Source organism: Phallusia mammillata, chromosome 5 (genome assembly GCF_965637545.1).
Source record: "Phallusia mammillata chromosome 5, kaPhaMamm4.hap1.1, whole genome shotgun sequence".
Lineage (NCBI taxonomy): Eukaryota > Metazoa > Chordata > Ascidiacea > Phlebobranchia > Ascidiidae > Phallusia > Phallusia mammillata.
The window spans coordinates 19,366,746-19,510,924 of NC_137256.1; the positions used below are offsets into that span (position 1 = coordinate 19,366,746).

Below are 144,179 nucleotides of genomic sequence, written 5' to 3' on the forward strand. Positions count from 1 at the left end.
GTGTTACGATTTTCATCAAATGCATCTCGCGCGCCAACTAAAGGCTGCAGTTATTTGCATTTCGGTCGCAGATGGTTTCGGCCTTGAAGACTTGGATAGCTTGATGCATATGGGTCAATCCATCATTGTCGTGTTTGTCGATCCCAAACCGGAACATCAGGGACTTCAAACTGTTGAAAACTTTTGCAATTAGTGCGCGATTAGTTAAAAACTGATTTAATTTGTAGTGAGTTTTTTGCAACTTTAACACAAAACATTCCCTTGAATTAGGCCTATTATCACTTAGCCTACATCTAAGTCCTCTAACAAACATTTTCATCATCAGTAAACTAATACGAAAGCTACCGTTGTATATTCCAGAGTAAATAACTTATTGTTTTATAAATTATACGGCCTTGGGGGACGATATTGCTCTAACCGCAACAATTCTAAAAATAACCGCATTTTGGCAGAACAAGTCGAATGTCGGGGCCGAAGTTTCGACATGACGACCGCCGGATGTTGTGTTTTACCATTTCGGAACCAGTTTCTTCAGTTGGAATTAGCTCTGCGAGAAATTGTTTACCAGACTTAGTTTTGAAATAGATTCGACGTATTTCGTAAGGTCATTTTGTATGCGAAGTTGTTGTTTCAAATCGGCAAGGACTACTTATTGAAATTACTTTGTTTCGGCTATAGCCTACACATCAATTCGATCTGCAATTCAAACTTCAATCGACTCGACAACTACGCCAAGACCGCCTAAAATGCATAAAATGAGCCAGGTGCACACAAAGATGGATCGTTTCGGCCTTGCATATTTGCTACAGTGCAGTTGTTTCGATATCTTTCCAGTCAAAATAAACCCCAATAAATGTTGTTGTGGACTTAGTTTTGCGGTATTTAATTATGAGGTACATGAAAAATCATTGTGTGAATCGGGTGGTACAAGCCCACTGGAGAGATCAGCGGTGTATACGCTTACGCCGTATACGACGAGAGTAAAAGAAAAAAAACAATCTTTCCAGCGCGCTGTGCAACACGGTAATCGTAGCGACTAGCGACGGAGGCCGCTACTGTCAAATTTGCATGTTGTACGCAACAAAGAAACAAATCACCTATGCTCAAAATTGCTGCATAAAAAAAGCACATTTATCAATATTGACTGCGATTTTGCGGAATTACAAGAAAATACCATTTCAATTTCAGCCAATCACCAATCAGATAAAAAAAATGTTTCAAAATGCGCGGGTTTTAAAATGCGTTATCTGTCACCGAACGACGAGTGAACAAAATAAGAAGCTGTATTGCTGTAAAAGTTGATGTTTGAAAAACATGTTTTTCCTACAAATTTATCATCGGTACACATGTTTGTTGTTTAATATGAGTGTAGGTAGAAACGCGGTGAAGGTGTATCGGACCTTGGACTTTTAATTCAAAACATATCGGACTTTGGACTTTTTAATTCAAAACATTTTAATTCGTGTAATTGTCGTGTCATATCATCACGGTCAACCCCGTTCATAACTCGCCTTTTTCTACACAACAGCTTGACCGGCTGTAAAACTGTTGAGACCTGTTTTACTTATTAATGCATCGGTCAATTACTGCTTAAGGCTATCGTTTTATCATCCCCTTGCGTGTTAACGTGAAGCAATGTCTTAAACTGCTTCCAGCCATGTTACACTTGACAATTCTATAAGCGATTTAAAGTATAATTACGGTTTAGAACACAGTTAATCTTTTCGGGCGTACGTTTTTACGACTAGCTGGCATAACAACTAGGTGACCTGAAAACTATATAATCTGCATCAATTTTGACTTAAGATCAGTAACTTGGAGAGTTATCATAAGAGTGACTAGTGACTAGTGACTAGTGACTAGAGTACGCATTAGAATTGATGTCTCACAGTTGATTCGTGCGCGGTGACTTTTGTGTTGCGTGTTTAGCCGCAAGAGGCGCTTTCGTGGCATGCCTTATTAAAATATAATGTGGGAACGTTAATTTAGCTTTGCGTCTTGTTGTTTGTTCAGGTAGCGATAGTTTAATTATTAGAGTCAGATAAACGGAGTGTGTTCAATTGTCTACCCACTGGGTCAGTACAAAGGTAAATCATGTAATGAAAGCATCTATGCCAGTGTGAATACTTTTTTGCACTTCCTTTAGTCTACGTTATAGGGTATAGCTGCAGCACGTTGAGTCATTAATGAGCAGCTACTTCCTGGTTGTTGATGGTTTAGTGCAGTTGTTTCAGGTGGCAGAACTTTCGATTTTCTCTCAAAAAAAAACAAGTTAGTGTCTATTCAACAGGATAAAAAGGATATATCTTACCCAAATTAGTTTGGGGCAATCTTGTAAGAACTGTTTTCTTAACATATGCATCCAACAAAAAAAGCAGCAATATAAGAAGACAACATAAACAATAAAGCCTTTGTTTTTTGTGAAATTGATACCATTTAAAGCAAAGCATTAGGAGCGATCCAGTTCCAAACTTCATTCAAGTTATGCTAAAAAGGTAAAACATAGCTATTGCAAGTTGTAAATGGTGGTCAACATTTTCCAAGGCAGTTAAACATGAGAAATGTGTGCTTAAAGTTTTAATAATACAGAACATCGACAAAAAACTAAATAAAATACATAACAGACTATTAGCCTACGTAGTTTTATTTGTCTAAAACAATTTTATTAGTTTCAACTCTTGTTTTTAAGTATTCAATCTAAGGAAGACATGATACATTTAAGAAAAACTACTGTTGTTATCATAAAGATTGATTGAAAAAATAGTGTCTCAAATATATTTGTGGCATTTTTTGGACTGTGTGTGGTTTGTTTTGTTCGAAACACATGTGTTAGATTGCACCAGTCCAGTTACAGTTGAAAGTGTGATAGAATCAGAAAAACAGACAGGCGTCCCTAGGCCTTTTAAGCTTTAAGATAAACATAACTACAAAAAGAGTGAGCAATAGTTGAATAAGACAAGACAATGCTATCACATTAAAAAAACATGTGATGTGGGCACCAAGTTACAAACATGAGATGTGGGCACCAAGTTCTACAGTGTCTCAGCATAGTCTTTTTAAATGCAGTTTACCCACTTCACTCCCCCACACAAAGTATGCATGTATTTCGCCATAGTGGGTGCATTACTTAGTTCTAAAAGTGTAATTTATTATTTCCTGAGCTACAGAGAACAATGAAAGCATCTCGTCATGAGTGAGTGTAATAACAATTTTTTTTAGCCATAAATGTGTAAATTAGCACTTGTTGCTGTAAACAAGCCACTTGATTTTATAAAGGCATTTGTTGGTGACTTTTAAGTAGCTGTCAGGTAGGAAATTAGATAATTTTGAAAAGTCATGAGTTTAATTGAGATGAACATTTTTCTATTTATAGGAGAGAGATTTTTTCAAGCAGATTTACTTTTTTTCCACCATTTCAAGTGTAGACCTTATACTTCGAAGAAACTCCATAAATATGAAATGGACAATGAACGGTACATCGAGACAAATTTTATTTGCTTTGTTGCTTCATCTTATTTTTTCTTTAAATGGTTATGTAAAACGGCTGGGACATTGAAAACAACAACAGGTTTTTAAGTCAAGTGTCACGTTATTTGAATGACTGCTTTGGTTTCTTGCTGGGTATCTTCTGCTGTAGGATCGCAATTGGCCATACAAACCTGATTGCATATGACGGTGGTTGAACCCGCAGGTTTATCTGGCCAAGTTAAATCTGCCTGACGGAAAACATCACTGCAGTTCCTCAGGACATTTCCTGTGAAGCATTAGGTAGACCTGGGTGTCCCGAGGAGAGTCCTGCTTTTGCTGTTGGTTCATTGACACAACCTCTTATACTCTCATAAGATCAATGGCTCTGAGATGGTAGTCTGGTGCTGAATTTGCTACACCATTTTCGTCCTGGTTGCCTAATCTAAAAAACCTAAATTCTACTGCAGTTTTTCGTTTCATCTGCAGTTTTTTATTACTGCAGATGAGTGACATATTATGATGCGTGACATATGCATTTTTTTGTTTGAACCTGTAACATATTGTGGTTTATAATGATGTTACTTAGAGTTCTTTAAATCATCGCAATGGATAAAATTTATGTTTTTACTGAAAGCAAATTACCACACTTTTTATTGTTTTATACAGGTCAAGAAAAGTTTCGCCAAAAGAGGCTCAGGATGTGAAAAGAACATTGGCCAAAGTCAACATACTACCAAACAATTGGCCTGAATATTTGAGAAAACTTGGATTTTCTGACAGAAAAGTAGAAGGGTATCTTAATAACACAGGTTCTTTGACCCCATACTGGGTCAAGTTAAAAGGTAATAGTTTTTGTGTATTTTTTAATGTACACGTACTTACCTAGCAAACATTTGCAAATTATCTCTGCTTACTGCTTGTTAACCTTTTGTTGTCATGTGATGTATTGCGATTAAACGGAGACTATTTAGTTTTGGGTAGTAGTCCCAGTAACTTACTCAGTACCATGCTAGAAGCAGTAAGTACCATGCTAGAAGCAGAGTCTCAAAGTCTTACTGTTTACATGGAGTCTGATTCAGAACATTAAACAGAGTCTGATTTAGAGTCGGAGACTTTTTTTAGACTCTGACTCATACTGTCCAATACCAGTGCTTTTACAAATGCAGTAAAAAGCTACTTTATGGTTGCGGCTCAAGAAATCTCACTAAACAAGCCTCAAGGTTTCGTTTTTTGTGCATTGCGAAGCCATTGTCATTTTTTGCCACCTAAACTTTTTTTAGCCAGGATTCTGCATCCAACCCTTAGGTTGTGCTTAAAAAAAGGTTAACATAAGAGCAAGTACCATAAGCTGAGTCTCAATTGCCGAGCAAAGTATAATGATTTCATCACATGTTACAGACCTAGGCGATTGTTTATGCACACTTTAAAATTTTTAGCCATTGGTGTTGTTTTAACATATGACACTCCTCTAACCCCTAAACTGGGTCCAACCTTTAAAACACATCCTAATTAGATGATATTTGGGCAGGTAATGAAATACTGTAAAGACAGCCCATCCCTGTATTGATTGTAAGGATTTTAACGGGTTTGTTCATGTTGCCATTGTATGGTGTCAATTATGCCATCAGATGCCACATTATCATAAAAACATACATCAACTTTGCCACCCTGTGTGAGTCATTTGAAATTCGTGTGCATAGTCAAATGCATGGAAAATTTTCATTAAATCGTAAATATATACCAGTTATTATAAGGGAAACTGATGTTTTTTTAATTAGTTTTTTTTAATACAGGGGAGCTTAGTGGACTTGATGTGGGGTTAGAAATACTTTTACAAAATGAAGTAAACAGTCAAAACAGAGATGAACAAATTGATGAAATCTTAATCTACAATCAAGTGAACAAGAATATTATTAGAAGTAAGTTTACATTGACTTTATTCTTTGCAACTGTTAAGTGATTTTATAAGAAAGCTATTACTGTGGTTTGTGTTGGATGAGCTTGGGGCCTTTAAAGAAAAGAAAAATATTTGAAGGTGTATTATGCAACAAACTGATAGTTTATGGAAAAAATTCTCTTTATAGAGTGGCACTTTATAGACACAGAGCTGGCCTGAAAGGTCTGTGGCACTAATTGTATTTTTAGCTGAACTGACACTAAAAAGAGACCTGATTAATGTACTTTTTGAACAAATGCCTATGGTGCAATCTGCCCAAGTGTGTTGAAGAAACAGAAGCAACGCACACACACTCTTTAATTGGCGCACACGCCGCAGTTTGTTGATTTGTGCTTTCTCTTGTAGTCAGGTTTATTTGAAAATATATGTTAAATCGCATCGTAACCAAGGGACCCAACATTTACACTTAGGAATTTCCCTATGACGGTTTATGACGTTGTAGTTTTGTTTTGGGTAGTTTTCCTTATAAAGGCACTTCGCTTAATATACAGATAAAATTGTTTATGACCTATTTCGTTTTGTAGTTCAAACCAACGCGTTAAGCGGCAAAGCGCTGTGCATATTTGTAAGCAAGCCCAAACCCGAAAGTACACGACCGCAACCTGGTCAAACTTGGGCGGCGGTTTGGGACTTATAATTGCGATGTATTTAAACGGATTATGTGATTAACCGGTATGCGATTAACCACAAAGTTTTCGTTGGAGTGGTTTAATGGTCACAATCCAGAATGGCCTAACTCACATCGGGTAGTAAAACAAATCTATAAAAAAGCTTCATAAAACTGGCTTCAACACATAAACCCCGGTTAAATCCAAAAACAAAGTTCTTAGTATTGTTTTTTCTGTTCTTTTTTTTCCTTACGAACTAGAAGTTTTATTAATTGGGCTAATGCAGTGCTTTTTTACTGTGTTTGTGTATCACTTATATCCAGAAAGTCTGTTTCCATACCAATTCTATCGAAAAAGCTACGCTCCAAAAGTTAGTGTCAATACAGTACTATGTCAACCTAAAAACGCTTACACACCATAATGTTGAAACCTCTGGTTTAAAGTTTTTCTACTGAATCAAATTGTGTACACCTAGTATGAATATATTCATCTTAGCTGATTTGGTCGAACTAGTGATCCCCTACTACGAAGCTGACATGTGCAGCATACTAGGCAAGCAACAGTGCTTGTGATTTGACTTTTGGTGGTTTCTCCACTGAGCCTGTGTAGCCAAGTTGGTAGAGCAAGAGCACTCGAAAGACTCCTGTCATAGGCTTGAATCCCACCACAGGCTAGATTTTTATGTAGTTGTTTAACATTTCGTTTAGTTTCTGATCTATGTCAGAGCACCCACTTCTTTTGCAAGTTTTGGTTGACAGTTTAAGAGTCCACTAAAGCAGTTCCACCATTTTTTTCCAAAACACCAACCTCACCCTGGAATGTAAGTTTCAACACATATTATATTGTAATAACTGTGCTGGCATTAGTTAAACTTATATCCATCATCATAGGTAGATGTATGCTGCTGTGTTTTTTCCCTGTAAAATAAACTTCCTATATTTGGTTTTTATTTAGATCGCAACCGGGCTTGGTTTTTGTATGATTTTATCTGTCACTATGCAGACAATAACTTTATGAAACATGACGTTGGTCGAATGAAGTTTGAACTTACAGACTCCCAATTGTTACAAATTGAATGTGACTACAAGGGAAACTCACTTGAACAAAGATATCAAATTTTATCAACTTGGGTGAGAGCAAAGAATTTAAGTAAGTGCTATGTTGTATATTATGAGTCCTGACCCAGTGTTTTTTTTGTATGCTGCAGGGATGTTTCACATATTAGTCAAAAGAGCACATTGAACTAATTATAATTCACACATGTTAAAGGTGGTTACTGTTTTGAAACATGTGATGACACACATGGTCTGACTAAGGAGTAAGTTGTTGTCGGCATCCTGTAATTTTTTTTATATTTTTGTTTGATACTTGCTTGAAGTAAAACAAGATAATGATGTAAGTTTAACATGGACAAGAGGTGTTTAAGTTCATGGACAAGAGGTGTTTAAGTGTCAAATGTATCCCATGGTTTTACTAACATATTTTTCTAATCTAAAAGTGATTGCACATATAAATGTGTGGAGACAGAGTGATTAACTTGCTACATTTTGAGACACTATATTTATAAATATAGTGAATCCCTGGGGATATATATATATATAGTGAAAGCCCAACCATTTCAGTGAATCCCCAGGGATGGTTGGGAACCACTGGTGTTTATTTGTCTTTATGTGCTTTGCACAAACACCAAAAACAAATTTACACTTATTCTAATCATATATATGTGTTTTCTCTAACATATTTTACTTCTGCATATTAAATCTACCAAATAGGGTTTCTTCCCGGGAATGTCTCGACGGAAAATTCCCGGGATTTCCCGGCAAAGTTAAGTTCCCGAATCCCGGGAAATTTGTTTTGAATTCCCGGGAAACAGACAATTAAGCAAAAACGTGTTAATTTTGTGAAAAAATAACGTAAATGTTCAAATTTCTGCTAACTGTTACCAAAATATGGCATTTTGTAATTTTAATCACAAAGTAAGTAAGCGTTTTTATACGAGGTGGTAAACTATTTTCACGAAAATGCGCTACCTAGCGGTACTAGAAATAACGAATTTATTTTTCGTAATTTACGAATCTTGTTAACGTTAAAGAAGCTTGCAAATATAGTTTTAATCGACAAAATCATGATTAGTTAGATGCCTCTAATGAAAATAAACTAATTTTAGCGGTTGCAATGACATAATTATTCACGAAAAAATAGGCACTTTTTCGGTCGGGAATTCCCGGGAAATGAAAAAGTTATTTCCTGTTTCTCGGGAATGAAAAAATCCGGGAAATAGAGGAACCCTAGTGTTAAATACCATTGCTTACAAAATTTCATCTTTTCTTTTTAGCTAAATTGAAAAAAATAGCAAGCGAGCTCAAAAAACTTGATTTGGTTGCACCTGACATTTACAACCCCAAGTCAATATTGGGATCTTTATCTCAAGGTATTGCGCCTGATTTAAAAATCACAAAAATTTGGGACTTCAACATGAAACTTTTACAATTGTAGTTTAAACTTTTGAAAGTACATTAAATGCTTTAGTTGAAAAAATAGGTACATTGTTGCTCTTTCCTTTTACAGGGAATGCAATTTGGTTTAAGAGGAGGACAACAGTAATTACAATTTGCACAAAATCAATTAGTTGTGTTAAAAGAAATGTTTTCTTTGCTCATTCTCTTTAAATTATTTAATAACTAACCAATAAAGAATTGTGTTTAATCCTTAACAGATACTGATACCAGTAGAGGAGCATCAGATTCTTACATTTCTTCAGGAACAAATGATGAAGAAATCTCATCTCAACAAGGTTGTACCTTTCCTTATTCTTTAATAATAATTGGGATAGATTGCATTAATAAGAGCAAATGAAAACAATGAATAATTACCCAATAATGCACAGATGTAAATGCAGTCAAAAGTTTATACTGTTTTTACCCTATGAATTCCTTAAGCGTTTCATAATAGTACTAAAGTGCTGAAAATACAAAAAAAAGTAGGCTAAATTAATTTAAATCTGACATTTTAAGTTGAGCTTATTTCAAAAGAGCTCACACATACACGAAATACCATTTTTGGGTTAAAACATTATTGAATAATGCAGGAAAAGAGAACAAAAAATTCAAATCATTAAAAATAGCAACAAAAACAAACACAAATAAACAAACAAATAATAAATGAAACTAAAACAAAAACATTAAGAAAATGGATGCATTTGTCAGTGCAGCTTACTTCTTTGCATGACAAACACCTGTTTTAATCTTCTGCTACCCTTGCAGAAATGTGAAAAAGACAATGGCAGCAGCACATGCACAAGACAAACTATCAAAAAGTTATGTGATAGAAGCTTGGGAGATTTTAAGAAAACAAAACACTGCAAACAAAGAAAATTTTAAAAATACCTATTATTTTTCATTTTATCAAACCACGTTTTAGAGGTTTGACATTAATGTGGGCAAAAACATGTTAGAAAACACTGTTTTCTGGCTAATGCTGGTTTGTTCCAGCCATTTTGTCAAAAAATGAGTCCTTTAAAGTTTTTTCAAATTAACACATATATATCATATTTATCTCAAGGTTGACCCACCTGTTCAACAACATTCTTCGAAAACATGAAACTTTTCAGCACATGACCTTGAGAACTTTATATTTTGTTGGTTGGATTATAGCAAAGTGTTTTACAGAAATTAATAACTTCTAGTTTCTAAGAATGGAAAGTATTTTCCAACAAAATCTGCAAAGAATATCTTGGAATATATATATATATTGCCACAGGATAAAACATAGATAAAAAGGAATTAAAGTATAAAACACAAGAAAACAAAGTGACATGAAAACACTGAACTATAAACAAAACACTGGAGACGTTGCTATCATTGCCGCTTTCAAACTAGTAACAAGTAACAGTTATAGCAAATCACAACTTGTCTTTGTCATATGCACATGTCAAAGCTTTGGGCACAAAGGCGCAGACAAAATAGATGAAACACCGGGCAATGTAAAATACGTAACAACAAAAAATAGCAACTGAGCAACCATTAGTGCAACGTTTGCAACTAGTGGTACATTTGCTGGTATGGGGCAAGAACTGTAACACAAAAGTCATACAATAGCGGGTTTTGGGGCAATAACACAAAAACTTTCAGGATGTTAATAGAAGCACCAGTTGACTTGAGCCATATTGCTTTCGCTTGATAGATCCATGTCGGGACTTTTGACGAAGGTCACCTTAAAGCATTCTGTTTTTTTTTCTTAAATGGTGGAATGCTTTAAGGGGAAATGTTGACATAGCAAGCGTTATCAGTAATCGCTAAAATTGTTCGTTGGTTTGAAGTGTTCCAGTTAGTATGGTGATCCCAGCTCTATGTACAAAATTCGTTTTTTGTTTGTCCAACATACTGGCAATTACACAACAAACACGTGGTGACACATATCCCATAGCATTTGCAGTCTATAGATTTCCACAAAACAAACACTTGCATGTATATTACTCATGAGCAGGCACAGTCAAGCAGGTTTTAATGAGAGGTTTCCCAATAAACAATAAAAAATGTCACAGAGCGTCAATAGACAAATTCACAAATTTGAATGTTAAACTCTCCCCATTAAAAATTTCCAGATATGCTCCTGCATACCACCAACACACAACATCCAAAAAAATGAAAATAAACTAAAAACAAACCACAACAGACCTAAAATTCTGAAAAGAAGCATATCTAACCAGATATGTTTAAAAACATTTCAGAAATGGAAATGAGTGGACTCAAGCATGCATTGCAGAATTTGATCACAGCAAAAACTGGCCAACAAACCACATTTCCTTTGCAAGTTACTAAACAAGAAAATGTGAGCCCAGAAAAGTTTGGAAATGCCAGCAGCTGGTCTTTCAGAAAACAAACTGACAAAAAAGAAATAACTGCTGAAAATTTGTTCGATGAGGCTGCACACACTTGTGCAGAGAAAGCAAAATCATCACATGAAACAATTTTCAAACCACGACACAACATTGCTGGTGTCACTGGAATAGCTGGTGTAGGCAAAACCACTTTTTGCAAATCAGTTGCCAAACAGTGGATGGAGACTCACCCTGAATCATTTGTGTTCTACATTTCAAGCAGAGATCTCAACTTTAAAAACCAGGAAAAATACAATGTTCTTAAGTTTCTTCTTGCATCCACAGTTCATAGCCTTAAACATAGTCCTGAATCAGGAAAGTTATTACTGGAGAAAATTGAGAAATCTTCAGACACACTGATTGTCATTGATGGTCTCGATGAGGCCAAGCATAAAGGAAACTTTTTTGAATATCCATCTGCTGTGGAATTGTTTGATGAAAAGGAAAGTGCTTATAACATCCTGATGAATCTCCTTAATGGTCGCCTACTTCCTAATGCCAAAAAGCTAATTGCTTCGCGGCCATTTGCATTTCAGCACTTTCATCCAGAATGCAATCCTTTGTTTATGGCACATGTTTTAGGTCTAAGGCCAGAATCTCAAATTCTTCTCTGCAAAGAAGTGTGTGAAACCGACGAGCAACAAGTCATTCTCCAGGAAGAGCTGGAAAAACAACCCAACATATCAGCCCTGTGTTTTATTCCCATGTTTGGAAAAATGATTGTTAAAAACTTTTTTGAAAACCTGGGATCAGGCAAATCAACACGATCAATCTGTGAGATTTTTCTGAATCAATTTGAGCATTGGCAGAGGAACCCTCAATTTAAAACAGATGTTCAATTCATTCCAAAACTAGCAAAACTAGCTTTTGATGGAATTCAAACTCGACAATTTCAGTTTACCACCAATAATCTGAAGAAATATGGCCTGGTGGGAAATTCTATTGAACCGTTTATGAGTGTTCATACAGAAGGTTCTAAAGAACCAGGTTTAATGATTCTTGATGGGGAAGAAATGTTTTTCTTTATTCATGCCACATGGCAGGAGTTTTTAGCTGCACTTCATCTCATGGTGTTTGCATCTAATGAAGAATTCTCTGCCAAAGTTGAAGAGCTGCTTAAAGAAGGTCATTGGGAGGTTGTCACCCGATTTCTGTTTGGTTTTTGTCACCAGCAAACACAGGCAAAGCTTCAAGCTATATTTGCTGATGATCATGATGTCAGAGATAAAGAAAAACTTTTGAAGACCAAACTTCTTAGATTTCTTCCAGATGTGCTTGAAAATTTACCCGCTGATTTTCCAGTTTCTCCAGCAAAATGTTATAGTGATGTAAAATCAATGATAACTGCTGTGGAATTTAACTCATGTGATAATGATTCCACTCTTTTTAACATATGCAGTTGGGCATATGAGGCCCAAGATGATGATTTAACTAAGACTGTTTCCAATTCTCTACCAAGTCCATTGTTATTATCAGGAGATATTCTTCCACACGAGATTGTTTGTTTCTGTCATATCCTACTAGCTGCAGAAGAGCCACACATACTTAATGTTGGAACTTGGTTTAAGCCAGCAACTTTCATTGGAGCAGGGCTACAAACACTGCTAAACACAGTTCAACAATCAAAACACAAAGTAAGTGTAGAAAACTATTGTGTTAAATAACAAAAAGAGTGTATTTTCTTGGGAATTATATTTTTGCTGATACAGATAAGTCTGGTTTATTGCTTAAAACTGTGAATTTCATAGGAATCACGAATCCCAAGCCAATCTTGTGTTTTTTGCATACATGGGACAGGGTTTAGTTTAAAAATAACTTAAAACATTTTTGACACAAAGGTAACTTTTTTTTAATAAAGTGCATTAACAAAACACAGTTGTACTACCTTGCAAGTAGGAATGTAAATTGTCTGTAATGTTGGTTTTTCATTTTAGTGTTTGCTTTTTTAAAAATGAATATGACTTTTCTTCGTATTGTCAAAACCACTTGAATTTCTAATTACTACTTTTTTGTTGTGTGCCATGTTCAGACAATTTTTTTTGTGTATAAAGTTGTAAGAATGTACAATTTAAATTTACTAGAAAAGCTTACAAGACAATAATTATTTCTATGTTTTGTTAATTGTAGCTTAACTGGAGGCTTATACAAAATTCTATTGTTTTATTCAAAGAGAGTTACTTTGTTGTGTTGACAGATTAAAAAGTTACATCTTAAGGACATGGATGTCTTTGAATTTTTTGATGTAATTTTGGAGTTGCTTCCTGACATCATCGAACTCACACTGTTAAGTTGTAATATTCCAATTACATATGTGGAAAAATTGGGTGATTTTATTACACAACATAAAATCAATGTATGCAAATTGGTATATTCATACCATGGTAGATTTAACTTTACCTGTATACGATATAAAACTATTTTTACAGTTTAGTCGTTATTAATTATTTGCATTTGCAAATTTGACAGGTTTATGGTGGTATGTTTGTTTCACGACTCCAGATCTAGTAGTAAAATATCTGGAACAAAATATCAACAAAAGTTAATGATATATATATATGATTTGTCAAAAGTTATGGAATGAAATTAAAAACTTTACTTTTTATTATTACTGTAGTACAGTGCTTCTTAAAAGTCAGCAAGTATAATATTTTGTCAAACGATATGTGTTGTATTGTATTACAGAGAAACAAGTGTTTAGTGCCATTTTGTCTTGTGCTAATAATCCTGTTTACAAACCAAAAAGTATAGCTTTACAAACCTTTAGTTTATAGATAGTTACAGTTGTAGTAAATATATAGTTAAGAATCTAAAATAGTTACAAATTTGTGTTTACTTTTACAAAAGCTTTGTTTTGCAGTTATCTTCTCTTAATTTGTCTGGGAATGATCTTAATGGTGTTGGAAAGCTCCTAGACACATTCATTCACACAATTCCTATGTTATGGATTGGTGGTTGCAATCTGAATGATGATGATTTTGCATGTTTAAGTGGAGCTATAAGAGAAAGAAATACAAATGTGAGTTATTGTTGCTAAACAATGTTATGTCAGATGAGTTTTAAAACTTGTTTGTAAGTATACATTTGTACAATAACCCAGCTACTATGGATATTAAAACAGTTAATAATATTCTAAAATCTTGTATTAGTGATTTGTTATCACACCATTTTAAGTTAGACTTCCCATTTTATTGACAATATTTGACTAAGAAATTTATCCCTTGGTGTTTTTACTCAGTTCTCTCCTTTTTACTTTTATCTGCCTGAAGTTTATCTTACGCATCATAATGTCCATAGTATTCTAAGCACCATCACTTTACCACATACAACAGATATTTGGGATGATTGATAATAATTCTTTTAAGACTGATGCTTATTATTGGCAGACAAGAGGAGTGATAAACAACTTATTTCTACTAAACCATAACTATTTCATCACTTAAAGCTAGTTCCAAGGCTTGAAACTTGAAAGTACTGTAGGACAATGTACCTAAAACATGGCCCCATGCCGTTACTAGGAGAACCAATAAAACAAAAAGTTGCTTTGACTAAAATATAATGTTAGAAATATGCTTTCATATTAGGGGGTTGCCTTTCCTAATTAAAGAAAACACAATACCACCGATTATTGGGGCCTATATTCAGCCTCTGTTTTATAATTCATTCATGCATGCTTGATATGCGCACTTACCATTGTATCACATTTAACAGTGTCCATACGGTTTGTGACATTTTAATTGCAAAAATTATTATTTGCTGATGCTTGCCAAATGACATTGAAACAAAAAAAATCTGATAATGTGTTGATATTAAAAAAAAAATTAAAGCTGCCCTGCTAGTTTAAACAAAACATTATTCACCTTTATCACATTTTTTTTCATATTCTTTCATTACTGGTGTATTCAGTATTTATTATGTGTATATACCTGCATACTTCGTAACTTGCTAGTCAAAAATGATGCATAGTTATATGTTGTAATTAAAATGAATGACTTATCTGTGTCAAGTGATTTGAAACATAGTTTCCTGCTTGGTTTTACTAGCTCTTGCAACATATTCATTATAATTGACTTATGTGCACAAAACATACATTATGGAACTTAAGAAAGTCGACATTGTCCATTATGAACGTGTCTAAAACATAAAAATGACTTATACAACTCTGTGATATTGTTTGCACCAGTGTTCTAAAACTAATTTTAAGTTTATTATCAGTAGAAAAGTACAGTAGAAATACATTTGCAGATAAGTTTCAAAATTGGTTCAATATGTTTCTGGCAATAATTTAAATGCTACATAACAACTGTTTCATAGATGGATTTCATTGACTTCAGTTATAATGTGCTGTCACAAAATGCTTTGGAAAGTTTGGCACCAAGTGTTCATCAACTTGATGGGTTGTTCTTGCGCGACTGTTCAGTCAGTGGTGATGGTCTGAAACAAATATGCCATGAAATTCTTAAACGACAAAAGCCAGTAAGTTGATGATACATAAAGGAGTTAACAAATAAGATGAAAATAGTTGCTTTTACCAGTCTTGCTCCAGTTTCTGGTAATGAGAAATAAATGAAACATTTTGGCCCTGTTCATATGTAAGAACTAAAAACTGACTGTGCTAAGAGATCTCCGTATTTCGGTGTTATGATTAACACCTACAGCACAATGTAGTTGCAGATGAAAATCAGATTTAACTGACATGTTCAGTTAAGAAATGCTTAATTTGTTTGCTTGATCATGTCCAGTACTGTGTAACCTGATACAACAGTGATATGAGGCATTTACAATGTATCATTTTATTTAAAAATTTATTGTCAGTAAAGCATTTTGTAACAATCACTAAATGGTTTTGTAGTCATATTCAAATGATTTTATCACAATTGATTTACTACATGTTTAAAATTTTCTAACATACATTTCAGGTTTTTTAGCAATTTGTATTGCAAGGTAAGATTTGCTTATTGCTTTAATGTTACACTAACTAACAGGAAAACAGTTATATGCAAAAAGCTGATTGCATGTTTAAAATCTTTCTGACACTTAAATGCATGTTTGTTCTTTTATAGATGAATGTATTCAATCTATCAAGTAACAACATTGGATTGATTGGTGTCAGTGAAGTGTCAACTTGTGTCAAAAACATACGTCAACTGTGGTTGGATAATTGCAATTTAACTGGTACTTGCTTGAAAATATTGTTACTTGCTATTTTGAAGTTGGACCACCAAGTGAGTGAAATATTAATTTATTGAAAGAAATAAAAAAATTAGAAGCATTAAGTCCCAACCCACCTGACAATGCAGCAAAATTTACCCAAAATAAAGATGTCGTATTTAAATTCATGCACATTATTGACAGCATAAGTCTTTTCATAGAAAATGTCAGTTTAAATATAGGTCTCCTTTCCTAAATAGAAAGTGTATTGTTGTTGGATGTATTTTTCATTGCATCCTTTATTCTGTGTAATGCAGGCTTCTTACTTGTTTCTTGTCAAGAAGCAAATGCATTTAACTTTACTCACGTAAATGTATAGGAACCTTTAAATATCCAGTAGGAATTTTCAATGGTTTACCAAGGTCCCAACAACATAATGAAGTGTATCTGAAAACACAGATGTTTAAGCTAGACAGTTGGGTCAGGCTAGGCAAAATTGACAGATCTGCATAGCGTATGATATTAAGCAGTGGCTTCATGCATCAACAAATGTTACACCATACTTAAATGCATATTTATTTAACTGCAAATGATGTCTTAGTAGAAAGACATCAGATAAAGCAATGTAGTTTAATTTGTCTAAGTTGTTAAGTGCTTGTTCTACCCAAGATTTGGAGGTGATTGTCTATATGTCGGCATTGACTTGAAAGAACATATTATACACTACTTGATTTCCATACTGAAATATAGTTGCTAAACAAAACAATCAACTGCATTTTACCAAACCATGTAATAGGTCACATAGTTTATTGTCTGTTTGGCAAGAGGCGAGAATTTTCTGCTGACAGAAGAAAGTTTTTATACTGGAATTAAATTTATGAAATGTGTTTCAAGCTTTCCACCAAATTGTTTCCAAATGTTAAAAAATGAATGCAACATATACACATTCATTTCTGCCCACTGAAATATGTATATTTGCGTAAAAAATTAGGACCTGTTTTTGTAAGTAGAAGAATGGTATTTGAAGTAAGTCTTTAAATAGGACATATTTCTGCTTCAGTTTTTAAAAAAATGTGTAAAAATTGGTATTTACAGATGGAAACATTTAGTATTGGTGGCAATAAAGTTGGTTTGGAAATTATTCCATTGATTGCCCAATGTGTTCATAAAACAAAAAGACTTGACCTTGACAACTGTGGAATGAATGCTGATGATGTAAAGATTGTGACCAATGAGACAAAATCTCTGGATGAACCAGTATGTAAATTTGTGTTTGTGTAAAAAATGTTTATGTAAGATTAAAATAAAAGTAAACACATGTTTGTTACATAACCTTAGTGCATGAATGTAAGTTGTAAAACTAAAAACTGTTCATTAAAATGATGTTGTCACAATCTAGTACAGCATTAAGTGTTAAATATTAAATAGTTACAGCTAAGACTAACATACACTTGATTCATAATTTATCTCTCATGTGACAGAGCAAATATATTTTATGTTGAAAAACTTCCCACCACAGAAATGATAACTTCATGCAATATGAGTGCACAAAGTATAGACAAAGAAATAACAATAGAATGTCTTAACATTTAATTAGAGGAAATTTTGTTAGTGTTTGGCCAGTCTTGAGCTCCCCCACTTCTTATAATTGTGCTTGTTTTCTTGCACATATCCAATATTTTGTGAAACATTGTCTAGCCTAGTGGTTCACAACCTTTTTTTAACGCGACCCAAATACTTACCAAAGTTTCGTTAAGTGTTTTTTTCGCGACCCATGGACATATTATTTTAATTGTATTTTTGTTTCTAAATTAAGAAAGCTTTTTGAAAATTGCTACACCAGCTTAGAAAATCAATAACCTTATAACGAACAAATACTGTTTTTTTTCAACCAAACATTTTCATTTAGCCTGAACTTGGAGCTGAATGAAAGAAATATTAGCCAGACAACGCTCCACTGTGAACTAACACATCACTTTATGATGTCACAAACAGGTTTAGCCATTATCACAACAAGTGATGAAATTATTATTTGGCAACAATTTAAAGCATTGGGAAATATTAAAATGACGCCATGAGGAGAAGTCAAAAAGTAAATGCTCATATTCGAAAACAAGGGATCCGACAGAATGTTCAGGCGACCCAACTTTGGGTCGCGGACCATAGGTTGGGAAACACTGGTTTAGCCCAGGGGTGTGCAACCTGCGGCCCGCGGGCCAAATGTGGCCCTTTGTTAAACGTTGTGCGGCCCGCAGAGACATTTGGATTTCAAATCTACTGGCAAATGAGTCCAACCATTACATATTTTTGAGCAGATTAATGCGCCAGATGCTATTTTTCTGCGACCTGGCAATTTGTGGCTAGAATCAAATGCGAATTTATTTGTAGTTAAGCATATTAGAGAAGCAACGATGAAAAATCACCTTGTTTGATACACAGGTGCGGCCCGCGTTCTAATTTTGGCAATTGTATTTGGCCCCACAGTAACAAAGGTTTGCCACCCCTGGTCTAGCCCTTTGAAACGGTAAATTTTTGAACAATGTCCAAATTTGCACAGTTTGTTCATTTTGCTCTTTAAAGGTGTTGCTTTTGTGTTTTACCCTGCAGCCCCCAATATTTCCCCACTAGGCCTCTACAATGGGTGAATGTTTTGAACAATATCCACATTTAATGAATTTTGAAGAGTTTGTTAAATTTGGTATTTAAAGCTTTTATTGTGTTTTGCCCTGTAGTCCAAACATTTAACCTATAAGTCTCCTAAAATTGGTTCATTTTTAAAAAATGTCTGTTTATAAAATACATCATCCATGGCTGTGTTTACCCTATAAGCCCACCTTATTTTCATTTTTAGGTGTAGAAGCCCACCAATATTTCATTTTTAGGTGTAGATTGTCACGTTTTGCCCCCTCAATTACCCCATTAGCCCCCTAAAAACGGTTAACTTTTTAAAGCAGGGGTTCTTAAACTTTTTGTGTCGTGCCCCACTTGACACTATTTAAATATTCTCACGGCCCCCTAAAAAACGTTAGCACTGATGATGCTTGTCTTGTTTTTTTGAAAAACGACATACATCGTAGGTCCGCCTTAAGCTACTGTCAAGTTAGTTCCAATTGTTAGAAGAAGCCACTTCAACACTGATAAGTTGTGAAAAGAAGTTTTTGCGCATGCACAGAGCCACGTTGCCAGTATTCTTGTAAACTACGCATGTGTTGCAAAAAGAGGTAAATGTGCGCAAACAATTGCCTTATTGTGTTACTTGTGACGTAATATACAAACATTCCTTGTAAGATGAGACTAACTATACAATTTAACAGATTTTAAATGAGTTTTTAAAAAGACCAAAAAAATAATCCATTTCTGATAAATCCATTTCTGAGTAATGAAGCGTTTACTTTAAACAGTAAGTGCGAAATCAGTGCCGATGTAATTCCAATGTATTCATTTACAATTGTTTGTAAGTGAAAACTTTGCTTCCATAATGTGCTGTGCCCCCATTGCAAACCCTTCACGCCCCCATAGGGGGGCGCGCCCCCCAGTTTAAGAACCCCTGCTTTAAACAATGTCATAAAATTTAGACAATTTCCACAATATTCTACATATTCTCTATATATTTTTTAACACATTATCATTTTTCCCACTGCAGACAAATTGGAAATCATGATTTAGAGTTTAGGCAATGTTAAACCTCACAGAACTGTGTCAAACATGCAGCGTATGACTTCGATTGTGATGTCATAAATTGTTCGGTTGATTTGGCCAAACTTATTCGGCAAAAATCACTGAATAGTCGGTTTCTGGCGAATCGAATTTTTGTCAATTCTGTACATCACTAGTTATTACTAATCTTTTTGAAATTTGTGTATTTATATAAAAACACCACCAAAACATAGTATTTGTCACATTTTTATGTATATATATATTGTAATTTGCCTGCAAATGTGTTTTTTAGATGACATTGTTGGCCCTGTCAAAGAACAAGTTTGGTGATGAAGGGGCAATTGCTCTGACTGGATGTTTAAACAAAGTTGAAGTTCTTGACCTTAGAAACTGTGACATCACTTCAGTTGGTGCAAAAGCTTTATGGGAAGCCAACCTTAAATGGGTGAGTACAGCTTGACAGTTTTCCAATAAAACAGCAATTTCATACACTGGAAACATGGAAACAATTTCATACACCAGGTAAATAAACCAGTCATTAAATTATAGTTTAACACCAAACCTTTACTAAATAAATATTGTTTTTTCAACATAATATTACTGTGTGGTGTGAGAGGCTGAAATTAACCCACCTGATTCCAATGTGTGGGGAAATCCTGCTTTAAGTTTATTGCGCTGGGAAATGTAACCGGGTTGAAGTTAGACTGCAAGCACAAGGTGGTTGTGCATGCAACTCAAGCATCTTGGCAAGAAATTTTCCACTTTATTTTACTAAACAAACCACCCTCAGTTTGTTCTACTTTCTGCTACTTACCAAATCTGTAATGTCTCATCACAAAATCTGGTCACTAAAAGTTTTGACAAAATGTCAGGTTCACTTTTGTATTTTTTTTATTGCCAAAAAAATGTATCTCCAATATGAACTTATACTTTCATGAACCTTTGATTAACTGTATTTGTTATTTACAACTTGCCAATTTTTGCATGATAGCTATTATGGCAATTGTTTGTACATATTGTAACCAAAGTGTTACCTGCGTGTATTTTGCAGAAACGTGAGATTTGGGGGCTTGACTCTGAGTTTAAAGAAGCTTCTAAAACAAGCTCCAGCAGTGACGAGATGGCGCCTGTTGTTACAAGGCCAAAAAAGAAGCGGTGCCAGATCAGCTAATTTTTTGTACCTGAAGACAGGTTTTTTTTAAGGTTTTGTTTGGGTGACTGCTAAGTAGTTTTAAGAGACGGCAAGTGTTTCATTGAAATACCAAAAAATAGCCATATTTGCTTAAACGAATTATTTATTAGGCTACTGGGAAAATTGTGGGCAACCGCTGGAGAAATTTGGGAGACCGTTTCGGAAAATTTGAAGGGGAAAACAATTCACTTAAACCTGCACATGTTCTGCAAGATTCCTTGGCCTAATTTATCTTATTTAAACTCTCTCATCGGCACTTGGTTCCACTGCTCTTGTGTTTGTTGTCACTTTTCAATTCATATAGTTTATATTTTCAATGGTTGCATGGAAACTTAAAGCTATGAGTACCACCCACTTGACTTTCCACTTTTAAGGACTCCACTAAAATTGTCATACAATTTCATGGGGTGGAGTATTGTTTTGCTACATTTGTTCTCCTGTACAAATGGTATTGGTTCCATGTACAGAGTAGTAACCCTGACCAGCTATAAGGGTCATTGTGTTTTGTGCCAAATTTTATATTGTGTTAATGTTTTTTTATTGAAATATATGTTTTATTCTGTTTATACATGTTTATGATTGTTTACTATTTACTACTAAAGTTAACATTCTTTTAATCATACCTCTACAATTGTTGTGTATATGTCATTCCATAATCATTATTGTTTCAGAGTTATTATGGGTCTCCTTTCTTGAAAGGTACATATTATGCTTGTCTACATTTTTTTCTGTAGTGATGGTTTATTTTAACTTTCTGGTCAAGAAAGAGTGTTTGAAACTTTATTTAAAATTGCACAGTTTAGTTAGTTATGCCAAGTCGATCCTCTTTGACCCCAGATGACCCCATCGTTCACCCACAGGCACCCAATGCATAAAATATTAAAAGGGCTTTACATACAGGTGTTTGCTAATATGTTGGTTGGTGCATTTATAAGTATTTTAATTCACCTTGGTTGTTTTGGTCGTATTGTGCTGCATTTTTAATAAGTGGCCTACTTTTATTTTGTTATAGTTTCTGAGCCTGTTTTGTTATAAACAAAGCACTTGTATTGTTTAGAGGTCATGTCTATAGGCGTTGACTATAAAAGGTCGGCTCAAACTTAAATTCTATGAGGGTTTATACATTTCCTTCATTTCGTCGTAAAACTCTAAACACTAAAACATAAAATGATCAAGGTAGCACTTATTGATTATTTTACGGCGCAGTCGAAAATTACTCACTTCACATTGGTTGAAACATACTGGGCTAGGTTACGTACGTTAGCAATCTATTGCACATATTTTTTACAAATCGGTTATTTGTTAACCAACGTTAAGGTGACAAAGCCTAGCTTGATATTATAGCGTCCTTAAACCACCAATAGTTCCCCATACTTTTTGGGCCTTGAAAACGTGATTTATAGCCTACTGAGAGAGAGAAATGAGTTTATTTGGCTTAGTAAACATAGCAACACAACACCAAGCCGGAAATAGCTGCGCAACGTTAAAACGTTATGCAGCGCAAAACAGTGAAGGGTAGCCTACAAACGGTGGATAAGTTCCTCGCGCTGCAGTTACACCGTATTAAAAGGCGAATAGCAATTACTAAGTTTTTTGACTTTCCTGACAAATAGATTACAACCGACCTAACTAAAATCTGCCTGGTCCCAACACTTTTACTTCACATGTTAATGTTGGCCAAATCGCGCTCGTTTAGTGATATACCTTAACGTTGTTTTACGTTTTACCGTAGAAGCTCCTCACTTCTGTTTTCATGAGCAAAGAACCAAACTACATTGTTCCAAAGTGACGGGTTAAACTAAACTGGATACACCGATTTCACTAAGTTAAAGTCTAAAAAAATTGATCCAAAGGGCCAACAAGCCAGGCAGCTCTGGGACGAAATTTTTGTAATCATAACACATTTTTTTCTTGTTCGCAATAACTTGAACAAAAATCTTTACAGTTTGCACCGTATTCTTGTCTGTTTTGAGCCACAAGGCTGGTGGTGATTATTTACACATCTTCGAAAACTAGCCTTATCAAACATTTATGTAAGCACATTAACATTTAGCATACCTGGTTTATTATTTTATTGTCACCAATTTACTACGCCAGCCATCCATGGGACACCCAAACATTGAACTGCAAAAGACAAGGAGAAATTGCCAAGATCACAACTAATTAACATCACCACACATTTACCAAACAAGAACTTTGGATAAAGATAACATAATATCTTAACAACCCTGATCATAATTTGGATTTTAAAAAAAAAAATTGCTCACATTTTATCACCGAATTATTTAGACAAATGTGCACACTATTTATAAAAAAGACACACCCAGCAGCGATATAGTGTACCAAGTAAATCATACGATGCAAAGAATAACATTGTAGACCAAGGGTAGGCAAACCAAGTTTTTTCTTTCAATAGAAAGGACAAAAAAATCATAATTAACAAAATGACTCTCAGGACGTCTGGCCTTCACGAGTTGAGCCAGTCGTTCTTCAAAAAACTGGCGGGAGTACCACTTAACGCAAAAGGAACTAACGGACTCATATTGCACAACTAGTCGGTGATGCTGGGCGGCGGCAATATGGGCAAGATATGAATTTCAAGTGAATATTAACAGGTGCTACCCCACGCTCATAATAACGATTTTGGGCTTTAAAAAAAGCATGCTCTGCAGAAAAAAAGCATGCTCTTATTCGGCTAGACGTCATTGTGCGCTGAGTTCTTAATGTTGGAGTCAGGTCACGCATTTTCCTTCTTTAACTTCGACGTTGCTCAACTAAGTTACTCACAATATAACATAAATCGTAACAACATAACGACTACCTGTTGTGTCTTATCATTTCGGGAACAGTTTCTTCAGCTGGAATTAGCTCTGCGCAAAATTGTTTACCAGGCTCAGTTTCACAAAAGATTAGACGCATTTTGTGCAGTCAACGTTGTTTGTATGCAAAGATGTTGTTTTTAATGGACAAGAACTTCTTAGTGAAATTAGCTTATGTAGGCTATCCTGCACATCCATTCTGCACTTTAAACTTTAATCGAGTTGGCAGTAATACAAAATGACAAGACTGCTGAAAACCCGTTTTGTTGCTTTGGTAAGTAAACTGACGATTGCATATTTTATTAGGTCTACTTGGTGCAATTACTGAGGAAATTAAAGCCGTTTGTTAAAGTTGACAGCATTTTTTTGTCCAATTAGGCTACATGTATTTGCAAAAAAATTTCAGCCAATCACCAATCAGATAGAAATAATTTTTGTTTTTGAAATGCGTGATATGTCAAAGAATAACGAGTGTTTTGCTATGAAGGTAAAAAAAGATGCGTTGCTATAAATGTTCATATATTGACAACATGTTTTTCTAACAACTCCATTATCTGTATACGCATGTGTAGCAACTTGTTTTGTTTTTACGTTTCGTGTGTTGATTGTTTTAGCGGAACATCGGACAATTGCATGCGACCATCGTATGTATTTTAAAGTTACCGACTGTTAACGCTTCAGTTAGCCTATTGAGACTGAATTATCTGTCTCAAGTCTAAACTGACTGTGATGTATGTATTTACCGCTAGATGTCGTCCCTGAGTTATGACGTCACGTTTCGTATATAACCGTGTACCGCGTCTTAAACGTGGCAGTCAATACAGGTAACCGCTTAAAGGTGTGTGCGTTCATGACATGGTGTCAGAAGTGGTTTTTCAAATAAAATGGAAGGTTCGTTCTCACTGCCGGAAGCTATGCAATGGAGTGGCAATGTGTCACAAAACTGGGTTAAGTTTATTAGAGGATTTAGGCTTTATTTGACAGCTGTTGGTTATGACGGAAAGGCTGCAAAAGTTAAAACATCTATGTTGCTCCACGTGTTGGGAGAGCAAGGTCAAACCATCCACTCAACATTTAAATTTGAAGAAGGGCAAGAAATGCACTTTGAAACTGTGGTCAATGCATTCGAAAGCTACTGTTGTCCGAGGAAGAATATCACCAGCGAGCGATACAGGTTTTTTTCTAGAAACCAAAATGATGGTGAAAGAATAGATGTTTTTATAACCGATTTAAAAAAAACTGTCTAAAAGCTGTGATTTCGGTGAACTTTGTGACTCATTAATCCGAGACAAAATTATTATTGGTATCAAGTGTGATCAACTTCGTCAAAGTTTGCTGCGGGAAGAGGAACTAACGCTTGAAAAAGCTATTAAAATGTGCATAACAAACGAAACAGTAAGATCGCAAATGACAATGTTTCGATCAACAAATTCTACAAGTTTTAGCTTGGATGCTGTTCAACGCGAAACACGTGGTAATCAGTTACCAGCGCTTCGAGTTTGCAGATTCTGTGCCTTGCGACATGACGTCAGAGCGTGTCCTGCCTGGGGAAGGCGATGCTTGAAGTGTGGTGGAAGAAACCACTTCGCTCGATGTTGCAGTGCAGCTAATCACCCGCAAGCGCAACGCGCGGATACAATTCAGACGTACAACATGCAATCTGTAAGTACTACTAGTTCACCAAAAGATTGGCTTGTTGACATTTTTGTGCTTTCATGTACACTTCGTTTTAAGATTGACACGGGAGCCCAAGTAAATATTTTGTCACGAAATGATTTCCAAAAACTTCAGGGACGTCCGTATGTTTCTTCTACTAATATTCGATTGATCTCATATACTGGCCACCATATTCCAGTTTGTGGGACAATTAGTTTAACACTTCAATACAGAGAGCAATCATTTACTCTACCATTTGTTGTTGTGGAGATTAATGCATTGCCTATTATTGGATTAAATGGAGCTGTAACTCTTGGCCTAATAAATAAACTGGAACCGATTGTCAGTGACGAACAAAATTTGCTGTCCAGCTTTTCAGATTTATTTCAAGGGTTGGGTTGTGTTCCAGGTTATCACCGAATAAAGACCGATAGCAGAGTTTGTCCCGTAGTCCGTCCCAGCAGAAAAATTCCATTTGCACTCAAAAACAAACTACAACAGGAGCTACAAAGAATGGAAAGCACGCAAGTAATCAAAAGAATAGAAGAACCAACTAAGTGGGTGAACTCTCTTGTAATAGTAGAAAAGAAAAACGGAAAACTAAGAGTTTACTTAGATCCGCGAGATTTAAATAAAGCAATTTTGCGTGAGCATTTCTGTCTTCCCACTAGAGAAGAAATTATTAGTCAATTTTCAAATGCTAAAGTATTTTCTAAACTCGACGCTTTGTCTGGGTTTTGGCAAGTAAAGTTGGATGAAGATAGTTCTAAGCTTTGTACGTTTAACACTCTGTTTGGACGGTATAGATTTTTGCGCATGCCGTTCGGCATTTGTGCTGCGCCAGAAGTGTTTCACAAGTTGGTGTACATGATGTTTGAACACATGAACGGCGTTGTAACGTCTATGGACGATATTGTGGTTTGGGGTTCAACTAAGCAGGAACATGACATGAGGCTTAAAAATGTGTTAACGGTTTTGCAACGCAATAATCTGAAACTCAATGAGGAAAAATGTGTGTTCGGGGTAGACAAGATTACTTTTCTTGGTGAAGTTGTTAGTGCTTCAGGTGTTCAACCTGATCCAAATAAAGTTCATGCAATAGAGCAACTGAAGCGTCCTCAGTCTAAGGGTGACTTGCTGAAATTTTTGGGAATGGTCACGTACCTAGGTCGTTTCATTTCCGATTTGTCTACTAAAACATCTTCTTTGCGTTTGTTATTGCATAAACGGAGCAACTGGGAGTGGACGCAAGTACACGAAATGGAATGGAGGAATTTGAAACAGCTGGTCACAACTGCACCAGTACTTCGGTTTTTCGACCCCAAGAAATCGATCAAAATTTCGGCAGACGCATCTAAACATGGACTTGGAGCTGTAATTTTGCAAAAGCATGACAACATGTGGCAGCCAGTGGCTTATGCGGCAAGAGCTTTAACAACCGCTGAAACAAGGTATGCACAAATTGAAAAGGAATTGCTTGCTATCACCTTTGCATGTGAAAGATTTTATCAGTATGTTTATGGTCAGAAATTTGTGGTAGAAACTGATCACAAACCTCTCATAGCGTTGTTTCTCAAGGAGTTAAATAACTGTCCGTTGCGCATTCAACGTCTAATGATCCGGTTGCAAAGATTTCATTTCACCGCAGAGTTTACTCCACGTAAATTCATGCACACAGCTGATTTGTTATCAAGATGTGTGGAGAACAGTGTGTCCGTTCAATCGCTTTCTTGTCATAGTGTATGTGAATATGTAGATCTAATTGTATCCGCTATTGCTTGTATGCCATTAGTTAAACAAAAGTTACAAAGTAAAACTATATGTGATGAACAGTTGAAAATTGTAATGCGTCTTGCAAATAATGGTTGGCCTTTACATAAGCATGCTTGTCCTGTTTTAGCAAAACCCTTTTGGGATGTCAAAAATGAACTTTCTGTTGTTGACGGTATTTTGTTTCGTGGATCTCGAATAGTTGTTCCAATGTCTATGCGCAGTTATTTTTTAGAACGTGTTCATGAAGGCCATTTGGGTGAAGTAAAATGCAAAGGACGAGCTCGGGAAAGTATATATTGGCCTGGCTTATCTAAGGACATATCTGGTTTGGTTTCTTCCTGTGCCGTTTGTGCAAAATTCAGGTCACAGCAACAACGCCAACCGTTAGAACCTCACCAAGCTCCTTCTTATCCGTTTCAGAAAGTGGCAACTCACCTGTTCTATTGGAACCGAAAAATGTTTTTGGTAACAGTCGACTTCTGCGGGGTCTGTTATAAGTGGTTTGAAAACTATTTTTTCCAGGTTTGGAATTCCTGAAACTGTTATTAGTGATAACGGTCCTCAGTTTTCTAGTGAGGAGTTTGCAAAATTCGCCGAGGAATGGTGCTTTGTTCATTTAACCTCGAGTCCACATTATCCACGATCTAACGGACTGGCTGAGAGGAGTGTCCAGACAACGAAGCAACTACTTAAAAAAGCTCACGCCAGTGGAGAGTATTTTAACAAAAGTTTGTTAATATTTAGGAGTGCTCCTCTTCTTTGCGGAAAATCACCTGCACAGCTTCTCATGGGTCGGCAAATCAGACACACGATGCCCCTGGATATCGAAACGTTAAAAAGTTCAACTTGCCGTCCGTTTGGAAAAGAAAGAAAACAACAAAAGAAGTATTATGACAGGGGAACAAGAAACATGCTGCAATTACAAGTGAACACTCCTGTAAAACTGTACAATACTCAAAACAAACTATGGGATCAACAAGGAACTATAGAAAAACAGTTATCTCATCGCTCTTATCTTGTAAAAACTAGTGATGGTGTATTGTATCGGCGTAATCGTGTTCATTTACGTCCATTGAATGTTATTGTGAATCCTTACCCTTCGAGACGTCAGTTAAGTTCAATTTAAACGAAGGGAAGTTGTGATGTATGTATTTACCGCTAGATGTCGTCCCTGAGTTATGACGTCACGTTTCGTATATAACCGTGTACCGCGTCTTAAACGTGGCAGTCAATACAAGTAACCGCTTAAAGGTGTGTGCGTTCATGACACTGACGTCACAAGCTAAAGTCTAATTTTATATTCAAACAGGGGTGAATTCACTCTAACGCTTACGATCTCTGTGCACTATTTCCTAGTTTAAATTAGAGTTAAACTATTTAGCAGGGCTGTGCCCCCTAAATACTTACAACCTTTACCACACCACCTTCTGATTTTATTAAATGCAATGTAAAATTATACAAATACAAACATTCACAAAGTCAAAAACATCACAATAACAATAATCTCGACGCAGTTGGGCGAGGCCTATATATACTGACGCAACTGGGCGCGGCCTTTATATCCGGTTGCCAGCTTGCGTAATGCGCTTCTAACTTTACACAATAAAAAGAGAATACATGCGAATAAAGTTACGATAGTGGCCATAAAGAATGAAACCGAGCTATATCACATCCTTGTGCCGTTCGCCTGCTATTTGAGGCATGACGGAAATGATTGATTGTCTGTGTCTCAACACCATGGTTAGCAAATGGCACCATGTTGCATTACGCAACACCGACCTAATTAATTAATTACAGTCACGAATATTTTGCATTCACAAACCCCTTTTCCTTGCCGCTTTTCATTCTATTACTTATTATTTTTTTGTTAGGAAGCGATACTACCTTCGCCCAGAGTTATAATCGCAAGTAGTCGCTTGATTATACAGTATATTCGAGTTAGAAAACTTCAAAAGATCGACGCGCTTACAAGGCACACACTTGCGCAGGCATATACGGTTAGCCCTAGACTTGCAAGTATGAAACGAAATTGTCGCCAACGTTGTACGTTTGTTCTTGCTTGTGTTTTTCGCTTAATAAACCTTGTTGAAAGCTATAGTTGTTTTTACTCAAGCGACTGTTCAAAGTTTTTAGTTAGTGGTCAAAGCGCATTTTCTACTTACACCTAAACGTTCATGATCTTAGACTTTAACATCATAACTCCATAGACATAGGTGATTGAATGTAAACCACGCCTGGGGTCATACTCACGCAAGGTAACAGCTTGCATCATAGCCGCACGTGTGTCAAGAAAGGCCTGTAAAAGCATAGTGGTCCATTGAAAAGCCGTTTTAGAAGAATCTTTAGCAGTGACATTTTTCCCAATTTGATCCAACGGTTTTGTTAAAGCAGCTAGATGTGGGACATGATTTTTCTCATATCTGATAATCCCGAGAAATCGGCGCAAGTCATTGACCGTTTTAGGTAAAGGGAGATCTATCAAACCTTGTAAACGTGAATTAAGTGGTTTTTCACCATCAGCAGTAACGGTATGTCCTAGAAAGCATGCTCGATCTTTTCCAAACCTGCACTTATCAGGGTTCACGGTCAGATGATATTCGGATAGTGTTTGTAAGGTTAAGTCAAACAACTTAAGATGTTCTTGCTCGGTTTTAGTGGCAATAAGGATATCATCTATGTAAATCTTAACACCCTCTAACAAAGATTCCAAACCTTGCTGTTTCCTCCAGGTGTTGTACTTGGTCAAGATTTCCTTTGCCACGACGTCCAAACAAGCTTGAAACGTCCCGGGTGTTGTCTTTAAACCCCTCGGGGCTTTGTTCCATGACATCGTTCCGAATTCAGTCGCCAGTCCCAAATATTGCTTGGAATCTTTGTGGACCTGCAAATGATGAAAGGCCTTTGTCAAGTCCAGTGTACTATAATATTTTTTATATTTGTATGTATTTGGAAACAGAATCTATTCGAGGTAGAGAATAGTCATCATCTGTTACAATAGCATTGAGCCGCCGCATGTCTACGATGACGCGATAGCCTGAGGGCTTCTTCTTCACCAGGAAAACTGGACATGCAATTAACCTTCTCAATTTGATATTGGATATAACTGTTGTTCGCCTTTTTGTAAGTCGTTCTAGTTTTAGTGTTGTTTTTTTGTTGTTTTTTGTCAGCTGGCATTATGTTTGGTCGGTTTCTAAGCACGATAACGCGTGTAGTTTCTACCGCTCTAAGGTCGACGCCTCGTTTTCTGTCTCAGAAGAGACCATGAACTCTGATTTTAACCCTAATGCGTTTGAGGCTTTGAACCAGCCTTTTCTTGAGTTGTATCTTCTATTCTATTCATAGTGGGTGCAAAATCACGACCGCCTTGGAAGCAGTCTGTAGAAAATATAAACTTCTCTCGATGCAAACAAAATAATTCTGGAAAATATCAACCAATACACTATTTAACTTATATTCTCCTTTAAATTTTTTCTTAATATCGTTTGACTTTTCAAGGCAGCGATTATTTTTATGTTCATCTACTATGTTTTACCCCACAGTCTGTGCGGAGTAGAGGGAGCATAGTTCTCCACAGAAAAACTGCTTAAAAACTTGCTTGTCATTTTATTGTGTTTATGTGTTTACGATACTAGGCCCACTTCAAGCTTTCACAGACCACTCAAAGACTTTACAAGCTTAAGATCACCCTACAATATTGGTGCACAACCAGTCAATCCGAAAATCTACAAAACACGCCTCAATCTCATTACTATCATAAAACCTTTATTCTTCATTTCGTATTACAATTATTATTTGCTTGTTTAAACACATTACCTTCTCATTAAAAAATAATCATGTTAGATGTAACAAACTGACAGTTTGAACAATAAAGCATGTCACTTTTTACGTCTATTTGGGCCGTTCATTCCACCATTAACTCACAAACCAGTTGTCTTAAAAACGTTAACAACGCAGTGCACTGTGCACGTACGTTTACTCGAAGATTCTCTTGCTGAAAAGTAAGTCTTTCGTGTGTGGTGTTTTGTTTAAGCCAGAGGTGGCCAAACTTTTTGACCAGAGGGCCAAATTTGCAACTGTCTTGCCACTGGAGGGCCGGATTAAATGAGATTTACGTAAATTTGTCATAACTGGTTGCCATCTTTATGTTAGCTACTTACGTCATGGTTGGCAGACTGTTCTAAAAATAACGCTGCAAGGGCATTTATTCTAAAAATAACAACGCTTGCCACAAGCTACTGCCAGTAGCAGTCAGCGCTGTTGCACTGCTTGTTCACAGTGGTAAATATGGTGCTTGGAAAAAAACCAGGCAAGCTGTTTGGCGGGCCGGATGAAACAGAACTGGGGGCCGGATGCGGCCCGCGGGCCGTAGTTTGGCCACCACTGGTTTAAGCTATATATTATCTGCAACGTTTCCAATAATCCTCTTACGGTATTGGTTTGTCACAGTTATTTTTTGTGTAGTCAGATTGCGCTAATTTTTCTTTTCAACATCAAAGTTGCATAATGTGACCAAATATTTTGATCATGCACAATTATGTTGTTTTGTGCACTTGATTTTCCTGATTTGGCACTTTCACGCGCATTTCTTATGTCTTGTGTTATTTGGTTTGTGGCACGTTATTAGCATTCTCTTCCTTTGCCTGTAGGGCTACTCGAGTTGCGCTGCTCTGCCAATTAGGTACTATACAGAAGCAACCTTCTGCTTTGTAACAGAGCCTTTTTTCTGGGTGGCGCGGGTAACGCGAGGTGTTGGCTGAAGGTCGTCACGTGCTTTTTTTATAGAAATACATATATAGAAATCGTTTATTCATGTTGGTTTTATAGTTTCAAAAAAGTTACAGCGCCCAAAATTAAACTAGTACGCGGTATCTTTGGCTCTGGTGGTGCGCCGTTATTGCAGGGTTCGGACTTACTCCGCATAATGACTTTAAATCGCAACACGTTTGGTGTTTAAAGTAAATCATATAATAACCGCGTCTCTGCCAGTATGAACGCATTTTTTGTAATTGTTGTATACGTTATACGGTATGGCTGCAGCTCGTTTAGTCCTAATTGAGCAGGCATTTCCGGCGTGGTGCGGCGTATATACATGTGGTACTCGTACTTGGTATCGGTACTCGCTTCAAAACCTGGTATCGTCCCATCACTAGTTTATAGATAGTTACAGTTATAGTAAATATATAGTTAAACTGTAAGATAGTTACAAATTTGTGATTACTGTTACAAAAGCTTTGTTTTGTAGTTATCTTTTCTTGATTTATCTGGAAATGATCTCAATGGTGTTGGACAGCTCCTGGACACATGCATCCACACAATTCCAATATTATGGCTTGGTAGTTGCAATCTAAATGATGATGATTTTGCATGTTTAAGTAGAACTATAAGAGAAAGAAATACAAATGTGAGTTATTGTTTCAAAACAATGTTATGTCAGATGAGTTTTAAAACTTGTTTGTAAGTGTACATTTGTACAATAACCCAGCTACATAGTATGAAAATTAAAACAGTTAATAATATTCTAGAATCTTGTATTAGTGATTTGTTATCACACCATTTTAAGTTAGACTGATCATTTTATTGACAATATTTGACTAAGAAATTTGATCCCTTGGTATTTTTACTCAGTTCTCTCCTTTTTACTTTTATCTGCCTGAAGTTTATTGTATGCATCATAAGATCCATAGTATCCTAGACACCATCACTTTACCACATTCAACGTATATTTGGGATGATTGATATTAATTCTTTTAAGACTGATGCTTATTATTGGTAGGCAAGAGGAGTGATAAACAACTTATTTCTACTAAACCATAACTATTTCATCACTTAAAGCTAGTTCCAAGGCTTGAAACTTGAGAGTACTGTGGAACAATGTACCTAAAACATGGCCCCATGCCATTACTAGAAGAACCAATAAAACAAAAAGTTGCTTTAACTAAAATGTAATATTAGAAATATGCTTTCATATTAGGGGGGGTGCCTTTCCTAATTAAAAAAACACAATATCCCCGATTATTGGGGCCTATATTCAGCCTCTGTTTCCAGTGTTTATTATGTGTATATACCTGCATGCTTTGTAACTTGCTAGTCAAATAAAGTGCGTAGTCAAGTGTTGTAATAAAAATTAACTATGCCAGGTTATTTGAAACATAGTTTCCTGTTTAGTTTCTATAGCTCTTGCAACAGACTAAATATGTGCACAAAAATACATTATATAACTAAAGAAAGTAGAATTTCTCACTATGGACCATGTCTAATACATCAAAATACTTTTTGACTTTTACAGCTTTGTGATATTCTTTGCATCAGTGTTCTAAAACAAATTATTTTGTTTTTATCTGTAACAAATGTATTTGGCCACTTGCCACAAATTGCAGAGGACATTTTACAAATCGTTTTGTGGAAATGTAGTAGAAATATATTTGCAGATAGGTTTTAAAACTAGTTTAATGTTTTCAATAATTTATAATTTAAGTGTGGGCAATAATTTAAGTGTTACATAACAACTGTTCTATAGATGGATTTGATTGACTTTAGTTATAATGAGCTGTCACAAAATGCTTTGGAAAGTTTGCCACCAAGTGTTCATCAAATTGATGGGTTGTTCTTGCGCGATTGTTCAGTCAGTGGTGACAGTCTAAAACAAATATGTCAGGAAATTTTTAAACGACAAAAACCAGTAAGTTGATGATACAAATGGTTTTTTTATAAATAAGAAGGACATATTTGCTTTTACCAGTCTTGTTCCAGTTTCTGTTAATAAGAAATAAATGAAACATTTCGGCCCTGTCCATATGTAAGAGCTAAAAAACTGACTGTGCTAAAACAACTTTGTGTTAAGGTGTTTCGATTAACACCTACAGCACAATGTAGTTGGAGAAATAAATCAAATTTTACTGACATATTCTGTTAAGAAATGCTTGAATTGTTTGCTTGATCATGTCCAGTACTGTGTAACCTGATACAACAGCTATATGAGACTTTTGCAATGTATCATTTCATTCAATAATTAGTTGTCAGTAAAGCATCAATGTAACAATCACTAAACTGTTTTTGTGGTCAATATCATATGCTTTCATCACAATACATTTACTGCATGTTAAAATTTTCTAACATACATTTCATGTTTTTTTATTACAAAAGAAGAAATGCCTATTGCTTTAATATTACACTTATTTATAGGTAAACAGTTGTAAGCAAAAAGCTGATTGCATGTTTGAAATCTTTCTGGCACTTACATGCCTGTTTGTTCTTTTATAGATGAATATATTCGATCTAACGGATAACAACATTGGATTGATTGGTGTCAATGAAGTGTCAACTTGTGTCCACAATATCAGTCAACTGTGGTTGGATAATTGCAATTTGACTGGTACTTGCTTGAAACCATTTTTACTTGCTATTTTGAAGTTGGACCACCAAGTGAGTGAAATATTAATTTATTAAAAGAATTAAAAATTTTGAAACATTAAGTTCCAACCCACCTGACAATGCAGCAACATTTACCCAAAATAAAGATGTCATATTTAAATTCATGCAAATTATTTGACTTTTTCTGTTTTCAGTGGTGTCATATTTGGAGACAGCATAAGTTTTTTCATAAAAAATGTCAGTTTAAATATAGGTAATCTTTTCTAAATAGAACGTGTATTGTTATTGGATGTATTTTTCATTGCATCTTTTTTTCTGTGTAATGCAAGCTTCTTACTTGGTTCTTGTCAAGAAGCAGTGGTTCAAATGCATTTAACTTTACACATGTAAATGTATAGGAACCTTTAAATATCCAGTGTGAATTTTCAAAGATTTACCCTTCCCTACAACATAATGAAGTGTATCTGAAAACACCGATGTTTAAGCTAGACAGTTGGGTCAGGCTAGGCAGAATTGACAGATTTACCAGCCTGCTCTGCATAGCGTATGATATTAAGCAGTGGCTTCGTGCATCAACGAAGGTTACACCATACTTAATATCATATTTATTTAACTGCAAATGATGTCTTAGTAGAAAGACATCAGATAAAGCAATGTAGTTTAATTTGTCTAAGTTGTTAAGTGCTTATTATGGGTCCCCTTCTAGAAGGGGACACATATTGTTTTTGTCCGTATTTTTTTCTTTTTTCTGTCTACCGCTGGTTTGTGATACGCGTTTCACATTTAGTTAAGAAAGAGTGCTTCAAAATTATTCAAAGTTGGACATATGTTAGTTATTAATCTGAACTTGATCCTCCAGAAGTTTGACCCCGAATTACCCAGCGGTTCACCCACAGGCCCCTGAAACGTAATTTTTTTAATGCTCGTTTGTAACGCTCGTTTGGTAAAGAAAGAGTGCTTCAAATTTATTCAAATTTGGACATATGTTAGTTATTAATCCAAACTTGATCCTCCAGAAGTTTGACCCAGAATGACCCAGCGGTTCACCCACAGGCCCCCAAAACGTAAATGTTTCTAACGCACGTTTGGTCACGAAAGACACTGTAAGCAGAAGTACCAAGAGAATAACTCACTGGTTTACGATAGCGGGAGGGCTCAGCTTGACGCCGGACAGACGTTTTACGAGAAGTCGTTTCGGTGATTAGAAATCAGCTGTTTTTAGCAATGCTATGTCGTTTTATTAAGTTATCACTCACATTTTTGGTTTTGGCAAAGGTTTTACACCTATGACGTGATTTAAACCTAATAAGCGTGCTTCGATTTTGTATATGTCAAGCAAAACTTTGTTATCAAAATAAGATGAAAAAATAAACTTGACATTTTTGCAAGATGAATGTTTTTTTAAATGCTCGTTGTCAGGTTGGCCGCCGCATGATCACGGGTTACTCAAGGTCAACTAGTAGGTATTACAAACACAGTTCAGAACTTTCTTTCGTAATAATGCAGCGTTTTTTTTGACAATCAATTTAGGAATCAATACTCAAGGCATGTATAAATTAGGCTTAACGGTATTGTTTAACACTAAGGACGGCATGCTATTGAAAACGGTGTCAAAAGGTCAAACAGTCGTTTGGCGTGTGCACCCTGAGAGGTTACTACAGGTCAATGGTACTCGTTTTGCGAAACAAAGTTAAATGAAAAACAATTTGTTACGTATACACTTGTAGCAAATTGCTTTTTAATTTAAAGTGTCTGTAACACAACTGTTACAGCTTTCTAAAAAAATTGTGTTTAAAACCCGACCTTGGACGACAATATCTGGGTCAAAGCAAAGGATTAAATTAAAGTATTTATTACGTTTTTTTAATGTTTTTGTAACAACATGACAATAATAGTGCAAAAAGAATACGAACAAATTTTTAGTATTTTGGGGTTAATGCTTTCTAAAAAATTGTCCTTAAGAATCTAAAAATAACCGCAACATTTGTTTACCGTAAATCCGCACAAACACGCGTGTGGGGACCCATTAGTTTTTGTTTACAAAAACAACCATATCTGTAGATCAAATGATGTGTATAGTAAGTTGGTAAATATTGTATAGAATATATAAAATGTAAGTATATCAGAAAGCCACTCTTCTAGTTCTACCCAAGAATTGGAGGTGATTGTCTATATGTCGGCATTGACTTGAAAGAACATATTATACAATACTTGATTTCCATACCGAAATGTAGTTGCTAAACAAAACAACCAAATGCATTTTACCAAACCCTGTAAAAGGTCACATAGTTTATTGTCTGTTTGGCAAGAGGCAAGAATTCACTGCTGACAGAAGAAAGTTTTTATACTGGAATTAAATTGATGAAATGTGTTTCAAGCTTTTCACCAAATTGTTTCCAAATGTTAAAAAATGAATGCAACATATACACATTAATTTCTGCCCACTGAAATATGTATATTTGCTTAAAAAATCAGGACCTGTTTTTGTAAGTAGAAGAATGGTATTTGAAGTAAATCTTTAAATAGGACATATTTCTGCTTCAGTTTTTAAAAAAATGTGTAAAAATTGGCATTTACAGATGGAAACATTTAGTATTGGTGGCAATAAAGTTGGCTCGGAAATTATTCCAATGATTGCCAAATGTGTTCATAAAACAAAAAGACTTGACCTTGACAACTGTGGAATGAATGCTGATGAGGTGAAGATTGTGACCAATGAGACAAAATTTCAGGATGAACCAGTATGTAGATTTGTGTTTGTTTAAAAAATGTTTATGTAAGATTAAAATAAAAGTTAACATACATGTTTGTAACATAATTTTTATGCATGTGTGTAAGTCGTAAAACATATAACTGTTTGCTAAATGGTGTTGTCACAAACCAGTACTGCATTCAGTGTCGAATATTAAATAGTTACAGCTAAGACTAACATACTTGATTCATAATATATCTCCTATGTGACAGAGCAAATATATTTTATGTTGAAAAACTTACCACCACAGCAATGATAACTTCATGCAATATGAGTGCACAAAGTATAGACAAAGAAATAACAATAGAATGTCTTAACATTGAATTAGAGGAAATTTTGTTAGTGTTTGGCCAGTCTTGATAGCTCCCCCACTTCTTATAATTGTGCTTGTTTTCTTGCACATATATATCCAATATTTTGTGAAACATTGTCTAGCCTAGTGGTTCCCAACCTTTTTTTACTGCGACCCAAATACTTACCAAAATTTCGTTAAGTGTTTTTTCGCGACCCATGGACATGTTATTTTAATTGTATTTTTGTTTCTAAATAAAGAAAGTTTTTTGAAAATTGCTACACCAGCTTAGAAAATCAATAACCTTATAACGAACAAATACTGTTTTTTTTTCAACCAAACATTTTCATTTAGCCTGAACTTGGAGCTGAATGAAAGAAATATTAGCCAGACAATGCTCCACTGTGAACTAACACATCACTTTATGACGTCACAAAGAGTTTTAACCATTATCACAACAAGTGATGAAATTATTATTGGGCAACAATTTAAAGCATTGGGAAATATTAAAATGACGCCACGAGGCGAAGTCAAAAAGTAGATGCTCATATTCGAAAACAAGCGACCCGACAGAATGTTCAGGCGACCCAACTTTGGGTCGTGGCCCATAGGTTGGGAAACACTGGTCTAGCCCAGGGGTGTGCAACCTGCGGCCCGCAGGCCAAATGCGGCCCTTTGTTAAAGGTTGTGCGGCCCGCAGAGACATTTGGATTTCAAATGTACTGGCAAATAAGTCCAACTATTCCATATTTTTAAGCAGATTAATGCGCCAGATGCTATTTTTCTGCGACTTGGCAATTTGTGGCTGGAATCAAATGCGAATTTATTTGTAGTTAAGCATATTAGAGAAGCAACGAAGAAAAATCACCTTGTTTGATACACAGGTGCGGCCCGCGTTCTAATTTTGGCAATTGTATTTGGCCCCACAGTAACAAAGGTTGCACACCCCTGGTCTAGCCCTTTGAAATGGTAAATTTTTGAACAATGTCCAAATTTGCACAGTTTGTTCATTTTGCTATTTAAAGGTGTTGCTTTTGTGTTTTACCCTGCAGCCCCCAATATTTCCCCACTAGCCCTCTACAATGGGTGAATGTTTTGAACAATATCCACATTGAATGAATTTTGGAGAGTTTGTTAAATTTGGTATTTAAAGCTTTTATTGTGTTTTGCCCTGTAGTCCAAACATTTAACCTATAAGTCTCGTAAAATTGGTTAATTTTTAAACAATGTCTGTTTGTAAAATACATCATCCATGGCTGTGTTTACCCTATAAGCCCACCTTATTTTCATTTTTAGGTGAAGAAGCCCACCAATATTTCATTTTTAGGTGTAGATTGTCACGTTTTGCCCTGCAGTCCCCCCAGTTACTCCATTAGCCCCCTAAAAACGGTTAACTTTTTAAACCAGGGGTTCTTAGACTTTTTGGGTCGTGCCCCACTTGACACTATTTATATATTATCACGGCCCCCTAAAAAACGTGAGCACTGATGATGCTTGTCTTGTGTTTTTTTGAAAACAACATACATCGTAGGTCCGCCTTAAGCTACTGTCAAGTTAGTTCCAATCGTTAGAAAAAGCCACTTCAACACTGATAAGTTGTGAAAAGAAGTTTTTTGCGCACGTGCAGAGCCACGTTGCCAGTATTCTTGTAAACTATGCATATGTTGCCCTGAAATTGTTGATTCACTCAAAGTTAAGGCAATCTCTAAAGCGAAATTGCAACAAATAAAGAATGTGCAGCCGACTATATAGTACAGGGGTCACCAAACTACAGCTCGGGATCCCATTTCTTAGGTTTGCCAAAACGTATTGATAACTTTGTTACTGTCAAAAATTAATCTACTCCTTACGAAAGTTTAGTGTTACGGCATGTAAAATTAATATTACCGACTTTCATAGGATTGCAACGCCCAGGATTGATCCAAAGCCAGTTTATTACGTCACAGACAAAACAAAAAGAGTTAATTGTGCGCAAACAATTGCCTTATTGTGTTACTTGTGACGTAATATACAAACATTCCTTGTAAGATGAGACTAACTATACAATTTAACAGATTTTAAATGAGTTTTTAAAAAGACCAAAAAAATAATCCATTTCTGAGTAATGAAGCGTTTACTTTAAACAATAAGTGCGAAATCAGTGCCGACGTAATTCCGACGTAATTTATTCATTTACAATTGTTTGCAAGTGAAAACTTTGCTTCCATAATGTGCTGTGCCCCCATTGCGAACCCTTCCCGCCCCCATAGGGGGGCGCGCCCCCCAGTTTAAGAACCCCTGTTTTAAACAATGTCATAAAATTTAGACAATTTCCACAATATTCTACATATTCTCTATAATTTGTTTAACACATTTTCATTTTTCCCACCGCAGACAAATTGGAAATCATGATTTAGAGTTTAGGCAATGTTAAACCTCACAGAACTAAACTGAAGACGAAGTACAACTATTCTGCACTAATTGCCTGGTAGAAAAACGTAGATTTTTATGTCAAACGTGCAGTGTATGACTTCGATTGTGATGTCATAAATTATTCGGTTGATTTGGCCGAACTTATTCGGCAAAAATCACTGAATAGATGGTTTCTGGCGAATCGAATTTTTGACAATTCTGTACATCACTAGTTATTACTATTCTTTTTGAAATTTGTGTATTTATGTAAAAACACCACCAAAACATAGCATTTGTCACATTTTTATGTATATATATTGTAATTTGCCTGCAAATGTGTTTTTAGATGACATTTTTGGCCCTTTCAAAGAACAAGTTTGGTGATGAAGGGGCAATTGCTCTGACTGGATGTTTAAACAAAGTTGAAGTTCTTGACCTTAGAAACTGTGACATCACTTCAGTTGGTGCAAAAGCTTTATGGGAAGCCAACCTTAAATGGGTGAGTACAGCTTGACAGTTTTCCAATAAAACAGCAATTTCATACACTGGAAACATGGAAACAATTTCATACACCAGGTGAATAAACCAGTCATTATGGGTCCCCTTCCCTGAAGGGGACACATATTGTTTTTGTCCGTATTTTTTTTTTCTTTTTTTCTTTTTTCTTTTTTTTTTTTTCTTTTTTCTGTCTAACGCTGGTTTGTAACGCTCGTTTGGTCGAGAAAGCGTGCTTAAAATTTATTCAAATTTGGACAGATGTTAGTTATTAGTCCAAGTTTGGTCCCCGTGAAATTTGACCCCGAATGACCCAGCGGTTCACCCACAGACCCCCAAAACGTAAAATTTTTAAACGCTCGTTTGGTCAAGAAAGCATGCTTCAAATTTGGACAGATGTTAGTTATTACTCCGAGTTTGGTCCCCGTGAAATTTGACCCCGAATGACCCAGCGGTTCACCCACAGACCCCCAAAACGTAAAATTTTTAAACGCTCGTTTGTAGCGCTCGTTTGGTAAAGAAAGAGTGCTTCAAATTGATTCAAATTTGGATATATGTTAGTTATTAATCTGAACTTGATCCTCCAGAAGTTTGACCCCGAATGACCCAGAGACACACCCGCAGGCTCTCGAAACGTAAATGTGTCTAACGCTCGTTTGGTCAAGAAAGACACTGTAGGCAGAAGCCCCAAGAGAGTACGTTTACGAATAATAGGGCAGAGCGGGAGGACTCAGCTTGACGTCGGACAGCCGTTTTACGACACGTCGTTTCGGTGAATAGAAATCAGCTGTTTTGCACAGCAATGCTATGTCGTTTTATTAAGTTATTACTCACATTTTCAGTTTTGGCAAAGGTTTCACACATATGACGCGATTTAAACCTAATAAGGGTGCTTCGGTTTCGTATATGTCAAGCAAAACTTTGTTAATCAAACTAAATATGAAAAAATAAACCTGACTTTTTTGCAAGACAAAGTTTTTTTAAATGCTCGTTGTCAGGTTGGCCGCTGCATGATCACGGGTTACTTAAGGCCAATTAGTATGTATTACTAACACAGTTCGGAACTTTCTATCGTCATAACGTAGCGGTTTTTTTTTTGAATCAAATACTCAAGGCATGTATAAATTAGGTCAAACGGTGTTGTTGAACAGCAAGGACGGCGTGCTATTGAAAACGGTGTCAAAAGGTCAAACAGTTCTTTGGTGTGTGCACCCTAAAGGTTACTACAGGTCAATGGTACTCGTTTTGCGAAACAAAGTTAAATGAAAAACAATTTGTTATGTATACGCTGGCAGCAAATCGCTTTTTAATTTAAAGTGTCTGTTACACAACTGTTACAGCTTTCTAGAAAAAAATTGTGTCTAAAACCCGACCTTGGGCGACAATATCTGGGTCAAAGCAAGAGATTAAATTGAAAGTATTTGTTTCGTTCCTTTTTAATGTTTTTGTAATTATACGACAATAATAGTGAAAAAAATACAAACAAATTTGGATTAATGCTTTCTAAAAATTTGTTCTCAAGAATTTAAAAATCACCGCAACATTTGTTTACCGTAAATCCGCACAAACACGCGTGTGGGGACCCATTAGTTTTTGTTTACAAAAACAATCATATGTGTAGATCAAATGATGTGTATAGTAAATTGGTAAATATCGTATAGAATATATAAAATGGAAGTATATCAGAAAGCCACCATTCTAGTTAAATTATAGTTTACCACCAAACCTTTACTAAATAAACATTGTTTTTTGACATAATATTACTGTGTGGTATGAGAGGCTGAAATTAACTCACCTGATTCCAATGTGTGTAGAAATACTGCTTTAGGTTTATTGCGCTGGGAAATGTAACCGGGTTGAAGTTAGACTGCAAGCACAAGGTGGTTGTGCATGCAACTCCTGCTTGGCAAGAAATTTCCACTTTATTTTACTAAACAAACCACCCTCAGTTTGTTCTACTTTCTGCTACTTACCAAATCTGTAATGTCTCATCACACAATCTGGTCACTAAAAGTTTTGACAAAATGTCAGGTTCACTCTTGTATTTTTTTTATTGCCAGTGGTGTATCTCCAATATGAACTTATACTTTCAATACATCACCTTTTTTTACATGAAACTCCTGTTTGCTTAACAAAGTTTGTTATGTCAAAAATTTATACAAACATGTTTAATGTGTGGTTGGTAACTATTGCTAACAGTAATGTACTTGTGGCGAGTATTTGAACAATATTAGCACATTTAATAATTTTAGATGTAAAAGAGGCTTAAATTTTTGTGCTTTTTGTGAGAAAAATAATTTGATGATGTTTACTGTTACTGTTGTGTTTACTGGGTAATGTTTACTGTTAAGTTTATTACAAATTAAACTGTTGTGTTGCAATATTCATATGTACACTAAGAATTGAAAAGCGCTTACCCAACCTTGTAGGAACAATCAATAGCATGAACCTTTGATTAACTGTATTTGTTATTTACAACTTGCCAATTTTTGCATGATAGCTATTATGGCAATTGTTTGTACATATTATAACCAAAGTGTTACCTGTGTGTATTTTGCAGAAACGTGAGATTTGGGGGCTTGACTCTGAATTTGAAGAAGCTTCTGAAACAAGTGCAAGCAGTGATGAGATGGCGCCTGTTGTTACAAACCTAAAAAAGAAGCGGTGCCAGATCAGCTAATTTTTTGTACCTGAAGACAGGTTTTTTTTAAGGTTTGGTTTGGGTGACCGCTAAGTAGTTTTAAGAGATGGCAAGTGTTTCATTGAAAAAGTGTTTCATTGAAATACCAAAAAATAGCCATATTTGCTTAAATGAATTATTTATTAGGCTACTGAGAAAATTTTGGGAAACCGCTGGAGAAATTTGAAAAAAAAAATTCAAAACACCTTAAAAAAACACTGCCTGAAGATGTGTACTGTACTTAAGAAGGGGAAAATAATTCACTTAAACCTGCACATGTTCTGCAAGATTCCTTGGCCTAATTGTCCTTATTTAAACTCTCTCATCGGCACTTGGTTCCACTACTCTTGTGTTTGTTGTCACTTTTCAATTCATAAGGTTTATATCTTCAATGGTTGCATGGAAACCTAAGGCTCTGGGTAACACCCACTGATCTTTCTGCTTCTAAGGACTCCACTAAAATTGTCATGTGATTGCATAAGGTGAAGTATTGTATTGCTACTTTGTTCTCCTGTACAAACTAGTATTGCTTCCATTTACAGAGTAGTAACCCTGACCTGCTATATGGTCATTGTGTTTTGTACCACATTGTATATTTTGTTAATAGTCTTTTATTGAAATATATGTTTATTCTGTTTATACATGTTAATGAATGTTTATTATTGATCATGGGTGCTAAAAAAATGCATAAAATGCCTGTGTTCTAAATATGTTTTCCAAATGTGCCATTTTTACTTTTATCATTGTACTATGCCCAAGATGTGAAGTCTTCAACGCTTACTGTGATTTTTAGAATAAAATATGCAAACATCATTTTTTTAAGTCATTTTTAATATTTAAAAAGATTGTAGCATTTTGGTGTTAAAAAGTTTTGAAAGTGCATACTTAACTGAATTTTAATATGTAAAAATGAAACTATGTTTTTTAAATTAAGTCAGAATTTATCAACACATCTGTTTTAAAGGTGATAATTTTACAATTGTGGTACATTAGTTTTGGGCTTTACTTACTGAAAGGGCTTTTACTTACTAAAGAACACCGTGCAGGTGTTTGCTAATATGTTGGTTGGTGCATTTATAAGTATTTTAATTCATAAGCTGCAGACATTTTAATTCACCTTGGTTGTTTTGGTGGTATTGTGCTGCATTTTTAATAAGTGGCCTACTTTTATTCTGTGATAGTAAGGTCGACGTCTCGTTTTCTGTCTCAGAAGAGACCACGAACTCTGATTTTAACCCTAATGCGTTTAAGGCTTTGAGCCAGCCTTTTCTTGAGTTGTATCTTCTATTCTATTCATAGTGGGTGCAAAACCACGACCCCCCTTGGAAGCAGTCTGTGGAAAATATAAACTTCTCTCGATGCAAACAAAATAATTCTGGAAAATACCAACCAATACACTATTTCACTTATCTTCTCTTTCAAACTCTTTCGTAATATCGTTCGACTTTTCAAGGCAGCCATTATTTTTATGTTCGTCTACTATGTTTTACCCCACAGTCTGTACGGAGTAGAGGGGGCATAGTTCTCCACAGACAAACTGCTTTGAGACGACTTAATTAGCCGTCATCAACGCCAGATAGTTTTAACGAAGAATCACGAGATACGCGGTGACGGGCACAGCGCTCCGCAGTCTTGTGCTAAGTCCTCGAACTTTAGGGTAGGACACCTACACTTTATTGCATGCTAACTTATATTTTTATACATATATTTTTGTTTGGTCCGTTAGCAATATTTGACATGACAGTTTGATTCTACTGAAAGGCTATCGCCGCATAGTCAAAACTTGCTTGTCATTTTATTGTGTTTATATGTTTACGATACTAGACCCTCTTCAAGCTTTCACAGACAGCTCAAAGACTTTACAAGCTTAAGATCACCCTACACCAGTGGTTCCCAACCTTTTTTTGACGCGACCCAAATACTTACCAAAATTTTGTTTAGTGGTTTCTCGCGACCCATGGACATGCTATTTTAGTTGAATTTTTGTCTGTAAATTCGGAAAGCTTTTTAAAAATTACTACGCAAGTGCAGCAAATCAATAACCTTATAACGAACAAATAGTGTTGTTGTTTTCGACCAAACAGTTTCATTTAACCCGGACTTAGAGCTGAATCGAAGAATTATGACGTCACAAACAGTTTTAACCATTATCACGACAAGTTGTGATGAAATTATTGTTGGGCAACAACTTAAAGTCTTGGGAAATATATAAAAATAACGCTACAAGGCGAAATCAAAAAGTAGATGTTCTTATTGTCACTAAAACAAGCGACCCAACAGAATGTTCAGGCGACCCAACTTTGGGTCGCGACCCATAGGTTGGGAAACACTGCTCTACACTATTGGTGCACAATCAGTCAATCCGAAAATCCACAAAACACGCCTCAATCTCATTACTATCATAAAACCTTTGTTCTTCATTTCGTATTACAATTATTATTTGCTTGTTTAAACACATTACCTTCTCATTAAAAAATAAATAATCATGTTAGATGTAAGAAACTGACAGTTTGAACAATAAAGCATGTCGCTTTTTACGTTTATTTGGGCCGTTCATTCCAACATTAACTGACAAATCAGTTAGCTTAAAAACGTAAACAACACAGTGCACGTACGTTTGCTCGAAGATTCTCTTGCTGAAAAGCAAGTCTTTCGTGTGTGGTGTTTTGTTTAAGCTATACTGTATATTATCTGCAACGTTTCCAATAATACGTATCCTCTTGCGGTATTGGTTTGTCGCAGTTATTTTTCGTGTAGTCAGATTGCGCTAATTTCTCTTTTCAACATCAAAGTTGCATAATGTGACCAAATATTTTGGTCATGCACAATTATGTTGTTTTGTGCACTTGATTTTCCTGATTTGGCACTTTCACGCGCATTTCTTATGTCTTGTGTTATTTGGTTTGTGGCACGTTATTAGCATTCCCTTCCTTTGCCTGTAGGGCTACTCGAGTTGCGCTGCTTTGCCAATTAGGTACTATACAGGACAGAAGCAACCTTCTGCTTTGTAAAAGAGCCTTTTTTCTGGGTGGCGCGGGTAACGCGAGGTGTTGGCTGAAGGTCGCCACGTACTTTTGTATTTTATAGAAATACACATATAGAAATCTTTTATTCATGTTGGTTTTATAGTTTCAATAAAGTTGCAGCGCCCAAAATTAAACTAGTACGCGGTATCTTTGGCTCTGGTGGTGCGCCGTTATTGCAGGGTTCGGACCCAGGGTTCGGACTTACTCCACATAATGACTTTAAATCGCAACACGTTTGGTGTTTAAAGTAAATCATATAATAACCGCGTCTCTGCCAGTATAAACGCATTTTTTGTAATTGTTGTATACGTTATACGGTATGGCTGAAGCTCGTTTAGTCCTAATTGAGCAGGCATTTCCGGCGTGGTGATTGTTAAGTGCAGTTGGGTTGAAATGCGTTCTTTCATCAAGTGAAATAAACTCAACTCAAACTCTTTCGACAGAAGAACATTTCAGGTGGCAGGACTTTCGATTTTCTCTTTTCGTTTTCAAAACTGAAAAAAAAGACTTGTGTTTATTCAATATACAGGTACGAAAGATCATATCTTACCAAAAGTAGTTTTGAGTTATTTTGCAAGAACTGATTTCTTAACACACGCATCTACGAAAAATATGCAGCAATAAGGTGTTGTTTTAAGAAGCAAAACATAAATAATATAGCTTTTTTGTTTTATTACAGTGCAATTGATACCATTTACGGCAAACCATTTGGAGCGATCCAGTTCTAAAACCTCAAGTTATGCCCAAAAGGTAAAAATAGCTATTACATTGGCTGGTCAAGTTGTAAACCGCGATTCTTTCAACAATTTTGTAAACAGCCAGATAAACATGACAAATGCGTGCTCAAGTTTTTTTTTAAATCACAGGTTGGCAAAAAAAGTAAACACTAATGCAAACGTAACAGACTATAGTAGCCTAGCCTAGTAAATAGTTTTACTTCCTTGAAACAGCTTTAATTATTTTGCTTATTTAGAGAACTACTGCTGTTATCATTAAGTAGTACAGTTGTTACACTTTAATCAAGATACTGCTTTAAATTTTGGTTTCATTACACTTTTGTTAAACATAGTGAATGTGGATTCCGCGAAAAAGAAGTGTACTCAATGTATTTGTGGCATGTTATGGATTGTCTGTGTAGCCTACGTTGCTTTCCTTGAAACACATGTGTAAGATTGCAACGACGATTGTAAAAAGATAAGTGTATTGTTATTGCGGCATGGGTCACATTATATTTATATTCAAGTGACTAAAACGTGGCGCTGTGGGTGGATATTCGGCCCATAGAACACGAATGCGTTGCTGAATTTTTTACCTTGGGCACGATAAGCATTGTTTCGCTTGTGCACTTACATCTCTTCGCATTCAATGCAACAAAAAAGTTGATGCAATTAAGTCGCTTGTAGCTCGTATGGAAGGGAGAGACAGTCCGTGGATTGCATTAAAAAAACGTCTTAGTCAAGCTTTCAGAATTACTGTTCGAGGGTTTCTCTCAGAAATGTCACATAGAATGGTAGGTCTAGTTCGGGGGTGCACAACCTTTTCGCTACGACGGCCGCTTCGCAGATCCCTATTTCGATAACGTCCGCCAAGTTTCTGTTTGTTTTTGTTTTAACACTACGAATGTACAAAATAGGATTATCTCATATATATCCCATCTAATGGCGCTTGAAAAGCCCAGATGAATTTCTAACTTGATGCACAGATTTAGCTGCAGGGTCTGACGATTAGTCTTAACTGTTTATGACTTCACAATCTATATTGCGATGCTTTAGTACCTGTTTTTCGCATTGTCTGCACACTATGGGGTAAAAAAAGTCTGACGCATATGGCTACTTGGTCAATAATACTCTTTCAAGTACCACAAAATCTGTTTAGAGGAGTTTGAAGTTCAAAATATTTAGCAAAAGAGTATTGTTTACGTCACGGACGCCAGTACATATATTTTAATAAACATGTTTACTGCCGCACAAACTTGTCTATGCGGCCGCTTGTGGCCGTACGACCGCAAGTTATGCACCCCTGGTCTGGTTCCTTCGTGGTCATAAGCAATATAAGCTTATATGAAGCTCAGCTTAGTAATAGAGTTTCGATAAGCTTGTGTCTCGTCTTGAGCTTCCTACTAGGCTGCAGCTAATGATTTATATAATCGAAATCAAAACTCGTGGAAACACTTGTGAGCGAAGATTTAAAAAGTGCATCAACAACATGTTTTTACCATCAACATGTTTGACAATAGTGGTCGGAAATCTATGAAAGGTGTCGTTTAAGCGGGTTTTGCCTCGAGACTTGGGTGTAGCAAGTGCGTCTTTAACTTTGCAAAAGCGATTTGAAGGCTGTTTGTCCACGTCAAATCCTTGCTTAATATATAGCGCTTTGTGTATTGGTATCAATATGTTGGTAGCTGATATAAAACCGATGAGAAAAATTTATCTCACTGCTACATTGCTGTAAACGGTTGTTGTTGTATACGTTATACGGTGTGGCTGAAGCTCGTTTAGTCCTAATTGAGCAAGCATTTCCGGCTTGGTGATTGCTAAGTGCAGTTGTGTCGATATGCGTTCTTTCATCAAGTTAAATATGAAATAAGGCTTGTGTTTATTCAATATAAAGGTACGAAAGATCATATCTTACCCAAAATAGTTTTGAGTTATCTTGCAAGAACTGATTTCTTAACACACGCATCTACGAAAAATGTGCAGCAATAAGGTGTTGTTTTATGAAGCAAAACATAAATAACATAGCTTTTTTGTTTTATTACAGTGAAATTGATACTTTTTACAGCAAACCATTTGGAGCGATCCAGTTCTAAAACGTCAAGTTATGCCCAAAAGGTAAAAATAGCTATTACATTGGCTGGTAAAGTCGTAAACCGCGATTCTTTCAACAATTTTGTAAACAGCCAGATAAACATGACAAATGCGTGCCCAAGGTTTTATTAAAAATCACAGGTTGTCAAAAAATGTAACCACTAATGCAAGCGCAACAGATTATAGTAGTCTAGTAAGTAGTTTTACTTCCTTGAAACCGCTTTATTTGTTTTGCTTATTTAAATAACTACTGCTGTCATCATTAAGTAGTACAGTTGTTACACTTTAATCAAGACACTGCTTTAAATGTACTCCTGAATCTATGAAAGGTGTCGTTGCTGACCACGGATGTGTAGCTTTGTTAATGGCAAATGTGAATGATTTATGGTCCGTGTACGCGGTAAAAACTCTTCCTACCAGAAACATCTAAAATGGCGCACAGCCGAATACATATTCAGCACTTTGCGGTCTAAGGTTTTGTATTTAAACTCGGATGGCCGTATGCATTTACTATAAAACGCCAAAGGTCTCCATAGGTTGTTGATTTGCTGTTCCACAACTGAAACTGCGACAGCAAACTGGGAAGCGTCCACACCTAAAGCGGTGTTTGACTCGAGACTTGGGTGTTAAGTAGTGTATAGCATTTACAAGCGCCTTTTTAGATTTGTCAAAAGCTGTTGGAAGGCTGTCTGTCCACGTCAAATTATTTTGCTTAATATACAGCGCTTTTTATATTGGTAACAAAATGTTGGCAGCTGATAGTATAAACCGAAGATAAAAATTTATCCGCTAATTAAGTTTCTGTAAACATGCAACTGTTGTTGGGCGTTTGTAGCTTGGTTTTGCCCCTTTTCCGGCAAAGTCTAAGCCCCATATACATTGACTTAATGTCAGGGGCGGCTCGTGCTAGGGTGCTGCGGAGCTGCAGCACCCCCTAGATATTTTCACCTAGTATTCCTACCACAACAATACAGATAACTTTCATGATACTGTTTTTATTTCTTTTTATTTCTTTTTTTATTCCAAAGTTTAAATTTTAAAAGTATAATTTCCGCCTTGATCGACATTTTTTTCATTTAAAAAAAATTATGGCATTAATATGTTATCTATGGTGGAACTGCAGCTCCAGTTTCATGGCGAATCGTGACGTTTCATGACGTTTTGCCATTGTGCGCATGCGCACTTGGAAAAGCTGCATGCCGGGCGAAATAGGCGACTGGGTGCTGCGGCTCGCGCAGCTCCACCAATCACGCAGCGTGTGAACCGGATGCTGTAGTTGTGTTGTCTGTTCCGGGTCTATATTGTGCTCCAAAACCAAACCCGTTTGCTATATTCTAAGTTCGACAGTGAGTAGGCCTACATTTTTTTGCCATGTTTTAGTTTATTTGTTTGAAGGTTAGTCGTGAATTTTTAAGATGACTGTAAGTGGGCTTCAGTTTTTGCAGTTATCATTGAATTAAAAAGTCATCATACACTTTGAAAAGTCACGATTAACCTTTATAATAAAAACCTGAATAAAAAGTTAAGAAAACAGGGATATAACATCTGCTATTCCAAATATGTCATGCAGGAATAAGCAACCACAAGAACTACTACTCAGTTTTAGTTTTGTTAACAAAGAAAAAATAGCTTTGTGACTGTGAAGGTAAATGCCTCACTGAAATTCAGGCAATATTAAATGCAGAACAAACAATTGCACAAGCAACAGGAATTTTGAAATACCTGAGTGATGACAATTTCAAGTTTTGGTTTCTTAACACACCTTGTGGACAGTATTTGCAACCAAGTGCAATCTTGTGTATTGATATAATTTGGACATGTTATGTTTCTTTAAACAGTAGCTGCTAAATTGCTTCACAGGAAATGTTTCTTAAGAATGAACATTCTACAGGGGAGATAGTAGTGACCACCAAACATATCCTGTTGTTAGAAAAGTTACTGAAACTTTTAAAGGAAAAACCAGTTAGCCAGCAATTTCCGTGAGTTTCTCAAAGGCAAAACGGTTCTTGAAAAGGATGTCAACACTGAAAAGGATGCAAACTTTTCTAAGGAGCACCATTATTTCCAAAAAGACTTGCACTTGCAGTGATAGCACTAAATAGAAAATAAAACAGTTTCTTGGTTGTCATTTGGAAATCAAGGAAGAAGCTATCAATTATTTTGCTTGAACTATAGCTTTATGATTCATTTTGGTTGTAAAATAGTAGCACAAGGTTTAATAATATGTTTTAAATTTAAGTGAGAGTGTTGTAATTTTCAAAGATTGCACTTCAAAAAAGGAATTATAAGCTATTTGCCACCAATTAAAGCAGCAAGTTTAGCAGTTAAGAAACTTACAAACAATTAATAGTTGTACACAAAAATTAAGAAAATATGTTGAATAAACAAGTTCTGACACAAATGTAATGTGGTTGTTGAATTTGTCAGTTATGATACAAATAAAAAGCTTCATGGCTATTTTTTTGTGTGGCAATTATAATCTGTGACGTGTAATGAAATATGTTGAAAATGCTGACTGTGGCTGTAAGGTACTTAAATGATACATGACCATATTAATGACTGAATAGCAAGTGTGTTAGTTAGTAGTCATTTTTATAACCAGTTTTACTTAAATGTTGTCCAATTGAAATACTTCGACCTTTTTCGACCTATTAATTAATAATTTTTTTCTATATACTGTTGTTGTGTTTTACCGTATTTACAACCGCTTATTTCGAGTCTGTGTCAATTGTGTTTTTGTGCCACATTATTACTGCATGTTATTGAGTTTGGCCTGTCGCTGTGCAAGTAAACAAAATTCCCCATTGATACCGTCTGCTGTTTACACCCGTGTACATTATTGCGTAACAACTATTACGTCACAATGGAGTTGCTAATTAAGATTTGTATTACTTGTTTTTCTACACAAAACAATGACTAGAAAACTAAAAATGTGGCTTTTCTATATATTGCCAACTTATATTTGTCCAATAAAGGCTAAAAATTGGAGCAGCATCCCCAGAAATTGTTCTATGGATTTTGCAGTCGCCTATTTCGCCCGGCATGTAGCTTTTCCAAGTGCGCATGCGCACAAGTGCAAAACGTCACGATTCGTCATGAAACTGGAGCTGCAGTTCCACCATAGATAACATATTAATGCCATAATTTTTTTTTTGAATGAAAAAAATGCCGATCAAGGCGGAAATTATACTTACAAAATTTAAACTTTGGAATAAAAAAATAAGTATCATGAAAGTTATCTGTATTGTTGTGGTAGGAATACTAGGTGAAAATATCTAGCACGAACCGCCCCTGTTCTGGATTAACTGCTCAACAATACATAAATTACAGCACAAATACAATAATTTCTGCATTAGACATTTTAAACAGTATGAGCATATACATTCAAAAACAAACAACATTCACTTTACACCACACCAATTATCGAATTTAATCATCGCATTTCGAGCGTAACGTTTTGTTTCTGGAGATGGATAGTCTCCAGTCTTTAGACATCTCAATCGCTGAAATTCTGTGTCTGTCAGTATGGTGAATTTGAATGTCCTTTGCTCTTGGTCACAATAGCGGTTGAAAGTCAAGTCGCTTCTGAAATAACAACACAACAAGCACTTAACCGAAATAACAATGACATTTATTTTACACGAAAGTTTCTACGTTTTTATGCGTAACAATAGAGTATGATAATTGCGGTACAGCAGCGCATTTATTGCCTGAGAGTTGAATTTATAATTGTGCAGGCAATAAATTTCGCAATTGAAGCGGTAGTCTTGGCTGACTAAACTCGACAAATTTGTACAAACAAATGAGTACGATTGATAAAGTAACATGAAATCAAGTGTGATTTAATGTAGATATGCCCCCTAGCTAGCCGATGTTAAGACACATTTTAAACGTTAAGTGTGTCTTTTCTGCTTAGCGCCAACGAAAATCCTGTCAATTAATATATTTTTAACACATTATCGTTTTTTTCAACTGCAGATAACTAATTAGCAACTTATTGTCGGGTTGGAAATCATGCTTCAGGCTATGTTAAACCCCACATAACTGAAATGAGGACGAATCAAACTATTACGCACTAATTGCCTGGTAGATAAACTTATGTTTTTATGTCAAACGCGTAGCGTACGACTTCGCGTGACGTCATAAATGATTCGGTTGATTCGGCCGAATTTATTCGGCAAAACCGCCGAATATTCGGTTTCGGCTGAACCAAAATTTCGCCGATTCGGTACATCACTGGTTAAGACTTAAGGTGGCTGTACACAGGATCCGTTTCGGTCCGTTTTCGTCCGTCATGCGTATACGCGCGTAAATTTCGGTCCGTCGCCTTCCGTCGACGTGTATACACAGAATGCGAACCATGCGTTTTGTCCGAAAACGGACGAAACGGACGTTAACGCAAGGCCATCCGAACAAATAGAACATGTTCTATTTTTTCGGACGTACGCATGCGATTTTCGGTGTAGTGATAGTGCAAAACTGAGAGATATTTCTAGATCGGTTGATTAGTATCAATTATTTTGATCAAATCACAATACTTGAAGCCCTCTTGTTTCTAATGATAAATAGAAGTGAAGTAATATGCAAGGTTTTATTATTAAATCGGCAAAAAGACAGGCTTCGAACACGACTGGAATGCAGAACAACACCGGGATACAAAAATCTAATAATGTAAGTAACAATAGCTTATCGGGAAACAAAGGGTTCAGGAAAGAGTCAGTTCATAACTAAGTTCTGGCAGTTAGTGTCATTGATCACAAAGTTTCAGAAAAAGGAAACTGCAAATATGCCATCAGGGTTTAGAAATTCGGAACTATGTTGTATTAATATTTAGGATGTTGCTTATGAAATCATAAGTCCATAATTGTTGTTTACATACACTTAAGTACTGGTTGATGTATCTGCAACAATCTGTGAATTATGCACTTTAAGTTATCATGAAATGTTCATTTGTAGAATCCTTTGATTGAGCAATATCAACTAAAGAAATCAAGTTTAACAAGAAAAATATGTTTGAGAGAAACCTGCTGTTGAGAGAAATCTACCTTATAAATGCCTGTAATTCATCTTCAGCAGAGTTTGGTTTAACAGGTAATTTAACTAATTTTTATTACAATGTGGATACATTTTTAATGGTTATAGATATTTTGTGGTTTTTACCACAAATTGTTTTGACAACTTTTTATTGTACATTGGGGAGGGTTTAATCTGCTTATCAAATGTACATTTTGTGAAGTATATGTGACTTCTGCCTGTTACTTTTTTCTCCAGGAAAATTGTGAAAGAAAGGTGACATATGAAACACCTATATAAAAAGACAGGAAATCCAATGGTTTAAGATTTATACACAACACCACAGGTATGTAAATTAAATGATTTATGATTCATATTTGTAATAAACCTACTATATGTGTTATGTTTGTAAGGCATGGACTCAAACAATATTCTTTCAGAGTACTGCAGGGAAAGAATTCTGATCAAAAATAGTATTATTTTTCACATCTTCATTGTAATTTGTAACCAAGGTTTGTGTTTAATATGAGAGATGGAAACAAACCAGAAAATTCAAATGAAATGAAAGATTGCGCTTGTGGAGTAAACAAAAGTACTTCTAAACTAATTTGTATATATTTTTGCATTTATGTTTTTGTTATTTGTAGGAGACCAGCAGGCAACAACCAGCACATTGCCAAATTGTAAGAAGCCACCTACTGATGCTAGGATTGCCTTTTATCTTTCCAAAATAAGAAAACGCAATCGAAAAGAGGGTACCAGGAGGGGTTTGAAAAGCAAATGAATTTCTTCAGAAGTATGAAGCATTCTGTATAAATACACAAAAAAATCCTTTCAGTGTTTGTTCATCCCTGGTTTTACCATCTAAACATATTGCTCATGTGCACTGTGTCTTTGTACTTTTTATTTTGTCTGCTTCAAAAGTGTATGTAAGAAAAAAATGCAAATATTTGTGACATTTGTTTTCCACTGGCAATGTCATTGTACTGCTATCTTATTTGAGCAAGGTTTGTTACTAGCAAATGAGTTGAATTGTTGAGTTGAGTTTATGCGAAGGTTAGGTTAGATAATGTTGATTGTAAACATTTTAAATTGCATTTTTTGGTCGGTGTGTTCGAGTTCAGTAATATTAAAATCCCACCACCACGGTGATAACCCAAATTCATGAAATTAGCGGTGTTCCTGCTTCGAACAGCCAAACAACTGATTTGGAGTAGGACGCAGTCAAGCGAAACGTCGCATCGTTCGGATCCTGTGTATACCACCCACCGCAGCCACATTCGGAACGTAAATTCGGTCCGTTTACGAACGTCAGATTACGGACCGTTTTTCGCATGCGTTTACGCACGTTGACGGAATACGCAGTCTGTGTACAGTCTGTGTCCTCGTGAAAAAAACGTCACTACAAATCGGCATCGTCCCCACACGACCGTCTAGCAGCCATTGGTATGTTCGTTTTGTTTGTAATCGGTTGAGTTGAGTTTGTTGATTGGCTTTATTTAGCTGGTTAAAAGAACACCAACAATTGCACCCAAGCAAAATTAAAAGAACACCAACAATTGCATCAAAAAGTGGACACAGTTGATGGACCACTTTGAAGTGTTATGTGGCGGAATATCACATTGTGAGATTGTGAGTTTGGCGCACTGTGAGAGTAATGCGACTCGGGGCAGGGGGAGTTGTGTGAACTGGTCGAGGGGACCCCTAAAAAATCACCACCCTTTTAGCAAAGAGGGTGGGTTTAGGCTAGCACAAGTCGCAATCGACGACGCCCGATGAACATGGGTTTCTCGATGTCTTCGCTTGGGTTGAACGCTGAACATCGGTAGAAGTATTAACTGGACATCACCGACCGCCTGCTAGCGCGACGCTTATTGTGTTTGTCAATCACACACATCTTTTGCTACTCCCGCACCTCTTTTGCGCTCATCTTGCGCGCGAGGTAGGTACCGACATGCAACAGACATTGTCCCTAAAGTCAAGGTTGATGTAATAAAGTAACACGCATATTTTTGTAGCCTATGCAATAAAGTAACACGTACACATTGTGACTAATATCGGCGAAGGTTAGTGGCATAGTTATAACTTCTGCCTGAATATTGTTTTAACACTAAGCGGGCTCTATATTAAAAAACGATCGAGCAACAAACTCTGCCATGACATGTAGTCATTTGTAATGCCACCATTGCGGTTATGTATTTCTGGCGTGGCTCAGATGACCTTTAGGCTTTTCCTTGTTTGCTTTTGTGATCGTAAAGTTACGTATGAAAGCTTAACTGATCCATAGCCTACTGTTTACTAGCACGCTGTAACGAGTCACAACTTCTACCACGATTGGTAATATAAAACGTAAGAAGTTGCTGAAATCTGAATCTATCATGATTAACTAACTATTAAGACTCACTATTATTACTCAAATGTATATTTTAATGTTATATTTTTCCGATATATTTTATGCGAAAAGTTAAACGCGTGTTTATGACTTTTAAAGTGTTTTTTTTACATTGAAAATTACGCATGTATATTTTGTCGAGTAAAAAAATCTGTTTCATCGAATCAGTCATCAGATAAAATTTCTTTCAAAAAATGCGCGGGTTTCTAAATGTACGGTTGAGTTGAGTTGAGTTGAGTTTATTTCGCCGGTGATACAAATCGTAGCAGCACAATTGCACTAAAATATTCACCAAGCCGGAAATAGCTGCGCAACGTTGGGACGTTATAAAGCGCGACAAAGGTAAGGGCACAATTGGTGGAAAGATGATAAACGCGCTGCAGCTACACCGTTACTAATAGCGTTATGTGGCAGGGACTCACAACGGAGGGTGAGGTTGGCGCATTGGGACATCAAGACTGGGGGGGAAACGTTGGTGGAACCAGCCAGGTTGGGACCTAATCTAACCACCCGTGTTAGGGAAAGAGGGTGGGGTTCAACAGGAAAAGAAACCACCAAAAGAAACCCTGTTGGATAGTTTCCGGCGCCGGAAGGAAGGGTGCAGCACAAACATAGTGACGATTGAACATGAAAGTTGTACAACATAAAAAAGAAAAAACAAAAGAGGAAAAAAAACGGAATTAAAAAAAAACAGATCAATGAGTCCATAGATTCGTGTGATACAAGGGTAGGGGAACCTCATCAGCTGAGCTGTTGCCATTCCGTGACACTTTGTATAGTTGATGGGTCGCGAACTGCGGATGTTGTAACTGAAAAAGAAAAGCTCCGAGCGGCAGCGTTAGTTTTTTGATACAACACAGGGACTTTTTTATTAGGTGCATACACAACAAATCACACAAAAGAACAGTGGTTTTAAGTGAACGTTTTCCAAAGCAGTGTAATAATATTGTGCTTGGTCATGATAAAAAGCATGACCAGTAAAAACAGTAATAGCTGCTGGTGAATCATTATTCACCTCACAACGCAAGTAAGATAACTAGTGCGACAAAAAACACGTGTGCAAAAAGCAAAACCAGTGTGGCAACACAGTAATAGTGATTTTAATTTGACAAATGTACTATACTAGTAAGACATGCAGTTCAGTGAATGTGCACAGGATGAAAACACATGCTCTCAGATGGTTGCTTGACAGTGCCCACCAAAAAACTCATCATGGCAAACAAAGGAATACTAATATAATGGGGACATCTGAAAAACAATAATTTAACAGTGATAAGTGAGTAAACAAACTAAGATAATAAGTCCAGGTGCTGTCCGGCTGCTATTATTCCAGGAGTGTATTTTTTACTTGTTTTGTAAATATTTTTTTCGAGGTGGGAACAACATCAAATTTAAGGTCTGTCCAGCATTTAGGACCTGTATATTTAATGGATTGTTGAATAGTACTGCTGCTGCACAAGGGTATAGTATAACCACTTTCGGTTTGTCGAGTACGTACACCAATGGTTACCATTTTTCGTTGAAAGAAATTGTCAAATGCTTCAGGTAATCTACCGTTTTGGTAATTGTATAAATACATTGCGCACTCAAGTTTAAACTGTTGCTCGTTTGTTAATATTTTATAATGTTTCAATGATTCTTCCAGGTTTTGATATTTAAAGCCATAGGTCATGCACAGAAACTTGTTGCAGATGTTTTGAATCTTATTCTTAAGGTTTATATTACCATGATACCAGCATGTTATTCCATACATTATTTGACTTCTGACAAGTGATTGATAAATACAATGTAATGCTTGCTTTGTTAACAAAGGCCTTATTTTTATAGTCAAGTAATATATTCTTTTAATTTTTTGTAAAATGTATGTCATGTGTTCTTTCCATGACAAGCTTTCATGAATAGTTAGCCCAAGGAATTGCACAGATTTGGCTATTGCTATTTGCTGGCCATTTATTTCCAACTTACATATTGGCTTAGTTTTAGAGTTTGCAGGTCGAAAGTGAACACCTTTGGTTTTTGCAACATATGGCACAAGTGGGCACAATGCAGAATGGCTGAACTGAAGAATGAAAAACCAAAAACATGTTGGGTCGATTTCAATTTTATGCATGTTTTTATTAATACTCAATCAATGGTTCGTATAATGACTGGAAGTGGATGTACCAGATATCAAATACAAAAATATCTTTTGATGCCCCGACAAAGTGTTTTATTGTTCAATATAAATACGCTGAGTGAGCATTTTTTACTTTTTAATGAGGAGTGTAATCAAGGTAAATCATTAACTTTACCCCGCCCGTGCCAGTGTAAGTGCTCGTTGTGTACTTCCGCTTAAGACAAGAATACATTTTAGACGGCAGGATTGTCTTATTGTTGAAACGAAAAAAATCATTTTGCAGCTTTTCAGTATACAGGTAAATATAAACCTATCTTGCTCATTGTGTTTTCCTAAAATGGAAGTTGTGTTTTTTTGTTTGCATGCACCAAAAAGTTTGTTTTAATAAGATTTTTAATAACAAAGCGCAAATAATATAGTTTTAATGTTTTATTGCAGGGCAATCGATATCATTTTACCCAACCATTTATAGGAATCCAGTCCCCAACTCAAGTAAAGTTATGCCCAAAAGGTAAAAAGAACTGCAATTTGTTGACCTATTGTATTAGTAACAATTTACTTTGCTACTGTTTCACTACTTTTCCGAACTGGTAATGCCTAATCGTTTTAGTTACAAAAAAGTATGTGAATAAGAAACAAATTAATGAATAATTTCGGATTAATTTTAAAATTACACTCAGAAAATATGTTGATATTTATTTTGTTTACTTATCAGGTCAAGAAAAGTTTCCCCAAAAGAGGCTGAGGATGCTGCTAAATCATTGGCAAAAGTCAACATACTACCAAACAATTGACCAGAGTATTTGAGAAAACTTGGATTTTCTGACAAAAATGTTGAAAGATATGTCAATAAAAAAGGTTCTTTGACTCCATATTGGGTCAAGTTAAAAGGTAATTTTTTATGTATTTTTGTTTGTACATGATTTACCAACAAATGTTTGCAGTTTACTAATGGTTTAGTTTATGCCATAAACAAGATATGTGGCTCATGCCAAGTTCTGTAATAATTTTTTGTCACCCTGCTCAAGAGTGCCTATTTCTATTTTTTGTATTGTAGTTTTGCATGTAGTTTACCTCATAGCATTATCATCACTCACTAACCCTATAAACATAATTAAACAAAAGTTTCTTTTTTTTAAACTGTTTTTGTGCAAATAGTGCATAGTGAACTCAGTGTGGGTGTAGAAATACTTGTACAAAATGAAGTAAACAGACAAAAAAGAAATGAAGAGATTGATGAAATTTTGGTTTACAATCAAGCAAACAAGAATATTATTAGAAGTAAGTTTTACAGTTTTTAATTTAACTACAAAGTGAATGTAACGAGGTGTTTGCGATTGCAATTTGCGATGCATTTTGTGTTGAATATATACATGTTCCTCCTGAGTATTCAATTTCTTAACAGTACAAATTGTCACATACATACAGTTGCATCTTTTTAAGTAATAGCACCATCTCTTTTTATGAAGTTCAGAATTTCTCAATTGGTAATCAGACCTGTGTAAAGAGAGCCAATACGGATTGTAAGCAAAAAGAGTAAGAAAACTATGTACACTACGAGAATGTGTAAACATACAAAAACACACTGCTATCAGTTGAGTCTAATTTTATTTGTATGTAATGCTGTTTATGAAGCATGTTCAAAGTAGGATATTGAATCCTTTAGATCAGGGGTGTCAAACTCAAACAACTTTGAGGGCCAAATACAAACTTTTAATGAAGTCAGGGGCTGCAGATGCGCTTTAGAAACATTTGTTACAGAGTAATATGACAACAACAAAACTGCCTGAATAAATGTAAAACATTCAATAATGCCATTAAATACATTAAAAAACAATATATGCTGTAATAAATAACAAAAATATATACAGTGTAGCAGTGTGAAAGAATCAACTGGGCTTCATTGCTTTGTGTAAAAACAATGGCATACACAACAATTGCAATTGCTGATTCTAAAGATGGATTATTTTGATCATCTTTATTTAAATGTTGCATATACCACAAATTGAGAATGACTGTATTGTAGTGACCCCTTTTGCTTAATATCAGGTGAACTCACCAGTATGACAGGGTCTTCTACCTGAGTAAAACATATAACTTCTAACGTTACTTTACTGGTCACACAAAAACCCTTGGAGGGCCACATTAAGCCGCATGTAACTTTTTTGTTTTGGTTGTTTCTTTTTTTAGATTTTGTTTAAAGTGTGTTTTAGTGTATTTAGGGTATTAAACTGGTTTGCTTTCATTATTGTCAAACTTATTGATTTCACAGTCGAAAATGATATAAGAACTGGATTTGATACTCTGGTTTTGAAACAGTTATTCTACTTTAAACATCCCTTCTGTTTACTTTAACAAATTGTTACTGTAAGTTATAATGAAGGGTTTACAATGTGGAGTTGCATGCTAAATGCATCACACACCACCTTTTCTAGTATAGAACAAAAAAGTTTATTGGTACTTGTTAATGTGTACAGTGGGTACGATTTAATCAGTCAAGTGTATTTATTAAAGCACTACACACTCTGCAGCACAAGTACTGCAGATATATTTGTGACACTGTCTTCAAGGAAACACTTTGCCCTGTTACATTTAATATTTGATAGAGAGGGTTGTCTTAAAAGAGATTCTATGACCCATGTAGCAATGAGGCGAGATTAAATAAGCAAATCATGCTAAAAACCAGTTGTTTACAAGGAGAGATATAAGGAGATAGAGTATGATAATTGTAAACCATCAGTATTAAAAGAAACATTAGATTGTATGACTTTCATAAAAGTCAATGATTTATTTCATCAAACTAGTTGTTGGATAAAATCTCGTTAAACTGTTTTTTTCCAATTTGGGATAAGCGAAAACATCCCCATTAACCAGTTTTCTCGATTAGAACAGACCTGCATTGTTTTCTATGTGAGAAAAATCACAAATTCCTGTGATTATTGTCAAGTTTGCAGGGATGAATTCAAATATTTTGGAAAAGTATTGTTTTAAGTCAAATCAGACCCTTTTTTACAAGTTTTATTTAGAGTTTGAGCCAAAACTTTTGGAATTAGACTCTACAGTACAATACCTTGTGTCCGTATAATTTTTTTCAACTGGGGTGTAAAGCTTTTTTTCAAACTTGGGTACATTAAAAAGTTGTTCTCAGTATTTTTCGCCCAGAGTCAGCATCCTTATTAGCAATGTGATTTTCAACCTCATTGTAATAGTCATGTTGATACACCATATTTAACATATATCAACCATTATTGCAATATTTTAGTGTCATTGTGCTGTTTAAAAGTTTTGTTTTATTTTTTACTTACTCACTCGAAATGTAATTTTAGTTTACTTTTTTAGATCGCAATCGAGCTTGGTTTTTGTACGATTTCGTCTGTCACTATGCAGACAATAACTTTATGAAACATGACATTGGTCGAATGAAGTTTGAACTTACAGACTCCCAGTTGTCACAAATTGAATCTGACTATAAGGGAAACTCACTTGAGCAAAGATATCAAATTTTGTCAACTTGGGTGAGAGCAAACAGTTTAAGTAAGTACTATGTTGTATAATATAAGTCCTGACACATTGTGTTTTTCATATAATGTAGAGATGTTTTTTTTACATGAAACTGATTATAATTCACCCATGCTTTGGTGGTAAAGCATAGTTGATCCTTCTAAATTTTAAGTTTGAAACCAGTTATGCTAGATAAAGTACACGATCCAGGAGTTTCATACATTGTTGCTTGATGCTTTGCAAGTATTTTGCAGAATTTTGTAACTTTTAATACAGGTCAGCATAATCACATTGCAAAAATGTGTTAAAATTTGTTATACCAAGGGACTTATCCAGAAATTGTAAAAAAAATTAAAAGGGAATTTCCCTAATGAAACTTTATGATGTCATTAGTTCCGCTTTGGAAAGTTTCCCATTTGCATGTGCTAGGCTGCATGTGAATACTGGAATTACATGTCAAAGGCCAGTAGTTGTTTCTTGGCCTATTTCACTTTCTGATTCAAAACGACATTTTGAAAGGCAAAGCGCTTTGTCCAAAAGTGTAAGAAGGCCCAAACCCAAAAGTACCAGACCAAAACCAACTTTGACACTTTCTACAGTTCATTGCCAAGATTACTGAGTAAAATTGCATCTGCAAGATAAGCGTGACTGTTACGTATTTAAAATCTCTGGTCTAAAAAAAACGGACAACAACTTGTAGGACTGATCTCATTCTAAAATGTCAATCCACCTGTTAAGTTGCACAATGTCATGAATGCACCTAAGGTGGTTACTATAAAGAGCATAAACTGTGCCTTTGGCGAGTTACAAATTTCGCATATGGCTAGCTGGTAGTCATGTGTGGCCTGCAAAAACTCTCTGCTTACATTATTTGAGTGGATTGCGGAAGGGCTTTTTCATGCTTTGTGACTATATAACCATGCAGCCCGCCAAGTACTTAGCGAACCCTAATGTGGCCTTCCATCCTCTTAGCACCAGCCTGGTCCAGTTTACTTGGTGCAAGTACACTATTTAGCTAAAAGCTGTGTATGCCGTTATTAAATACTGTAGTTATTGTAATGTGCAAGCTGTTTCTGTTCACAGACTTGTTGGGAACCACTGGCTTTTGTATGTTGCTCAGCATAAACCCAAAAAACGAATATTTTCTACTTACATATATTTGTTCTCTAATAAATTTTACATGTTATGTTCAACAAATGATGTAAATACCATATTTTACAAGAATTCTTTTTTTTTTTTCTTCAGCTAAATTGAAAAAAATAGCAATCGAGCTAAAAAAACTTGATTTGGTTGCTCCTGAGATTTACAACCCCAAATCAAAATTAGGATCTTCGTCTCAAGGTATTTAGCCTAATTCAAAAACCAAGATATTTTATAATTGCAAAATGAAACTTGCACAAATGTAGCATAAAATTTTTGAAGTACATTAGAAACTTTAGTTGAAAAATTAGGAACATTTTTGCTGTTACTTTTACAGGTAAAGCAAATTGGTTTAATTAGAAACTAGTAATATAGTAATTACAATTTGCCCAAAATCAATTAGTTGTGTTAAAAGAAATATTTTCTTTTTTCATTCACTTTAAATTCTTTTATAACTAACCAATAAAGAAATTTTTTGATGCTTAACAGATACTGATACCAGCAGTGAGGCATCAGATTCTTACATTTCTTCAGAATCAGATGATGAAGAAATCTTATCCCAACAAGGTTGTACCTTTCCTTATTCATTAATAATAATTGGTACAGATTGCATCAATAAGAGCAAATGAAAAAGTATGAATAATTACCCAATAATGCACAGATGTTAATCCAGTTAAACAAAAAAAGTTATTACTGTTTTTACCCCTATGAATTCGATAAGCTTTTTATGTTACTACTGAAGTGCTGAAAACGCAAGCTTAAATATACGCTAAATTAATTTAAATCTGACATTTTAAGTTGAGCTTATTTCAAAAGAGCGCACACATACACGAAATACCATTTTTGGGTTAAAACATTATTGAATAATGAACGAATCATTTGCAGTAAAAGAGAACAAAAATTCAAATCATTTAAAATAGCAACAAAAACAAACACAAACAAACAAATAAAAGTGAAACTAAAACAAAAACAGAAAAAGATTAAGAAAATGTATGCATTTGTCAGTGCAGCTTACTTCTTTGCATGACAAAAGCCTGTTTTAATCTCCTTATACCCTTGCAAAAATGTGAAAAAAGACAATGGCAGCAGCACATGCACAAGACAAACTATCAAAAAGTTATGTGATAGAAGCTTGGGAGATTTTAAGAAAACAAAACACTGCAAACAAAGAAAATTTTAAAAATACCTATTATTTTTCATTTTATCAAACCACAGTTTAGGGGTTTGACATTAATGTGGGCAAAAACATGTTAGAAAACACTGTTTTCTGGCTAATGCTGGTTTGTTCCAGCCATTTTGTCAAAAGAGTCCTTTAAAGTTTTTTCAAATTAACACATATCATATTTATCTCAAGGTTGACCCACCTGTTCAACAACATTCTTCGAAAACATGAAACTTTTCAGCACATGACCTTGAGAACTTTATATTTTGTTGGTTGGATTATAGCAAAGTGTTTTACAGAAATTTATAACTTCTAGTTGCTAAGAATGGAAAGTATTTTCCAACGAAATCTGCAAAGAATATCTTGGAATATATATATATATATATATATTGCCACAGGATAAAACATAGATAAAAAGGAATTAAAGTATAAAACACAAGAAAACAAAGTGACATGAAAACACTGAACTATAAACAAAACACTGGAGACGTTGCTATCATTGCTGCTTTCATACTAGTAACAAGTAACAGTTATAGCAAATCACAACTTGTCTTTGTCAAATGCACATGTCAAAGCTTTGGGCACAAAGGCGCAGACAAAATAGATGAAACACCGGGCAAAGTAAAATACGTAACAAAAAAAAACAAAAAAACTGAGCAACCATTAGTGCAACGTTTGCAACTAGTGGTACATTTGCGGGTATGGGGCAAGAACTGTAACACAAAAGTCATACAATAGCGGGTTTTGGGGCAATAACACAAAAACTTTCAGGATGTTAATAGAAGCACCAGTTGACTTGAGCCATATTGCTTTCGCTTGATAGATCCATGTTGGGACTTTTGATGAAGGTCACCTTAAAGCATTCTGTTTTTTTTTCTTAAATGGCGGAATGCTTTAAGGGGAAATGTTGACATAGCAAGTTATCAGTAATTGCAAAAAATTGTTTGTTGGTTTGAAGTGTTCCAGTTAGTACGGTGATCCCAGCTGTATGTACAAAATTCGTTTTTTGTTTGTCCAACATACTGGCAATTACACAACAAACACGTGGTGATACATATCCCATAGCATTTGCAGTCTATAGATTTCCACAAAACAAACACTTGCATGTATATTACTCATGAGCAGGCACAGTCAAGCAGGTTTTAATGAGAGGTTTCCCAATAAACAATAAAAAAATGTCATAGAGCGTCAATAGAAAAATTCACAAATTTGAATGTTAAACTCTCCCCATTAAAAATTTCCAGATATGCTCTTGCATATCACCAACACACAACAGCACAACAGTTGAAAAAAACTAAAAACAAAACAGACCTAAAATTCTGAAAAGAAGCATATCTAACCAGATATGTTTAAAAACATTTCAGAAATGGAAATGAGTGGACTCAAGCATGCATTGCAGAATTCCATCACAGCAAAAATTGGCCGACAAACCACATTTCCTTTGCAAGTTACAAAACAAGAAAATGTGAAACCCGAAAAGTTTGGAAATGCCAGCAGCTGGTCTTTTAGAAAACAAACTGACAAAAACGAAATAACTGCTGAAAATTTGTTTGATGAGGCTGCACGCACTTGTGCAGAGAAAGCAAAATTATCACATGAAACAATTATCAAACCACGACACAACATTGCTGGTGTCACTGGAATAGCTGGTGTAGGCAAAACCACTTTTTGCAAATCAGTTGCTAAAAAGTGGATGGAGACTCACCCTGAATCATTTGTGTTCTACATTTCAAGCAGAGATCTTAACTTTAAAATGAAAAAATACAATGTCCTAAAGTTTCTTCTGGAATCCACTGATGGCTATGAATATAAACACACTCCCGATTCTGATAAGTTAATACTGGAGAAAATTAAGCAATCTTCAGACACACTGATTGTCATTGATGGTCTTGATGAGGCCAAGCATGAAGGAAACTTTTCTGAATATCCATCTACTGTAAAATTGTATGATGAAAACGAAAGTGCTTACAACATCCTGATGAATCTCTTAAATGGCCGTCTACTTCCCAATGCTAGAAAGCTAGTTGCTTCACGGCCATTTGCATTTCAACACTTTGACCCAGAATGTAAGCCTTTGTTTATGGCACATGTTTTAGGTCTAAGTCCAGAATCTCAAATTCTTCTCTGCAAAGAAGTGTGTGAAACTGAGGAGCAACAAGTCATTCTCCAGGAAGAACTGGAAAAACAACCCAACATATCTGCCCTGTGTTTTATTCCCATGTTTGGAAAAATGATTGTCAAAAACTTTTTTGAAAACCTGGAATCAGGCAAATCAATAAGGTCAATCTGTGAGATTTTTCTGAATCAGTTTGAGCATTGGCAGAGAAACCCGAAATTTAAAACAGATGTTCAATTCATTCCAAAACTAGCAAAACTGGCTTTTGATGGAATACAAAATCGTCAATTTCAGTTTACCACCAATAATCTGAAGAAATATGGCCTGATGGGAAATTCCATTGAACCGTTTATGAGTGTTCATACAGAAAGTTCAAAAGAACCAGGTTTAATGATTCTTGATGGGGAAGAAATGTTTTTCTTTATTCATGCCACATGGCAGGAGTTTTTAGCTGCACTTTATCTCATGGTGTTTGCCTCTAATGAAGAATTCTCTGCCAAAGTTGAAGACCTGCTTAAAGAAGGTCATTGGGAGGTTGTCACCCGATTTCTGTTTGGTTTTTGTCACCAGCAAACACAGGCAAAGCTTAAACCCATATTTACTGATGCTCATGATGTCAGAGATAAAGAAAAACTTTTGAAGACCAAACTTCTTAGATTTCTTCCGGATATGCTGGAAAATTTACCCGCTGATTTTCCGGTTTCTCCAGCAAAATTTTTTCATGATGTAAAATCTATGATAACTGCTGAAGAATTTAACTCATGTGAAAATGATTTCACTCTTTTCAACATATGCAGTTGGGCATATGAGGCCCAAGATGATGATTTAACTAAAGCTGTTTCCAATTTCCTACCAAGTCCATTGTTACTATCAGGAGATATTCTTCCACACGAGATTGTTTGTTTCTGTCATGTCTTACTAGCTGCAGAAGAGCCACACATCCTTAATGTTGGATCTTGGCGTAAACCAACAACTTTTGTTGGTGCAGGGCTACAAACACTGCTAAACACAGTTCAACAATCAAAACACAAAGTAAGTATAGAAAACTATTGTGATAAATAACAGAAATAGTGTATTTGTATGGGAATTATATATTTGCTGATGCAGATCAGTCTGGTTTATTGCTTAAAACTGTGAATTTCATAGGAATCACGAATCCCAAGCCAATCTTGTGTATTTTGCATATACAGGACAGGGTTTAGTTTAAAAAAAACCTTAGAACATTTTTGACACAAAGTTAACTTTTTTTTAAATAAAGTGCATTAACAAAACACAGTTGTACTACCTTGCAAGTAGGGATGTAAATTGTCTGTAATGTTGGTTTTTTATTTTAGTGTTTGCTTTTTGAGAATGAATATCTATTGTGTGCCATGTTCAGACAATTTTTTTGTGCAAAAAGTTGTAAGGATGTAAAATTTAAATTAACTAGAAAAGTTTACAAGGCAATAATGATTTCTATGTTTTGTGAATTGTAGCTTAACTGGAGGCTTATAAAATTATATTGTTTTATTCAAAGAGAGTTACTTTGTTGTGTTGACAGATTAGAAAGTTACATGTGAGGGACATGGACATGCTTTGTGATGTTATTTTGGAGTTGTTTCCTGACATCATCGAACTCACACTGTTTGATTGTAATATTCCAATTACATATGTGGAAATATTGGGTGATTTTATTACACAACATAAAATCAATGTATGCAAATTGGTATATTCATATCATGGAAGATTTAACTTTACCTGTATACAATGTACAAACTATTTTTACAGTTTAGTCATTATTAATTATTTACATTTGCAAATTTGACAGGTTTATGATGGTATGTTTGTTTCAAGACTCCAGATCTAGATAATAAAATATCTGGAACAAAATATCAACAAAATTTAATGATATATATATGATTTGTCAAGAGTTATGGAATGAAATCAAAAACTTTCCTTTTTATTATTACAGTAGTACAGTGCTTCTTAAAAATCAGCAAGTATAATATTTTGTCAAACAATGTGTGTTGTATTGTATTGTAGAGAAACAAGAGTTTAGTGCAATTTTGTCCTAATGCTAATAATCCTGTTTACAAACCAAAAAATATAGCTTTACAAACCTTTAGTTTATAGATAGTTACAGTTATAGTAAATATATAGTTAAAATGCAAGATAGTTACAAATTTGTGATTACTTTTACAAAATATTTGTTTTGCAGTTATCTTTTCTTAATTTGTCTTGGAATGATCTCAATGGTGTTGGAAAGCTCATGGACACATGCATCCACACAATTCCAATGTTATGGCTTTGTAGTTGCAATCTAAATGATGATGATTTTGCATGTTTAAGTAGAGCTATAAGAGAGAGAAATACAAATGTGAGTTATTGTTTCAAAACAATATTATAGCAGATGCATTTTAGAACTTGTTTGTAAGTGTACATTTGTGCAATAACCCAGCTACATAGTATGGAAATTAAAACAGTTAATAATATTCTAAAATCTTGTATTAGTGATTTGTTATCACACCATTTTAAGTTAGACTGCCCATTTTATTGACAATATGACTAAGAAATTTGATCCCTTGGTATTTTTCTTCAGTTCTCTCCTTTTTACTTTTATCCGCCAAGTTGGCCAAGTGGTTAGCGCAACCGCCTTGTGATCACAAGGTCATTGGTTATAATCCCATCTCGGTCGCTTGTGTTTCCCTGAGCAAGAAACTTCAGTGGCATTGCTCCAACCCAGTGGTTTCCAATGGGTTGAACTAAATTGAAGTCACCAACTGCCTAAAAATAAAAAAAAATGATCATCAGACTTGCAATAAAACAGGCAGCTCGACAGCGGACTCATTGTGAGCATAATGCATTCAGGCGTTGCCCGCCCACCGAGGATAAAAATGAAACAATCAAGTTTATCTTACGCATCGTAATGTCCATAGTATCCAAGACACCACCACTTTACCACATTCAATGTATATTTGGGATGATTGATAATAATTCTTTTAAGACTGATGCTTATTATTGGCAGACAAGAGGGGTGATAAACAACTTATTTCTACTAAACCATAACTATTTCATCACTTAAAGCTAGTTCCAAGGCTTGAAACTTGAGAGTACTGTAGGACAATGTACCTAAAACATGGCCTCATGCCATTACTAGGAAAACCAATAAAACAAAAAGTTGCTTTAACTAAAATATAATGTTAGAAATATGCTTTCATATTAGGGGGGTTTCCTTTCCTAATTAAAAAAAACACAATACCACTGATTATTGGGGCCTATATTCAGCCTCTGTTTTATAATGCATTCATGCATGCTTGATATGTACACGTACCATTGTATCACATTTAACAGTGTCCATATGGTTTGTGACATTTAAATTGCAAAATTTCTTATTTGCTCATGCTTGCCAAATGACACCGAAGCAAAAAAAAATTCTAATAATGTGTTGGGGTTAAAAAAATATTAAAGCTGTCCTGCTAGTTTAAACAAACCATTATTCAGCTTTATCACATTTTTTTCATATTCTTTCATTACTGGTGTATTCAGTATTTATTATGTGTATATTCCTGCATACTTTGTAACTTGCGAGTCAAATAAGTGCGTAGTTAAATGTTAAAATAAAAATTAACTATGTCAGGTTATTTGCTTAGTTTTTATAGCTCTTGCAACAGATTAAATATGTGCACAAAAATACATTATATAACATAAGAAAGTAGAATTTCCACTATGGACCATTTCTAAAACATACAAATACTTTTTGACTCTTACAGCTTTGTGATATTCTTTGCATCAGTGTTCTAAAACAAATTATATTGTTTATTATCAGTAACAAATGTATTTGCCCACTTGCCACAAATTGCATGGAGGACATTTTACAAATCTCTTGTGCATATGCAGTAGAAATACATTTGCAGATAGGTTTCACAACTAGTTTAATGTGTTCCAGTCAATAATTTAAATGCTACATAACAACTGTTTTATAGATGGATTTGCTTAACTTGAGTGGGAATGTGCTGTCACAAAATACTCTGGAAAGTTTGGCACCAAGTGTTCATCAACTTGATGGGTTATTGTTGGAAGACTGTTCAGTCAGTGGTGACAGTCTAAAACAAATTTGCCTTGAAATTCTTAAACGACAGAAAGCAGTAAGTATATGAAATAAAAGGGTTTTTGAATCAATAAGAAGTAAATAGTAGCTTTTACCAGTCTTGTTCCAGTTCCTGGCAATAAGAAATAAATGAAACATTTTGGCCCTGTTTATAAAAACTACAAAACTGACTGTGCTAAGAGTGCTCTGTATGGAGGTGTTTTGATTAACACCTACAGCACAATGTAGTTGGAGAAAAAATCAAATTTAACTGACATATTCAGTTAAGAAATGCTTAAATTGTTTGCTTGATCATGTCCAGCATTGTGTAACCTGCACAACAACTATATGAGACTTTTGCAATGTATCATTTTATTTAAAAATTAATCGTCAGTAAAGCATTAATGTAACAAACACTAAAAGGTTTTGTAGTTTTTGTATATTCAAATGCCTTCATCATAAAAGATTTACTGCATGTTTAAAATTTCTAACATACATTTCATGTTTTTTGCAGTTTGTATTACCAAGTAAGGATTGCCTTCTTGCTTTAATATCAAACTAACTAACAGGAAAACAGTTATATAACTGCAAAAAGCTGATTGCATGTTTAAAATCTTTCTGGCACTTACATGCCTGATTGTTCTTTTATAGATGAATGTATTCAATCTATCAAATAACAACATTGGATTGATTGGTGTCAGTGAAGTGTCAACTTGTGTCCACAACATTCGTCAACTGTGGTTGGATAATTGCAATTTGACTGGTACTTGCTTGAAACCATTGTTACTTGCTATTTTGAAGCTGGACCACCAAGTGAGTGAAAGATCAATTCATTAAAACAATTTAAATATTTAGTAACTTTAAGTCCCAACCCACCTGACAATGCAGCAACATTTACTTAAATTGATGTCATATTCAAATTCATGCAAATTATTTCCTGATTTTTTTCTGTTTTCAGTTGTGTCATATTTGGAAACAGCTTAAATTTATTAATAAAAAATGTCAGTTTAAATGTAGGTTTTTATGTTGGGATTAAATTAATGAAATGCATTTCAAGCTTTTCACCAAATTGTCTTTCCACATGTAAAAAATGGGTGCAACATATTCATATTGTTACCAAAATGTGTAAATAGTTTTTTCTGCCCACCTAAGTATTTCTATTTGTTTAAAAATAGGTCCTGTTGTTGTAAGAACAAGAAAGTTATTTGAGGTTGAACCATTAAATAGGACATATTTTTGGTTCAGTTTTTTAAAAATGTGTAAAAATTGGTATTTACAGATGAAGTTGTTGAGTATTTTTGGCAATAAACTTGGCTCAGAATTTTTTCCAATCCTTGCCAAATGTGTTCATAAAACAGAAGGACTTGTTCTTGGAGACTGTGGAATGAATGCTGATGATGTGAAGATTGTGACCAATGAAACAAAATCGCGGGATGAACCAGTATGTAGATTTGTGTTTGTGTAAGATTAATATAAAAGTAAACACATGTTTGTTACATAACCTTAGTGCATGAATGTAAGTTGTAAAACTAAAAACTGTTCATTAAAATGGTGTTTTCACAATCTAATACAGCATTCAGTGTTAAATATTAAATAGTTACAGCTAAGACTAACATACACTTGATTCATAATTTATCTCCAATGTGACAGAGCAAATATATTATGTTGAAAAACTTCCCACCACTGCAACAACAGTGCAATATGGATGTACAAAGTATAGACATAGAAACTAGAGATGTACCGAATATTCGGTTTGCCGAATTTATTCGGCCAAATCGGTTATTTTTGCAAAGATTCGTTTTCGGCCGAATAATTTGTTGCGATTCGACCGAAACCAAATCTTTTCCGAACACAAATTCAAAGCGTTAAGTGCGTCTTTTTTGCTTATTAAGGTACGACATAATCTTTCAAAAGCCCAAACATAATGAAAATCGCGTCATTTTTTATCTTTTCCAACACATTATTGTTTTTCTCACTGTAGTCAAAAAAAAATGTAATTCATTGGCAGATTGACAATCATGCTCGAAGCAATTATAAACCCCACAAAACTGAAATGAGGACGAAACTAAACTATTCTGTGCTAGTTGCCTTGTAGATAAACAATTTATGATGTCAACCGCGTAGTGTACGACTTCGCGTGACGTCATAAATGATTCGGTTGATTCGGCCGAATTTATTCGGCAAAACCGCCGAATATTCGGTTTCGGCCGAATCGAAATTTAGCCGATTCGGTACATCACTAATAGAAACAGCAATAGAATGTCTTTAACATAGCTTTTACTGTTCAGCCAGTGCACCCTTGATAGCTTTACACTACCTTTTTCCCCGTTTATTTTTAATCGTGCTTGTTTTCTAGCACATATCCAATATTTTGTGTATACTGTACTTACATTTTTGCCTAGTGCGTATAGTGATCCTATTTACAAGGAGGTCAATCTAAGTTCATTTTAGGTGCATGCCATGTCACTAATATTACAACATGTCATCTAAATTTGTTGTTTAACTTGCAAATCTCCTGTTTTTTAGGTACAGGTATAATTTGTAATTTATATTGTAAAAAATAAAGTCTAGTTTGAACTGAAATCAACCTACCGTAGCAGTTTTCAGGTGATTACTGTTCTCTACTTCAATATAATCCAAAACCCAGTGTATAAACTCTAGGCTGAACAGAATCAACCATTGTAAACAATAGTTGTGTACAACAAACCACAACCAAAGCATTATATTAGTCACATTTATACATACATTGTGTAATTTACCTAAAATGTGATTTGCAGATGATATTTTTGGACCTGTCAGACAACAAGTTTGGTGATGAAGGGGCAATTACTCTAACAGAATGTTTGAACAAAGTCGAAGTTCTTCGGGTTAAAAGGTGTGACATCACTTCAGTTGGTTCAGAAGCTTTATTGGAAGCCAACCCTAAATGGGTGAGTAGAGCATGTCAGTTTTCTAATAAAATTGTAATTTCTTTGCCAATAATATCATACACTGGGAACATGTTAACCAGGTGAATAAACCAGTCATGAAATGATAGTTTATCCAGCAAACCTTTCCTAATTGAACATTTTTATGGGTCCCCTTCCCTGAAGGGGACACATATTGTTTTTGTCCGTATTTTTTTTTTCTTTTTTCTTTTTTTCTTTTTTTCTTTATTTCTTTTTTTCTTTTTTTCCGTCTAACGCGGATTTGTTCCCACGTTTTGGTCACGAAAGAATGCTTCAAACTTTTTCAAATTTACACACATTACAGATATTGGTCTAAAGATGGTCCATGTGAATTTTGACCCCGTTTGAACCCTCGGTTCACCCACAGCCCCCCAAAACGTGAAATTTTTAGCGCGGATTTGTTCCCACGTTTTGGTCAAGAAAGAATGGTTCAAACTTTTTCAAATTTACACACATTACAGATATTGGTCTAAAGATGGTCCATGTGAATTTTGACCCCGTTTGATCCCTCGGTTCACCCACAGCACCCCAAAACGTGAAATTTTTAGCGAGGATTTGTTCCCACGTTTTGGTCACGAAAGAATGCTTCAAGCTTTTTCAATTTTATACACATTACAGATATTGGTCTAAAGATGGTCCATGTGAATTTTGACCCCGTATGACCCAGAGATTCACCCGCAGGCCCCCGAAACGTAAATGTGTCTAACGCTCGTTTGGTCAAGAAAGACACTGTAGGCAGAAGTACCAAGAGAGTAACTCACTGGTTTACGATAGCGGGAGGGCTCAGCTTGACGTCGGACAGACGTTTTACGAGACATCGTTTCAGTGATTAGAAATCAGCTGTTTTGCACAGCAATGCTATGTCGTTTTATTAAGTTATCACTCACATTTTTAGTTTTGGCGAAGGTTTTACACCTATGACGTGATTTAAGCCTAATAACCGTGCTTCGGTTTTGTATATGTCAAGAAAAACTTTGTTAATAAAAGTTAAGATGAAAAAATTAACTTGACTTTTTTGCCAAATAAATGTTTTTTTAAATGCTCGCTGTCAGGTTGGCCGCCGCATGATCACGGGTTACTTAAGGTCAACTAGTCGGTATTACAAACACAGCTCAGAACTTTCTTCATAACGTAGCGTTTTTTTAACAATCAATTTAGGAGTCAATACTCAAGGCATGTATAAATTAGGCTTAACAGTATTGTTGCACACGAATGACGGCGTGCTATTGAAAACGGTGTCAAAAGGTCAAACAGTCGTTTGGCGTGTGCACCCTGAGAGGTTACTACAGGTCAATGGTACTCATTTTGCGAAACAAAGTTAAATGAAAAACAATTTGTTATGTATACACTTGTAGCAAATTGCTTTTTAATTTGAAGTGTCTGTAACACAACTGTTACAGCTTTCTAAAAAAAATTGCCCGACCTTGGAGGACTATATCTGGGTTAAAGCAAGAGATTAGATTTAAGTCTTTGTTACGTTTTTTTAATGTTTTTGTAATTACATGAATAGTGCAAAAAGAATACGAACAATTTTTTTTATTGTTGGGTTAATGCTTTCTAAAAATTTGTCCTTAAGAATGTAAAAATCACCGCAACATTTGTTTACCGTAAATCCGCACAAACATGCGTGTGGGGACCCATTAGTTTTTGTTTACAAAAACAATCATATGTGTAGATCAAATGATGTGTATAGTAAATTGGTAAATATCGTATAGAATATATAAAATGGAAGTATATCAGAAAGCCACTCTTCTAGTTTAACATAATAATACTGTGTGTATAAGAGGCTGAAATTACCCAACATGATTCCAATGTGTAGGGATTATGGCCTAAGTTTCTTGCACTTGGAAATGTAAATGGTTGAGGTAAGATTGCAACACTATGTGGTTGAGCATACAACTCAAACATATGACTAGAAATTTTACTCTATATTTTTTTTCAGTATGTCAGCATTGACATGAATCGACTTATTAAACACTTCTTGATTTCCATATACTTCCATATAGTTCTTTTTTAGGAACTGGCGTGACCAATTGCCACATTTCCACCTTATTCTTCCAAAATGAATAAGGAGTGCCATTACAAAACTTTGGAGGCACCTTTTTAGACATTCTCTTGCTACCAATGTTAAATTATTTTATTATCTTATTCAAATAGAATCATAAACAAGTTATTAATAAACATAAATATGAAACATACATAAGTATTTCACATAAAATTCTAGTCACATAAGTCAACACAACAACTAATGAACTAAACACATGCTGAGGGGTGAAGTCAAACAAGTTGCCACATATACAAAATCACTCAAGCATTGAAATCAATCAAGTATAAATAAACCAAATAAACAAATTTAATTGGGAACAAAGTTAACAGAAAGGAAGTAGTTGCTTTTACCAGTTTTGTTCCATTTTCTGGTAATAAAAAATCAATGAAACATTTTGGCCTTGTCCATCTGTAAGAACTAAAAACGTGACTAGGGGTGATTGTCTTCCCCAATTAAAAAAACAAACAATATCACTTAATATTGGTACATATATTCAGACTCGGTTTCGTAATGCATGCATGTATCCTTGATATGTACACTTACTACATTATCGCATTTAACAGAGTCCATACTTAGCTGTTTGTGACCTTCACATTGTAAACTACTCATTTGCTTTTGCTTGCGGAATGAAACTGAAACAAACAGTTTTTCTGATAATGTATTTAGGTTTGAAAAAAATAATAGAAGCTGCCCAGCTGGTTTAAAAAAAACATTATTATAGCTTTATCACATTTTTTGCTGGTCAAATAAAGTGCATAGTTATAAGTTGTAATGAAAATTAATCAGTAATTCATGCCAAGGTATTTGAAACATAGTTTCCTGCCTTGTTCTACCAGCTCTTTCAACAGTTTCATTATGGGTCTGAAGTGGACGCATCTTGATTTCACTCTGTTTTTTCTTGTTTTTTTTTTTTTTTTTTTTCTGTCGAAGTTTGTCCATGCACTTTTGGCATGAAATCTTTGGTGGATTTGGATGAAACTTTTACAGATGGTAGATATAGTTATGTAGATGTTCCATCTGCTTTGCTTAACTTGATAACCCCAATATTTACCCCGCTGGCCACCAAAATGTAAAACATTTTAACTAAAGAAAGTAAAGCATCAGTGTAACAATCACTAAAAGGTTTTTGTGGTCATATTCAAATGATATTATCACTTTTTCAAATTTTGAAACATACATTTCATGTTTTTTTTCTTGCAATTTGTATTACAAAGTAAGAACACCTTATGCTTTAATATCACACTTACTAACAGGAAAACAGTTATATATATGCAAAAAGTTGCATGTTTAAAATATGTCTGGCACTTTTATACCTGTTGTTCTTTTATAGATAAATATGTTCAGTCTAGAAGATAACAACATTGGATTAATTGGTGTCAGTTAGGGATGTTCAAAGTAGAATAACTGGGTATTCTAGAATGATTGTTTCGAATCTACAAGATTGAATCCAATTCTTATGTCGTATTTGTATGTGGAATTATCAATTTGACAGCAATGAAAGCAGACCATTTAATACATTATAAAACATATTGTTCATTGAAAATTTAAAAAAGAACGTTTAGCACAATAGAAAAATTTAAATTAATTATAACAATTTTTGTAGTGATTTTTATTGCCATCAGTAGGAGTAACTATGTTGTGAGCATGCTGAGGTAATTTGACTTGGTGGTAGAGGACTGACATAGACTTCCTAGTGTACAAATATACAATGTTTGTTAACTTAAAACATCTGCACAAACAGGCACCCTAGCAAACAAAGTTGTGACATTTGATGATTAATTTTCAAATCCAAATTAAACTACCTGCAATTTTGAAATACAAAAGTTAAACTTATGCAGAGTAGGGTTGCCATACATCAGGATTTTCCCTGACATGTCAGGGAATTTAGTGCTTAAATCTGCGTCAGGGAGAAATGTTAAAATGTACTTAAAAGTCAGGAATTTAAGAAAAAAATATATACTATGAAATTAATGTACCAACGGAGAAAGTTTCTAGTAGTTAGCTGCAACCGCGTCTATGCCATGAATCGTAAAGAGGTAAACTGGTGACGTGCGGGTTTTGGTTTTGCAGTGTGTGTGCGTGCGTAACAATACCTGTTTGTTACTAATTGTCCAACAGTACGCGTTAAATACACAAATAAAAATCCGCGTCTCAATAAAACATAGCTAATTCGATGCTACAAGGGAACATGGGAACGTGGGAAATTTCATTTGCTTTAACTGTGTACCTAATATGCAAGGAACTAACTAACAGCGAAAGGTCGAATGTCGTGAGACATAAATGTTTTTTTTTTCAGTGGCATTTTATTTCAAATTTAAAAAGGTCTTTGTGGTTCCCGTTGTTAGTTTTTTTTTGGTGTGAAATTGGTCCGAATGATTTTTAGAGTGGTGAAGGTTGTCGACCCCTGATATATATGTGCTTAATTATTGTTTCAATGATAGTAAGAGTAGTGAGCTTAGCCTAATAAACTTAACTAAACGGAAGCCTACACAGAAAGGTAATTGACAAGGATCAGAGCACCACATCTAACGTTTTCTCGTGCCGTATGTTCTAAATTTATTCCGGAATAGAAGTGTTTCGATCGCAAAAATGGTTATAACGCAGCGGTTCTTTGACTGGGATCCGTGGTCCGTTAGCGTAATTTGCAGGGACCGCGAAAAGGTGGAAGCAATTCTATATTTATATTTGGCGTCAGTTTGTGCAACTGAATAAGTTTATATCAAAGTGAAAATGAGAATCGACCGTCTCCTTTGCTAAACAATAGGCTTTGTTGCATGCCAACCAACAAAATGCAATTGTTCGCGCACAATTGTAATGCTTTTGTCCTGTCTGTGATGTCAGATTTGGATCATTGTTATGCGCAATTTTGCATAACTAGCTAAAATCCTGCAATCAACTTCGTTTTTCTGAAATACACATTCAGGCTTACAGACCGCGACCCTTGAAATAGTGGCAAAGGGACCGTTTAGAAAAAATAACGAAAATGTTTGAGAAAAACTGGGTTGACACAACCGAGATAAATTTTGTCAGGGATCGTGTTTCTTAAAATATGGCAACCCTAATTTGTAGAGCAGCTTTCTACATGTTTATTTTTTCCGAAATTAAGAATTGACCCGAATGTCAAATGTTTAGGAATTCTTTCACTGTTTTTGCAATATTAACAGACAATCCTATGCTTCCAATCGCTGCCTATGTTTTTTGTTATTGTCAGAAAACAATTAAAGGCTGTGAGACATTGCAAAGCGCATCACATAAACATAATCACATGATTAGATGCGTAATAACAGACATCACATGTCTTATTGACTTATGCCGACGAGTTCTTTGTCGTCTTTTGTGATGGGCACAATGACAATGTTTCAATGTATTAAACATAATGCATATGTTTAATTTTTTACCAGCGATGAGAGCACACATTTATGTCGGTTCCAATTACCCGATATAAACAGCAAAAATAGATTCAATTCTGACTGTATTTAAAACCAAAAGATTGGATATTCTACTTTGATTATCCCTAAGAATAATTGACGAAGCAACAGCGCTTCCTAATCAGAATCAGTCAACAAATGTTATTTACGATATATATTTCACCCGTAAGGGCATCATCAGTCATCTGTCAAACAACGGGTGTAAAAGTAAAAACAAAACCAAGTAATAAAACCAATCAAAATGAGCAACACCAAAAAGGAAACAGCAACCTGCTACATACGCTTGTTGACTACGCAAGGTCTAAACTACGTCTAAGCCACACGAAAGACAAAGACTGCCAAAAGCAAAATGGGATCGGTGCGCACACAGAAAAAGGGGGACTTGGTAGCACAATCATTGTTGTCAACCGTCACTTATTATACGTGATACAGCGCAAAAATTAAATCCAACCAAACATCGAATAGGGCTTTTTTGAACACTGTCTGTGGACAGGTTTGCGTTTTTCGCACCCAATTGGGCTTTTTTAACATGGAGTTGCGCGTTGTTTTCACAAGGTGGAAAATGGATGAGTCCAACTATTTAAACTTTTAATAAACTTTCAACATTTTGTAAAATGCTTGTGTGGCTTGTTGCTTTAAATGCTGCCACCCTTCGATTTAGTGTCAGTTGATTCTGACACAGAATCACTTATGACATGTACAATAAGCAATATCTCATAAACATAGATATGTTGTGACCCAATATCCATTACTAAATTATTAAAATAAATATTGATATATTTTTCAATTGCATTTGACAATCCTAAGACTGTTGGACACAGTAAAAATCTACACACCACTGATTGGTTGCTTGTGTTTATGCTCCCTGCAAACTTCTTTTGAAACCCCTGCCCCAAACACAACACAAGTAAGAAAAAAACCCTTATGAGTTGATTACTTTAGCTAATTTGTCCTATAAAATCTAAAAATATTCGCACCATTTTTCCACTGTTACTAGTTTGCATATAAATGTGTGTGGGGACCCATTTGTGTATTAAATTGTTACATAAGATATAGAACATATAAATTGGAATTATACGAAAGTCATCTGAAAAATATGGAACTAAAGTGAGTAGATGTGCTCATTGACCTTAACCAAAAATGTTTGGACTTTTTAGTTAGGATATTTTGGTAGTGATTTAGAACAGTGATTCCATAATCAGTATTTGTATTATTTACACTTTGATTGTATTCAAGCAAAGAACAATAAACTGACTGTAGGTCTGCTCACATAAGTGGATGGTCACAAAAAATACAAACAAGCACTAACAGCTGTACTTAATTTACTGCCAAATAATAATACAAACTGACATTTAAGTCTATGTTTCAGACAGTAAAAATGAATGTTATCAAGCCAACCATGTTTTGGTATGGAATATGTTGGCAATGAAATTTGAACACAATGTGTTATTGTTTAACACTGTCATCTGACACAAATGTTTCATTGTAACCTTTTGTTTAAAAATTCAACAACCCCAGTTTATTTAGCATTGCCTTATATTTTAATATTTGATCCAGGATACTTACGAATTTATCAAAACCATCAAATTCACTGTGGGATGTGAGGGTGATAAACTCCAAGTTGGTGGATGTATTGTTGAAATTCCACCTGGTGCTTTGGATCAGCCAACAACAATCACACTTACTTCTTACTATGGAAAGCAAGTTGATTCTAAAAGCAAAACAGTAAGTGATATTTTTCGACACACTATCTGACAAAAATGCATATTATGACTGTGAAAGCCAAGAGTGTGCATTTTACAATGCCTCTAAGGTTTCCAGAAACCATGGTTAAAGAGCCCCTACCTAGAAGGTACTACTAGTGGAACATGTACTACCAATTGTATACCACTTATGTAAGCTACCTAATTATGTGTACATTTCTTAATCATTTTGAAGAGGTCTGAACAAAACCAGTTTACTCCAAGGCTCAAATGTGAACCAAACTATCTGAGGTTTAAAAAAGCTGTTTCCATAACTTTACCAACTTGTTTTGTTTCTGAAGTTCAACAGATGATTGTGGTAAATATTTTCTGTGTCATTGTTCTGAATGGTATTACTTTTACTATTTTAACTCAAAAAACAGGTAAAAGAAAGTAATGATGGCTTGGAATGGAAGGGTGTTGAAACAGCTTTTTATTTGAACCAAATGAGACACCGGTTCAATACAACTCACTTCACATGGCAAGATAATGGTTTAAATGCATTATTATCAGGGCCCTTTCCTTAACGGGACACTTACTGTTTTTTTTTTCCATTTTTTTTTCTGTCTGTTGCCGGTTTGTTCCAACCATGGTCAAGAAAAAGTGCTTTAAGCTTATACAAATGCCTACATTATGCAAAACACAGTTACCAATTAATTTTTGTACATTTTCTTTTAGACTATCTATCTAATGTATAACATAATAATAATAATGATGCAGAAAGAATGTGGACAAAAACTTTTAAAGTTAATTATTATTTTTTCTCTACTCCATAATGCATAAATAATCTATGAACAATAAATTAATTTTGCTTGCAATAATGCTATGGTAAATCCTTAGAATAGATTATGTAGTTTTGATAGCTAATACAGTTGCTTTGTAGGTTTGAAGTCAATCCAGTTGAGTGGATTAAAAACTTTTGGAGCAAGTATAAGAGATTGAAGTGTGAATTTGAAGAAAAATCAGAGATGGCAAACCCTAAATTACGAATAATGTATTTTTCTGTGTTTGATGAGTTCCCTGGCTATGAACTTGTATGTCAGAGTGAAAGAAAACATAACCTTTGTTCCGTGTCTTTTAAAGTCAGGTAATTTGTTTGAAATCAGTGTTCTGTGCTAATCAAATATGTGTTTTGTTTGTTTATGTAAACTTTGTACCAAATCTCAAACAGAGGACCATTTTATTAAATCAGTCACTATTTGTTTTTAGTTACAGGTGCCAAAAAGCAAAAATTATCATATCAATACATCCAGAATGGATTGAGTGTGAAAAAAAAACAATGGAGTTGAATGATTTTTTTGGAAATCCATGTGGTGGTTGTTCTCAGGCTTTAAGACGAATAAAAGAGTCTAATGATGGCATTAGGTTTAAAATTGTCATTGAATCCAATGGTGAAATGCTTTTGGGTAATGACTCAAGAGGCGAATTTTCAAAAAATCCATTTCCACCTGTGCCTGCTGCTGGTAAGTTATTGTTTTGACGTGAAGTTTAAAACATTTTAAAATAAAATAAGATGGTAGACAATTTAACAAGTGGTCTGGCATTTTAATGGTCAATCTACATAAACTGTCTGAAAAAGTTAATTATTTTTATGTAGTTCAACCATTGGTTCATGCGCAAATTGTGAATGTCAGCCACTCCAATATAACAGGATCAAATGTTGGAGTTGAGAAAATTACCACTACAAAGGGTAAGTATAAATTAGCAGTATGCTGTAAAAAAGTTAGGACATTTTTACAAGTTAGGACTTGACATTTTGTGTTTAAACTTTTAAACACAACAGAAATATATTGTGTTGGCTGATTTATTGTGCTTTGGTATTTCGTCAGCTTGTTTGTAATATCCTCTACAAATAACCAGGTAGCTGATAAAAAGCTCAGTCAAATTTTAAACAATGTTAAAATTGGAAGAAATTTACACAGTTTGCAGATTGATGAAGTATGTGTCGTCAATATTTGTGTTTTACTTTGCAGTTGCACCAGTAACTTTAACAATGTTCTGTGATAAATAAAATTGTAAGGCTATAACCAAATTAATTTGTTGAGAGTTTTTTAAACTTCATGTGTAAAACCTCTCAGGAAGAAAATAGTTTATGTAGCCAAAAGAACACCTTTGTAACAAAAAGTCATTGATTTTATTGTTTATTTTTAGACAGTGGACCCAATTGTTAACCTTATGATGTGTACCCAAATGTCCAATGAAAACTTCAATTTGGACAGGATTATTTTTATCAGCCTAATCATGTAGTTATGTAAATTATTGTACTGTACAGTTTTAAAGAATATTGTTCCTTTCAAATTGATTTCCATATTTTTATGCTGAATATTGATGTGACTTTAGTATTTTTTGGTGTGATTGCTTGTTCCTATTTCTGGCAGAAAACGATTTTTACATTTACTATTTTAAGGCATTTATGTATTTCCCTCTTTATTTTTTTTTTATTTTTACCTGTTTTCATACAATTCTTTTGTAATAATTTGTTTCCACTGTATGTTTGATTTGTTTTTATGGGCTACTATTATGAATTAATGATGAATACATACTTGTGCATGTGTGAATCGTTTTGAACTCTCATATCCCAGTGCTTTTTAACGAACACTCCACAGATCAGTGGCGTAGGCAGCGGAAATTGGGGGGCAATTAAAAGTCCAATTTTCGCCTACTACCAGCCATATTTGACACAATCTGGTTGATCTTCTCCTCGCTGATTCTTTCATGATGACAATGTAGCACACATATATTTGAAAGGCGATCGGAAGTCATCGGTGAGCGCAACCATGTCTTGACCCGCTTCATACACGAAAAAGAACGTTCAGCTTCAACAGTTGTTGCCGGCAACGCCATTATGATCTGTTGCGAACGCTTGGATAGTCGTTTGCGCTTAGAAAAAGTTCATGAAAACATTCGGGTTTAAGTTGAGAGCTTAGAGAAGATCTCCACAGAATAACTTCGCTCTCAAGGTTATCTAAACAATACAAGCGCTCAATCTCATCTAACTTGGTTGGTTTGTTGCGTGGAATGATCGATAGCAAATTAAAAAATGAGGAATTGTCACTAAATCGTTGGTGAAGCGAATTACTCAGACCTTCTATGTAAGGAATATGCACTGCACGATAAAAATACTGCGGTCCAGATTCTGCGTTGACGTTGTCGCGATAAACTTGTTTCTCAGCTATTCTGGGTGTAGTCAGCTGTTGTACATTTAATACTTCGCAAGCTTCTTTGTAAGTATCCTACGCAGTGTCCGAGTTTATGCGGTTTTGCGATAGAACGTTCTGAAGAGAAGTGATCAAGTTTTTCACATCTGACACACATACTCCGACAGCCTGAAGCTTCCGCGCCAACGGTTCAATGAGTGCCGAAAATCGCACAATCTGACACAAGGCGTAACTCCAGACTTTTCCAGAGCACATTTTAACGAAAGTGCTTTTGCTCTTGTATCACCGCTGGAATCACACTCCCAGGCGCCAAGTGATTCGAGTATACGTTTAAAATTACATTTCAAGATTCGAATGCTTTTGTATTTTTCGGACCATCTGATAGGGCAGAACAACGGGATGTTAAGTCCTAAACACGTCTTTTAGGACATTCTCTAAAAAAAAACGGATAGTCTCTCTAATAATGTCGCAGGTGTTTCTGATGGTTGGAACTTTACTTTGATCATTTATAGCCAAGTTTAAACAGTGCGCAGCACAGTGAACAAACAATGCACGAGGGTACCTGTCGCGAATTCGCTTCTGCACACCACGCACGTGACCTGCCATTGTTGACGCTCCATCATAGCCCTGCCCGACAAGTTTATGTAAATCCAATCCTGTGCTGGTAAGGTGAGACAAAATAGTTGTAGAAATCGATTCTGCTGAAACCGAGTTCATTTCAACAAAACCGATGAAACTCTCATACACCTCTGTAGCTTTCTTGTATCTCAAAACAATGCTTAGCTGTTCCTTTCCTGATATATTACAAGACTCATCGGCTATTACAGAAAAAACGATTGGTTGGCATCAGTGACTACATGTCTTGAACAATTAGACCTTTTGCTAAACCCAGAATTTCATTTTGTATCGTCGGGCTAGTGTATTTAGCATTACCAGTCTTGTGAGTAAAATGCCTTTTTAAAGTTTCGTCCCTGGCGTCGATGCGAAATTTAAGAAGGTTCATAAAGTTGCCGTTGTCTACCGAATGGCCTCGCAAAGATATGTTATTTGAAGCACAGAACATCACCGTTTTAACGATGGAAGCCATTATGTTTCGATTTTCCTTTATTTGTCTGGAATATTCTGAATCCAGGCTCGCAGATACATTTTGGTTAGTTTCCATGCTTCTTAGAAAACTTTTTGCTTCTAAAGTTGCTTGTCGATGGTAACTAGCATCACGATGAGCAACAGCCTTTTCGATGGATTTTTTGAAGTGAGTGCAAGGTTTGTTAACAAAAGCAGCGTTAGTGAGATTGCCATGTTTTAAACGTACTTGCATCAGAACACAAATCTTGCACAAACCGCCCCCATCAGAGCATTGAGTGTGTTAGAAGCCTATACCTCTCATCATCGGCTAACCGCGAATGGTGTTTCATAATAAATCCAAGATCGTCTGTTGTTCTTATTTCCTGAGTAACTCTAACACTGCTAACACTGGACGTAACAGGTGTTTCCTCCAAGGACTGCTGATCTTTATTTTTTGAAGAAAAAAATGCATCCAATCGTGCTTGTTTTGGTTTAAACATCGTAATAAACTATATGGTATTTACTATTTACACTATCTTGCTATTTCTCGTATGTTTTGCTATATTACTTCAACAAGACTATCACCAAAGCCTACTAAATACAAGTAACTCTCACACTCATTAATGCCAAAGCCAATGTGTAAATGACCATTGTTGTTTGATAATAACCATTGTTTGGCAATTTAGTTAACATTCTCTCGGTTATTCAGTCATAAACAAACAATTAAAAAATCGATATAGCACATTTATTTTTGAAGGGTACAATTTCAAAAAAATTTGGGGGGGGGGCATGGCCCCTTTGCATGGCACCAGTCATAATCAAACAATTAAAAAATCGATATAGCACATTTATTTTTGAAGGGTACAATTTCAAAAAAATTGGGGGGGGAATGTCCCCTTAGGGTTCCCCACCCCTGGTCTAACACAATAAAGAAGATTATTGTGCAAGTTTGATGTGTGTTTTTTGTTTTTTTTAAATTGAAAATCTTTATTGCAAAATATTGTCACTATAGTTTAACTCCGTCAATTCTATTTTAAGTTCATCCCACTACAAACTCAAAATTCAACCAAGGGCCATAGAAATGTAAGTTAACGCAAATAAACACCTTTTCGTTAAAAATAAAACAATGATATCTAGCCTATACCGTTTAGACCCTGAAGAAGCGTGTTGGTGTTTTCGAGTCAGATAAACACGACACAACTCCTGAGAGGGTAAGTATTTATATTCTTTAGGCAACTGATACCTACATGTCCAGAAGTTGATTCTTTTTATACACCACAGATTGGGTTCATGCTGGAATTCCTTGACTATGATGTCGGGTGTTACGATTTTCATCAAATGCATCTGGCGCGCCAACTAAAGGCTGCAGTTGTTTGCATCTCGGTCGCAGATGTTTTCGACATTGAAGACTTGGATGGCTTGATGCAGATGGCTTGATGCAGATGGCTCGATCTATCATTGTGGTGTTTGTCGATCCCAAACCGGGACATCAGGAACTTCAAACTGTTGAAGAAATCCGACAGGGCATTGGCAAGTATTTGGCCTTTTGCAATTAGTCTTCGTGCGTTAATTAAAAACTGTACAAAAATGCGATAAAAATTTAACTTGTAGTAAGTCTTTTGCAATTTAAACAAAAAATGTCCTTGAAGTAGGCCTATTATAACTTAGCCTACATCTAAGTCCTCTAAAAGTCATTTTCATTATCAGTAAAATAATGCGAAAGTTACGCGTTGTGTATTCCAGAGTAAATAACTAATTGTTTTGTAAATTATACGGCCTTGGTGGACGATATTGCTCTAACTCAACAATTCTAAAAATAACCGCAATTTGGCAGAACAATTCGGTTATCGGGTTCGATGTTTCGACATGACGAGTGCCGGGTGTTCTGTCTTACCATTTCGGAACCAGTTTTTCCAGCTGGAATTAGCTCTTCGCCAAATTGTTCACCAGGCACAGTTTCAAAATAAATTTGACGTATTTTGCGCAGTCAATCGTTGTTTGTATGCGAAGTTGTTGTTTCGAATTGGCAAGAACTTCTTGTTTGTTTTGGCTAGCCTGCAGGTCAATTCGATCTGCAATTCAAACTTCATTCGACTCTACAACTACTCCAAGACCGCAAATTTGCATAAAACCCCATGCTCGTGAATGCGAAAAAATCAAGTTGCCCTGTAGTAAACTGACCATTACATATTTCAATACGTTGGTACCGCTATATTTGCTGCAAAAAAATGTAAAGCACGTTTATTAATATTGACTGCGATTTTGCGGAATTACAAGAAAATACTATTTCAATTTCAGCCAATTACCACTCAGATAAAAAAATGTTTTTAAAATAGCGCGGGTTTCAAAATGCCTTATCTGTCACCGAATGACAAGTAAACAACATAAGAAGCTGTATTGCTGTAAAAGTTTATGTTTCAAAAACATGTTTTTCCGACAACTTTATCATAGGTACACATGTTTGTTGTTTAATATGAGTGTAGGTAGGAACGCGGTGAAGGTAAATCATGTAATGAAAGCATCTATGCCAGTGTGAATACTTTTTTGCACTTCCTTTAGTCTACGTTATAGGGTATAGCTGCAGCGCGTTGAGTCATGATTGTGCAGCTACTTCCTGGTTGTTGATGGTTTAGTGCAGTTGTTTCAGGTGGCAGGACTTTCGATTTTCTCTTAAAAAAAAAACGAAAAAAAAAAAAAGTTGGTGTTTATTCAACAGAATAAAAAGGATATATCTTACCCAAATTAGTTTGGGGCAATCTTGTAAGAACTGTTTTCTTAACATATGCATCCAACAAAAAAGCAGCAATATAAGAAGACAAACATAAACAATATAGCTTTTGTTTTCAGTGCAATTGATACCATTTAAAGCGAACCATTAGGAGCAATCCAGTTCAAAACTTCAGTCAAGTTATGCCAAAAAGGTAAAACATAGCTATTGCATTGTTTAATCAAGTTGTAAATGGCGGTCTTCAAACATTTTTCCAAGTAGGCAGTTAAACATGAGAAATGTGTGCTTAAAGTTTTAATAATACAGAACATCGACAAAAAACTTTATTTGTCTAAAACAATTTGATTAGTTTTAACTCTTGTTTTTAAGTTGTATCCAATCTAAGAAAGACATGATACATTTAAGAAAAACTACTGTTGTTATCATAAAGATTAATTGAGAAAATACTGTCTCAAATATTTTTGTGGCATTTTTTTGGACTGTGTGTGGGTTGTTCTGTTTGAAACACATGTGTCAGATTGCACCAGTCCAGTTACAGTTGAAAGTGTGATAGAATCAGAAAAACAGACAGGCGTCCCTTGGCCTTTTAAGCTTTAAGATAAACATAAATACAAAAAGAGTGAGCAAAAGTTGAATAAGACAAGACAATGCTATCACATTAAAAAACATGTGATGTGGGCACCAAGTTACAAACATGAGATGTGGGCACCAAGTTCTACAGTGTCTCAGCATAGTCTTTTTAAATGCAGTTTACCCACTTCACTCCCCCACACAAAATATGAATGTATTTCGCCATAGTGGGTGCATTATTTAGTTCTAAAAGTGTATTTTATTATTTCCTGGGCTACAGAGAACAATGAAAGCATATCTCATCATGAGTGAGTGTAATAACAACTTTTTTTAGCCATAAATGTGTAAATTAGCACTTGTTGCTGTAAACAAGCCACTTGATTCTTTCAAGGCATTTATTGGTGACTTTTAAGTAGCTGTCAGGTAGGAAATTAGGTAATTTTGAAAAGTCATGAGTTTAATTGAGGTGAACATTTTTCTATTTATAGGAGAGAGATTTTTTCAAGCAGATTTACTTTTTTCCCACCATTTCAAGTGTAGACCTTTAACTTCGAAGAAACTCCATAAATATGAAATGGACAATGAACGGTACATCGAGACAGATTTTATTTGCTTTGTTGCTTCATCTAATTTTTTCTTTAAATGGTTATGTAAAACGGCTGGGACATTGAAAAAACAACAGGTTTTTAAGTCAAGTGTCACATTATTTGAATGACTGCTTTGGTTTCTTGCTGGGTATCTTCTGCTGTAGGATAACAATTGGCCATACGAACCTGATTGCATATGACGGTGGTTGAACCCGCAGGTTTATCTGGCCAAGTTAAATCTGCGAAAACATCACTGCTGTTCCTCAGGACATTTCCTGTGAAGCATTAGGTAGACCTGGGTGTCCCGAGGAGAGTCCTGCTTTTGCTGTAGATTCATTGACACAACCTCTTATACTCTCATAAGATCAATGGCTCTGAGATGGTAGTCTGGTGCTGAATTTGCTACACCATTTTCGTCCTGGTTGCCTAATCTAAAAAACCTAAATTCTACTGCAGTTTTTCGTTTCATCTGCAGTTTTTTATTACTGCAGATGAGTGACATATTATGATGCGTGACATACGCATTTTTTTGTTTGAACCTGTAACATATTGTGGTTTATAATGATGTTGTTTAGAGTTCTTTAAATCATGGATAAAACTTATGTTTTTATTGAAGGCAAATTACCACACTTTTTATTGTTTTATACAGGTCAAGAAAAGTTTCGCCAAAAGAGGCTCAGGATGTGAAAAGAACATTGGCCAAAGTCAACATACTACCAAACAATTGGCCTGAATATTTGAGAAAACTTGGATTTTCTGACAGAAAAGTAGAAGGGTATCTTAATAACACAGGTTCTTTGACCCCATACTGGGTCAAGTTAAAAGGTAATAGTTTTTGTGTATTTTTTAATGTACACGTACTTACCTAGCAAACATTTACAAATTATCTCTGCTTCTGCTTACTGCTTGTTAACCTTTTGTTGTCATGTGATGTATTGTGATTAAACAGAGACTGTTTAGTTTTGGGTAGTAGTCCCGGTAACTTACTAAGTACCATGCTAGAAGCAGTAAGTACCATGCTAGAAGCAGAGTCTCAAAGTCTTACTGTTTATGTGGAGTCTGATTCAGAACATTAAACAGAGTCTGATTTAGAGTCGGAGACTTTTTTAGACTCTGACTCATACTGTCCAATACCAGTGCTTTTACAAATGCAGTAAAAAGCTACTTTATAGTTGTGGCTCAAGAAATCTCACTAAACAAGCCTCAAGGTTTTGTTTTTTGTGCATTGCGAAGCCATTGTCATTTTTTCCCACCTAAACTTTTCTTAGCCAGGATTCTGCATCCAACCCTTAGGTTGTGCTTAAGACTTCCAAGGTTAACACAAGAACAAGTACCATAAGCTGAGTCTCAATTGCCGAGCAAAGTATAATAATTTCATCACATGTTACAGACCTAGGCGATTGTTTGAGGTTGTTTTAACATTTAACACTCCTCTAACCCCTAAACTGGGTCCAACCTTTAAAACACATCCTAATTAGATGATATTTGGGCAGGTAATGAAATACTGTAAAGACAGCCCATCCCTGTATTGATTGTAAGCATTTTAACGGGTTTGTTCATGTTGCCATTGTATGGTGTCAATTATGCTATCAGATGCCACACTATCATAAAAACATACATCAACTTTGCCACCCTGTGTGAGTCATTTGAAATTCGTGTGCATAGTCGAATGCATGGAAAATTTCCATTAAATCGTAAATATATACCAGTTATTATAAGGGAAACTGATGTTTTTTTAATTAGTTTTTTTTAATACAGGGGAGCTTAGTGGACTTGATGTGGGGTTAGAAATACTTTTACAAAATGAAGTAAACAGTCAAAACAGAGATGAACAAATTGATGAAATCTTAATCTACAATCAAGTGAACAAGAATATTATTAGAAGTAAGTTTACATTGATTTTATTCTTTGCAACTGTTAAGTGATTTTATAAGAAACTATTACTGTGGTTTGTGTTGGATGAGCTTGGTGCCTTTAAAGAAAAGAAAAATATTTGAAGGTGTATTATGCAACAAACTGATAGTTTATGGAAAAAATTCTCGTTTTAGAGTGGCACTTTATAGACACAGAGCTGGCCTGGAAGGTCTGTGGCACTAATTGTAATTTTAGCTGAACTGACACAAAAAAGAGACCTGATTAATGTACTTTTTGAACAAATGCCATGCTTTTAATGCAACTTAATGTTTCATGGGTCCCTTTTGCTAGCCCTGCTGTGTTCCTCATGTTCAACATTTATTGGTACATTGCAAAGTATTTTAAGCACTTTGTATCTTGGATTCAGCCGTTTTTGACCTTTTCACTAAAAATTTTTGTTAAAGGCTTTTTTGACCAGAATCTGACTGACCCATTGACATAGTCCTAGATGTGTATTTTAACAAATCCAGTTATGCCTAAATAGAATAACACAAAGTTTTCGTTGGAGTGGTTTACTGGTCACAATCCTGAATGGCCTAACTCACATCGGGTGGTAAAACAAATCTATAAAAAAGCTTGATAAAACTGGCTTCAACACATAAACCCCGGTTAAATCCAGAAACAAAGTTCTTAGTATTGTTTTTTCTGTTCTTTTTTTTCCTTACGAACTAGAAGTTTTATTAATTGGGCTAATGCAGTGCTTTTTTACTGTGTTTGTGTATCACTTATATCCAGAAAGTCTGTTTCCATACCAATTCTATCAAAAAAGCTACCCTCCAAAAGTTAGTGTCAATACAGTACTATGTCAACCTAAAAATGTTTACACATCATAGTGTTGAAACCTCTAGTTTTTCTACTGAAATAAAGTTTTTCTACTGAATCAAATCAAGTACACCTAGTATGAATATATTCATCTTAGCTGATTTGGTCGAACTGGTGATTCCCTACTACCCCTGTGTAGCCAAGTTGGTAGAGCAAGAGCTCTCGAAAGACTCCTGTCATAGGCTTGAATCCCACCACAGGCTAGATTTTTCTTGCCATATGGGAATGCCTGAGAGACCAGCTGATTTGTGTACATGATATAGTTGTTTAACATTTCGTTTAGTTTCTGATCTATGTCAGAGCACCCACTTCTTTTGCAAGTTTTGGTTGACAGTTTAAGAGTCCACTAAAGCAGTTCCACCATTTTTTTCCAAAACACCAACCTCACCCTGGAATGTAAGTTTCAACACATATTATATTGTAATAACTGTGCTGGCATTAGTTAAACATATATCCATCATCATAGGTAGATGTATGCTGCTGTGTTTTTTCCCTGTAAAATAAACTTGCTATATTTGATTTGTATTTAGATCGCAACCGGGCTTGGTTTTTGTATGATTTCATCTGTCACTATGCAGACAATAACTTTATGAAACATGACATTGGTCGAATGAAGTTTGAACTTACGGACTCCCAATTGTCACAAATTGAATGTGACTACAAGGGAAACTCACTTGAACAAAGATACCAAATTTTGTCAACTTGGGTGAGAGCAAAGAATTTAAGTAAGTGCTGTGTTGTATATTATGAGTCCTGACCCAGTGTTTTTTTATATGCTGCATGGATGTTTCACATATTAGTCAAAAGAGCACATTGAACTAATTATACTTCACACGTGTTAAAGGTGGTTACTGTTTTGAAACATGTTATGACACACATGGTCTGGCTACGGAGTAAATTGTTGTAGGCATCCTGTAATTTTTTTTATATTTTTGTTTGATACTTGCTTGAAGTAAAACAAGATAATGATGTAAGTTTAACATGGACAGAAGGTGTTTAAGTTGGAGTCAAGTATGTCAAATGTATCCCATGGTTTTACTAACATATTTTTCTAATCTGAAAGTGATTGCACCTTAATATTACCTTTTTCCATTCACACATATAAATGTGTGGAGACAGAGTGATTAACTTGCTACATTTCGAGACACTATATTTATAAATATATGTACTGAATCCCTGGGGATATTTATAAATATAGTGAAAGCTCAACCATTTCAGTGAATCCCTGGGGATTCACTGAAAGGTTGGGAACCACTGGTGTTTATTTGTCTTTATGTGCTTTGCACAAACACCAAAAACAAATTTACACTTATTCTAATCATATATATATATGTGTTTTCTCTAACATATTTTACTTTTACATATTAAATCTACCACAAATGTGTTAAATACCATTATTTACAAAATTTCATCTTTTCTTTTTTAGCTAAATTGAAAAAAATAGCAAGCGAGCTTAAAAAACTTGATTTGGTTGCACCTGAGATTTGCAACCCCAAGTCAAAATTGGGATCTTCATCTCAAGGTATCGCGCCTGATTTAAAAATCACTAAAATTTGGGACTTCAACATGAAACTTTTACAATTGTAGTTTAAACTTTTGAAAGTACATTAAATGCTTTAGTTGAAAAAATAGGTACATTGTTGCTCTTTCCTTTTACAGGGAATGCAATTTGGTTTAAGAGGAGGACGACAGTAATTACAATTTGCACAAAATCAATTAGTTGTGTTAAAAGAAATGTTTTCTTTGCTCATTCTCTTTAAATTATTTAATAACTAACCAATAAAGAATTGTGTTTGATCCTTAACAGATACTGATACCAGTAGTGGAGCATCAGATTCTTACATTTCTTCAGGAACAGATGATGAAGAAATCTCATCCCAACAAGGTTGTACCTTTCCTTATTCTTTAATAATAATTGGGACAGATTGCATTAATAAGAGCAAATGAAAACAATGAATAATTACCCAATAATGCACAGATGTAAATGCAGTCAAAAGTTGTTACTGTTTTTACCCCATGAATTCCTTAAGCGTTTCATAATAGTACTAAAGTGCTGAAAATACAAAAAAAAGTAGGCTAAATTAATTTAAATCTGACATTTTAAGTTGAGCTTATTTCAAAAGAGCTCACACATACACAAAATACCATTTTTGGGTTAAAACATTATTGAATAATGCAGGAAAAGAGAACAAAAAATTCAAATCATTAAAAATAGCAACAAAAACAAACACAAATAAACAAACAAATAATAAATGAAACTAAAACAAAAACACGTTAAGAAAATGGATCCATTTGTCAGTGCAGCTTACTTCTTTGCATGACAAAAGCCTGTTTTAATCTCCTTCTACCTTTGCAAAAATGTGAAAAAATGGCAGCAGCACATGCACAAGACAAACTATCAAAAAGTTATGTGATAGAAGCTTGGGAGATTTTAAGAAAACAAAACACTGCAAACAAAGAAAATTTTAAAAATACCTATTATTTTTTCTTTTATCAAACCACGTTTTAGGGGTTTGACATTAATGTGGGCAAAAACATGTTAGAAAACACTGTTTTCTGGCTAATGCTGGTTTGTTCCAGCCATTTTGTCAAAAAATGAGTCCTCAAATTAACACATATCATATTTATCTCAAGGTTGACCCACCTGTTCAACAACATTCTTCGAAAACATGAAACTTTTCAGCACATGACCTTGAGAACTTTATATTTTGTTGGTTGGATTATAGCAAAGTGTTTTACAGAAATTAATAACTTCTAGTTGCTAAGAATGGAAAGTATTTTCCAACGAAATCTGCAAAGAATATCTTGGAATATATATATATATTGCCACAGGATAAAACATAGATAAAAAGGAATTAAAGTATAAAACACAAGAAAACAAAGTGACATGAAAACACTGAACTATAAACAAAACACTGGAGACGTTGCTATCATTGCCGCTTTCAAACTAGTAACAAGTAACAGTTATAGTGAATCATAACTTGTCTTTGTCAGATGCACATGTCAAAGCTTTGGGCACAAAGGCGCAGACAAAATAGATGAAACACCGGGCAATGTAAAATACGTAACAAAAAAAAATAGCAACTGAGCAACCATTAGTGCAACGTTTGCAACTAGTGGTACATTTGCGGGTATGGGGCAAGAACTGTAACACAAAAGTCATACAATAGCGGGTTTTGGGGCAATAACACAAAAACTTTCAGGATGTTAATAGAAGCACCAGTTGACTTGAGCCATATTGCTTTCGCTTGATAGATCCATGTCAGGACTTTTGACGAAGGTCACTTTAAAGCATTCTGTTTTTTTCTTCTTAAATGGCGGAATGCTTTAAGGGGAAATGTTGACATAGCAAGCGTTATCAGTAATCACTAAAATTGTTCGTTGGTTTGAAGTGTTCCAGTTAGTACGGTGATCCCAGCTGTATGTACAAAATTTGTTTTTTGTTTGTCCAACATACTGACAATTACACAACAAACACATGGTGACACATATCCCATAGCATTTGCAGTCTATAGATTTCCACAAAACAAACACTTGCATGTATATTACTCATGAGCAGGCACAGTCAAGCAGGTTTTAATGAGAGGTTTCCCAATAAACAATAAAAAATGTCATAGAGCGTCAATAGACAAATTCACAAATTTGAATGTTAAACTCTTCCCATTAAAAATTTCCAGATATGCTCTTGCATACCACCAACACACAACAGCACAAAAATTAAAAATAAACTAAAAACAAAACATAACAGACCCAAAATTCTGAAAAGAAGCATATCTAACCAGATATGTTTAAAAACATTTCAGAAATGGAAATGAGTGGACTCAAGCATGCATTGCAGAATTCCATCACAGCAAAAATTGACCAACAAACCACATTTCCTTTGCAAGTTACAAAACAAGAAAATGTGAAACCCGAAAAGTTTGGAAATGCCAGCAGCTGGTCTTTCAGAAAACAAACTGACCAAAACGAAATAACTGCTGAAAATTTGTTTGATGAGGCTGCACGCACTTGTGCAGAGAAAGCAAAATCATCGCATAAAACAATTATCAAACCACGACACAACATTGCTGGTGTCACTGGAATAGCTGGTATAGGCAAAACCACTTTTTGCAAATCAGTTGCTAAAAAGTGGATGGAGACTCACCCTGAGTCATTGGTGTTCTACATTTCAAGCAGAGATCTCAACTTTAAAAACCAGGAAAAATACAATGTTCTTAAGTTTCTTCTTGCATCCACTGTTCATAGCCTTAAACACAGTCCTGAATCAGAAAAGTTAATACTAGAGAAAATTGATAAATCTCATGACACACTGATTGTCATTGATGGTCTTGATGAGGCCAAGCATAAAGGAAACTTTTCTATATATCCATCTGCTGTGGATTTGTGTGATGAAAAGGAAAGTGCTTACAACATCTTGATGAATCTCTTAAATGGCCGCCTACTTCCTAACACTAAAAAATTAATCGCTTCACGGCCATTTGCATTTCAGCACTTTCATCCAGAATGCAATCCTTTGTTCATGGCACATGTTTTAGGTCTAAGTCCAGAATCTCAAATTCTTCTCTGCAAAGAAGTGTGTGAAACTGAGGAGCAACAAGTCATTCTTCTCAAAGAGCTGGAAAAACAACCCAACATATCAGCCCTTTGTTTTATTCCCATGTTTGGAAAAATGATAGTCAAAAACTTTTTTGACAACCTGGAATCAGGCAAATCAATAAGATCAATCTGTGAGATTTTTCTGAATCAATTTGAGCATTGGCAGAAGAACCCTCAATTTAAAACAGATGTTCAATTCATTCCAAAACTAGCAAAACTGGCTTTTGATGGAATACAAAATCGTCAGTTTCAGTTTGCCACCAATAATCTGAAGAAATATGGCCTGGTGGGAAATTCCATTGAACCTTTTATGAGTGTTCATACAGAAAGTTCAAAAGAATCAGGTTTAATGATTCTTGATGGGGAAGAAATGTTTTTCTTTATTCATGCCACATGGCAGGAGTTTTTAGCTGCACTTCATCTCATGATGTTTGTATCTAATGAAGAATTCTCTGCCAAAGTTGAAGACCTGCTTAAAGAAGGTCATTGGGAGGTTGTCACCCGGTTTTTGTTTGGTTTTTGTCACCAGCAAACACAGGCAAAGCTTCAAACTATATTTACTGATGCTGATAATGTCAGAGATAAAGAAAGACTTTTGAAATCCAAATTTCTTAGCTTTCTTCCAAGTATGATGGAAAAGTTACCTAGTGATTTTCCAGTTTTACCAGTAAAATATTTTAATGATGTAAAATCAATGATAACTGCTAATGAATTTATCTCACATGAAAATGATTCCACTCTTTTCAACATATGCAGTTGGGCATATGAGGCCCAAGATGATGATTTAACTAAGGCTGTTTCCAATTTCCTACCAAGTCCATTGTTACTGTCAGGAGATATTCTTCCACACGAGATTGTTTGTTTCTGTCATGTACTACTAGCTGCAGAAGAGCCACACATCCTTAATGTTGGATCTTGGCTTAAGGCAGCAACTTTCCTCGGAGCAGGGCTACAAACACTGCTAAACACAATCCAGCAATCAAAACACAAAGTAAGTGTAGAAAACTATTGTGTTAAATAACAGAAAGAGTGTATTTGCAAGGGAATTATATATTTGCTGATGCAGATAAGTCTGGTTTATTCCTTAAAACTGTAAAAATTCATAGGTATCACGAATCCCAAGCCAATCTTGTGTTAAGACAAAAAAAAATTAGAGGGTTTAAAAATCATTACCCAATTTTTCAGAGATTTTGCCTTGCAATTAAATTTTTACACTTGTCATTGGCATGTTTTGCATACACAGGACAAGGTTTAGTCTAAAAATACTATAAAACGTTTTTGACACAAAGGTAACTTTTTTTGAATAAAGTGCATTAACAAAACACAGTTGTACTACCTTGCAAGTAGGAATGTAAATTGTCTGTAATGTTGGTGTTTCATTTTAGTGTTTGCTTTTTGGGAATGAATAGGACTTTTCTTTGTATTGTCAAAAACACTTGAATTTCTAATTACTACTTTTCTGTTGTGTGCCATGTTCAGACATTTTTTTTGTGTCTAAAGTTGTAAGGATGCAAATTTTAAATTTACTAGAAAAGCTTACAAGGCAATAGTAAAATCTATTTTGTGCATATTCTATTGTTTTATTTAAAGAGAGTTACTTTGTTGTGTTGACAGATTAGAAAGTTACATGTGATGGACATGGTCGTGCTTGAATTTTTTGATGATATTTTGAAGTTGCTTCCTGACATCATCGAACTCACACTGTTAAGTTGTGATATTCCAATTACATATGTGGAAAAATTGGGTGATTTTATCACACAACATAAAATCAATGTATGCAAATTGGTATATTCATATCATGGAAGATTTAGCTTTACCTGTTTTTACAGTTTAAAACTATTTTACAGATTAGTCGTTACTAATTATTTACATTTGCAAATTTGACAGGTTTATGATGGTGTGTTTGTTTCGAGACTCCAGATCTAGATAATAAAATATCTGGAACAAAATATCAACAAAAGTTAATGATATATAAATGATTTGTCAAGAGTTATGGAATGAAATCAAAAACTTTCTTTTTTATTATTACTGTAGTACAGTGCTTTTTAAAAATCAGCAAGTATAATATTTTGTCAAACTGTATGTGTTGTATTGTATTGTAGAAAAACGGAGTTAAGTGCCATTTTGTCCTAATGCTAATAATCCTGTTTACAAACCAAAAAATAAAGCTTTACAAACCTTTAGTTTATACATAGTTACAGTTGTAGTAAGTATATTGTTAAAATGTAAGATAGTTACAAATTTGTGATAAAGTTTACAAAATATTTGTTTTGCAGTTATCTTTTCTTAATTTGTCTGGGAATGATCTTAATGGTGTTGGACAGCTCCTGGACACATGCATCCACACAATTCCTATGTTATGGCTTGGTGATTGCGATCTGAATGATGATGATTTTACATGTTTAAGTAGAGCTATAAGAGAAAGAAATACAAATGTGAGTTATTGTTGCAAAACAATGTTATGTCAGATCAGTTTTAAAACTTGTTTGTAAGTGTACATTTGTACAATAACCCAGCTACATAGTATGGAATTTAAAACAGTTAATAATATTCTAAAACCTTGTATTAGTGATTTGTTATCACACCATTTTAAATTAGACTGCCCATTTTATTGACAATATTTAAAGAAATTTGATCCCTTGGTATTATGGGTCCCCTTCCCTGAAGGGGACACATATTGATTTTACTCAAAATGTTTTTGTTATTTTTCTTTTTTTTTCTTCTACCCAAAGTTTGTCTGACTCGTTTTTCCATCAAATCCTTGATGGATTTGGATGAAATTTACACAGATGGTAGATGTAGTTATGTAGATGTGCATCCCACTTTGTTTTTGTTGATAACCCCGGTATTTACTCTGCTAGCCCCCTAAAATGGGTATTTTTTCCCCAAAGTTTGTCTGACTCGTTTTTCCATCAAATGTTTGATGAATTTAGCTGAAATTTACACAGATGGTAGATGTAGTAGATGTGCATCCCACTTTGTTTTTGTTGATAACCCCAGTATTTACCCCGCTAGCCCCCTAAAATGTTTTCCCCCGAAGTTTGTCTGACTCATTTTGCCATCAAATGCTTGATGGATGTGGCTGAAACTTATACAAATGGTAGATGTAGTTATGTAGATGTGCATTCCACTTTGTTTTTGTTGATATCCCCAGTATTTACCCCGCTAGCCCCCTAAAATGGGTATTTTCCCCTGAAGTTTGTCCGACTTGTTTTTCTGTCAAATGCTTGATGGATGTGGCTGAAACGTATACAGATGGTAGATATAGTTATGTAGATGTGCACCCCACTTGGTTTGTCCGGATAACCCTAGTATTTACCCCGCTAGCCCCCTAAAAGGGGTTAGTTTGTAAACAATGTCCGAATTGACTAAAATTTGGATAGCTTGTAAAGTATGCTAATTATTATTATTGCGCCATTGCAGTTCGGGGGTTGCTAACAGCCCTTTGACATCAGAAACATCAACGGTTGTTGCTCAAAACACCTCTAGTGGTTGAAATTTTAAACGTTGGCAGATTGGACTGAAATTTTGCAGTACTATTGATTGAGTCATTGTGGTTTCCTACTTTTAAGTTTGTGTGTGTTGAACCTCAATTAGTTATCCTACTAGCCCCCTAAAATGAGTTTTTTAATTTAAATAATTTTTACTCCACATAGCATATTTAGATATGCACAGTACCAATCACTATGTTTGTCTTCACAATACCAAACTTACTCATTGTTATCTATTGAATTGGATTATTTTCAACTTTGCATGTGTGGGGACCCATGAGTTTTTGCCTGCAGAAACAACCAAGGTTATAAAAGACGATGGCTAATATGGGACCCAATACAAAATAAGCATAGGAAATTAATTTATGTTTTAAAATAAATCATAGTGTATGTGCAAGGGCAATATGTGCTAAGCCACCCTTCTAGTTTTTACTCAGTTTTCTCCCTTTTACTTTTATCTGCCTGAAGTTTATCTTACGCATCATAATATCCATAGTATTCTAGACACCATCACTTTAACACATACAACATATGTTTGGGATGATTGATAAAAATTCTTTTAAGACTGATGCTTATTATTGGCAGACAAGAGGAGTGATAAACAACTTATTTTCACCAAACTATAACTATTTGATCACTTAAAGCTAGTTCCAAGGCTTGAAACTTGAGAGTACTGCAGGACAATGTACCTAAAACATGGCCCCATGCCATTACTAGGAGAACCAATAAAACAAAAATGTGCTTTAACTAAAATATAATGTAAGAAATATGCTTTTGTATTAGCGGGGTTGCCTTTCCTAATTAAAAAACACAATACCACTGATTATTGGGGCCTATGTTCAGCCTCTGTTTCATAATGCATTCATGCATGCTTGATATGTACACATACCATTGTATCACATTTAACAGTGTCCATTCTTAGCGATTTGTGACATTTTAATTGCAAAATTTCTTATTTGCTCATGCTTGCCAAATGACACCGAAACAAAAAAAATTCTGATAATGTGTTGGGGTTGAAACAACATGACAGCTGCCCTGCTAGTTTAAATAAAACTTTATACAGCTTTATCACACTTTTTTCATATTCTTTCATTGCTGGTGTATCCAGTATTTATGATATGTAAAGGTGCATAGTTATATGTTGAAATTAAAATGAATGACTTATCTATGTCAAGTTATTGACCCATGAGTTTCCGGATACCTGAATGATACAATAATCGTGTATTTATGCAGTGATGTAAAACGGATTTTTGATCATCTAAACCAAATGCAATCAGGATTGTCACAATTACAATACAGTCGAAACAATCTAACTGATATAACATAAAATTATTCACCACTGCAAATTTAAAGCATACACCACAGACTAAGATACTGCTGAAACACTAACTAGGCTACACGTGTGGAAACAAAAGTAACCGTGAAAGCAGGTCACACAAGGTTGGCAGTTATGTTGTAACAATGGACGTATGGTGCAAGGGTAACAGTTTTTTCGCTATTGGGGAGCGTTGCTGTCCGTTACAACTATAATTTGACGTAGTAAGCTGACATTGGGGGATTGCGGCAGACTGTGGCCGCAGGTCACATTATCAAGTAAGACCGGAAATTGTCTGCGGGCCGTTTAAAATCCTGCCGGTTCCAGCCCGCAGGCCATATGTTGCCCGCCGCTGTTATAGTGTATGTGCAAGGGCAATATGTGCTAAGCCACCCTTCTAGTTATAATTGACTTATGTGCACGAAACATACATTATGGAACTTAAGAAAGTCAACATTGTCGATTATAAACCATGTCTGAAACAAAAAAATACTTTTTTAAAACATACAACTCTGTGATATTGTTTGCATCAGTGTTCTAAAACAAATTTTATGTTTATTATCAGTAACAAATGTGTTTGCCCACTTGCCACAAATTGCACGGAGGACATTTTACAAATCTCTTTTGTGCGTATGCAGTAGAAATACATTTGCAAATAATTTTCAAAACTGGTTTAATGTGTTCCGGTCAAATTGCTACATAACACCTGTTTAATAGATGGATTTGCTTTACTTGGGTTGGAATGTGGTGTCACAAAATGCTTTGAAAAGTTTGGCACCAAGTGTTCATCAACTTGATGGACTGTTGTTGGACGACTGTTCAGTCAGTGGTGACAGTCTAAAACAAATATGTCATGAAATTCTTAAACGACAGAAACCAGTAAGTAGATAATACAAAAGTAGGGTTTTATAAATAAGAAGAAAATGGTAGCTTTTACCAGTCTTGTTCCAGTTCCTGGCAATAAGAAATAAATAAAACATTTTGGCCCTGTTTATATATAACTAAAAAATTGACTGTGCTAAGAGAACTCTGTATTGAGGTGTATTGATTAACACCTACAGCACCATGTAGTTGGAGAAAAAATCAAATTTAACTGACATATTCAGTTGAAAAATGCTTGAATTGTTTGCTTAATCATGTCCAGTACTGTGTAACCTGATACAACAGCTGTATGAGGCTTTTGCAATTATCATTTTATTCAATAATTAGTTGTCAGTAAAGCATAAATGTAAGAATTACTAAAAGGTTTTTTGTGGTCATGTTCAAATGATTTTATCATTATTAATTTACTGCATGCTCAATTTCCTAACATACATTCCATGTGTTTTTTTGCAATTTTTATTACAAAGTAAGAATCACCTCATTGCTTAAATATCACACTTACTAACAGGTAAAAATGTATTTACAAAACGCTGGTTACTTTTTAAAAATCTTTCTTTCACTTACATGCCTGTTTGTTCTTTTATAGATGAATTTATTCAGTCTAAGAGATAGCAACATTGGATTAACTGGTGTCAGTGAAGTGTCAACTTGTGTCCAAAACATACGTCAACTGGGGTTGGATTATTGCAATTTGACTGGTACTTGCTTGAAACCATTGTTACTTGCTATTTTGAAGTTGGACCACCAAGTGAGTGAGTTATTAATTTATTGAAACAATTTAAATATTTAGTAACATGTGCTATTTGGAGACAGCATAAGTTTTTTCATGACAAGTGTCACTTTAAATATAGGTCCTTTTTCCTGAAAAGGGTGTGCATTGTTTTTGACTGCATTTTTTTCTGTGTGCTGGTTTTGGTCAAGAAACAGTGGTTTTAATCTACACATGTAAATATTTACAAACCTGATGTTGTCTACTGTGAATTTTTATTTTCAACGGTTTACCAAGGACCCAACAACATAATAAAGTGTGTCTGAAAAAACAGCTGTTTAAGCCAAATAGTGGAATCACACTAGGCGCAAGTGACAGATTTACCAGCCTGCTCTGCATAGTGTATCATAGTAACAGAGGCTTTGTGCATCAACATATGTTCTAACAGACATACTTAATATCATATTTATTTAATTGCAAATGTTGTCTTAGTCAAAAGACATAAGATAAAGTAATGCAGTTTAATTTGTGGAAGTTGTAAGGTGCTTGTTCTGCCCAAGGTTTGATAAGTGATTGTCTATGTGTTGGCACTGACATGAAATGACTTATTAAACACTACTTGATTTTCATATACTTCTACCAAAATGTAGTTGCTATACAAACAAAGGTCATACAAGTTATTGTTTATTTCACAAAATAGAAGAAGTTACTGCGGACAGAAGAATGTTTTTTTGCTGGGATTAAGTTTTTAAAAAGCATTTCGAGCTTTTCACCAAACTGTTTTTCCTACTGTATGAATGCAACATATCCATACTGTTCGCATTTGCATGTGCGTACACATTCATTTATATATACATGTGTGTACGCATTCATTTCTGCCCGCTGAAATATTTATATTTGTTAAAAAAATTGTACCTGTTGTTGTAAGTACAAGAATGGTATTTAAGGTATATCATTAATTAGAACATATTTCTCGTTCAGTTTTACAAAAATGGGTAAAAATTGGTATTTACAGATGAAAACGTTTAGTATTGCTGGAAATAAAGTTGGCTCGGAAATTATTCCAATGCTTGCCAAATGTGTTCATAAAACAAAAAGACTTGACCTTGACGACTGTGAAATAAATGCTGCTGATGTGAAGATTGTGACCAATGAGGCAAAATCTCGGGATGAACCAGTATGTAGATTTGTGTTTGTGTAAAAAATGTTTTTGTAAAATTAAAATAAAAGTAAACGTATGTTTGTTACAAAACTTATGCATCGGTGTAAGTCGTAAAACATGTAACTGTTCACTAAAAGGTGTTGTCACAGTACAGCATTCCGTATCAAATATGAAATAGTTACAGCTAAGACTAACATACACTTGATTCCAGGGGCGGCTCGTGCTAGGATGCTGCGGAGCTGGGCATTTTATTACTTTAAAAAAATATGGCATTAATATGTTATCTATGGTGGAACTGCAGCTCCAGTGTCTTGATGTTTTGCAGTTGTGCGCATGCACAGTGGAAAAGCTAGGTGCTGGTGAAATAGGTGACAGGGTGCTGCACCTCGCACAGCTCCACCAATCACGTAGCATGTAAAGTGGCCTGTAGTTGTGTTGTCTGTTCCGGGTCTACTGTACTCCAAAGCCAAACCCGTGTATTATATTCTTAAGTAGGACAGTGAGTACAGTTAAATAATTATTTTGCAATCTTTTAATTTATTTGTTTGAAGGTTAGTCATGACTTTTTAAGATGACTGTAAGAGGGCTTGAGATCATTAAATTAAAAAGCGTATCTCACACCTTTAAAAAAGAAAAAAGGTCATCTTACACCTTGAAAAGTCACGATTAATCTTTATAATAAAAACCTGAATAAAAAGTTTTAAGAAAAATTTTGATAAAACTATTCCAACTGCTATTCCAAATATGTCATGCAGGAAAAAGCAACAACAATTAAGAAATACTCAGTTTTAGTTTTGAATGCTAACAAAGAAAAAACAGCTTTGTGACTGTGGAGTTAAATGCCTCACTCAAATTCAGGCAATGTTTGCAGAACAAACAATTGAAGAAGCAACAGGAATTTTGAAATACCTTAGTGATGACAATTTCAAGTTTTGGTTTCTTAACACACCTTGTGGACAGTATTTGCAACTGAGTGCATTCTTGTGTATTAATATGATGGACACATATTGTTACTCTAAACCAGTGGTTCTCAAACTTTTTAAGCATGCGGCGCATTAAAGAACTTATAATTTCTTCCGCGGCACACTTCGTAGGTAAACAAAACGGAAGTTAATCATATATTGTAAATTTTCAACTTTATTGTGGTGGGTAAGGACGCATTCTATTTCCAAAAACAAAAATATGCGCTTTGAAACGATGTCATGAGCACCAGCATTTCGTCATAGAGTCATGAAACACCAGGGAATGTTTGCATTTTAAAATAGAGATTTTTTCGCGGCACACTTGGATATCTCTCAGGACACACTAGTGTGCCGCAGCACACAGTTTGAGAATCACTGCTCTAAACAGTAGCTGCTAAATTGCTTCACAGAAAATGTTTCTTAAGAATGAACATTCTACAGAGGATATAGTAGTGACCACCAAGCATATCCTATTGATAGAAAAGTTACTGAAACTTTAAACAAAAGCCAGTTAGCCAGCAATTTCTATGAGTCCCTCAAAGGCAAACCAGTTCTTTTCAACACTAAAAAGGATGCAAACTTTTCCAAGGAACACCATTATATCCAAAAGACTTGCACTTGCAGTGCTAGCACTAAATAGAAAAACAGTTGCTTAATTGTCACATGGAAATCAAGGAGGAAGCTATCAATTATTTTGCCCAAACTATAACTTTATGATTCATTCTGGTTGTAAAAAGGAAGCACAAGGTTTAGTGGTATGTTTTAAATTTAAGTAAGAGTGTTGTAAATTTCAAAGCTTGGAGAGTTTTGTAATGTGGTTGTTAAATTTGTCAGTTATGATTCCTATAAAAAGCTATATGTCGAAAACGCTGACTGTGACTATAAGTTACTTAAATGAAACATGGCCATATTAATGACTGAATAGCAAGTGTGTTGGTTAGTGATCATAGTTATAACCAGTTTTTCTTAAATGTTGTCCAACTGAAATACGGCGACCTTTTTTTGACTCATTTAACTTATTATTATTTTTCTTCTATGTGTTGTGTTTTACCGTATTTACAACCTCTTCGTTTTGAGTCTGCATCCTGTGTGTTTTTGTGCCATATTATTATTGCATGTTATTGAGTTCGGTCTATCGCTGTGCAAGTAAACAAAATTCCCTAATAATGCCGTCTGCTGTTTACACCCCTGCGCATTATTGCATTACAAAAATTATGTCACAATGGAGTTGCTGATTAGGATTTGTATTAGCTTACTTGTTTTTCTACACAAAACAATGGCTAGAAAACTAGAAATGTGGCTTTCCTATATATTGCCAATATTTGTTCAATAAAGACTAAAATACGGAGCAGCACCCCCAGAAATTTTCGGCACAAGCCGCCACTGCTTGATTAATAATTTATCACTTTTGTAACAGCGCAAATACATTTTATGTTGAAAAACTATCCACCACATCAATGATAACATTATGCCCAATGGATGTACAAGTATAGACAGAGAAATAAAAGTAAAATGTCTTAACATTGAATTAGAGTGATTTTTGTTAATGTTCAGCCAGTGCTTCCTTGATAGCTTTCCACTACTGTTTATAATTGTGCATTTTTTGTGCATACTCCAATTTTTGCCTGATGCATATCCTATTAACAATATGGTAAATTTAAGAACTTTTTCTGTGCATGATATATTAAAAACATTTTAACTTGTCATCTATTTTGTTGCTTTACTCGAATATTTACTATTTTGGTAATGTGGGTATAATTAGTGATTTGTATTGTAAACGCATGTGCATAATGGCTATTTAGCCACTAGTGTGATTTGGATGCAATACTGAACGTTTTTACGGCTAGTAAATTCATAAAAGTAGGTTTTTAAAATAGGTTATCATTATGCTTATTAATTTTTTTCTGTTTAAAATAAACAAACGATGAACAAGGCATTGTATTTGTCACATTTTTATGTATATTTTTCAATGTTTCTGAAAATGTATTTTGTAGATGGCATTGTTGAACCTGTCAAAAAAAAAAAACAAGTTTGGTGATGAAGGAGCCATTACTCTGACAGAATGTTTGAACAAAGTCGAAGTTCTTTGGGTTGAAAACTGTGACATTACTTCAGTTGGTGCAAAAGCTTTATGGAAAGCCAACCTTAAATGGGTGAGTAGAACATGACAGTTTTCGTATAAAGTTATAAACAATTTCTTTGTCAATAATATGATGAACTGAAAACATGCTAACCAGGTGAATACACCAGTCATGAATTAATTGTTTACGAGCTAACCTTTCCCAAATAAACATTTTTTAACATAATAATACTGTGTGACATGAGAGGCTGAAATTAACCAACCCAATTCCAATGTGTAGGGATTACAGCCTAAGTTTCTTGCGCTGGGAAATGTAAATGGTTGAGTTGAGATTGTGAGAACTATGTGGTTGAGCATACAACTCAAACATTTAACTATAAATTTTACTTGCGTTCTTTGTTGTGTTAAACCATTCACTTAAGGTTAGTCCTATTTTCTGCTACTATGTATCAAATCTGTATTTTCTCAACACAACAAGAAGTGGGTGTACTCTTGAATTTTAACTTTGCATCACCCTTTCTTTATAGTAAACTCCTATTTGCTGTACAAAGTTTATTATATCTTTAATGATACAAAAAAAATTAATATGTGATTGGTGACTATTGCTAATAGTAAAGAATACTTGTAGCACGCATTTAAACCATATTAGCATGTTTAATAGTCCATTTACCCTAAGGTGTAAGATAAGCTAGAATTAATGTGCTTTTTGTCACAAAATAGTTTTCTGGCAAATGTTTTGTGTCAAACTTATTACAAATTAAACTGTTGTGTTACAATATTCATAGTTAACCTAAGAATTATTTTTTTCCACTGTCTGGTGGAAAAAATATTGTCCCACCTTATAGCAACACATACTTACCAACTTTTGATGACCTGTTTTTGTCATTTATTACCTGCAAATAAACCTTGTTGTTTGCTGGATAGCTAATATTATAAGCTATATTATTTTGCTAGATAGCTATATTGAAAGTGTTAACTGTGGGTATATTGGGTATATTGGGTATATTGCAGAAACGTAAGATTATTGGGCTTGACTATGAATTTGAAGAAGTTTCTGAAACAAACTCCAGCAGTGATGAGATGGCACCTGTTGTTACAAAGCCAAAAGAGAAGCAGTGCCTAGTCAGCTAATTTTTTGTACCTGAAGATGTATACTGTACTCTGTAAACAAAAGGAAAATGACCATTCACTCAAACATGCACATGTTCTGCAAGTTCCTGGGCCTGATTTATCTTATTTAAACTCTTTCACCGGCACTTGGTTCCACTGCTCTTGTGTTTGTTGTCACTTTTCAATTCATAAGGTTTATATTTTCAAAGGTTGCGTAGAGCCTGAGACTGTGGGTAACACCCACTGGACTTTCCACTGTTAAGAACTCCACTAAAACTCTCATACAATTTCATAGGGTGGAGTATTGTATTGCTACATTTGTTCTGCTGTACAAATTAGTAGTACTTCCATATACAGAGTAGTAACCATGACCTGCTATATGGTCCTTGTGTTTTGTGCCAAATTTAATGTTGTGTTAATAGTCTTTTATTGAAGTATCTGCTTTATTCTGTTTGTACATGTTAGGAATTGTTTACTGTTGAATATGGATGCGAAAAATGTTGAAATTATGTGACTTTCATATTCTCCAAATGTGCATTTCCTGCTGATAACATTGTTTTATTACCAAGATGTGGAATCTTCGATACTCACTGTATTTTTAGGAAATATGCAAATGTTAATTTGTGTTTGCTGGTTCCAAAATTTTGATATTTTTTTATATTACAAAGCTATTTGGAAAGATTGTAGCAGTTTTGTGTTAAAAAGTTTTGGAACTGCTTTACTAAACTATAAGTCTGAGATGTGCCAGTTAAATTGTGTGTTTTTTTAAATAAAATGTTTCTTTCTTTGGCCATTGTTTTATTGCTTTTTTATTGATTAACATTTTCTTATTGTTGTAAGTAGATACTTTGTGTGTATAGTTTTGAACTTATGTACTTATGTTGTACAAATCCACTCCTTTTACTACAAGTTAAACAAAATGCAAGTGAAAATAAATTGAGCATGTTTTTATTGCATCTAATTGTTGTCAGTGCACTACAAAGATAATGTAGGTTTTTGTCATGGCGTTGATATCACCATTGCCTTTAAATTGTAACGAAATAATGGACGTCTGCACTTGATTTGCTTGTGACAATCATACCGTATTTTACGGACCATAAGGCGCAATTTAAATCCTTTTTTTTCCTCATAAATTGATCGTGCGCCTTATAAGCCGGTGCGCCTAATGTATGGATCAAGTAGTGCTTTATTGCCTACACTCAAAACCAGTACCGATACTATTATTATATAAATAAACCATTGACTTCCACAATAAACTACGGTAAAAGCAACTAGCAACTGTGATATTCACTAGGCTCATTTTTTCTTTTGCTCATTGTACTATTGTGACTTGCTTAAATTTATTACGTAACAAGTAAACTTTTATAACCCATACTCCTTAAAATACGTTGCGTTCTATCGCCCGGTGCGCCTTATGTATGAACAAAAAACTAATCAAAGCAATTTATTGACAGTGCGCTTTATGGTCCGTAAAATACGGTATGTCAAAACACAAAACTCAATAACCCCGTGTACAGATTATGTTAGAAGCATATGACAAGAAGTTTCTTATCAGATGTTTCGGCTTGTGTGTGCCAAACACAAAGCCCTTACCACAACTATAGACATCATAACCATCATTCCATCTAGTGTGCATTGGTCCCTTCATTTTCCGGTGACATCTAGTAAGATTACTACAGCACTATGTGCAAACCAGCGGTGCCCAAAATCAATGAACTGGCAAGTTCATTGATTTGGGACAGTATAAGGTAAAAAACTTGCAACAGTAGGGTAAAAACTTCAGTCGCAGCTTATAATCGAAAATACGGTGTGGCCAATTTGAATACTCCAACTTATAAACCACACATACATCAATATCCTTAAATGCAATGCCTTAATCCCAATCAACAAACTAGAAAGGCTTTCCTATTTATTTCATTTTATATATTATCCTACATATCCCATTTTGGCGATTTGCAAAAACGGACAAGTTCTTACACACACATGTTCATGTAGGTATGTGAAGTGGTTGCGGTATGAAAATGATTCGAATTTTTTAGATTCCAAAAGACAGATAATTCAAAAGTCTTAGACCAAATTTAAACCTTAAATAAAAGTTTCAAAATCATTTTAAACACTTTACAATGCACCAACACCAACAAAGTATGAAACTCTTCGGTCCTGTACTTAGCTGGTAAGTATAACCGTTTTTGTAATTTTATGTTTTGGGAGCCTGTGGTTAAACAGCTGGAACAAACCAGCATTAGGCAGAAATATGGGGTTCCTTTAGGAAGTGTTTTAGTTTTCCACGGTATTTACTATATTAGATTGTCACAGAAAAACATTGACATCAATTTTTTAATCCAAAATCCAAAAAGTTAAATACAAGTTGATCCTAAATTTTTCTTTTGTAGCATTGCGTATCACTGGATTTCCTAAACACTTTAAATTTAATCTTATCAATCAGGACACATAATTGCTGGCAAGGTAAACAAAACGGATAGATTTAGAAAACGCCAACCTAAAGATAAACTCAATTCAACGCGCCCACAGTTTTTTTTAAGGGGCCCTTTTTGAACCAATCGAAACCGACACGACCAAGCTTTGGCTTGAAGGTTATTGCTGATGAATGACATTGTGAGAGATTTGTATGGGGGAAACTCTAAACTTTTTCGACAATATCAAACCAATTGATTTTCTTGTTTTTGTTCAATTTTGTTTCTTAATTAAATTCTACTTAAAAACTAGGCGCAAAATTTGGTGTACATTAATGATTAGCTGGCAATTTAGCTTTATTCCCCACGGTATAAATGTATTTTTTAAAACCTATTCAGTCAATCGCTCAGGACTTGGTGTCCCCTCACTTAAAACCTAAACCTACCCCTAAAATCAAAACAAATTGAACCAGAACCAGAACCTATATGACAAGCGGTTCGACTCCCTGCCCAAAACTATACAATTACCTAAATAATTTCAAATTGTTTGGTTTTGCCTGCGAAGTGTGCCACAGACAACAACAAAGTTTGTAAATACTTCCTAACTTTGAAAGGTGGGAACCACTGTCTTAGAGAAACATAAAATAGACATGGAACATAACAAGCCTAGATTTCTGTACATATACAATAGAGCAGGGGTTCTTAACCTGGGGTGCACGCACCCCTAAGGGGTGCGAGAACTGTTCCTAGGGGGTGCGGGGATGCTGAATCATTAAGGTTGGTTAGGTCTATTCTATTTAAGCAATTAAAGAAGGGGGAGCGAAAATTGGTTAGTGATTTGAAAGGGGGTGCGAAAATTGGTTGGTGATTTGAAAGGGGTGCAGCAAGGAAAAAAGGTTAAGAACCACTGCAATAGAGAATCGAACTACAGCAAATAAAATACATTTATAAATAGTTTTTTATTATTAGTAAATTTACCAATGCACTCTTCCTAATTCTGACAAAATAAGCAAAACCAACAAATGATTCTTAAAATATAATAAACAAGCCTTATAAAACAGTAGCAGTTAATTCAATAGCCTCATTCTCTGTTTCAACTTGTTGGCTAAAAAAAAGGATTTGTCTCTCATTTATTCTGCATGTGATTATTGACCATGCTGAAAAACGGGGAAATACTCTTGCTTTACTCAAAACAAAATTTTATAATGATGGAATAAAACAAACAATCTCACACTCCTTAAGTAACAACAGGCCCATGCAACTCTATTCTTAATATTGCAAAACTAGTGTTATTAACACAAGAAAATCGATTTATGCCATTTGCATTTAACCAGTGGATTTTGACTGCTGTTTCATGGTACACAAGTCAATCTAATCAATTTCTTGCGGAACACATGACAATCTTTCACTTCTTTCACGAATTCAGACTCAACAAATCCTGCAACATACTACAAAATCTTCAAAGCAACTTTTTCAGCCCTGTGATATTTTACAATCCATCGCGATGATGGTTTATTGTAAATGTATTGAATCATGCAATTAAGATTTGGAATATGTTATAGGGAACTGGTTAAAATATGCAAAATGCTGCCTGATAAGTGATTTACATACTAAAAGAAGATCAGTCCTTTCACGGCCGTTTTCAGAAAGCTATGCTGAGAACTGTATCAAAACCTATACATCAAAAATCATCTCCGATTAACACTTGCATTGTCAAGCATTGATTCACCAATAGTTATTGGCCTTGGTGTTGCCTCAGTAAAAACTTTGATCCAAATAATAGTGTTTGGGTTGGGTTATTATAAGATATAGTACTGTTTATAACATGATGTGAAACTAAAATGCATGTGGTACTAAAAATTCTTCTGTACCACTAAACTTTACACCTGTTGCATACTGCTTAATTGAATACAATTGGAATATTTTCAATAAACATATTTGGTGACTTGTATGTGAAAGTAGCCTAGTCCAGCTTTTTCCCAAAAGTTAGGAAAAGACAATTTAGTAAAAAGACATTTTGTTATTACTTCAAAAACAGTGTCTTAAGTGTATGTGCATCAGTGCAAACAGTTTGTGCATTATTGTTCCTTCTTGAAACAGAGCAATGGCACCATTCCATCCACAGTGTGAAAGTGTGTAAATTAACCCAAAAGTTACCAAATTATCTACAATACAACAAATAATATGAAACGCACGAATCACCTACTTCAATAAGTATATGTAACCATTTCACAAATGTCTTGTTTTACAACCAAGTCATTTGGGGTTAAACTTTAAACAACCAACTTCCGATTCAACCACACAGACGTAATAAATCAGTGTTGGACAGAAAACATTAAAAAATACAAGAGAAAGCAGTTTGTTGCCCGGTAATAAGCAAATCAAAAAAGCAGCTCTGGAGTGCCACAGTAAACTGGCTGTTAAGTTTGTAAGTTCCCACAAATTTGATTTATGGTAGTTTGAAAGCAAACAAATCAATTTTAAATTGTAGACTTCGGCTGGCAAGATTAGATTAAAACACACAAATATATATTTAAGGTTGAAAAAGCTAAGTAAAAAATGTGAGGAAAAATTGCCTGTAAATATGGTGACAGAAAAGATGAAATGGCTTTACAGAAGTAATCCATAATCCACACACAACGCAAAGCAGTCGGCATAATCCATATTTTTTCCGATGCAGTACACAATATTTGAGTGTTTGAAATCAAAATTTCTAGTTTTCTATGATTTATTAGACTGCTGCCAAAAAAAATGAACATCGGTTATTTTGTACAACACCAAAAAAACAAATACAAGTAAATAATTTTTTTTCTTATAGAATTGGAACCGGTGTGGCCAAGGTTCGCTTAAAAGCAGGGCTGCCACTTTTGTTTGAACAAAATAATCTAGTTTGACCTTAATAAATATCTAGAACCATCTGGATAGAAAAACAAAACATCCAAAAATATATCTAAACATAAGAACATCCAGTTTAACTAACATATTAGTCAAACAACAAAAACATGTTTAGGTTTTTAATAGTGATGCACCGAAGTTTTGGTCAGCCTAAAACATTTCGGCCGAATCCGCTGTTTTCCGATGTTTCAGTTTCTGTCCAAACTTTTTTGAAAATTGGGTCGAAACCGAACTTTTTTATTGCATGGAATTAAGGCCTTAAATTTTATTTACGCCCATACGAAACATAATAAATTAACTATTTGTTGTATCTATAAAATACTAGCCACGTTGTCTGCAAAATATTAGATGTTTAGCAAAGCTTACGCATTGTACAAGTGATTTAATTTGTCGGAGTTGAGTTCACTCGCATCAACAACACAAGGTTCTGTTGAAAACATCCAAAGAAACAGGGATTTTAGGTTCGGCCTGATTCGGCCGAAATTATTGGGCCTCATGGCCGAATACTCGGTTTCGGCCCGAACTTTTTAGGCGGGTTCAGTGCATCACTAGTTTTTAATATAAATCGCTCCACCAGACATTTCCAAGGGGGGAGTGAGTTAAAAGTTAAATTTATTTAGCTTTGGACTCACCTCCCTCCAAAATTAATTTTGCAAGTGTAGTACAATCACGCTCGAGAGTCGCATGGGTTACAAGCCCTGGCGCAGCCTTTCCCAAACTGGCACACGCGAGGCGATTTTGACGAGACCGCAAAGGGTTCATGTCTTCCCACGATCTTATTTGTATTCAGATTGTGCCACTGTTTAATTGTAAAATTATGAAAGTTATAGAAGAGTCACATTCCAACTAATGCGCGTTTATTCTACCACAAGAAACTAAAAAAAGCAATTGTTCGCACACAATTACTATTCTTTGCTTTTGTATGTGACGTAAACTGCTTTTGGATGATACTTATGCCTTGTTATCCTGTTAGACCAGGTAAAATTATTACTGAAATGTATTATATGAATGTTTGCACAATCATTGCCGCCCCGGGCCGTAATGAGGTGATCCCTGGTTTGCAACACAGGCAACGGAAACTTCTGGTAGTTCCACTGCTGCATGTGTTTGAAAAAACTGTCGTTTTTGCCTGTTTTAGGGGGGCGTGAAGTGCCCGACAAACACCTTAGGGGGGCGTGGACAAAAAAGGTTAAGAAACGCTGATCTAGATCTAGTAGTTGTAAAATATCTAGAGTGACAGGCCTGCTTGAAAGTTTGTTGTTTGTTAACGAACAGTAGTGAGGGATTTCCCGAAAGGGTAAACCCCACGTTTTGCCGCGCAAAGTAAACAGCACCAAACAAATCTTTAAACTTTGACAATAACAAACTAGTGTATTTTGCCAAAAACTACTTTAAAAGTGAAAACATTGCTTAAAATAAAAATAGTTATTTTTCTGTGAAAATTAAAACATTTTCTTCCATATCTTAAACTTAACTGCAGTGTGTCGAATTCAGAGACGGCAATTCTATTCCGCCTTAAAAAAAGACATGATCCCAAACTATATTAGTAACAAATACCAGCAAAATTTGGTGTACACTGTAGATTATCAAGCAAATTTTATCAAAAAAAAAATAGATTTGCGAATTTAATTTTGAACGCAACCATCGATGATGCGCGCCAACACAACGAACCGTTTTATCACCACGAGGTTCTCATTTCGCTATGGATACTCGGCGTTTTGTGTGGTAAGTTTTGTTTGAATAATTTGTTTGCCTAAATTTTAAAGCAAGTTGCAATCACACGTGAGCGTTAACGAAATAAATAAAACTCAAAAAAAAATAGCCCACCTTATGTGTTATAAAACTTAATTGCATCTAATTATGTGTGTTTTTCTTAGACCTCCGTATTTCTACGATGTAACGAAAATTGATTCAACGTCGGAACAACCAGCATCTCATCTTTAAATATTTACTTGTATGTAAACTTAGGAGTTTGTCGTGGGTCAACCGGGTTTTCGGAACTGATAGGCCTAACTTAGGCTAACTGGCGCTAGGGGTGAGTGACCTATTCTTTGTCCGAGGTAGACCCGTGGAGGTAGTCTATCTCGTTCAAAGAAGGGCCCAAGTCTGTAGGAGTGCTATTATTGTCAGCAAGTTGGCGCTAGGACTAGCATTAGAATAGCACTCATTAACTAAGGTTAGGCTAGATAACATAGGTGGGGTACGTTTGGGATTCGCGCGCCACATAGAGAATTAGCTTAGATCGTTTTCTAGCTAGGTGTGGCGCGTTGCTAAATGGCTTTAGCTAACCTAAGGTGCGCATAGAAACACGGCCTGGGCATGGCCTCCACCGCATTGCATTGGCCGCGGTGTAGGCGGGGCCAGAGTAGGGACACAGCTACTCCCAATGATGACTCAGGCCCGTGAGTTGGAGGGGGCTGGCACAGCATTTTGCCCGAAAAGTCCCGTGAGCCACCCTGATAGGGCGCAAACTGTTGTTAAAACTTCCCAGCCCTGCGTTTGCGTAATATATTTGGGTCCCTGCAGGGGGTTCTCGAAGGGCAGGGATCAGTGATACACTGTTGTTGAGTTATACGCTGTAACCATCACTGAACCCTTTTAAACAAACCATTGCGCCTTTGTTAACTGTAGTTATAGGGATGCTGTGGTTTTGTTTTTGGGTTTTGACCAGCTTTTGTTGTTCTTGTTTGTAATTCCTGTTCACTTGTTCTGAAAAGAAAATTTGAGCTAGATATCAAGCATGGATATAGCTCATCTTTTTTGTTCGTGTAAAAATGTCTTCTAGACTTGAATGCGCTAAAAAATGCCCCTTTCCCACTTGTGCTGGTCAAACCCATTTTTCTTGTGGATTTTGATTACCTTACTGATAACTACAGTTCCGTTTCCTGCTTGACCAGGCCACCCAGTCATATGGGGCAGTGGCTATTTGGGTGGTTGTAAAACACGACAGACTCGCTTTCTACTTTCATAGGCTATTTTATTGCGGTTGTGTGCAGTGCAGTTAGTTGAGGCAAGCTTATTTTGTATACTTTTACATCGGCCGTGCAGGAGATGATGGTGGTTCTAGGCGTTTTTTAAGGTTTATCTAACTTCATTGATGCTGTGACCAAGTGCAACTACCATGAACATTATTGTAAACAGAAGTTTTTACCTTCCGCTTTCCCTCTTTCATCAACAAAAAATGTGTGCTGCGTCCACTTTATCTATCCTTTAATTTCTTTTACTTAGACCAGTGCTTGGGGGGTGTTGTGCCTTTTACACCAGCCGAACAGGTTCTTATTATTGTGTCATTGTTTATTGCACGTCGCTCTTAACCATATGAACCACCATCGCCAAGTGTAAGGAAAGTAGTTGAAAAATCAGAATTGAGATCTTGTTTTCAGATATTTTACTTCATTCCAGGTATGTATTATTGTCTTACATTTAAATTTGCTGTTCAGTGTAAAAAACATTTGCTTTATTTTTCAGGACTTGCTATTGATTGAATGATGTTATTGTTTTGTATCAATTTGTCATGATTCAGCCAAAAAATTCACATTGTACATTGCTGCAACTTTTGAAGGTAACTCTCATTTGTGTCACAAAATAATGTTTTCAGTTTTTAACTATGTTTTAATCATTTTTGCAGTTATTAACATTACTATTTTGCAGGTTTAAACAATATCTTTTTTGCAGCTATAACTATTACATCAAACTTTTTAGACATTTTGCAGATTTTATCACTATGGCTAAATTTTTGGACAAAATAACTTTATCTTTTAAACGATTCTACAGGAATAACATGATCTTTTTGTTGACCTTTTGCAGTTGTTAACATTGTCTTACTTTTTGCAACAATATCTTAATTTTTGTATCTTAACATTATATATATAACTTTTATTCTGAAACTATTTCAACATTATTAAAATTTGTTTGTGGTTGTCAGAAAAACTATTTTTGTTTTTACAGGTTTTAATGTTTTCTTTTTCATCAACAGGTTTAGGGTTTTGTATTTACTAGTTCACAGTTTTTGTTTTACAGGTTGTTTTAGGCTCGAGTGTTTAAAAATTACTGTGGTATTTGTTTTTACAGCTTTACTGTGTTGTTTTGCAGGTATAAGGTTAGGGCTTTTTATGTTAAAATTTCTGGGTTTTTAAAGATAACTGGATTTTTATTTGCAGGTTTATTATACTGTTTGTTTTGCAGGTTCACTCTTTTTTTTCAGGTTTAATAGGGTTTCTGTGTTTTAAAAGTTAATCCGGCTTTTGTTTGCAGGTTTACCCTTTTTGTTTTGCAGGAACTATTTTAACCATTTTTTTCAGTAGTAGGGATTTAATAGTTTTTTGTAGGCGTAAGTTTCTTTTTCGGTTATTTAATTCTATTCCACGTGTAGGGTGTAGGACTTTATTGTGTTTCTGCCAGGGCTGAATTTCGAATTAAAAGTGAATTCATCATAAAAACTTGTAAGTTACACTTTTGCACATAAGCAATCCAACTCTTATTTAGTAAACTTTATTACTATTGTTTCAGATGTTGCATCATTTAAATCAAGAAGTAAAAAGTTGCCTAGCAGTCATTTTTAAGGCCAAGCAGTTCAACATCAAAACTAAGAACTCTTGTGATTTCCCCAGCAAAGACAGAACAGCAGTCAGTTACGAGGTATGCAATTTGTTTTAATGCTTGATACAGAGAAGTACTGTGTAAAAAGAGTGGTCTGCAGAAAGTCAGTTGTGAAAAATTATAATGTGTTGAAGTGACAATATTTTTTATGTTCATTGGTTTGCACATGTACATAAAATTCAATGTACACCAAATAGTCACACAAAGCGTGAGTTAAAAGACACATTTTAGGTCAGAACCAGAACCAATATTGCAGCGAGGTATGAAGGCCAAAAATCTTAAGAACTATTATGTTAAAATTATCCATTATTATAAACAGTGTTTTTGCGGAACAGTATCATTAATTTAACATGTGCAGATTTGGTTCTGGTTTTAAATTTTATTAGAATTTCATACCTTTTTGGTTGGTTGAGTTGTAAACTCGTTAGGTGATAATTTGGTTTTGTATAAGTATACATTGATGTTATTGATGAACATGAAGGTCAAAATACGAACCACAGGTCTCCGAAAACCCCATTTTTGTCATCTTGGCCAAGGGGTTACTATCAATCAACTTATAGGTGTTGCAAAAAAGCACATTTAACGATTTGCTAGAGATTATATAATGATATGTGCACCATTTTTATGCCAAAACCAATTTGCATAAATATGTGTGTGGGAACTGAGACCTTTATATTTGTTTTGCGTGCAAAAACAATCCTGTTACATGGTGAAATAAGGTATATAAAGTGGTGGGATTTGATTTTTTTCTCAGTCGGTTCTATCACAAAAGTCATATTTTTCAGCCGGTTTAATTACAAAAAGTCCATTGACAGTAACCAGTAATGCTAACCGGTTTGGTGATCTCATAAAATGTCAAAGGATAGAGAATTTCAAGCAGTACCAAGGGAAAAATCATTTTGTTAAATGAAATATTTTATAAAATAAAAGGGCTGTTAGAACAGATTGGGCATATTCCATGATCTATTACAGTACTTAAAAGTGCTAAAATTTTAATATATATGAAAGCCACCTTTTGAGCTTTGCAGTAATATTTTGCCTGTTTTTTTAGTTGATACCAATTGATCCCTAGTTTGTATTTCAACTTGTCCATTACATTTTAGACCATGCAACCCCCATACTTGATGATCAAGATGTACCGATTTACAAGTCAACCTTCTTCCATGGCTGACTCCTCACATCTTGAATGAACCAGACTTACTAAGGCACATATTGGTAGATGGCCTGGAGTACAAACTGTATTGCCACGGAACAGAATTGGATGAATTTGACTGGTTAAAAATCCAGGGGTTTTGTTAACAGTTTTTCGTCCCAATTTGTTAACATATCAACACTTTGCTCCTATAGATCAAAAAGCATAATAATGAATGCAATTTGATTTTGGCTTAAAACTGCTTTGCTACAACTGATGTGCTATTTATATTTTACTTGTTATGTTTCCATCCATTCACACTGTGATTATTTTGTTTGTTTATCTTATTTTAATGCTTGTTAGCCGAGCTATCTCACTAACAACCATTGCCACTTTATGCAATCGTTGTGAAAATTTTACACATTTTAGCGTAAAAGCAGTTTTAAATCTAATCCAAATGTCATGACAAAATTAGGCATTTTATTGTATTTCCTTTCTCCAAAATCCCCACATGATATTTTCTTAACACAAAAGTTCTCTCCTGATACTGCCAAATGTACTTGTATTTTTTCATTTGTCATCTGTTTGAATGCTTACTGTTGTTTCACTTGTGTAACTTTGTGTGTAAAATCTATATCATGCTATTCGTTTAGGTATAAAATGTTGTTTTGTTGCATTTATTATTATTAAATTTAATTAGAAAGGTTACTTTCCTATTTGTTGCCAATATTTTTTACTTACATTGTGTTTAATGACTATCAACATACACTGTAGGTCATACTGGACATATACCAGTCTGTTTACTTATTTCATGAAATTCCCTTATGTGGTAATTGATAACATAATTGTTTCAGCATGCAAAAACTTGTGCACATTCGAATTATTAGTAGCACTTCTTAAGATTCTGAAGGATTGGGTTTATTTGAAGAATTTAATGCATTGAATTAAACTTTTAAAACAATTGTTTATGTTTTGTTAAACACATTAACTGGCCTGGGCTATTAGTGTTATAATTTTATGTAACTGCATTAAATTGCACTTAATAAATAGTGAGAAAGGCCATTTACTGGAAGTCCGTCTGTTTTTTTTTTATTGTTGTCACAGAATTGTTTAGTCAGTCGCATTGCCATTTTGAATCCCTTTATGCCAACCTTTACTGTAAAAACTGAATCTGACACACACTTCCACCAGTATCTGTAAGCCATAAGCCGATTTTAAGTGCTAACAACTTCCATTTGATTATTTTTGTCCTGGGACACATTCGTTATGTTGTTAATCAAGAATACAGCTGAAGCAAGTATGTTGGAGGCATCGTTTAATAATTTAAAGCAGACCAGACCTGTAATAACAAGAACAACACTTTAAATATTGAAAACAAAAATCGTTGAATCGGATATATAAACTAGTGATGCACCGAACCCCCCCTCAAAAGTTTTGAGCCAAAACCAACCATTGTTCAAAAATCACCAGTTTAAAATACTAAAACGCATACATAGCCGTTTTTATTATTTTTTACGTTTTAAGGGCCTGATAAACCACTGGGTCATCCGGGATCGAATTCTGAAAGAGATAACCCGATATCACTTGTCCAATTAATAATAAAACAAACTTTCTTAAACAAACGGGTTGAACACACCCGCTTTAGACAAAAAATAAATAGTGTTTGCCACCTTGCAACGAAAGGACTCACAATAAGAGTAGTGCTTTTGACACCGTATGCCGTGATCGCTGGTCTGCATCGACGATTCAGAGCTGATCCCAGTATAAATATACTCATCTTAGTTTGTGATACCGTAATATTATTTTTGTTCGATTTGTTATTAAGCGGCATAAAGGTGCAATATCAGTTATTAAGTTATTAAACACAGTTTGGGTGTAGGCCAAGGGTGGAACGTCAAAACAAATTGACTCAAAACCGATCCCTGTCATATGCAAGCCTTGATGCAAAACATAGTAGTCTGGCGCAGTATTTTGTTTAAAGCAGAATTGTTTTTCCTAGAACGTTATACAGGACAAAATAAATAAATTGTTGCCCAGTTACCAAAACGAAAATTAGCATTCAAAATTTAGGAATGGACCAAAAATCCGTTTAGTTTATATTCCGGTATTTCGACTTGAAAGTCGCAGCATTGTGTCAACAATAATAAATTTCTTTTCTCGTAGTCTCTTTAGCAAACACTGGGCTAAATTATTATGCAGTGGCTCTAGGAATTCGTTTGCCGCGATCTGTGAGTCCAATGAACAGGGCTAATGTTTTTGCTTGAAACCTGAGTTATCACCGTCCAACACGAAAACTGGAACTGCGTTTTGAATAGTTGGCCAACAGTTTATTTCACGTTTAGCTTCGTTTGGTAGCTCTAAACGTCGATCCCTGGCTGGGGCAGTTAAGCCACCTGCCTAAGCGCCTTTAGGTATTGGTTCTCAAGTTTTGATGTAAGTTATCTACGCTCTTCAGAACATGCCGAAATTCTTTAATTATATCTTGAAATTCTAATTTTTGCATTGCACGCAATTGAAAGCTAATAGTAACACGCAAAGCGTTTCTTTTTTTCTGTATTCTTGAATAAACGTTTCAAAGGCGAACGATTGAATCAGCTTCCACATCTATAATGGAAAAAATAGAAGGGCGGAAAAGTCAAAAACAAGTTATTTATAGTAGTACAAAATTTTAGCTTTACAGTGAACCTTTTTTCCTTTAAGTTCTAAAATTTATTTTATGTCATATATTATAAAGTCATAGCGCCCTCTAAAGCTGCTTTGCCGTTTCTCAGGTACGAGCAGCTGTGTTCTACTTGAAACATGAACCGGAAACGACAGTATAAACAGGAGCAAGTATGCGCAGTGATGAACAAACACCTTAATGTTTGTGCAGAACATTCTAGAAGAAATGATTGACTCAAAATTTCTTAGGCATCAACGAAACGAAAATGTTATATCTCATAATGTTAGCATTGTAAATGATAATATCATGGCCGCTACATCGGATTGTTTGAAATGTCAAAGAACATAGTATTTATGAAACAATAATTTTACACAAAAAATCTGACCTTTCATCTCTCTCCAAACTTTACGATTCCGGTTTAAACCTATAGTGAGATTCGGTAGGAGGCGGAAACATAAAAATAAAAAACAATAGTAAAAAACGATTACCAACTGATTTTTTGGGTCTCATTATTAAAACACTACAAAATCACAGCACGCCCATCAATTTAGGAAACGAGCAGACATTTCTAAAAAACAGAAACAAAATGTTTATTTGTGGCACATTTTATTTGTCGAATTATGACGAAATTGGACTCCTATTTAATGTCATCTCCAGATAGGGAAAGCACCAATCGGTGGCATTACAATAATAAAAATAGACAAAACTATTTGCAAAAAAATCAAGAACATCGCGTTACCTATAGCGGATGTCAATTTGTTCGTTTTCCGGAGGCACAAGTTGGGACGACTTACAAAGCACAAGTGGTTTGCGGGAAGGTGCTGCAATTGTTCGTACGCAAAACGTTTTGTCACGTGAGCAGATGCATGGAAACAAGAGCAAGTCAGCGACGTGGCATTAAGTGGTAACGTAGCGACGACGAGATGTCGCAATTGCGCAGGCGAGCACTCCCGCACGCCCAACGCAAAGCCCTCACCACAACTAGACATCGTCTCCACACGACCGTCTAGCCGGCATTGGGCTCTTCGTTTTCCGGTGACATCGGTTAAGACGACTTACAAAGCACAAGTCGCACCCAACGACGCCCAACAAACAGTAAGTTGTTCGGTGTCTCGGCTCAGGTTCAGCGGGAGAACACCGGTGGAAACATCGGCCAAACGTCGATGACCGCCTGCTAGGACGACATTTTGTGTTTGTGGGTGCACCACAAACACTCGAAAATAGAGTTTGGTGTGGCAACGACATCGACTTCCTGGTGCCTGGCACGCGGCCTGCTCCAAAAACGGCTCGTGACAAGCAGGACAAGTGATGGAGCGGGTCGATTCGAGCGACTCAGTTCCGTCCAGTAGTCTTGTGGCGAGCGACCTGCTGACACAGTGCGCGCTTCGACTTGGGGGATTCCCGCGCCGAAGCAGTCACTCGCGTAACTAAGATCTATTCAGCCGTGTCAACGTTGCGACCACGTGATTGCATGAAAATGAGTCCACCGGTAAGGAAACCACAAACAGAAAATATGGACATCTATTGAAATAGCCCACGTATTAGGGCTCGAGTGAAGCTCGTTCTGGTTGTTTCGGCAACTCGGACGTCGGCTCGTTCCCAGCTCCGTCACAGGTGACGTCAGAGCTCGGGAATCGGCTTCACAGCCGGTTTCCCGAGCAACGACGGCATTCTGTTTCGACAGCAACAGGGACGAGTCGAGTTAGCTTCTGTTTGCAGCGCCGACCTCTCGGCTTGCTCGAGAGGATGGGTGCCGGGCCTTGCGGGCCTTGCGGGCCTTGTGCCCGGCACCGCTCCTCTCTTCTAGACGAAGGCGTGGGGATTACTAACCATGACGTACGTATACGCGCGGGACTGCTTTCTGCCGTCCACGCTGTGCTGCTGCTGCTGATGCGGCGATCCCCCCAAAAAATTCGGCAGTATGTTTACGTAGCGAGCGATGATCGATGAATGAGACAAATGAAAAAAGAGCACAAGGCTCTTTTTTTACCAAGCCCGCTCAAAGTAGCCAACCATCGCGGGAGCAAAAACATCCCGCTAGGCGGCTTCTTGAGCAAGAGAGGGGGAGCAATGCTGGAGCACGAAGCCCCAGCACTGCGCCCTCCCTCGCCCAAGAGGAGCGGAGCTGGTCCGTAGCTTTATAGGAGGCGATGGTACTTGCTCATCGCAAGCTCTACGTCACCACAAAGCAAAGTGCAAAGCACCCGCTCGGCAGTGACGTGTCGGCTCCGAAGCAGCAAGACTGCACCTCCCAAAGCTTACAGAAAAGGGGCAATTGCCCCTTTTCAATTCTACAAACAAATTTATGTTTGTGGTTTGCGGGAAGGTGCTGCAATTGTTCGTACGCAAAACGTTTTGTCACGTGAGCAGATGCATGGAAACAAGAGCAAGTCAGCGACGTGGCATTAAGTGGTAACGTAGCGACGACGAGATGTCGCAATTGCGCAGGCGAGCACTCCCGCACGCCCAACGCAAAGCCCTCACCACAACTAGACATCGTCTCCACACGACCGTCTAGCCGGCATTGGGCTCTTCGTTTTCCGGTGACATCGGTTAAGACGACTTACAAAGCACAAGTCGCACCCAACGACGCCCAACAAACAGTAAGTTGTTCGGTGTCTCGGCTCAGGTTCAGCGGGAGAACACCGGTGGAAACATCGGCCAAACGTCGATGACCGCCTGCTAGGACGACATTTTGTGTTTGTGGGTGCACCACAAACACTCGAAAATAGAGTTTGGTGTGGCAACGACATCGACTTCCTGGTGCCTGGCACGCGGCCTGCTCCAAAAACGGCTCGTGACAAGCAGGACAAGTGATGGAGCGGGTCGATTCGAGCGACTCAGTTCCGTCCAGTAGTCTTGTGGCGAGCGACCTGCTGACACAGTGCGCGCTTCGACTTGGGGGATTCCCGCGCCGAAGCAGTCACTCGCGTAACTAAGATCTATTCAGCCGTGTCAACGTTGCGACCACGTGATTGCATGAAAATGAGTCCACCGGTAAGGAAACCACAAACAGAAAATATGGACATCTATTGAAATAGCCCACGTATTAGGGCTCGAGTGAAGCTCGTTCTGGTTGTTTCGGCAACTCGGACGTCGGCTCGTTCCCAGCTCCGTCACAGGTGACGTCAGAGCTCGGGAATCGGCTTCACAGCCGGTTTCCCGAGCAACGACGGCATTCTGTTTCGACAGCAACAGGGACGAGTCGAGTTAGCTTCTGTTTGCAGCGCCGACCTCTCGGCTTGCTCGAGAGGATGGGTGCCGGGCCTTGCGGGCCTTGCGGGCCTTGTGCCCGGCACCGCTCCTCTCTTCTAGACGAAGGCGTGGGGATTACTAACCATGACGTACGTATACGCGCGGGACTGCTTTCTGCCGTCCACGCTGTGCTGCTGCTGCTGATGCGGCGATCCCCCCAAAAAATTCGGCAGTATGTTTACGTAGCGAGCGATGATCGATGAATGAGACAAATGAAAAAAGAGCACAAGGCTCTTTTTTTACCAAGCCCGCTCAAAGTAGCCAACCATCGCGGGAGCAAAAACATCCCGCTAGGCGGCTTCTTGAGCAAGAGAGGGGGAGCAATGCTGGAGCACGAAGCCCCAGCACTGCGCCCTCCCTCGCCCAAGAGGAGCGGAGCTGGTCCGTAGCTTTATAGGAGGCGATGGTACTTGCTCATCGCAAGCTCTACGTCACCACAAAGCAAAGTGCAAAGCACCCGCTCGGCAGTGACGTGTCGGCTCCGAAGCAGCAAGACTGCACCTCCCAAAGCTTACAGAAAAGGGGCAATTGCCCCTTTTCAATTCTACAAACAAATTTATGTTTGTGGTTTGCGGGAAGGTGCTGCAATTGTTCGTACGCAAAACGTTTTGTCACGTGAGCAGATGCATGGAAACAAGAGCAAGTCAGCGACGTGGCATTAAGTGGTAACGTAGCGACGACGAGATGTCGCAATTGCGCAGGCGAGCACTCCCGCACGCCCAACGCAAAGCCCTCACCACAACTAGACATCGTCTCCACACGACCGTCTAGCCGGCATTGGGCTCTTCGTTTTCCGGTGACATCGGTTAAGACGACTTACAAAGCACAAGTCGCACCCAACGACGCCCAACAAACAGTAAGTTGTTCGGTGTCTCGGCTCAGGTTCAGCGGGAGAACACCGGTGGAAACATCGGCCAAACGTCGATGACCGCCTGCTAGGACGACATTTTGTGTTTGTGGGTGCACCACAAACACTCGAAAATAGAGTTTGGTGTGGCAACGACATCGACTTCCTGGTGCCTGGCACGCGGCCTGCTCCAAAAACGGCTCGTGACAAGCAGGACAAGTGATGGAGCGGGTCGATTCGAGCGACTCAGTTCCGTCCAGTAGTCTTGTGGCGAGCGACCTGCTGACACAGTGCGCGCTTCGACTTGGGGGATTCCCGCGCCGAAGCAGTCACTCGCGTAACTAAGATCTATTCAGCCGTGTCAACGTTGCGACCACGTGATTGCATGAAAATGAGTCCACCGGTAAGGAAACCACAAACAGAAAATATGGACATCTATTGAAATAGCCCACGTATTAGGGCTCGAGTGAAGCTCGTTCTGGTTGTTTCGGCAACTCGGACGTCGGCTCGTTCCCAGCTCCGTCACAGGTGACGTCAGAGCTCGGGAATCGGCTTCACAGCCGGTTTCCCGAGCAACGACGGCATTCTGTTTCGACAGCAACAGGGACGAGTCGAGTTAGCTTCTGTTTGCAGCGCCGACCTCTCGGCTTGCTCGAGAGGATGGGTGCCGGGCCTTGCGGGCCTTGCGGGCCTTGTGCCCGGCACCGCTCCTCTCTTCTAGACGAAGGCGTGGGGATTACTAACCATGACGTACGTATACGCGCGGGACTGCTTTCTGCCGTCCACGCTGTGCTGCTGCTGCTGATGCGGCGATCCCCCCAAAAAATTCGGCAGTATGTTTACGTAGCGAGCGATGATCGATGAATGAGACAAATGAAAAAAGAGCACAAGGCTCTTTTTTTACCAAGCCCGCTCAAAGTAGCCAACCATCGCGGGAGCAAAAACATCCCGCTAGGCGGCTTCTTGAGCAAGAGAGGGGGAGCAATGCTGGAGCACGAAGCCCCAGCACTGCGCCCTCCCTCGCCCAAGAGGAGCGGAGCTGGTCCGTAGCTTTATAGGAGGCGATGGTACTTGCTCATCGCAAGCTCTACGTCACCACAAAGCAAAGTGCAAAGCACCCGCTCGGCAGTGACGTGTCGGCTCCGAAGCAGCAAGACTGCACCTCCCAAAGCTTACAGAAAAGGGGCAATTGCCCCTTTTCAATTCTACAAACAAATTTATGTTTGTGGTTTGCGGGAAGGTGCTGCAATTGTTCGTACGCAAAACGTTTTGTCACGTGAGCAGATGCATGGAAACAAGAGCAAGTCAGCGACGTGGCATTAAGTGGTAACGTAGCGACGACGAGATGTCGCAATTGCGCAGGCGAGCACTCCCGCACGCCCAACGCAAAGCCCTCACCACAACTAGACATCGTCTCCACACGACCGTCTAGCCGGCATTGGGCTCTTCGTTTTCCGGTGACATCGGTTAAGACGACTTACAAAGCACAAGTCGCACCCAACGACGCCCAACAAACAGTAAGTTGTTCGGTGTCTCGGCTCAGGTTCAGCGGGAGAACACCGGTGGAAACATCGGCCAAACGTCGATGACCGCCTGCTAGGACGACATTTTGTGTTTGTGGGTGCACCACAAACACTCGAAAATAGAGTTTGGTGTGGCAACGACATCGACTTCCTGGTGCCTGGCACGCGGCCTGCTCCAAAAACGGCTCGTGACAAGCAGGACAAGTGATGGAGCGGGTCGATTCGAGCGACTCAGTTCCGTCCAGTAGTCTTGTGGCGAGCGACCTGCTGACACAGTGCGCGCTTCGACTTGGGGGATTCCCGCGCCGAAGCAGTCACTCGCGTAACTAAGATCTATTCAGCCGTGTCAACGTTGCGACCACGTGATTGCATGAAAATGAGTCCACCGGTAAGGAAACCACAAACAGAAAATATGGACATCTATTGAAATAGCCCACGTATTAGGGCTCGAGTGAAGCTCGTTCTGGTTGTTTCGGCAACTCGGACGTCGGCTCGTTCCCAGCTCCGTCACAGGTGACGTCAGAGCTCGGGAATCGGCTTCACAGCCGGTTTCCCGAGCAACGACGGCATTCTGTTTCGACAGCAACAGGGACGAGTCGAGTTAGCTTCTGTTTGCAGCGCCGACCTCTCGGCTTGCTCGAGAGGATGGGTGCCGGGCCTTGCGGGCCTTGCGGGCCTTGTGCCCGGCACCGCTCCTCTCTTCTAGCAAGTCGTGGTGCTGCTGGCGTTGCCCGTGCCCACGAAGGCGTGGGGATTACTAACCATGACGTACGTATACGCGCGGGACTGCTTTCTGCCGTCCACGCTGTGCTGCTGCTGCTGATGCGGCGATCCCCCCAAAAAATTCGGCAGTATGTTTACGTAGCGAGCGATGATCGATGAATGAGACAAATGAAAAAAGAGCACAAGGCTCTTTTTTTACCAAGCCCGCTCAAAGTAGCCAACCATCGCGGGAGCAAAAACATCCCGCTAGGCGGCTTCTTGAGCAAGAGAGGGGGAGCAATGCTGGAGCACGAAGCCCCAGCACTGCGCCCTCCCTCGCCCAAGAGGAGCGGAGCTGGTCCGTAGCTTTATAGGAGGCGATGGTACTTGCTCATCGCAAGCTCTACGTCACCACAAAGCAAAGTGCAAAGCACCCGCTCGGCAGTGACGTGTCGGCTCCGAAGCAGCAAGACTGCACCTCCCAAAGCTTACAGAAAAGGGGCAATTGCCCCTTTTCAATTCTACAAACAAATTTATGTTTGTGGTTTGCGGGAAGGTGCTGCAATTGTTCGTACGCAAAACGTTTTGTCACGTGAGCAGATGCATGGAAACAAGAGCAAGTCAGCGACGTGGCATTAAGTGGTAACGTAGCGACGACGAGATGTCGCAATTGCGCAGGCGAGCACTCCCGCACGCCCAACGCAAAGCCCTCACCACAACTAGACATCGTCTCCACACGACCGTCTAGCCGGCATTGGGCTCTTCGTTTTCCGGTGACATCGGTTAAGACGACTTACAAAGCACAAGTCGCACCCAACGACGCCCAACAAACAGTAAGTTGTTTGGTGTCTCGGCTCAGGTTCAGCGGGAGAACACCGGTGGAAACATCGGCCAAACGTCGATGACCGCCTGCTAGGACGACATTTTGTGTTTGTGGGTACACCACAAACACTCGAAAATAGAGTTTGGTGTTGCAACGACATCGACTTCCTGGTGCCTGGCACGCGGCCTGCTCCAAAAACGGCTCGTGACAAGCAGGACAAGTGATGGAGCGGGTCGATTCGAGCGACTCAGTTCCGTCCAGTAGTCTTGTGGCGAGCGACCAGCTGACACAGTGCGCGCATCGACTTGGGGGATTCCCGCGCCGAAGCAGTCACTCGCGTAACTAAGAACTATTCAGCCGTGTCAACGTTGCGACCACGTGATTGCATGTAAATGAGTCCACCGGTAAGGAAACCACAAACAGAAAATATGGACATCTATTAAAATAGCCCACGTATTAGGGCTCGAGTGAAGCTCGTTCTGGTTGTTTCGGCAACTCGGACGTCGGCTCGTTCCCAGCTCCGTCACAGGTGACGTCAGAGATCGGGAATCGGCTTCACAGCCGGTTTCCCGAGCAACGGCGGCATTCTGTTTCGACAGCAACAGGGACGAATCGAGTTAGCTACGAAGCCCCAGCACTGCGCCCTCCCTCGCCCAAGAGGAGCGGAGCTGGTCCGTAGCTTTATAGGAGGCGATGGTACTTGCTCATCGAAAGCTCTACGTCACCACAAAGCAAAGTGCAAAGCACCCGCTCGGCAGTGACGTGTCGGCTCCGAAGCAGCAAGACTTCACCTCCCAAAGCTTACAGAAAAGGGGCAATTGCCCCTTTTCAATTCTACAAACAAATTTATGTTTGTGGTTTGTGGGAAGGTGCTGCAATTGTTCGTACGCAAAACGTTTTGTCACGTGAGCAGATGCATGGAAACAAGAGCAAGTCAGCGACGTGGCATTAAGTGGTAACGTAGCGACGACGAGATGTCGCAATTGCGCAGGCGAGCACTCCCGCACGCCCAACGCAAAGCCCTCACCACAACTAGACATCGTCTCCACACGACCGTCTAGCCGGCATTGGGCTCTTCGTTTTCCGGTGACATCGGTTAAGACGACTTACAAAGCACAAGTCGCACCCAACGACGCCCAACAAACAGTAAGTTGTTCGGTGTCTCGGCTCAGGTTCAGCGGGAGAACACCGGTGGAAACATCGGCCAAACGTCGATGACCGCCTGCTAGGACGACATTTTGTGTTTGTGGGTGCACCACAAACACTCGAAAATAGAGTTTGGTGTGGCAACGACATCGACTTCCTGGTGCCTGGCACGCGGCCTGCTCCAAAAACGGCTCGTGACAAGCAGGACAAGTGATGGAGCGGGTCGATTCGAGCGACTCAGTTCCGTCCAGTAGTCTTGTGGCGAGCGACCTGCTGACACAGTGCGCGCTTCGACTTGGGGGATTCCCGCGCCGAAGCAGTCACTCGCGTAACTAAGAACTATTCAGCCGTGTCAACGTTGCGACCACGTGATTGCATGAAAATGAGTCCACCGGTAAGGAAACCACAAACAGAAAATATGGACATCTATTAAAATAGCCCACGTATTAGGGCTCGAGTGAAGCTCGTTCTGGTTGTTTCGGCAACTCGGACGTCGGCTCGTTCCCAGCTCCGTCACAGGTGACGTCAGAGCTCGGGAATCGGCTTCACAGCCGGTTTCCCGAGCAACGACGGCATTCTGTTTCGACAGCAACAGGGACGAGTCGAGTTAGCTTCTGTTTGCAGCGCCGACCTCTCGGCTTGCTCGAGAGGATGGGTGCCGGGCCTTGCGGGCCTTGTGCCCGGCACCGCTCCTCTCTTCTAGCAAGTCGTGGTGCTGCTGGCGTTGCCCGTGCCCACGAAGGCGTGGGGATTACTAACCATGACGTACGTATACGCGCGGGACTGCTTTCTGCCGTCCACGCTGTGCTGCTGCTGCTGCTGAGGCGGCGATCCCCCCAAAAAATTCGGCAGTATGTTTACGTAGCGAGCGATGATCGATGAATGAGACAAATGAAAAAAGAGCACAAGGCTCTTTTTTTACCAAGCCCGCTCAAAGTAGCCAACCATCGCGGGAGCAAAAACATCCCGCTAGGCGGCTTCTTGAGCAAGAGAGGGGGAGCAATGCTGGAGCACGAAGCCCCAGCACTGCGCCCTCCCTCGCCCAAGAGGAGCGGAGCTGGTCCGTAGCTTTATAGGAGGCGATGGTACTTGCTCATCGAAAGCTCTACGTCACCACAAAGCAAAGTGCAAAGCACCCGCTCGGCAGTGACGTGTCGGCTCCGAAGCAGCAAGACTGCACCTCCCAAAGCTTACAGAAAAGGGGCAATTGCCCCTTTTCAATTCTACAAACAAATTTATGTTTGTGGTTTGCGGGAAGGTGCTGCAATTGTTCGTACGCAAAACGTTTTGTCACGTGAGCAGATGCATGGAAACAAGAGCAAGTCAGCGACGTGGCATTAAGTGGTAACGTAGCGACGACGAGATGTCGCAATTGCGCAGGCGAGCACTCCCGCACGCCCAACGCAAAGCCCTCACCACAACTAGACATCGTCTCCACACGACCGTCTAGCCGGCATTGGGCTCTTCGTTTTCCGGTGACATCGGTTAAGACGACTTACAAAGCACAAGTCGCACCCAACGACGCCCAACAAACAGTAAGTTGTTCGGTGTCTCGGCTCAGGTTCAGCGGGAGAACACCGGTGGAAACATCGGCCAAACGTCGATGACCGCCTGCTAGGACGACATTTTGTGTTTGTGGGTGCACCACAAACACTCGAAAATAGAGTTTGGTGTGGCAACGACATCGACTTCCTGGTGCCTGGCACGCGGCCTGCTCCAAAAACGGCTCGTGACAAGCAGGACAAGTGATGGAGCGGGTCGATTCGAGCGACTCAGTTCCGTCCAGTAGTCTTGTGGCGAGCGACCTGCTGACACAGTGCGCGCTTCGACTTGGGGGATTCCCGCGCCGAAGCAGTCACTCGCGTAACTAAGAACTATTCAGCCGTGTCAACGTTGCGACCACGTGATTGCATGAAAATGAGTCCACCGGTAAGGAAACCACAAACAGAAAATATGGACATCTATTGAAATAGCCCACGTATTAGGGCTCGAGTGAAGCTCGTTCTGGTTGTTTCGGCAACTCGGACGTCGGCTCGTTCCCAGCTCCGTCACAGGTGACGTCAGAGCTCGGGAATCGGCTTCACAGCCGGTTTCCCGAGCAACGACGGCATTCTGTTTCGACAGCAACAGGGACGAGTCGAGTTATCTTCTGTTTGCAGCGCCGACCTCTCGGCTTGCTCGAGAGGATGGGTGCCGGGCCTTGCGGGCCTTGTGCCCGGCACCACTCTTCTCTTCTAGCAAGTCGTGGTGCTGCTGGTGTTGCCCGTGCCCACGAAGGCGTGGGGATTACTAACCATGACGTACGTAGTATACGCGCGGGGCTGCTTTCTGCCGTCCACGCTGCGCTGCTGCTGCTGCTGCTGCTGAGGCGGCGATCCCCCCAAAAAATTCGGCAGTATGTTTACGTAGCGAGCGATGATCGATGAATGAGACAAATGAAAAAAGAGCACAAGGCTCTTTTTTTACCAAGCCCGCTCAAAGTAGCCAACCATCGCGGGAGCAAAAACATCCCGCTAGGCGGCTTCTTGAGCAAGAGAGGGGGAGCAATGCTGGAGCACGAAGCCCCAGCACTGCGCCCTCCCTCGCCCAAGAGGAGCGGAGCTGGTCCGTAGCTTTATAGGAGGCGATGGTACTTGCTCATCGAAAGCTCTACGTCACCACAAAGCAAAGTGCAAAGCACCCGCTCGGCAGTGACGTGTCGGCTCCGAAGCAGCAAGACTTCACCTCCCAAAGCTTACAGAAAAGGGGCAATTGCCCCTTTTCAATTCTACAAACAAATTTATGTTTGTGGTTTGCGGGAAGGTGCTGCAATTGTTCGTACGCAAAACGTTTTGTCACGTGAGCAGATGCATGGAAACAAGAGCAAGTCAGCGACGTGGCATTAAGTGGTAACGTAGCGACGACGAGATGTCGCAATTGCGCAGGCGAGCACTCCCGCACGCCCAACGCAAAGCCCTCACCACAACTAGACATCGTCTCCACACGACCGTCTAGCCGGCATTGGGCTCTTCGTTTTCCGGTGACATCGGTTAAGACGACTTACAAAGCACAAGTCGCACCCAACGACGCCCAACAAACAGTAAGTTGTTCGGTGTCTCGGCTCAGGTTCAGCGGGAGAACACCGGTGGAAACATCGGCCAAACGTCGATGACCGCCTGCTAGGACGACATTTTGTGTTTGTGGGTGCACCACAAACACTCGAAAATAGAGTTTGGTGTGGCAACGACATCGACTTCCTGGTGCCTGGCACGCGGCCTGCTCCAAAAACGGCTCGTGACAAGCAGGACAAGTGATGGAGCGGGTCGATTCGAGCGACTCAGTTCCGTCCAGTAGTCTTGTGGCGAGCGACCTGCTGACACAGTGCGCGCTTCGACTTGGGGGATTCCCGCGCCGAAGCAGTCACTCGCGTAACTAAGAACTATTCAGCCGTGTCAACGTTGCGACCACGTGATTGCATGAAAATGAGTCCACCGGTAAGGAAACCACAAACAGAAAATATGGACATCTATTGAAATAGCCCACGTATTAGGGCTCGAGTGAAGCTCGTTCTGGTTGTTTCGGCAACTCGGACGTCGGCTCGTTCCCAGGTGACGTCAGAGCTCGGGAATCGGCTTCACAGCCGGTTTCCCGAGCAACGACGGCATTCTGTTTCGACAGCAACAGGGACGAGTCGAGTTAGCTTCTGTTTGCAGCGCCCACCTCTCGGCTTGCTCGAGAGGATGGGTGCCGGGCCTTGTGCCCGGCACCGCTCCTCTCTTCTAGCAAGTCGTGGTGCTGCTGGTATGTTTACGTAGCGAGCGATGATCGATGAATGAGACAAATGAAAAAAGAGCACAAGGCTCTTTTTTTACCAAGCCCGCTCAAAGTAGCCAACCATCGCGGGAGCAAAAACATCCCGCTAGGCGGCTTCTTGAGCAAGAGAGGGGGAGCAATGCTGGAGCACGAAGCCCCAGCACTGCGCCCTCCCTCGCCCAAGAGGAGCGGAGCTGGTCCGTAGCTTTATAGGAGGCGATGGTACTTGCTCATCGCAAGCTCTACGTCACCACAAAGCAAAGTGCAAAGCACCCGCTCGGCAGTGACGTGTCGGCTCCGAAGCAGCAAGACTGCACCTCCCAAAGCTTACAGAAAAGGGGCAATTGCCCCTTTTCAATTCTACAAACAAATTTATGTTTGTGGTTTGCGGGAAGGTGCTGCAATTGTTCGTACGGAAAACGTTTTGTCACGTGAGCAGATGCATGGAAACAAGAGCAAGTCAGCGACGTGGCATTAAGTGGTAACGTAGCGACGACGAGATGTCGCAATTGCGCAGGCGAGCACTCCCGCACGCCCAACGCAAAGCCCTCACCACAACTAGACATCGTCTCCACACGACCGTCTAGCCGGCATTGGGCTCTTCGTTTTCCGGTGACATCGGTTAAGACGACTTACAAAGCACAAGTCGCACCCAACGACGCCCAACAAACAGTAAGTTGTTCGGTGTCTCGGCTCAGGTTCAGCGGGAGAACACCGGTGGAAACATCGGCCAAACGTCGATGACCGCCTGCTAGGACGACATTTTGTGTTTGTGGGTGCACCACAAACACTCGAAAATAGAGTTTGGTGTGGCAACGACATCGACTTCCTGGTGCCTGGCACGCGGCCTGCTCCAAAAACGGCTCGTGACAAGCAGGACAAGTGATGGAGCGGGTCGATTCGAGCGACTCAGTTCCGTCCAGTAGTCTTGTGGCGAGCGACCTGCTGACACAGTGCGCGCTTCGACTTGGGGGATTCCCGCGCCGAAGCAGTCACTCGCGTAACTAAGAACTATTCAGCCGTGTCAACGTTGCGACCACGTGATTGCATGAAAATGAGTCCACCGGTAAGGAAACCACAAACAGAAAATATGGACATCTATTGAAATAGCCCACGTATTAGGGCTCGAGTGAAGCTCGTTCTGGTTGTTTCGGCAACTCGGACGTCGGCTCGTTCCCAGGTGACGTCAGAGCTCGGGAATCGGCTTCACAGCCGGTTTCCCGAGCAACGACGGCATTCTGTTTCGACAGCAACAGGGACGAGTCGAGTTAGCTTCTGTTTGCAGCGCCCACCTCTCGGCTTGCTCGAGAGGATGGGTGCCGGGCCTTGTGCCCGGCACCGCTCCTCTCTTCTAGCAAGTCGTGGTGCTGCTGGTATGTTTACGTAGCGAGCGATGATCGATGAATGAGACAAATGAAAAAAGAGCACAAGGCTCTTTTTTTACCAAGCCCGCTCAAAGTAGCCAACCATCGCGGGAGCAAAAACATCCCGCTAGGCGGCTTCTTGAGCAAGAGAGGGGGAGCAATGCTGGAGCACGAAGCCCCAGCACTGCGCCCTCCCTCGCCCAAGAGGAGCGGAGCTGGTCCGTAGCTTTATAGGAGGCGATGGTACTTGCTCATCGAAAGCTCTACGTCACCACAAAGCAAAGTGCAAAGCACCCGCTCGGCAGTGACGTGTCGGCTCCGAAGCAGCAAGACTGCACCTCCCAAAGCTTACAGAAAAGGGGCAATTGCCCCTTTTCAATTCTACAAACAAATTTATGTTTGTGGTTTGCGGGAAGGTGCTGCAATTGTTCGTACGGAAAACGTTTTGTCACGTGAGCAGATGCATGGAAACAAGAGCAAGTCAGCGACGTGGCATTAAGTGGTAACGTAGCGACGACGAGATGTCGCAATTGCGCAGGCGAGCACTCCCGCACGCCCAACGCAAAGCCCTCACCACAACTAGACATCGTCTCCACACGACCGTCTAGCCGGCATTGGGCTCTTCGTTTTCCGGTGACATCGGTTAAGACGACTTACAAAGCACAAGTCGCACCCAACGACGCCCAACAAACAGTAAGTTGTTCGGTGTCTCGGCTCAGGTTCAGCGGGAGAACACCGGTGGAAACATCGGCCAAACGTCGATGACCGCCTGCTAGGACGACATTTTGTGTTTGTGGGTGCACCACAAACACTCGAAAATAGAGTTTGGTGTGGCAACGACATCGACTTCCTGGTGCCTGGCACGCGGCCTGCTCCAAAAACGGCTCGTGACAAGCAGGACAAGTGATGGAGCGGGTCGATTCGAGCGACTCAGTTCCGTCCAGTAGTCTTGTGGCGAGCGACCTGCTGACACAGTGCGCGCTTCGACTTGGGGGATTCCCGCGCCGAAGCAGTCACTCGCGTAACTAAGAACTATTCAGCCGTGTCAACGTTGCGACCACGTGATTGCATGAAAATGAGTCCACCGGTAAGGAAACCACAAACAGAAAATATGGACATCTATTGAAATAGCCCACGTATTAGGTTTTAAGACATGTTATGTTTATTGTGCGACCTGGTGCGCCAATACAAAAAGATTCTCGTTCCCAGCTCCGTCACAGGTGACGTCAGAGCTCGGGAATCGGCTTCACAGCCGGTTTCCCGAGCAACGACGGCATTCTGTTTCGACAGCAACAGGGACGAGTCGAGTTAGCTTCTGTTTGCAGCGCCCACCTCTCGGCTTGCTCGAGAGGATGGGTGCCGGGCCTTGCGGGCCTTGTGCCCGGCACCGCTCCTCTCTTCTAGCAAGTCGGGCAGTGGGCGCTGCAAACAGAAGCTAACTCGACTCGTCCCTGCTGCTGCTGCTGAGGCGGCCACCCCCCCAAAAAATTCGGCAGTATGTTTACGTAGCGAGCGATGATCGATGAATGAGACAAATGAAAAAAGAGCACAAGGCTCTTTTTTTACCAAGCCCGCTCAAAGTAGCCAACCATCGCGGGAGCAAAAACATCCCGCTAGGCGGCTTCTTGAGCAAGAGAGGGGGAGCAATGCTGGAGCACGAAGCCCCAGCACTGCGCCCTCCCTCGCCCAAGAGGAGCGGAGCTGGTCCGTAGCTTTATAGGAGGCGATGGTACTTGCTCATCGAAAGCTCTACGTCACCACAAAGCAAAGTGCAAAGCACCCGCTCGGCAGTGACGTGTCGGCTCCGAAGCAGCAAGACTTCACCTCCCAAAGCTTACAGAAAAGGGGCAATTGCCCCTTTTCAATTCTACAAACAAATTTATGTTTGTGGTTTGCGGGAAGGTGCTGCAATTGTTCGTACGGAAAACGTTTTGTCACGTGAGCAGATGCATGGAAACAAGAGCAAGTCAGCGACGTGGCATTAAGTGGTAACGTAGCGACGACGAGATGTCGCAATTGCGCAGGCGAGCACTCCCGCACACCCAACGCAAAGCCCTCACCACAACCAGACATCGTCTCCACACGACCGTCTAGCCGGCATTGGGCTCTTCGTTTTCCGGTGACATCGGTTAAGACGACTTACAAAGCACAAGTCGCACCCAACGACGCCCAACAAACAGTAAGCTGTTCGGTGTCTCGGCTCAGGTTCAGCGGGAGAACACCGGTGGAAACATCGGCCAAACGTCGATGACCGCCTGCTAGCACGACATTTTGTGTTTGTGGGCTCACCACAAACACTCAAGAATGCGATTTGGGCCGGCACAAGCAGCGACTTCCAGCGACCTTAACGCTCACTTTGCCACACAAGAGGTGCAGGAGGAAAGACTGAACGGGCCAATCCAAGCTGCCAAGTTTCGTCCATCGGTCTTTTGATGCGCGAACTGCTAATCGATTACAGATTCGACTTGGCTGATTCCCACATCGAGACAAGCACCAGACCCATCCTTTACCACACCTCTTTGTCGCTCACGTGACTGCCAACTATTCCACCGTGACAAACGCCTACAAGGTTCTCACACACTTTGGCTTTTCGACGACTAAGCATTAAACAATTGACACCAACCGCTGTTGGCGGATAGCGACGCGTTTTAGCGTTCGACAGCAAGCGACTGGTTATTCACACCAGACAGTGAAATACCGTGATGCTAAATTAGCTGATGCCGACGCCAAACGAATAGGCAAACTTTGAGAACGCCGGTGACCACCTGCTGGCGCGACTGTATTTTGTTTTGTTAATGGTATTTCTGTTTCATCGGTGTTTGCGCTTTTATTTGATGTTCTAAACCAGGGGTGGGCAAACTTTTCAGCGCAAGGGCCGCATTCAAAAGTTCTTAATCTTATGGGGCCGCATTGTATTTCACCAACGGTCCCCCAATTGCTTGCTTGTTTTTTTTTTTTAATAACTGGTGTAAAGAATTAGGTTTATATCATGTATATACCATTTAAAGTTGCTTAAAATGCTCATATTAATAATTTCTGACTTGGTGCATAAGTTTAACTGAACGGAGCTAACTGTTTATGACGTCATAATTGGTATTGTGACGATTGCGGTGCCTGTTTATTCGCATTGTTTGCAGAGAATAAGTGGATAAAAAGCCTGGCCCATGTGGTTCTTAGGATGGTAATCTTTTTTTCAGTCTCACGAAATCTGTTTTTACAAGTTTGAAAATCAAAATATTTGGCAAAATAGTTTTAGTTACGTCACGGCAGCCAGTACATGTATTTTGACATACATGGTCACGGCCGCACAAACTCGTCTCCGCGGCCGCATGTGACCGTCCGGCCACAGGTTGTGCACCCCTGATTTAGCTCAAAATATTAACGTAGTATATTTTTAGCTATGTGCAAATACGTTTGTTGTCACTTTGTTTGCACAAACATTGGTTGAAACGCTACAATTAAATAAAAAAATAAACAAACATTTGTTGCAACATAGGCTGCATCACGTTTTTTTGTTAATAAATTCCTTGCGCCAACATTAAACAAAGCCAGCCGCTTTTAGTATCCATCTTAAGTGTCGTGGTCTGTGTTAATGATTCTAAACCCGTGTTTAATGTCCGTTTGCAATGTACTGCAACGACCTAAACTTGATCCAAAGTGACCAAAGTTTTGGCGTCAACAGTACAAAGTGGGCTGTATTTGAAAATGTGAATGGCTTTTACTTTTATCGAACGAAGAAATTGTTTCAAGTGAATATTTGCATGATAACGTGGCAGAAACAGCAGACCAATTCACGTAAACACCCCCGGTATTTTTCAAAACTATACGCCTGTGGTTATAATACTATTCAGCGTTGCGGGCCGCATGAACTCCTTTGCCGGGCCGCATGCGGCCCGCGGGCCGTAGTTTGCCCACCCCTGTTCTAAACTGTCCTTATTTCGTTTGTATTTGGTTTAGTGCTAAGTCTATTACCTTGCCAATTTTTTGTGTGAAGAAATTCTAACTATTTCTGCTTTGTCCCGATGCTGTTTATAAATTCGCAGACTATAGTTGGATGTTTTTGCGCCCAAAACATGTCTAAAAACTTTGAAAAACATGTTTTAGTTATGCCATAGTTCCCCCAAAAAACAACCACGCTAAAAGAGCTTAGTTTTGTTTCTTGAATCCTTTCTGTCAAGATTTGTTTGTACCAATAACTACTGGGCGCCGTAGAGGACAGAAATACGTTGATGTGACACATTTTCTTTCGAATACTAGTCATATCTAGATGAGTGTCAAATAGTAGTCAAATCTACCTCATTCGAATCAGAAAAAGAGAACAGACTGCTATACCAGGAAGTTAGAAGCAGTGTTTTTCAGTTTCCAGGCAGGAGTAAAAAAACATGTGTAAATGCCAATTGTAATTTTAAAATTTGATACCCATGGGTTAACAGAATAAACAACATTTTTTGACATTTTTGGTTTGTTAAGTTTATGTTTTCATTGTATTTTATGAAGAAACATGCTGTTAAAAAACGTTTTGTTATATACTTAGGTTTTGTTATAAATAGGTAATTGAAGAAAATGCATATACGATGTTAAAGTAACAAATAACAATGTACAACAAGTATAAAAGGAGTTGAAAAATTAACAGAATATGTTATTGAACAAATAATATAAGTATGTGTGTATTAATTCTGATACAAAAGTAATTTTGAAAAAGAAATCAGTATCTGTTAGCATTCAAATAACCTTCTTGCAAAAAACCTGAGTATAGTAACAAACAAAATTATGAAGGTAACCAACAAACTAGGTAAGGTATAAAACAGCTCAACAAAGATGGTTTACAATTGCTTGGCTGGGTAAAGGCCGAGTAAATATAGTCAAAGACAAATATAAGTTTTGTGTATTTAACAATAATTTATCAGATATCCATGTAATTTTTTATTCCCATCTAAGAAATCTTCTACTATATTGATACTTTTGTGGTGATTTGTGATGTGTTTAAACTTAGTGTTTAATGTAAAAAACGTGTAGGCACAGAACCAACACCTTTTGTCAGGTATACTAATGGCAGTTATCGAATATGATATTATATCTGCCGTTGAGGTAAAACTACAAAATTCACATCTTAAGAAAATGACAAGATCTTAAGGAATGGCAGTTTTAGGCTTGAAAAACATTCAATATGGCTATTAGCTATTTAGGTTTTTGCTGGCCCCTATGTTAGCACTTTACAAATCAGTCAACATTAGTGTTGAAACAATTTCATTAAATTGATACTTTGGCTGTATCCTAAACAGCTCCTGAGGTCTTTTTGTTATCTGGGAGTAATTTTTTATCTTCCAGTTCCTTTACAGGAGTATCAGGAGATTTTTTGATTTGATTTCTTTCCATCACAATTTTCATGATACCCATAATTGGAGCTTCAATCAACACATAAAGAAAATAGGCAAAAACTATTGACAGGAGAAGAGAACCTGAAACAAAATGTTGACAAAACACAATGTTAAACAGAGAGAAACAACTGAACAAAAATGTATTGTTTAGATATAAGTCACTTTGTGTGTCACACTTAAAAAGAGTTTGATTGCATTGAATAGGTTTTTATTTGTTTAAATCATAGCCTAAAGCAGTTACTTTTTTGATTGTTAAACAACCTGACAACGTCTCACCTCTGTGTAATGATAGTCTACAGTTTTGGATTCATTATGCAACAAAACATAAATTGTGATTCACCTAAATTATTAAGAAATCGCAATGGTTACATTAAACTTCGGTCGAACACAGACACTAAACAATAATTTGTTTAAAGCATTTTTTCCATAAGCATTACCTAAAAAGTTCGGAAAGACAAACAATAAAATGAAAACAACAAAGCGACCCACCACTGAAAAGAATGACAAGCAGTAGTAAGCTGTAATGCCAGTTGACCTCTGAACTCCAACAAAGTCCATTAATAACAAGTGGGTGCAGCAGATAAAGTCCATATGTTAATCTGCTCAAAGGTATGAAAGCTTTCCAACTCAACAATGTATTGATCCAAGCTGAAACAAAAAAACAAACAAAACAATTCCATACATTTGTAAGCACAATGTCATAACAGACCACAGGAATCAGCCTGTGTAACAGGGTGGTGGCCGACAGATCTCCTTACTTATATACCAAATAATATTTCTGACAATAAAAGTTTACACTGACATGTCTGTCGCTCTTTTTGAGTTTTTTTAAGCATGCTTTTTATTTGTTTGTCACTCATTTATATTTACTGGGCAGGCAACCCCTAATGCAATATGCTTACAATCAGTCCGACAGTGAGCTGCCTATTTTATTGCAAGTCCGTTGCATCATTATTTATTTTTTCAGGGTGTTGGTAACTTCAATTTAGTTCAACCTATCAAGATTCCAATGGATCGAAGACAGGCTGTACAAGTTTCTTACCTAGTTCTTATAAGAGTGATCAAGGCAAGGGATAAGAACCCACAACCTTGTGATGTTATGAAACTGCTCTTTTATACAGTAGGAGCCAAATCAAAATATAAATGTGACTAAGCTCACCTCCGTATCCACTGGTGCATGCAATCACAACCCAACCGACACAACAGCACCACACAGGTCTAGTTACTGCATTATAAAATGCAGCTACATCCAAGTTAAGCATCTCCATATTGTGCAATGTCGGGTAAAGGCCAAATATGATTAAGCTGCTGGTAACAAGAGCCGCGATCCACCCACCAATTGCAACAATCTTAAATTAAAGAAAACTGTCAGTAGAAAAAATATCATGGAAAAAAAAACTTGAAGTTAGGAAGTTGTTGTTGGCCTTGTTTTTCTGTTGAGTCATTTTAAATTTTTTGTTTGCTTAAAAGTTTTAAGACTAGGTTCACTGGATATGGGCATTTTTTGTCAAAAAATGGCATCAGGTTTTTAACTCATTACTAAAACATAAACATCTGTCATCCTAACTGAGTAATATTGTGAAGATCAAGACTGTCTAGTGCTTACAAACATTTTTTGTCAAAAATGGCAATATTGTGAAGATCAAGACATCTAGTGCTTACAAACAACATATATACTTTATTCAGTTCCTTCAAACTGTGCTTTGACAATGTCTGTGACAAATTGTATAAATCTTAGGTGGGCAGACAGGCACCTCATTAAAGATAAATATGACTGTACTTTGTTTAACTAGGTTTTTGTAATAGGTAAGTGCAACTTGCTCAACGCGTTTAGTAAAATTGCCTTCGTGGGTCACAAGACCAAAATAGTAAAAAACACTGATTTAAACACTAAATACAGCTCAAAAATTGAGCACTTACCTTGGGCATCTTGACACGATTTTGGTTAGCATGAAGAAGATATCCAAAAGCCATTCCCACTAGGTAAGCACCAATTCTACACCACGGTTTTGTGTAGATGTCTTCCAAGAACATGTTAAAGTCTTGTTGAGCGTCATTAGGCACTGGACCAATAAACATGTCAGTAATGAGTCCATCATCTTTAGGCAGGGATTTCACAACTAATCTGAAATTAGGCCATTTTATGTTAATCTTAATTTTAGCTTAACACGACTTAAATTAGTCTTGTTTTGGGGAAAATATTAATAGGCAGAGTTTCATAATTGACTGAATGAAAAAAATATATGTTCACTAAATGTTGTTTTTACAAACCACATGCCACTTTTTCTGTGCACTGTTTTATGTTTTGTGCTGCTTATATAATACAAAAATATATAGGAGTGTTATTAATACATCTTGCATTAACAACACACAATTCTTTTGAAACATTAATGAAATCAGTTCATTATAGTTAAGTAATTTCCGGCAAAATTAATTTTAACAGCTAAGGTAGGTGCACTACTAATTTAAAGAAATATGTGGTTTCTGAACTCAAATTGTTGGAAAATAAGAATATTTCATCACTTTTTCACGCATTTTTTAAATAGTACATGCTAAGCCTAAATATATTACTCTTGATATAAATAAAGAAAGGTGTACATACTGTGCAAACGAGACAGTTTCTAAAACATTTGGTTGTTGGTCAGTGAGTCTTGAAAAGGTGCCTGTTATTATCAAACTGAACAATAACACAGCTGACATGGTGGCAACTGCAATCTTTTTGTGCCTGTAAACAAAAATGTTGATTAGCATCAGAAAATCAAGATGAAATATACTTGTTCCCTTTGCTATAAAAGTGACATTTAAGTATTTTTCCTGTCCATACCCACTTGATGTCAACAATTAGTTCTTATATTCCCTTTAGTTTTTTCAGTGAACATTTACCCCAATGATTTTGCATTCTTGCACCCCCTAGGAACATGTCTCACAAACCCAAGTGGTGCAAGCATGAATGGTTAAAATCACCTGTAATTTACTCTGCAAAGCAGGGATTGCAATTACAAAAACAATACACTATTTTGGCTTGATATAAGAAACCCTAAGGAACACACCCAAAATCGTAAGTTTGCCAAAAAGACAAATAAATTATATCAGTTTTTCTTCTTACCTGTACATCAAGTAGAGAAATAGTGGAGATAGGAGATAAAAATGCATGTCATTGCCCAGATACCATCCCCAACTCATACACTTAATAAAAAAATTGTATAATATTTAAGCATAATACAATCAAGGTGCTTAATACAGCAGGAAATAAAATGAATTATTAAGTTTTCTTTTTGTTTTCATATTTGGCCAAAAATACATTAAATGCTAAATATGCAGTTGATTAATGACAGATTAAACTTCCAGCATCAAGATGCAAAAAAATTACCTGCTTTTGCAAATCTCCGGGATATATATTGTTTATGTATATCAGGTTGGTCCACCAACTTTTTGTACATGGTTCCAGACCGCGTGACATAAACATCCACATGGGGCCACTACCAAGCAGAGGCCAAACACTTACGTACATCAGTATAACAAAAGCATATGCTGGAGTAAGTCTGAAACAAAATAAATGATAAAACTTAGTAATACATTAGGTGGTAATTTCACATAAGAAAGGCTCTCTGTTTCACTTTTGGGAGATATTCAATTTTTATAACCCAAATGATTCAGAAGCGTCTATGAAGTAGCAAGCTTATTAGGTTTAAATATTTTACTTGTTTTGCAATTGAAAGCCAAATAAATGAACACTTGAAATTAAGAAACAAGCAATTTAACATCGTAATGGCCATAGATACTTAAACTTATCATTACAGATGGGAAATATAGTTACATATTAATACAGTGGTTCCAAACATTTTTTCCGTTTC

At 37.1% G+C, this 144,179-nt stretch overlaps 3 protein-coding genes, 2 long non-coding RNA genes and 1 pseudogene across 33 annotated transcripts in view; 5 read left to right on the forward strand and 1 right to left on the reverse strand.

Annotated features, from left to right (window-relative positions):
* The first annotated feature begins 1,396 nt into the window (after positions 1-1,396).
* Positions 1,397-83,200, forward strand: LOC145227899 (NACHT, LRR and PYD domains-containing protein 3-like). 19 transcript variants are annotated; one of them, XM_080092840.1, is made up of 22 exons: positions 56,543-58,649; positions 58,730-58,790; positions 58,931-59,003; positions 59,208-59,383; positions 59,651-59,773; positions 61,832-62,026; positions 63,239-63,334; positions 63,623-63,700; positions 65,660-67,443; positions 67,952-68,104; positions 68,609-68,767; positions 70,374-70,535; positions 71,129-71,290; positions 71,757-71,918; positions 73,255-73,407; positions 80,458-80,625; positions 80,839-80,961; positions 81,026-81,123; positions 81,526-81,729; positions 81,852-82,105; positions 82,240-82,332; positions 82,794-83,200. In XM_080092840.1, the coding sequence occupies exons 6-22, from the start codon at positions 61,891-61,893 to the stop codon at positions 82,811-82,813; spliced, it is 4,005 nt and encodes a 1,334-aa protein (XP_079948966.1). In that variant the 5' UTR covers positions 56,543-58,649; positions 58,730-58,790; positions 58,931-59,003; positions 59,208-59,383; positions 59,651-59,773; positions 61,832-61,890; the 3' UTR covers positions 82,814-83,200. The 19 variants fall into 19 exon arrangements, 18 of the variants coding, with proteins under 18 accessions (XP_079948958.1, XP_079948961.1, XP_079948960.1 ...); XM_080092844.1 differs by having other exon boundaries at positions 56,543-58,510; XM_080092843.1 differs by having other exon boundaries at positions 56,543-57,921; positions 58,354-58,790.
* Positions 24,367-25,856, forward strand: LOC145227903 (uncharacterized; annotated as a pseudogene). The gene is made up of 2 exons (XR_013860003.1): positions 24,367-25,390; positions 25,794-25,856. The product of XR_013860003.1 is annotated as an uncharacterized LOC145227903 (transcript).
* LOC145230638 (uncharacterized) lies at positions 53,208-54,940 on the forward strand. Of its 3 annotated transcripts, none has more exons than XR_013860710.1 (4): positions 53,208-53,642; positions 53,928-54,062; positions 54,243-54,330; positions 54,632-54,940. It is a non-coding gene; the product is annotated as an uncharacterized LOC145230638 (long non-coding RNA). The 3 variants fall into 3 exon arrangements; XR_013860711.1 differs by lacking the exon at positions 54,632-54,940 and adding an exon at positions 54,425-54,624; XR_013860709.1 differs by lacking the exon at positions 54,243-54,330.
* A 4,075-nt stretch (positions 83,201-87,275) lies between the features above and the next one.
* Positions 87,276-108,749, forward strand: LOC145227902 (NACHT, LRR and PYD domains-containing protein 3-like). Of its 8 annotated transcripts, none has more exons than XM_080092854.1 (15): positions 87,276-87,625; positions 87,713-87,786; positions 89,400-89,575; positions 90,509-90,634; positions 92,017-92,211; positions 92,913-93,008; positions 93,294-93,371; positions 95,290-97,073; positions 97,697-97,855; positions 98,359-98,517; positions 101,606-101,767; positions 102,357-102,518; positions 103,495-103,656; positions 106,598-106,756; positions 107,695-108,749. In XM_080092854.1, the coding sequence occupies exons 2-15, from the start codon at positions 87,776-87,778 to the stop codon at positions 107,812-107,814; spliced, it is 3,549 nt and encodes a 1,182-aa protein (XP_079948980.1). In that variant the 5' UTR covers positions 87,276-87,625; positions 87,713-87,775; the 3' UTR covers positions 107,815-108,749. The 8 variants fall into 8 exon arrangements, 7 of the variants coding, with proteins under 7 accessions (XP_079948980.1, XP_079948978.1, XP_079948977.1 ...); XM_080092852.1 differs by lacking the exons at positions 87,276-87,625; positions 87,713-87,786 and adding exons at positions 88,459-88,586; positions 88,652-88,751; XR_013860002.1 differs by lacking the exons at positions 87,276-87,625; positions 87,713-87,786; positions 107,695-108,749 and adding exons at positions 88,633-88,751; positions 103,853-105,358 and having other exon boundaries at positions 106,598-106,662.
* Positions 108,750-117,007: 8,258 nt separating this feature from the next.
* LOC145229402 (uncharacterized) lies at positions 117,008-119,932 on the forward strand. The gene is made up of 3 exons (XR_013860432.1): positions 117,008-117,544; positions 117,612-117,740; positions 118,805-119,932. It is a non-coding gene; the product is annotated as an uncharacterized LOC145229402 (long non-coding RNA).
* A 19,346-nt stretch (positions 119,933-139,278) lies between these two features.
* Positions 139,279-144,179, reverse strand: part of LOC145228359 (nose resistant to fluoxetine protein 6-like) — a 5,570-nt gene continuing 669 nt past the window's right edge. Inside the window, exons 3-9 of the mRNA XM_080093396.1 lie at positions 143,696-143,867; positions 143,432-143,511; positions 142,928-143,050; positions 142,246-142,450; positions 141,485-141,674; positions 140,815-140,973; positions 139,279-140,406 (exon numbers count right to left, since the gene is read on the reverse strand). Of these exons, the coding sequence (XP_079949522.1) occupies positions 140,222-140,406; positions 140,815-140,973; positions 141,485-141,674; positions 142,246-142,450; positions 142,928-143,050; positions 143,432-143,511; positions 143,696-143,867 (1,114 nt within the window). The 3' untranslated portion in view covers positions 139,279-140,221. The remainder of the gene's footprint in view (positions 140,407-140,814; positions 140,974-141,484; positions 141,675-142,245; positions 142,451-142,927; positions 143,051-143,431; positions 143,512-143,695; positions 143,868-144,179) is intronic.

What these genes read in the sequence shown, in the direction of transcription:
- LOC145227899 (XM_080092832.1), top strand. An exon ending in ATTGGGATCTTTATCTCAAG is followed by an intron (nt 8,465 to 8,749) that starts GTATTGCGCCTG and finishes AATCCTTAACAG; the next exon opens with ATACTGATACCAGTAGAGGA. An exon ending in GAAAATTACCACTACAAAGG is followed by an intron (nt 82,333 to 82,793) that starts GTAAGTATAAAT and finishes GTTTATTTTTAG; the next exon opens with ACAGTGGACCCAATTGTTAA.
- LOC145227902 (XM_080092852.1), top strand. An exon ending in ATACTGGGTCAAGTTAAAAG is followed by an intron (nt 89,576 to 90,508) that starts GTAATAGTTTTT and finishes TTTTTAATACAG; the next exon opens with GGGAGCTTAGTGGACTTGAT. An exon ending in TAAGAGAAAGAAATACAAAT is followed by an intron (nt 98,518 to 101,605) that starts GTGAGTTATTGT and finishes CCTGTTTAATAG; the next exon opens with ATGGATTTGCTTTACTTGGG.